Source organism: Nyctibius grandis, chromosome 2, assembly GCF_013368605.1.
Source record: "Nyctibius grandis isolate bNycGra1 chromosome 2, bNycGra1.pri, whole genome shotgun sequence".
In the NCBI taxonomy this organism is placed as follows: domain Eukaryota; kingdom Metazoa; phylum Chordata; class Aves; order Nyctibiiformes; family Nyctibiidae; genus Nyctibius; species Nyctibius grandis.
Window position 1 is genome coordinate 980573 of NC_090659.1, and position 144179 is coordinate 1124751.

The window sequence follows — 144179 nt, forward strand, 5'->3', positions numbered from 1 at the left end:
TTCACAAGAAAGGACCTTGCATTTCTGATACGCTGAATTTTCTGTTTGCTTGTAAAAAGGAAACGGTGACTTAAATTTTAACTGAAATACCCAATGAAGGCATTTTTTTAATAAAGAAAATAATAGAAATTAATTTAAAATTTTTGTAAGCTAACATCACAATGGTGTTTTGCTAACACGTAGCGTTTTTCGTACAAGTAGCTCAAAATTATTCCCAGGAGAAGACAAGCTGCTTTATCCCCAGTTACAGGTGGGAAAATTGCACATCAAAACTAACACCAGATTCTGTATGTCACATAGTAAGCCAGTAGCACTATGCCAGGGATCTCCAGCTGTGGAAGAAGGTATGATACACAGCTACTCCTCAAAAGCTTCGTATATTAAAAAAATATCAAATATTCACTAGCAAAATACTTTACCTGTCAAATGTGCCATGTAGTGAGAGGCAGCAAGTCCTACAGCCACGTTGCACTACTGAACCCAGTCATATGTTGCCTTTCAACAGGGCTTAGTTCAAGCCACTGGAGAAATTAGGAGAGGGCTCATGCCTGGCTGCCCAGATTATGAGCAGAAGAAGGTTGAATCTGCATGCATAGTTCTGTGTGGAAATACTCACAGAGTACTTGCACACGTATTTAGAGATATGTGTATGCATCAAAATCCCCTGGGTTATGTCTGTGGAAAACATTTGACTCCACAGTGAAATTACTCAACACATCTAAAAAGATTTCTTTGCTAAAGCATAAACATTTTTCCTTTACTTTTACACTGTTTTTCACCCACGTGATCCAAAATTACATGTGTTTGTGCAGAGTAATATTCTCTTGGGGGTATGAGGCAGTCCTTGGGAAGGAGAAGCCGCATGGCACCAGGGCAGTGGGCAGAGCAGCAAAGGAGACCTGGGCTTCAGGCTGAGAGGCTGCTCCAGGGGCAGCCACACCACGTGGGGCAAGAGACAATGGAGAGGGAGGCTTTACCTGGGGTGCAGTGCTGCTGTCCTGGAAGGTGCTCAAAGGTAGCCAGATGGAGAACAAGCCTGGGCAGGTGGACCCTCTCCTCAGTAACATGGTGGGTACGCAAAAACTGTCTCTTTCATTTCTTTCCACTTTGGGTTTTCTCTGTTTTTTAAATGAAATCCAGTTTTCTCATTCACACTCTTGTCTGAGTTCACAGGCTGTCCTGGTTCTTCCATGGTGCTAGGAGAAGGATGAGGGTGATCCCCATCAAAGCTTTGGCCAACTTAGTGTCCTGCAGCAGGCTGGAGCAGCAATCGAGGATCACTGGAAATAACATGGCTCACTTTGGCAGTTGTCACTGTCAGTGCTGCTGATCTGCTGGCCCCTGTCACACTAGAGAAATCCACACTCACTTTCTTGTGCTGTTGTCCTGGTTTCATTGGGATTTTGTTTCAGTGTGTGGCCTTTGTGGCCAGCCATGGTGATCAGGGCCATTAGCAGCTAAATGCAGGGCAGCTGACCCAGGCTGGCCCACAGGTGTGTTCTATATCATTGACAATCAAGTTCACTATAAAAGCGAATTTTTTTCTTGTTTATGACAATTCGTATTCCTGGACAACCTGCTGCAACTCTGTAGCTAAGTATGCTTTTGTGTGTTTTGTGTTAGCATTTATATGGGCTTCTTTATTTTATTAAATCTGTTTAATTTTAACCCATGAGTCTCCCTCTTTTTCCCAATTTCCTTCTTTGGTTGAGGAAGGGATGTTGGGTGAGAGAAAAACTGCTATTGTTTAGCCCTGGGTGTGGGCTAAATGAAGACAACTGTGTAGGGGCCAAGTGTGAGCAACGACATCTTACAGCCCTCTCTTTTCAGATTCCTGTTGGAAATAGTCTGAATGAGGAGGAATATTATTCAACTGCACCCTGGACTGGCTGCAAGCTTTCATCTATGCACAAGACAAGATGTTTCTTGTCTGCATCTAGAAATCTCCCAGGTAGATTAACAACCATTTTTTAACATCCTGGATTAACAGTGTGAAAAGCAAACGTTATACAAATATCCTTCCCAATTTAGCAGAGCTCCCTAAACTCACAAGACTTACACACACCAAGTAAGCAACACAAATCAGAAAAAAGTTTTAATGTCATTTATGCTGTCAGCAATGTCCAATTCCATTTTGAAAAGATATTGACATATTAAATGGGTCTGTCAGAATGCATTGACAAGTGAAAATCTCATGTAATTGAATATCTCTGTTTGGACTGGAGCTCTCCTTGCTCTTATCAGGACTGATTTATCAGTTGATATCAGAGAAGTCTCCAGTATTCTTGGAATAACGTGTTGTCTTTTATTATCTGTATGAGCACATACGGTATCTCACAAAACTCAAGAAAAGTATTTTACTACTGTACATCACCAATGATCCATCTGTTTGCAGCAAGACTGTGGCAAAGAGATTACTCAACAAAACTGATTCTTCTAAGTAGACTTTTGAAATTTTGTTTAATGAAAAGCAAAACCAAACAACATCTAGAACAGGAAAATGCCTAACAGTGGTCAGCACCATCTCTTACCACTCAGTGATGAGGTGTATGGTAGAGTATGATACTTTTCTCTAAAGGGGATAAAGATAAGAACTGCTTGTGGGATTACTCACTACCTCTAGGAAGAGGATTTTTTTTCCCCAGGGGAACATGAAAAGAAAATGTCGCTGCTGGCAGAACCTCCATTACTGTTTGCTTTCTTCTTCAGATCTCCTTGAGGTGATCCCCAGAGCCAGTGTGAATCTTCACAGTCTTTTGGACTTTTTCTGTCTTCCCACTTATGAATATTTGGAGCCACTTTATTTACTGATGACTGTGATAAATTTGGAAAGACTAACATCACCGGATTGAGAGCCTTTCAAGTACGCACAGGTTGAAACTTCAAGGAGACCAAAGAACTGCTGAAGGGTGGAAAGAAAATCTTCAAATAATAGAAAGTAAAAATTAAGCTAAAAAACCAGGAGCAACTTCCTGGTCCTTCAGCCAAGTGCAGTTGTGAAATAGGTAGCCAAGGGAAACAACGGAAACTCCATTGACTAGAAAAACCTAGAAACAAACCGAAGAGAACATGAGTGAATTAAATACATTGTATGACTTGGTTCATACCCTACATGCATATCTCCTACAGCATTTTAGGTCAGGCTAGGTCTACATTCAGAAAGTTCTGCCGATACTCTCAAGTCAATGTGGAAACCAGACATCTTCTGGTAGATGTTATGCCAGCAAAACCATTACTGTGGGCAGTTGTTCCAAAAGAAAGGATTTTTACATAATTCAGGGAGTTGCCAGAGAAATTTAGCCAACAGTAAGCAGCTCCTGTCTGCCTGATCTGGGCCTATTTTACACATAACCAATGAAACACTGGTGAGAGCTTATGACCACAGTGATGAATTTATAATCTAAAGCCAAGCTACAGTGTACTAGTGTAACAAGAGTTCATAATTCTCTCTGCAGGCTAAGGGTTGTCAATAGGCTGCTTCATAAAATAATGAATGTTTGTAGTAATAATTTCATGGGTTGACTGCAATTTAATAGCCTTTATTTCCAATATAAGTTCATGAGGGAAATCAGTGTTCTTATGAAATATGTTCTGTCAGAATTGCTATTGAGCTGTTGGTGGTGTGTTTGTTGCAGTTTTTTCACGCTGTCACTGTTTCTGTCATGATCTGGTTTCATATAACTTTATGTGCCAATTAAAAGCTGGACATTTGCAACGGCTTTACTGAATATCCTTATCGATCAGTTAGGAGCTGGCATGACTCTGGGTTGCGTCAGTTTTATGCCTGTCCAACATAAATTACTTCTGAACGGCTTTTGATTTACACAACGCAAATCTATAGACACTTTGCATTCTTTCCCTCCATCTGCCTGTGTGAATTCGTGGTGTCAGAAGGTGTCACATTCACCACAGGACACACCGAATTTGGTGATATATTAATGGATTTTTTTTCAGTAGCAAAACTGGCCAGGGCAGTTCTCATTGCTCATTACCACTCCTTCCATTGTGTACCAACAACTGTTTGTGCAGTGAACCAGACTTAAAAATGGAATGTCATGAAAAAGTTATACAAGACAAAAAAGTGAGAGCTACATAAGGCAGTGCTGATACCAATAGAAAAATAAGTGCTACCATGTTCTTGGTTCATCCTCTACTAGTTCTGATGAAGCTAGTCCTAAGTATTTATAAATTAACTATACTGGATAGTACAAAAATTATTTTTACATTTCAAACTTGCAGGATAATCTATATAATAAAGTTACGAATCATTCTGCAACAGCCATAAACTTATCCTTTGTATGCAAACAACAAAAACCAGACAATAAACTATTAAATTGGCAGCAAGGAGGATGCAGCAATGTGCGACAACGACAGCAGGAGACTGGCCTGAGTTCTGACTCAACTTTGTACAAGTCATTTACAAGAGCTTCAATTTTTCCTTTAAAATGTAAGTAAAGAAAAAAATCACCTTTCACTGTTAAGAAGCTCTGAGCTCTGGAGGAGATGAAAGGAGTTATATAAGTGCAAATTACTGTGCTTACTCATTTGTATTAAGAAAACGTCAGTTTTTCATTAAATGTTTTGCTTTGTTCAGAAGAATGAGATCCATATCTTGATGTAACAAACCTTATTCAGCCCACACAAATGACCAGAATGTGTGATTCATTCGCTGTGTGCGGCAGCACTGAGCTTTGCAGTAGCTTTGTCTGGGCCCCATAGTGAGATGGGCTGTGATCTCAAAGTCTGGCAGCCTGGGGCATGATTTGAGCTTGGATGGGAGATCTTTATGAATGCACGTTATAGATTTTTTTTTTACTTCAGCAGGTGTCACATTTCCCTGAGCCAGTATTGAATTAAGACCTTAACTTGGCATTAGGAAGCAGTGTGCTTTTTGGAGGTGTCCTTTACCCAATGACAAAGCAACACCAGGAACCCAGCCACATGGGTGGACTTCATTTTCTGTGCTGATGTTTTATCAAGGATACATGTAGGGCTCATAACACTTACTAACTGCAAAGCAACATCTATTAGTTGTTTTACTTTAGAGAAACATCAAATATTACAAGGTCTTATCTTAACTACGTTACCTTATCTTAATCCCCTTGGAAAAAATACACAGGGTTTCTACACCTCCTGACTGTAAGACTAACCAGCCTGCTAATTCCTACACAGTGTGCCTGGCCAGCGTGTTGCTCAGTGTTTCAGAGGTTATTGTCCATTCTCTCTTGGTCTGTTCCATTTTTATTGCTGTCTCTCATCTCCATTCCTATCAGCAAACCTTAGATTTGTTCCTCCCTAATCCTCCTTGATGTAACACCATCCACTAACTGACTCACCAGTTAGCAACCCCTGTCAGATAAGGGCCTGTTTTCAGGGCAGCTGTTTCCAGCTGTCTGAAGTAGAATTATCTGTCAGGCGAGTCTAGAAACGTTTATGAATTGTGCATTCCAAGTAGTCGCACATTGCCTACACATATATATATTTTAATTGACTATTCATCATTTTCTAACATGATGAACAGTAATATTGCCAACAGTAAAAATGAGCTGTACTGACTTGAAAGGGGACAAGAGGCTGAAAAATTGAGCAGAGAACTCCATACCAGTTACAAAGTGCTAAAGATGGAACAGCAGGAAGGGGAAAAGAGTCTCAACCTGCTTGAAGTAGGTTTGAACCTACTTTGTGACCTGCCCCATCCAGATGCTGATCTCGGCCCTAGTGCACCAGACCAAGGACTTACCTAGAGAAAGCTTGATTATTGGAGCAGATAACGCTTAGCTGCTTAACACTTGCTGTGCAGGTTGTTGAGCTTGTTAGTTCTTTCATACCAAGCTCAAGAGAGATCTAAAATACAACCCAAAAAGGCCAAACACCTGCAAAATGTTCAGTGTCTGTTAAAACAGTGGTATTGACGTAGCCTCCTTTGGATCCACTGGTGAGGCTTTTGCAAAGACATCACAAAGATGGCACTCCTCACTGTTCTTTACTTAGGCTTGCGAAGTATTTATATGCTTATGGCTGATGGCTTCCTTGAGATGCTTAGATGAATCACAGAATCACAGAATCACAGAATCAACCAGGTTGGAAGAGACCCCTGGGATCATCGAGTCCAACCGTTGCCCTGACACCACCATGTCAACTAGACCAGGGCACTAAGTGCCATGTCCAGTCTTTTCTTAAACACCTCCAGAGATGGTGACTCCACCACCTCCCTGGGCAGCCCCTTCCAATGGCTAATGACCCTTGCTGAAAAGAAATTCTTCCTAATGTCCAACCTGAACCTCCCCTGGCCAAGCTTGAGGCTGTGTCCTCTTGTCCTAGCGCTAGTTGCCCGGGAGAAGAGGCCGACTCCCACTTCACTACAACCTCCCTTCAGGTAGTTGTAGACTGCACTAAGGTCACCTCTGAGCCTCCTCTTCTCCAGGCTAAACAACCCCAGCTCCCTCAGCCGTTCCTCGTAGGTCAGAATTAACAAAACTATCCATAACAGGATTTTCAAAATTTTACGTGACTGTACCTCTCACTTCTGAGATTGGAGGGGGGGGATTTTAACTTGAGCTTTGAACCCAGGTTTGGGAAATTACGTTTGGCTGTGTCAGTGAGGATGTGTATCATCACAAAGGATTTTGAACGTGAATCACATCAGTGGGGAATGAAAACAAATCTTTCAAAAGGACAAATGGAGATAAATATACAAAGGAATATTGCCATGCACCTTAGTTGCATGGAGATCCAAGTCTGGAGCTATAAATGAAGTTCTGCATCAGTTGCCATCTGAAGTGGATTCTGAACTGAATCTAAATCTGAGAGAAGGTTTCATCTTGTCCTCCCCCACGTCTGCTTTCGTGTCTGAAATTTAGTGGAGTCAATAAGCAAGTCTCAGCACCACGGAACCCAAGGCTATGTCCTGAGTAGGCTTCAGACTCGGGCTCCTTACCCTGAAAGAGCAGAGCCTTGAATGCTGACTCCGTGTGCCAAAAACACAGGCAGGGTTGGGAGCAAGGTGGGATTGCTTCTATCATCAGCTGCGGGGCTCATTTGTGGCAGTTTAAAAGATCATGAAATTACAGCATTTTTCAAAATTTAGTCTTCAGTAGCTGTAAAGTGAAATAATTGTATTGCATGAGTCAGGTAAATGGGTTGGTAATGATCTAAATAGCTGAGATTTGGATCAAGACTATAAGTTTTTTTAAGAAATTGAGTTAACAAGTTTCAGTTCTGCAGGGCAAAACAGGTATGAGTGAAAACACCTATGTGAGCCCTCGAAGCAGCTCTGTCCCAAGGCAGGAGCTGTAAGTCTTCACAGGCCAAGCAACCCACCAGGCAAGTAGTCTGAGAGTCTCCTGTCCATGACTGAAATTGCTGAATTCATTGACAGTTGTTAAGCACAGTTGCAAGTTGTGAAGCCATTTAGTTGATCTTTCGGATATATTTTGGGCTAAAAAAATAGTCGTCCTTACAAGAGAAGCCTGAGGCCATCTGATGGGGTTAAAAAATGGTTTGTAAGCACATGCACGTGCCACTTCACGGACTTCTCTCTCATTCTTTCTGCCAGCAGGAACTCACCAAATCAATATGATTCAAACGTATCAGCCCACAGACTTGTGGGGTTTATATTTTTATTAGGAATTCATATGTATGCTCCTTTGTCCTCTCCGTAGCTCATTTTTTTCACGGTAAGAATTCTCACAGCGTATTTGGCGTGGAGGCACATCATCACAGTACCACCTCCAGCGAGTAGCAAGAGACTTTCCAACACGAAGCTGATGAATCCGCAGGACTGGAAAAAACAAACGTGCGAGGAGAAGCGTGGTTCTCTTTCATCGTGCTGCTCGCTTCGGAGATCATTTCCCAGGCAGCTGTTTCCAAGAGGCTGCTTGCCCCATCTCCCTCACTGCTGGAGTGCCTGTGCCAAGCTGGTTCTGCAGCTCCTGCTGGGGCACCACGGTGGGCTGTGACAGTGGGAACAGGGCTAATTACTCATTAGCAGTAAGGGAAATGTCCACCAAGAGACCACTTTGCAGCAATTCTTTGCCTTGGGGACGTCCCGTAGCAGTCGCTGGACTGGAGGCCTAATTTATTGCCACCCTTAGGATAAGTATTTCTGCCATGGGAATGATGCTTGCTCCCTGCAGGTCCCGAGAGAAAATAGAGAAGGGCACCGGCTTCATCTTTAGTCAATTCTTTCACGTGTCAACACACTCAGTGCGTGTTTCTCTGCCAAAACAGTCCTTGGGCACTTCTGAAAATCCCAGTCCGTCACTTCCCCGTGCTTTGCTGGCTCCTTTTGTTTGCAGTCTGGTATTGACACTTCATTCTTTGTATTGTTTCCTGCACCGAGTGGAAAAGGCATGTTACCCTGCAAGCTAAAGGGTAACATAAACCTATATAGATACGTTTTTTACATAAACCTGTACAGATAGAGGTTTTGTTACTCTGTTTTGAGCTGCAGGGAACTTTCCTAGTTTTGCTGCTACAAAGGGTGCAGCTCTCTGAAATGGCTGTCTGCCTGCTAGAAGCTTGCTTTCAGGAGATGGGAACTGGCATTTAACAACCATTCCAGTACAAGACTTTAAAGAAAAAGGTGCTTTTTATCCTCGTTTTCACATACAGCTTTTTGTTTGTCCTCCCAGACTGAAGAAAAGGTTAAAATTAGACAACTGCAAGGCAAACATGCCACTTCACTTGCATGAATGTTGTATTATTATTAAAACAGACATTTTTTTGTTGATCGCCTCATGTGAAAACCTACTGGAAAATGACTGGCTTTTTTGGATTGAAATTGTCATCTTTTTTGTTTTGCTTGTGTTTTCCTCCTAATAGGAAAAGGAGGATAGAAAGAGGGAAATACAAATGAGTCAGAAAATGATGAATGACATCTAAATGAGTTGCATGGGAAAGTTAGAAAGTTCCCAAAATAAGGGCACTGAATTAGGATCACATGTGTTATGAAGAAAGTGTGACACAACTAAAGCAAGATGTAGATTGGAAGTTCACATTTCTGGGTATAACACAAAGGAAATGGTAAGTGAAACAAAGCTTTGAGGAGGCAGTAATGTACATTAAACTTAATATTGCTTGAAGAGAGAGAAAATGAACAGCGAGGCTGAGTTTGTTTGGACTGAGGTAAAGAAAGAAAGAAAGTGGTTTCTGATTGTGGTGTGCCTTCCACAGGAATGCAGACAATTGAGGATCTGAAAAAGCTGCTACGCTGATGACAAGGCAGGAGGATTAAAAAAATTCGCTGTGTTCTACTTGCCTGTCTTTGCCACGGAGTGCATAAGCCCTGGCTGATCCTTTGACGGCACAGCTTCAATGCAGCTCTGAAAGGTGCAGGAGGAAAACAAGCCTGAGCCCCGAAAACACATGAACTGCTCAGAGGACCCATGCAAAACAATGAATCAGAGCTTTTTTAAATGAGAAAAAGCAACATTGGTCAGGGCAGGGAATGACTTCCATGTATTTCATTGCTGGCTGACGGTTCTGTTTAATCTGTGGTTAATGTAAAACCTTTAGACAATATTTTCAATCTCAGGTGCTTAAATGAAGGCTTGTAAGTCCATTTTCAGCACAGAAATGAAGAAGGCCTGGTTTTCAAAGACGATGACTTCCCTGAGGTTTATTGGTACTGTCAGTTCCCAGCTAGCTGCCAAAATATGGATTTAGGAGCCCAGCTGTAGTCAGCCACAAAGCCCAGCCAGAAAAACTCTGGCCACAAAATCTACTGTTGGAGTCTGGGTGGGTGTCTTAAGAGTTTAAAGCAAAGCTTTGGAGAAAACCACGATACAACAGGTTTTTTTTGTTGCTGAACTAGCTGGGCTGATTTAGATGGACATCTTATGTGCATTACACCACTGTGTCAGTATGTGGGTGTGCAGCAAAACTCAGATCGATCGCAGTCCCTCTGAACAGTTGGGTTGTCTCTCACTCCCTGCTAAGTCACCTTAAAACTTTGGCTTGTTAAAAACCTGGGATGCACCTATCTGTGAGAAAAAATAGTCACTACCACGCCACGGTCCAACCTCACCAGCTAGTCTCAGAGCAGCAGGGGCAATGCGGGCCACTGAGCATGCGGGGTGGAGAAGGCAAGCAATGGACCAGTGTTCCCCAGTACAGGGCTCCATCCCCAGCCCAGCCTGCTTCTCACACAGCTCTCATTTCCCTCTCCTCACGTAAAGCTTGTTGAGATGTGTCAGCAGCAGAGAGATAAACTTGCCCATAAAATGCAACGTGCTTTCTCCCCTGAGAGCTGGTCAAAATGACTGACGTATTCACTGCCCTGGCTCTGCGTGGTGTCGAGCATAGGCAGATGTGCTGAGGGGGAGGAGAAGGGAGATGGATGAAGCAAAGGGATCTGTAAAGTTTTCGCCTGTTTGAAGTTTGTGCCCCTGGGAACACAATGCGTGACAAATCATAGGATTGCCTACTTTGCTTCCTTTTGATACCTTCCCTTAAATATTCCTTCGTCTGTCTGTACATAGGTGAGGTACAAACAGCTCAGGGACTAAATTAAACGGTTCTTTTGTTTCCTGAATTTCATTTTATTCGCACTGCTCTCTGGAGAATAAAAGTTCCTGTAGGCTTCCCTTCCAATCAGAAGGCAAAAGTCTTTTACAATATGGAATCCTTGACATATTAAGTGAAAATATAAATACAAAAAATCTGAACAGAATAGAGGAAGTGCCATTTAGTTCTTCCGAAACAACTGCCATTAATTTATTCTACCCTGTTAAACTTTAAAAGGCTTGTTAAAAACCTAGGATGCATCTATTTGTGAGAAAAAATAGATTATCACTCCTTGTTGACTCATGAATTTTTCACGTTATTGGCACAAACCCCCAGTTGAAAAAAAATTTATGAAGCTTTTTATAGAGGTATCACAGAATCACAGAATCACAGAATCAACCAGGTTGGAAGAGACCTCTGGGATCACCGAGTCCAACCGTTGCCCTGACACCACCATGGCAACTAGACCAGGGCACTAAGTGCCATGTCCAGGCTTTTCTTAAACACCTCCAGAGATGGTGACTCCACCACCTCCCTGGGCAGCCCCTTCCAATGGCTAATGACTCTTTCTGAAAAGAAATTCTTCCTAATGTCCAACCTGAACCTCCCCTGGAGAAGCTTGAGGCTGTGTCCTCTTGTCCTATCGCTAGTTGCCCGGGAGAAGAGGCCGACTGAATATCCTTCAGTGTAACTAGCTGCAGGATGAATTTAAGTACCAGCTGAATAGAGGGTTAGCCAGGATGTGATATCCATGTTCGAATCCCTGGATTAGTCCTGCAGCTTGCACAAGGCAATCCCTGAGGTCCACTTTGTAACTGTTTCTCATCATCCAAGGATTTCCTTTGAATTAATTAAAAGGTTAATGTCTGGAAATCCTTTGAATTTCCTTTCAGCAGCATAAGGAAGCAGTGAAGTTATTTGCCCAATTAAACACCTCCATTTGACTTTCCACCCTTCTTTTAAAAGTGGTGATTTGGCAACACAGATAAATGAATTTTAGTGACAGTTCTCCACCCTTCCTTGGCTTATCTGTGCTTCATCCTCAGCTGCTGCTGTTATGATGATTCGGCATTTTATTTGTATTTAAATTTATGTAAAAGGAGGTGCAAATTGGACACGGTGCTGCACTTCCTGACATGTAACCTATAAACCCTTCATTTCAGAGATGCTTCTTGTTAAATGCGCAAAGTGAACAACTTTCTTTTCACAAAGTCCTCCCGAGACAGTGAACTACGGCTCTCCTTCACAAATTTCCACCAGAGGATCTTTCAAACAGCTGACTGCTTTAAAATCCTGCTATTGTCCCTACCTGCCAACTTCGAACCAAAACCAGAGTCTTTTCACTGGATTATGCATTGCAAAAGGCTTTGGATTATTTTGTATGACTGGGTCCCTTATTCATAACAAGAAGATTATGGTATTAAACAATAAAGAATTTTCGGACTCACGAGGGTTCAGATCTTTTAATTAATTTGCTAAAAACTTCAGGATAGAAGGCTCTTGGTAATCTTCTAGTGAAATTGATACCATAGTAATTGGTACATTTCTGTACACTTTAAGAAATACTACACGCAGCCCCTCCGATACTCCAGGTGGCAAAACAAATCCCACTCACCTGTGCTGTGTAGATACTGACTGCAGCACTGAGGCTTGTTAAGTTGGCTACTAGTTTAAAAAAACACTTGAGAAGGGATAAATTTTAGCACTACTTATTATTTTATTGTTACCAGCATTTGCATACGGCTGGCTGTCTCACAATTTATTCATGGTTACTTACCCATGGGATGGGTAAATCAGATGAAATTCACAGTGGTAGGAGAGGGTCCCCAATGAGAAATCCATCACATCATAGGAAGTTCCACAAGCACCAGGTTGATGACGCTTCATTTCTGTGAAGTGTTGTCTCGTGGTTGACTGTCTTTGTTTTTTTCATTCTGAGCTCAAGGTGAAATTTCTGCCATGGAGAGACATTTATCACACCCTCTGATGTGTGCATTATCATGTTCATGATAAGATAGGAACTTTAATGGTAGCATTTACCACTAACAGGCACAAAAAGGGTCTTGTTCAGCTCTGTGACCACTTGTTTTCTTGAAATTTGTAGGAATTTAACTATCTTTTAAACCTGTATCTCTTATTAAAATTGGCCGGCTAGTTCAAATCTACTCAACGAAGAGAAAAATGCAGTGGGATTATATTATCCTGTTTCCATAGGAAACAGAGCTAAAAATTAAGTGGCCTATTTTATACCAGTGGTGCAGATGAAGCATGTTCCAGGACCATGATCCTGACGAGGTGAGGAATAGAAAGTACTGGAGTCAGACCTGGTGTCAATGAGGGGAGAGGAGGAAACCTGCAAGACCTGACAATGGCCCACAGAGCCAGGCTTGTGTCCACCCACGTGGCTAAGGGGATGCGTGCAGGTCTCTGAGGCTCAGGTGACCTTTGAGAGCCGAAGTTTCTCTCTCTCTTTTCCTCAGCACAAACTGTCAGAGGAGATGTTAGCTGAAGAATTAATGGAGATCAAACAGGCAAACGAGGAATTGGTTGGGAGTGAATGTAGTCAAGCACTGCTCATACAAAATGTGATTAAATTGATACCCACAAAGGGATAAGTACGTGAGCAGTGGCAGGAGAGGATTTTTTTCCCCAGGGATGAGACAGAATAAGTGCAGATGCCCTCCAAGAAAGCTGACTACTTTATTTTTGCCACCATTGACGCCGTGCAATCTCTATTGCCTCACAATGTCTTCTCCTACCATAATAGCCAGCGACCTTGGAGTGATTTGAACTGCAAATAACTTCTGGGGCTTATCAGACAAGGAACGGTGTGGAGAATAATAAAACTGTTACTGTACTTGATACTGTGAGAACTCCAGGTTAGCCTAACCTCCAGTGAGGCAACTACCTACCTCCTCATGCAAAACAACAGCAGCTCCCTTCCCTGAGACAAGGATCCATGCTTTGAGAACAGATGGTACCACTTTTTATGCCAAGCATTCTGCACTTCACTGTCTATTAAATTGGCCAGAGAAGACCATAAGACCAGCTCTCAAATAAAACACGTGAGCCATAACGTGTGCACTGTTCACGCTGAACCCCTGTTTACTCTGAGGACCTTTTATGCTGTTAAGGAGTGGACTACGCACCTGACTGGAAATCAGGTGATTTTTCCTCCAGCTCATTTATTTTTAACTCTGTTTCTTGATTCTTTTTTATTTAAATCATTGCTGGAAGATCACAGCAATTGCTTTATTAAGCCTCTAGTACAGATGGTGTTGGTGTCTAAAGCTGGTGGAGGGGAAGCACTACTGCTTTGACTTCTTGTCTTTCTGGCATCCACTTTGAATCCCTCCTGTGACTTAGGTACATGGCTCTTCATGATTGCTCTACTTCCTCTTAAAATAAGTGCCAAAACTACTATATCTTCTACACCAGCATGCCCATAGTTTCCAGCAGAGTAGAAAGTAAACCTTCCAGCTTTCCCTTGACTCATCTCCCCAGTAGTGACCCAATACGCTGGGACACCGCATATGGGTTATAGATATTTGCTGTTCTAGAGGCAGAAATTGAGATATTTAGATGCTCAGTGTTTCTTAGGATTCAGTCTTGTTGCTACCATATTAATCTCCTCAATTTCAGTCACCTTGTCGGACCTGTAATATACCACAGTCTTACGATCCACACAAAAAAAAAAGAGGTCAAACTGAGTTAATCTCTGTGAAGATGCAGTTTCTGGAAAAAAACACAATTCCTGTTTTGATATTTTTGTGTTTTAGAGATTGCTCTGAAAGGAAAGTACAACCCTGAAATAAAATTTTAAAGCACTTCACAATGGCCTCAAGTACTTGACAACCGCAGTTACGCATAACCTGTAATCACCACCTACAGGGGGGCCTACTCTACCCTCAGCTGTGAAAAATCACACCCCACGTTTCTTCACGAATGCCTGTAGTTGCAGTGGCAAGGCTGCTGGGCGAGGCAACACGAACCCCGGGCGCTGGAGCTCCAGCCTGTGTGTGTTGACTGCCAAAAGACGGAATTGTTTAACAGAGCCTATGCCCTCTGACCACTTTTGCATTCCCTGCCTAGGCTTCTCTTCTTTTTCCTTTAAATAAAAAAGAATTGTGCCTTGTGTTTCATTAAATACCATGCTTGTGTTTTCAGTTTGAAGACTGATCTCATTACAAACAGACATACATCTCTGGACAACCTAGCTCCTGAAGTAAAGGGATCCCACGCCTACAAAGTGGCCAAGAAAATGTTAAGTTGGGGAAGCTGTTTAGTGGTCAAAGTGCTAGATTTACAAGCCAGCGGATGCTGCTTAATCAAATCAGGTCTCTTACAGTTGGTTCCAAAGTCACACCGACAGGTGGGTTTGAGGACCTGCAGGACGGGTTTATTGAAACTCCACTGCCTCTGCAAACGGCACGCAGCTCTGGGAGGGCAGGGAGAAGGGAACCAGCCGAGCTAGCAAGGAAACAGTAGAGGAGCTCTGACTTAAGAGCACTTATTTTGCTGTCCATGCAGCTGGAAGCCATGCTTATTTCAGATTCGTTAGTCCTCACTAGCCAGAAGACTTGAGGAAATCAGCTTTTTTCTTCTTTATCCTTGTTAAAAGGATAAAATAGGTACTGGGATCTTGGCATATGTTCGGGCTTGCATGGGGAAGCAAATCCTCCAAACAGGACAATCAGTCACTGCCCAGGGGTGATGAGGGTGTCTCTGGCACGGGTCCTTGCAACAGCATCTTCAGCTGGACCAGGGGAGACCCCTCAACCCACTGTTTTGCTCAGTTCTTTTAGTCCAGCAGGCCACAGTTCTAGCATACCTGTTTCTTCCTCTACTTTGAGAAAAGAAAAAATCAAGAGCATGATCTGGATTTCCATTAGGCTGCTTTAATTAGAAACATATTGAATCTTTCAATTCTCAGCAAGGCTGAAAGAAAACTCAAATTCGGTCTGATTATTTCTCTACTGGAAATACGATTTATTAGGATGAAGTTAGCTTCTTCATATCTGAGAATTACAGCATCCTATAAAGTCTATTACTCTTGATACTCATATTTCATAATGAGCACATTTCTAAAAAGAGCCATCCAGAAAATGGTCTGAAGAGAGGAGAGTGGGAAGGAGAGGGAGAGTGAGAGAGAGAGGGAGAGGGAGAGCAAGGGGAGGGGAGAAGTAGCAGGGGAGGGAGAAGGGAGGGGAGAGGAAGGGAAGGGAGGGCAGAAAGCATTTTTTTATATATTTCAATGTAGTATCACTTATTCCAGCAAAACTACACTGTTTTACACTGAGAATCTAAACTGACATGACTAAACCAGTACCTAAACCCCCAACTCAGTATCTAAAAACCCAAAAGGCAGAGCACCCACTGATCCTGGCCCTTCCTCTTCTTATATGTGTATATGTAAAACAATCTTTAAAGGTTTTTATGGTAGTGCATTTACTTCTTTCTCTTCAAACCATGGTATTTCCATGGTAATCTTTCTTATCTTCAAAGCTTTTATCCTAGCTTTGCAGGATTTCTACTGCACAGCAGCAGTGTTCACTGAAAGCTATCAGCAATGCTATAACTCATCTGTGGATATTTCAGAGAATGTTCTTTGGGACAGCCACCTTCTAACCTGAGAGGTGAGTGGGAAAATAATATGAACCTCTTCCCTTGGATCCGGATTCTACAAACTCTTAAACACCCTCAATATTGACCGACTGACACAGGAACGTACAATACTTGGTGCCCTGGTGGAAACAATCTGCAGCTTACAGAAGCAGATACCTCGTTTTAATATTAAAGTGGCTCACGTAACACACATGTAGCCAAATAAGACTCCCTATTTCCAAATTATATGATTGCTTTTTATCAAAACAACATGAAATGTTTACTTCCAAAGTCTTAACCACAGGTATTCGGACAGCTTTGTCTTTTTATATGTATGTTCATCAGAACATCCAATAGCTTTCCTGGAAGATTAGTGATATTTTACTCTACGGTTAACTAATAAAGTATTAAAAGAAATTGCCGAACTAAAAATAAAAGCAAGAATAATTCTCTAGGGGAACACACTTCAGTGAGAAGCATGTCATTTGACTGGATGAAAAGATTCTCGATACAGTTCTTGGGGAATAACTCCACTTCATTCCTTATTCCTGCAGCCATCACTGCTGTGCAGCACAACAGTCTGTGTACAGTGTTACGTGCGACGTCCCAGATCAGCTTCTTGGTTTTACTTATTGCCAACACCACATGATGGGATCCATGTATTCACTGAAAACACAAACATATTGGAAGTGATTCTTCTCTCACCTTAACCATCAGCAACATTGTCATACAAGAAGAAATAAATTAAAGCTATATACCTCACCTTCTGCAGTTGTCCAGCTATGAATAAATTATATTCAGCGATTTATTAAATCACTTCAGGTAAGAAGATGAAGTTTGCTGGAATGAACAAACATAACATGAGTAAAACACAGCAGACCTTAATGTGTATCTGAAAAGGCACTTTTTATTATTTTAGTGTTTGCACTCTGTGAATAAGATATTTCTTATTATATGGTTCTTATTATATATATAATATTAGATATAAAATAATATATTATATTTATCCTTAAGATCGGTATAAGTGAAAGAGGTCAGTCCTAGCTAGCTAGTTGTCTTAACTAACATTCTTTCACCAAGCTTTTGGTTTCTGCTTTTCTGTCCTTGTTATAACAAACATCTTCACATTTGAAGTAATAAAATGCCACACATTCCCGTGAACAAAACCAGAGCTTAAAAAAAGCTCAGAAAAGATTTTGCACAGTTCACATGTCAGACAAACTTGTGCAGGCTCAAATTGCAACAGAAGACAAAGATCAGAAATTTCTAGACATCTGTACATATGCATTTACTAAAAATGTCTGTACTTCTTGAGTAATGTTGGTACAACGTTCTACAGGCACAGAGGAAACAAGGAGCAGTTTGTAAAAATCTCCTTTACTGGGAGTTGGAGAAGACAAAAGCAAGCAAAGACAATGAGAAGCTTGCGTGCAGATTCCAGTGCTATTTCAGTCACGGGAATGCAAACAGGGGTCAGTTGTTTTTCAGTAAGATGCAATGAAGTGACTCATAATACAGAGACCAAGTACTAATTAGCACAGTATTACAATGACATGGATACTGAAAATGTGAGAATTATATACAAATATTACGAGGTGAAAGAGAAACCTCAAATTACGACACCATTATCTGCATAAATAAATGTGAATATGTGCATCATGCGCAGCCTCCCTCCCCCCAACTTCTAGCACAGAAAAGCTTAAACGTAATTTATTTTTTCTTACACTTTTTTACTTACACTTTTTCTTGTACTGGGTCACTTTGTGCTCCCCCCCCAGATTCCCACTGAAAGGTGGAAAAGGAAGTTTTGTCAAGAAAATCCAGTCACATTAAACTGAGTGGTGAACAGGAGTGATTCTCATCTAGCAAAGAAAAACAAAGTGTTTTTCTACAGAGTGCTTGAGTGTGTGCTTGTATTTCCTACACTTATTCTGAAGTCCTGGGCAGAACTGTGATATAACTGATGGTTATGGCAATGTAAGTTACAGTCTGGATAGAACTTAAAATCTCCAAGATAGATATTTTTTTAATAAATTCATATTATTTAAATAATAATGATTTTAGCTGTCATGCATAAGAAGTAACGACCCAAATTGCAATAACAAAAATAAGCATCTGAGGTGATGCACATAACAGAATTATTCTAATGTTCCTCATCACGGTACTGATTTAGCATGAATTCGGGGGGGAATATGGCATCTGACAAAACATCAGTATTGTCTCTTTTTTTTTTTCTAGGTCTATCTTTTAGGTTCCAGAGTAAGCAGTGATCATAAGTAGTAATGGGATAAAAAATTTTGGAGCATACTTAAGTAGGTACAAGAAATTCAACCAAGATGTCTTTCTGAGCCAATATTTAATTAATTCTTAATCACGGCACAGGACATCTTTTCTACTTAAGTTGCCATGCTCTCCAGACAAACTTGTCCAAAGAACTTAATCTTCTGGTCACCAATGATCATAAAAGTACCTAATAAATTAATTACAAGCATAAATCTCAATAGTCTGGTCAAACACTATGTTAGAAAAGTTTCCATTAAGTCTTCTCAAATTTTCCATTGGGTTTCTCATTTTCACTGCTTCTTTTAAAATGTCTCAACCATGCCACCCTTTTCAACACCATAGTCTTAACTCTGCTAAGTTGATCTCATAACTTTGAAGACGACTGCTGAGGAACTAGACACCATGTTTAATTGTAGTTTGGTAAGTTTTTAAATTATCATTTTGTTTTCTGTTATTTTCTTTGGTAGTTAGTTCTTCTTGAACAGAAAATGGCTGCAGCCTATCAAAATGTCAAAACATAGCATTGTTCATCTCAATATAAATCTTAATTGTTGTAAAACGGGGAAAATGTTGCCTTTCAGCCAATCCAGAAAAGATATTACAACAGGCAATGATGAAGTCAGTTGACACTGAATCACTACTGTTTGATAGGGATACGAAATTTTTGTAATAACCTGACAAGTATTAAATGCCTGAGGTTCAGGACCTACAACTCAGTGTCATGCCAGAAGGTTTCGTGCATGGCACTAAGCTGGAAAAGAAATCAGCAGGTCAATAAAAATTTACTGTGATTGTATGTCAATGTGCATAGGTCTCCAAAACGTTAATCTCTCATGAACTCCATCCTCCAGTGGAACTAAAGGGTTTGTCATGTGGATTAAAACCGTAGGGGTACGTTTTATAAATTACTTCCCTAGTGGGGTGCCAGAAGACAGAGAAAATGCCATCCAGATTTCACATTTGAGATGGATGCCTCTGAAGGGAGAAGTCTTAGAGTGGAAAATGGGTTTGTAGCACCATTTTGATAATTAGTTAAGGGCAAATCTCAGGAAAGAATCATTTTAGACACGAACTCATGCGTGTGTATGCTTATGTCCTCATAAGCTTGTCTCCAGTCACATAAAGTCTGCTCAGATGCATACGTTGCTTGTTAGAAAAAGACGTAAACTTCGTATGTAAATGACTTGCATAAATTATGATGAATCTTAGTCCAAAATATATTCATAAGGACCGGACTTCCCTTTCTCTAATTTAGATGCCTGTAATGCAAATGCCTACACCTGAGCTAGTTAGCTCGGGCTTTCTAATTGTTCCAAGTGAGAAGCAGACACTTTTAAGAGTATGTTCATCTACTCTATTTTAGTTGTCCACTCTCAGATGAGATGGACTGCACCACAGAAATGCCTTTTCCTCTCCGCTGTGTATGAACTGAATCTAGACTGACGATAATAAATTTACTTTTCATCAGATTAATCCCCCTATGCTTTTTAAGTCCAAGAACACCTTGTACAAGACACTTCCTCTAGGAATTAGTCATCCTCACCTAGAGCTGCAAATTCTGTGAATTGTAGTAACCCTACACGGAGATGAACAGTGCAAAAATTATTGTTCTATTTTTTTTTAATTACTTCAGTGAATTTTACTCATATAAAATATCAGAAAGTTACACATTTGCACCTACATGTGTATTTTAATATCATTAATTATCTGCTCTGAATGAACCTGATTAACTACCAGCTGAATTTTATATGGAGAGCAACAAAGCAGCTCTTTTTGCCAGCAGGAGTGCTGTTTTTGAACGTTCATATTCTTGTTTGCAATGATCTATGAGTAGTCTGGAATCCTACAACAGGAAGGATTTTGTAGAAAATAGGTGGTTGTCTGATAGAGTCAAAAAAGTAGCTGCTGTAGCAGTAAATCTCTGCCCTGGTTTTGCATAAAGGCATATCCAAACGGGGAAACTGAGCATTATGTTTTAGAAATACATATGGCAAGTGAGAGTGTCACAAGTGACAAAAAATGGCTCTTTCACCTGGGAAGGAATACATATCAAACCAAAGTGTGCCATGAAATTGGATTCTATGATACATTTCAAAATGGGGAAAAAGCCACCAGACTATTGTTGTTTGTATATATTCAGCAGTCCTGCAGTCACCTTGTACTTGGCATTGGCCATGAAATGATGGCAGAATCAAACTTAGCAAATATTTATTTAGCTCTAAGGTATTAAGACTAAGCCCTTCAGTTTTCCCCTGTTTTCCTTTCACACAAATGTGAAAAAGTTAGCACATGTAAACTTTAATTCACTAGTGATAACCCAAGCAGATATTCATTTCAACTTACAGAGGTGCTTGCATAAGTTGTTAAAAAATAATTATATTTTTACTGTAATATAGAAGAAAAGGTTTAAAATTTGCAGTGTGGTGGCTCTTAACTGACTGGTGGACAAAAGGTCTTCTGTACAAAGGCCTGAACCCCATCATTTCAGGGGGAGAATTTTGTACTGAGGATTTCTGTGCTGCAACCAGGAGCCAACAGATGCTTGGTGGGGTTTCACTGGATCAGTTTTACAACGGTTCAGAAAAAAATAAGTGAAAGAACATGGTCCAACCCCTTTTTTTTTCTTTTGCATCAGCACAGCTTCTTTAATAGTTAACACTTGTACACCCTGGAATCACGCCATGCATCTTCACTCTTCTTTGCCCAATTTATGAGATATGCGTGTTGCACTTCCATGCCAAAGCCCTGAAGTGGGGCTCTGGTGTGTTTCAAACACGTCCTCCAGATATGCCCTTCTGAGTGCAACAAGCTTTCTGCTCCTGTAGCTGTCCCATTCTGCTGCTTCAGCAGATCCCCAAGACTTAAGGAAATAAAGCAAGCCCACGCCTTCCCTTATATCTGTCTATACAGGATGGCCTTAAGCCAGTCTTTCAATTAACTCTGTGGGCTCTTGATGAGGTCCTTACCATGACAGTTCTTTCCTGCAAAGCTTCCTCATCATACCCTCTACATCTTGCAAAGGATGGAGTGAATTAAGCCAGAGCCCTGGCCTCATTTCTTGCTCTGATACTCAGTTCTCAGGACCTAGTTAGGCTAGTCCTGCATTCACACATGGTGTAGCCATCTTTACTTCATTGCGTTACCTGTGAACATTGAAAAACTGTATTAATTGCTTTGTCACACAGTTATGGTTTTTTTCCTTCCAAAAAGTAACTGGATCTAAATTAATAAGCATACACTGAGTTATTGACATCTACAGTCATTAGTAATACAGCAGAGCAAATTATGATTCTTTCTAGTTAAATAATTACAATAAAAAATAAGAGGAAAAAATCTTCTGCTACATTGAAATCAAAATGGACTTTTCATGTGTATTTTTCATTGAAATGCTGCGTTTTGTTCTCAGATTATGTACCTCTAGTTATTTCGTCTTTAAAAAATATAGACCACTCTCCAATGAAAAATCTTGTTTGAAAGGAAAAGCCAAAATGATTCATTAAAAAAATGTCAAAATAAGCAGTTGGTGTTTCTGAAATAAAACATTTCAGGTCTTTTTATACTGCTTCCATATTTTTTCAGTCATAATTACTTGCCAAATTATACTCATTGGTGTGAACAATTTTGGTCACTTTAGAACCGTACTTCCAGCGACTTTTCCAGTAATTGAAAAAAAAATTATCTATCCCTGCTGTTATAAGAATAAAGGATGTAAAAATATTCTCTGTAAAATGAAGCAGGAACAATAGACACAGCCATAACAGCTAAATAAGGAACAGTATTACTCTTTCATCAAAGTAGTCCAGTAGGCATTTTCCAAGCTGTCTACACTCAACAGTCGTGAGTGGTCTATAGCTATATCTAAAAGCAAGCCTTCTAGCACCTCATGTAAGACATTCCTTCATCTCCCAGGCTGAGGTTCCTCTCTTGCCTGAGTTAGATTCTGCATTTGGGTCTCCAACAGCATATCCCTGCATCAGTATTTTGGTGACTTCTTTCTTTATCAGTGCTCACGCCCTCTTCTCTGTCTGCTGGAGATGTCTAACGTAGTAAATGTAATTCAGTAAATAGGGTTTTACATGTTTCAGCTAACTTTTAGTCTTGGAGATTCTCACTCACACCAGAAATGCCAGCCTTTTTTTAAATTTTTTGTGTCCAGTTCTGGGCCCCGCACTTCAAGAAAGATGTTGAGGTGTTGGAGCGAGTGCAGAGCAGGGCGACCAAGCTGGGGAAGGGTCTGGAGGGTCTGACCTACGAGGAACGGCTGAGGGAGATGGGGGTGTTTAGCCTGGAGAAGAGGAGGCTCAGAGGTGACCTTAGTGCAGTCTACAACTACCTGAAGGGAGGTTGGAGTGAAGTGGGAGTCGGCCTCTTCTCCCAGGCAACTAGCGATAGGACAAGAGGACACAGCCTCAAGCTTGGCCAGGGGAGGTTCAGGTTGGACATTAGGAAGCATTTCTTCTCAGCAAGGGTCATTAGCCATTGGAAGGGGCTGCCCAGGGAGGTGGTGGAGTCACCATCTCTGGAGGGGTTTAAGAAAAGACTGGCCATGGCACTTAGTGCCATGGTGTAGTTGATATGGTGGTGTCAGGGCAACGGTTGGACTCGATGACCCCTGAGGGCTCTTCCAACCTGGTTGATTCTGTGATTCTGTGAAATGGTGTATGCTCTCTTGGGGGAAAGTCTGATTTAAATTCACCTCCATTTTTGATTAAAAAAAATAGTTTTGGTGAAATTTCCTAACTCACTGTAATCAAGTCAGATCAGGGCTTCTATATTGCTAAGGTTAACACACAGACTGAACTCTACATGTGTCAGTGACATTGTTTTGGTCACACCAGCCATATAAAATAAAGCATATGTGTAAGTCTTTGCAGGATCAGGTCACTCATAAAACACAGAATCACAGAATCAACCAGGTTGGAAGAGCCCTCTGGGATCATTGAGTCCAACCATTGCCCTGACACCACCCTGTCAACTAGACCATGGCACTAAGTGCCATGTCCAGGCTTTTCTTAAACACATCCAGAGATGCAGAGATTTCTTAAACACATCCACAAGATAAGTTGCATCTAATATACCAATATAGACATATATATCCATACATAGGTAGATAAATGCTACATGTTAGAATGATGAATGGGTTGCAACCATAATTCTATTTTGCTAGAACACGAGAAATGTTCCTCTAGTAACATATAACTAGAGAACCGTAAATTACTGTCTGTCTTCTACCTCTGTGCCCTTAACTCTTAAAAGACATACTTAGATATTACTGGTCAGGGACATGTAAATATTTAATGGCATAAATCTCTACCCGAAAATTAAGGACTATAGCATTTTTAATCCTGGAAAGGAGTTGCACAGTACGTAATTTATACTATTTTCCACACATATGAGAGAGAGCGCAATGCCTTCTGTTTATCAATTGAACAGGCAGCGACAGCACCAAAGCCACCTCTTCTTCTCTTCTTCTCTCAACACCCCAGTTCTTACACAGGGTTCATAACCTTAAACCTGAAATTGTTTATTATTGTCTCATGTAAGGCAGTTTCCTTCCTCATTTCGAAGATTATTAATAAGAATATTATCAATAAGAATACAAGTCATTCTAACTTTGGAGAAGCTTTTTTATTCATCTGTCTTTCCGAGGGCTTATGACCTTGATGAAAGCTTCTCATGGGAAACTGCAATGATAAAACCAACAATCAATGCACCTAAAAACAGCTGTCAGAGTGTGGACTGAGTATTTTAGATCAGTCTCAGCCAAGAATCCATGGAAAATTTGATTACAATTGGTTATATGTTTTGTGATATCAAAGTGTGAATATTTTCTGTCCTGGTGAAAATGTGCTTGCTTTCTCATTGAAATTCTATATGTTTTTGGAGGCTGATGCTTGTGTTGGCATTTATTCTTGAACATCCCCTCTCCTTGATATCAGACGGTTCAGTTCAGCAATGGTTTAGCAAAAGTAGGCCTCAGGTTTAGCAACGGTTTAGCAAGAGTAGGCCTCAGAGTAGGCTCTAAAAGGCCTGCTCTGTGTTACCTTTACACAGAACAAACTTTCCTGTCAATAATTTTCCTTTTAGCTAGAATAATAGAGAATAACAATAGGTTCTGAAGCAAACTACATGTTTTGTAGATAGAGTTTGTTTATGGGATTGATAACAAGGTTCTAGTAGACAATGATGGGACTGTTTACGCTTAGTCCCAGAAAAACAAAGGTCTCTGCTAATTATATAAGGCCAAAAGACAAAACAAAACTGTAAAGAACAACTTTGTGATGTCTAAATTAACTTCATTCATAAACTCTTGTGTCAGAGGAGAGATAAGTCCAAAACGATATCTTCTTCTTGAGAACACACGTACTTGTAAACAAGAAGGCCTCGACCACGCTTGCGCACAAGCACTATTAAAGGGGGATTGCGACCACCAGCGACCCCAGAGACCACCCAAGACCCCTTCCCCAATTTAGTACGCATGCATAGAGACATTATGTAATGCATTACATAACGTATTATGCATAAGTTTTTTTTTGGAATGGGTGGGCTTTTCTTGGAATTATGTATATAAGGAGCAAGCTTTTGTTCTTAGGTGTGCGTGCTAGGAGGAGAGATCCCCCATGCACCCAGCGCTGCAATAAACCAATGTCGGCTTTCTAAACTGTCATTTGGTTTGGAGAGTTTTCTTGGTTACTATTTTCCGGTAACATCCCCAACAAGATCTGTTAGAATCACTATGCTACTCGCATAACTACAACTATTTATGCAGTTTATTTAAACCCCGTGCTGGTAAAACCTTTCTAAAGCATTGCACCATTATTCCGCTCACGGAAAAACATCAGTTTCTGAAATGCTCAAAAGAGTCAGACTTGGGGTGTCAGGGGTTAAGGATGATCGGGACTATCTGTTACTTCTCTGTATTTCCTATTTTATTTATTGTCAGTTTCATTCGATTGATTGCAAGCAGAGGAAGGACACAACTGATAAAATTAAAGAAGCTCTAAAACTAACATAAAATGGCCATTTCAGCTTGAAACAATTAAATATCCAGCCCACTCAAGGCTAATGGCAGAAGTCTACAGTGGGAATGAGGAGTCTTCTTCAAAAATGCAGCTCATGGACTGGATGCTGCCCTTCCTGAACCACGTGAAGTCATTTACACAACCAAATTGTAAATATTAACAAATTTTTTTTGTTCATAGAACTATAAACAGGTAACAAATGAAGAGACTAACAGAAAAATCATGCAGTTCCACAAGCTTGCTTCTAACCCTGCAGAGATAACGGGGCTGATGGCTCTCACTGCCCCAAAAGTGAATACAGCCACTGTCGTGGTGCTTCACGACTGGGTAACTCCGGGAGAAAAAAATCTGAAAAAAAGGATTTGTCAGGTTGGCATCGTTCTTCATGCTCATCAAGTTGTTTAGAGAGCTTAGCTGAAGGGAAAAGTGAAACAGGATAGCAGCTGGTGCAAAAAGATCCTCAAACAACATTTGACAGACAACATACGTGAGAGAAAGCACGGTTCTTTGGCTGAGGGAGGGAGAATTACAATAAAGACCTCAATTTATTTTTGCCATTCTGCCTATTATACCCAGGATTACCTCAGAAAACAAAGAAATCATGGCGTTGTTCCTTTCAAGTGCAAAGCGTGACTGACTGCATCTCATTCTGCTCTATTCCTTCCGCAGATTAAAGCCCAAGAGTTACGACACTGTTTTCACACCAAAATATAGACACATGAATAAATCAGTAAATAAAAATTATCGTCTGCTGCAGGGCAGATGTTAACAAAGCAGTTGTGGTACAGAAGTGAAACTGATATCAAAAACATTTGCAGTCAACGTTAGGATTGGCAGCCATCGAAAGCCAAGAGATTCATATTTAACGCTGGTACTTTTCTCTAATTCAGATCGATTAAAAAAAAGAGACACCATATGCTCAGGGGTGGGATATACCAAAGGAACATTATATCGAAACTGTAATAAAATCACTGTTGAAGAATTGATCCCAGATGACATGCTGTTGAGTGTACTTGGATGTGAATGAGCTGACAAAAAAATAGATAATTAAATATATAATTAGGCGTTGGAACTTGCTGTTGAAGGATAGTATTGAGGATGCAACTAACTTTACGAGGCATTAGCAGTTGTGATTTTATGGGCAGAAGAAATACGTTTCACAGCCGTTGTTTCTCAAGGTATTTACATGTACGTGCAACTTAGAGCAAGTTTTCTTTCTTTTAATTGGGTTCTTCTCATATTTAAAGTCACACGTGTGTGTTTTGCCATTTAAGCCTGTATCCTTCCTTGATTGCGTCTGCTAAAGGATGACGTTAGAGGAACGTCGGGTGTTTCAGTATTTTACACCTCACATAAAATACTCCTTTAAACTGATTTATTTCATGTAAGATGAAAAGAGGACTTTTGTATTTCTGTTGCAGAGCGGCCTGTTTTGCATTACTTAATCCTTTCTGAAGGGACTACTATAAATTAAGGGAAAACATTCTCAGACCTTGTGAACTCTTAAATAAAGTGTAGGTGTACCCTCGCTCCCCCCCCCAAAAAAATATTATTACTCCAAACCTCATTTTTGCAGAATCTGAAAACATTTGTGAATTTGGGACAGTTTCCAGCAAACAGCAGAATGCCTCATTCTGGAGGACTAAAACAATGAAGCAGTAAATATTTCAAAAATGTAACGTTGGTACTTTCACAGTTAAATGATGCTTTTCTCTAGAAACTGACCTAATTCGAAGGGGTCAGAAATGTTTATAAAAGCCAAAAAATTGTGCAATATTTTTTTTGGCACAACTGAAATTACATTTTTCCCATATTTTGGCTGGACAACCAAAGAAAAAAAAATCCATTCTTCATGTGCCCTTAATCTACACAGATTTTTTTTCCTTGTTATATAACAATTTAAACCATGAGATGATTTCTAGGTAAAACAGTTACATAATTGCAATTTCAGTGTAGTTATTATCAATAAAGGCGCTCTTTTTCCTTACAGGAATAAGGGTATACATTTCTTTATAAATGCAGCTTTCTCTTGTATATGGGAATAGCTGAAGTGGTGCAAGATATTTCTGTAGATGAAGATTTCAACCTCAGCAACGCTTTCCATGCGCACCAATGTACTTCTCTTCGTGTAAAGACACATCTTGGGATAGAGCAATGAATGCTTACGTTAAAGCAGAGTTTTAGAGGTTTTCTGTGTGCTTCTAACAGCATCTATTAAAAAGCTGTATAGAAATGAAGCACTGGAGGAACCTTGTTAAACTTTTTAAAGTTTAACAAGGTTCCTCCAGTTTACAATTTTTTTTCCAAAAAGGATCAAAAGCGTGTAGGTGCATTCTGGGCTACTGTTTTCATGCTGAAAGTAGAAGGGCAAATTCTGAATTCAATTATACATGTAAAAGTGTAAAAAGAGCTGTCTAAAATTAATATGTATTCCTCTTTGTCACTCAAAGTTTTAAAACACTTGATCTGCAAGTGACTTCAAATGTGCTCAAAAATCATTCAGAGACTGGAATGTCTGAATTAGTTTCAGGCTGACGCTAATTTTCGTAGATGTTCAAAAATGGCATAATAGAAAATGCAATGTACACAGGCTTCATACAGCAGAAACCTACAGGTATCATAAGGTGACTTTTAATGAAGCATGGCATGTTTCAGTCTTATGCTGGGTTTTTTTGAATTTGCAGAAGTTAATATGGTTTCCAAGTACAAAACATGGATGTAAGCAGCAGGAATACAGCATGTATTCCAGAACTGTGTCCAGTTCTGGGCCCCGCACTTCAAGAAAGATGTTGAGCTGTTGGAGCGAGTCCAGAGGAGGGCGACCAAGCTGGTGAAGGGTCTGGAGGGTCTGACCTCCGAGGAACGGCTGAGGGAGCTGGGGGTGTTTAGCCTGGAGAAGAGGAGGCTCAGAGGTGACCTTAGTGCAGTCTACAACTACCTGAAGGGAGGTTGTAGCGGGGTGGGAGTCAGCCTCTTCTCCCGGGCAACTAGCGATAGGACAAGAGGACACAGCCTCAAGCTTCGCCAGGGGAGGTTCAGGTTGGACATTAGGAAGAATTTCTTCTCAGAAAGGGTCATTAGCCATTGGAAGGGGCTGCCCAGGGAGGTGGTGGGGTCACCATCTCTGGATGTGTTTAAGAAAAGACTGGACATGGCACTTAGTGCCATGATCTAGTTGACAGGGTGGTGTCAGGGCAACGGTTGGACTCGATGATCCCAGAGGGCTCTTCCAACCTGGTTGATTCTGTGATTCTATGTTACTGCAGTTACTTTGTGACTTTACCTTGATGCATCTTTCATATATGACATGTCCAAGCTGTACCCCTAGGACACAGGCAGGCACAACCTTTGAGTCCGTGTACTTCACTCGTCATACTGTGGAAAACCTGCTGCATTTAACAATCAATCCACAAAGGAACAGAGAGTGGAAAAGAAGAGAAGCAAAGTAATAAGATTACACCATTTATAGTAGTTAAAATCTTGCCGAGATGTGCTAATTTCTAAGGATAAGAATAAGCACTCTCACGGAAAATGAAAAGACTAAGGGAGAAGTAGTTGCAAAGATGAAGAGAGTAAGTCTGAGTAGAAAAAACAGCAAGTTCCTCCAGGGAATTCTAAACCTACTTCTTCTCCCATAATTAAGTGAAGCTGGTGTAACAGTGCTGATACTAAAAATGAATAAAGGTTCCCATTAAAATGAATGTTAAAACTCCCTTTTCCTTGAATCAAGAACTAACCTCCTGCTGGGGCTGGGATCATGTCAGTGTATCGGGACAATGAACATTTCATCGTGAAATGTAGGTATGCACCATAAAATTGTGACCTCATTGGGATAGAAATTTTTTTTCTAGAAGTCATCTTTCTTCTTTTTCACCCTGCAGAAAAGCAGATTCATTTTGGTTTTCTTTAGTCATGAGAGAAAGAAACATCTACCGGGACAGCAAGAATCCTCTTACACAGCTGAACCAGGACTGTCACAGAATCACAGAATCAACCAGGTTGGAAGAGACCTCTGGGATCATCGAGTCCAACCGTTGCCCTGACACCACCCTGTCAACTAGACCATGGCACTAAGTGCCATGTCCAGTCTTTTCTTAAACCCCTCCAGAGACGGTGACTCCACCACCTCCCTGGGCAGCCCCTTCCAATGGCTAATGACCCTTGCTGAGAAGAAATTCTTCCTAATGTCCAACCTGACCCTCCCCTGGTGAAGCTTGAGGCTGTGTCCTCTTGTCCTATCGCTAGTTGCCTGGGAGAAGAGGCCACACAACCACCTGTTAGCAAATCGCAGAAACTCTGTGCAATAACAGGCTAAATATCTCATCCAGCTGGAAGCACGTGGAAAAAAAGGCAGGTTTAGTTTGGGGTTGGTTTGGTGTGGGTTTATTTCAAAGGGTCATAACGGGTGGTGGTGCGCAAGCATCGCCGGGGAGGCCCTGTCCCATCCGTTCGGACTGAAGCAAGAGTGTTCAGAAAAGCACATTGTTCTGCTCCAAATCTAGTTGCTGTTTCCCACTGAAGTGAATAGCCCTTCATCCCGGCAGGAATTTGTGCCGTCACTTCAAATGTTATGCATAGAAGTGAATTTCACACTGCTTCAGGACTTTGTTTTCAGATGACCAAAAGGGTTAAGAACGGAGAAGTAAACGCTTGCCAAACACCCCGGTCTAAATGAAGGGTAAGGGCTTTTTTTTTCATGGGGGGGAAGGGCAGGTGGGTGCACAATGGACAGAAAGAGAGGGAAATATGGACTGGAAATAAAGTACAGCCTTTTCTATTTCTACAGCTCAAAGATGCTGCTGCCAACTGTGGAAAACCATCTTTTTTGGAAAAAATATGCCAGTAACAACGGACTTAAAGGACTGAGCCAGTGTGTCCTGTATGGATTTATTCATTATTATGCAAGATTAACTGTTTGGAGCATCCTGCCTTCAGGAGCGTTGTAAGCAGTGGGGAGCCAAATTTAGCCTTGACATCATGAAGTCAAATTTCCTTTTGTATCACGAAGTCCCCAGGATGCCTGATTACAACAGCGCGGAACCTGGCACTGGAAGACGTTACCTACAGACTGGGCACAGTTCTGTTTAAAGATGACAAACTGCATTTGCTTCCTTAGCCTGCATGAATTGGTGTACGTATTTTGGTGCTAGACCTTCAAAATATTTTATTTTAAACAAACTTAATGCCTTTTGTTGTTTTGGAATGAAAGGAAATGAAAATATTGTAGCAGACGACAATTGGATTATAGTTGTCACAAACAGGATTTTAAGGGTTGCACTCTCAATTACGCTACGGCCCCGTTATATTTCCTGCCCATCCTAAGAGTGCCTTAAACTTGGTGTAAATGTAATTACGAGATGTAATTTGCTTCGACTGGTAACTATAAAAGGGGATTTATCTACATAGGACTCATCTATACAGGGAAATGGAAAAATTACACCCTGTTAAAACATCTACCTGGAATGTTACATCAACGAAGCCACAGCAGTATAAATTATTCTGCTACAATTATGCTCATCAATTTTCCCATGTAAAAAGGCTCTTAGCATAAATAAAAATTGGGCTCTAATGATTAATTCAGTAGTATATTTATCCAGGTTTATTGGCGTGGTGCAATATATTGGTTTCCATGGAATCAAAACGGCAGAGTCTAACAAGAGAGTAAAGGATCAGGCTTCAAAAGTATCATCAGCAGAGCAGGAAAACCTCTTTTTTTCCTTTAAACAAACTGTCATACAAATGTGTTTATGCACTTTTGGACAAGATCCTGTGTACCACCTGAGCAACCCCTGAGTCCCAACGCCAGAGCAAATTGGCACGAGAAGAGTTCTGTAGGAGCTGAGGATTAGATTTACGGAATTACATCGGTTTCACAAAACTTTGAGAGTCCTCTCAGTTATGTTGGTTTGTACAGCAAAAGGTTGATGAACGTTGAACGTCCACCACGGCTATCGGTTTGCCTCAGTAACTCTTGGCCTGAATTCTCTTTCGTTTCACAGCTACAAATTAACGAGGCCAGTTAGTTGGCAAACACACAATGTAGCTGCAGACGGGATGAACATACTATTGTGAGCATCTGATCAACGTAGCCATGCGTAGCTCTGAGAGGAACCGCTGTTTGTGCCCACCATTGAGGGAAATCATCAAATACTACACTGCATTGTGGAAAATGTGGGGCGTATTGGAACCTGCTCCCAGGAGACGTGTCAGCAGCAGGAACGGTATATCCAGCTATTCAGTATTTTGCTTGAAGTTTTGCAAAGGATAGTGCAGCTGAAATGAAAAAGCACACCTAGATTGTAAAGGAGCAATACTCTCAACCCAATTCTTTCGAGATTCTGTATTTTGCTATTGAAAATGTGATTTGGGGATACATTCATTGACATTGTGCCCACAACACTGACGTTCAGATCAGCGCTGAGGTGCAGCGAAGAAACTGTATTTCCTCGAAAAGTCACCTTTAATTTGGCGACCTGGTTACAGCCTGCTCTAATTCGGAGGCAGCCCTTAGCTGGACTCCTGGGACCTTGGGCAAAGGCATGAATCCCCTGAGAGCGGCCACCTCGCCCTGCCACCTTACAGCACTGCGACTGGGGCATCACCGCTCCCTCGGGAGCAGCTCTGCCCTCACCGATGCCAGCCTTACCCAGAGCGAAGCGATGTGCTGTGCCACAGCCAAGAATCCCCGCAGACATGAGCGTGACAGAAACCCTCCCTGCTGCCCCCCGGACCCCCGCAGGCCCCTCTGCACAGGGCCATATTTGGTATTCCTCGGTGATCTCTGCGCAGGGCTCGCACGCCTTCCAGATGGTTCCAGACCCCTCGGCTCTGCCCGAGCCTGCCTCCGGGTGCAGCCATCTCCTGCGGGCTCCGGATGGGGTCCGCACCGTTTCGCACCCGTGCGCTCGACGCTCCCCTCACAGGCCACGCCGGGAGGGGCTGTGGGAACGGGTGCCCCTGCCCGGCACCTCGGTGGTGACCGGGTGGCACGTTACACGCCCCTCACGAGGGCTTTGCCAACGGCAGCGAGCGATGAGGGGACACCGGCGGGACAGTTCGCTGCCGGTAAAACCACGGACCCAAGCTGGGCGCCCGCTGCCAGGGGCCCAAGGCCCAGCGCAGGACCCGCTGCCTCCCGCCCCCGCTCCGCGCGGAGGAGGAAACAGCCCGTCCCGGCGACGAGGGAGCCGTGCCGCCGGTCCCCCGGGGAGCCCGGGAGCGACCCTAACCGGCCCCCCCGGCGGCTGGGCGAACGGGAACGCCCGTGACCGCGCCCGGCGGGGGACATGCGCTGCTAGCCGGTCCCCAGGCCGCGGGGCAGCCGCCGCCCGGCCCGGCTGCGCGGGATCCCTCGGCCGCACGGCTCCCCTCTCCCACCGGCTTCCCGCTGCCTCCCTTTCCTTCCGCGCCGGACAGCGGCTGGGAGGACGCGTGGCGGAGCCTCCCTTCCCGGGGAGGCTGCCGGGGGCGGCAGGAGACGCGAGGAGGAGGAGGAGGGCGGGAGCGGGGGGCGGGCGGTGAGTCAGGCCGGGCCGCCGGGGAGCGCGGCGCCCCCGACCACGCTCGGGGCGGGGGCGGGCGGGGCGGGACGTACCAACAGACCCCCGGGGGAGGACACCGTGGCACCCCCCTCCCACCAACTGCCCGCGCCGCTCGCGTGGCTAAAGGGAACCCCCCCCCCGGTGCAAAGGCGCGTTTGCGAGTCCACAGAGCGGGCCAGGAGAGGTGTGGTGGGGGAGGCCGCTTGTCCCGGGGAGGGTGGAAAAGGAGGTGGGAGGGGGTCGAGGTACGGCACACGCCTCCCACTCCCCCCCCCTCTCCCCGCGGCGGGGTGGTGCGGCCCGCTCGGAGGAGGGCGGGGAGCGGCGCGCGGCGCCTCCCCGCTCTGTGACACACGCACCCGGTGCGGGGAGGCGGCGGCTGGTGGCGGAACGGGTGTCGTAACGGCGGCGACTGGGGAGCCGAGCCCGGAGCATGGCAGGGGCCGGAGCCGCTGCGGAGGCTGCCGCTGGTTTCTCCCCTTCGCCGGCTCCTGCCGCCCGCCGGGAACTTTTTGCAGCGGCCGGCGACGATGCTTCCCCCCGGTGGTGGTGGCAGCGGCGGCGGCAGCGGCGGCGGCTCCGCTCGGCGGTGCCTCCCGGGCCGGGGCTGGGGCTGCTGGGGTTGGTTTTCTCTCGCTTCTGCTGCGGTAAGTGAAACTTTTTTCCCGTTGGCGGCCGGGGCAGGGCGAGGGGGACTCGGCCGAGTTGGGGGAAACTTTGTGTGCGCGCACGGCGGGGCGGGGTGGCGGGGCCTGGCCGGCCGCGCCGCGCCCGGGGAGGGCGGTTGGGCAGCGGCCGGGATCGGGGAAGCTGGGGAGGAGCGGGGCGAGGGCGGCTCGGAGCTTGCCCAGCGCCGGGGAGACCCCCGGGCGCTTTCCGCCGCCTTCTCCTCGGGAACCCCCCCCCCGCCGCTGGCGCCGCCGCCGGGACGCGCACACGCCTCTGCAGGCCGCCGCCGGCCGGAGCGGGTACCGGGCGTCACGGCGGAGGCCGCTGTGCCGGCTGCTGGGTTCGCCGGGACGCGCCGGGGCCCGTTACTCGTGTGGGCGCCGCCCCGCCGTGCGCCTCCGCGGAGTTGGTGCGGCCGCGGGGTGGCCGCCGAGGGAAGTTTGTCCGCCGGTGGTGGGGCTGGGGCTTCCCCCGGGGGGGGCGGCAGGTTGCCCGCAGTGGTTCCCGTCCTGAACGGCCGGCGTTCCCTTGGCGGTGGAAATTCACGGCTGCCCCCCCCCCCGCTCTAGGCGGTGGGAAGGACAGAAGGGGGGTCGGCGTGTTCCCCGGGTCTGCTTCGGGGTGGGGAGGAGGAGGACGCTCTGAGCTGCTGGTGCTGTTGGCTCGCATCGCTGTTTCCTCTTAATTAGGGTGAAATCGGGGCTGGTTGCTGTAGTTTAGCTCGTTTTGATGAGTTTAGATCGCTTATCTCCTCGTGTGAGGATGGGTTTGTGTGTCCTGCATCACCCACACGCCGAGCAGCTGCTCCTGGGGGCACTGCGGTGCGGGGGCTTGGGGTGACCACTCCACCACCCTCCCTCCTGTGGGACACAAGCAAGCGATGTAGCAGTTGGGAACTACATCAGAGCAGGAGGGGTTTTTTAACTGCATGGAGTATAGTGTGTGTAGTCTCCTTTTTACAGCAGTGGAAGATGAGGAAAAAAGTCGACTTGGGCAAGAGCACATCGCAAACCATCATCCTGCTGTTGTATTCCCAGCGCAGCGATGAATAGTTGGCAAGGATGTTTTATTCTAGGATACACCGTGTCCTTTCCCTCTTGAAGGAAGGAGGAACAAGTTAGAGGAGGTCGTCTCTGGAGGTTCATGTGATAAAAATACTGAGGAGCTTGCAAGCCGTGCCACCATAAAGCAGTTGTATAGTGTCTGAGAAATGCGTTTTCAGGGAGGGAGTTGAGGCAGTGCTGCTGTAAGATTGTGCTCTTGCATGTAGTAGTCTCCCCCCTCTGGCAATGGTGTAGCTTTCAGGAAAGATAATTATTACTAATTTAAGCTTAAACTCATGCATTCGCTGAAAGAGATCCCTGTTAAATTGTGTATGTTCTGTCTGTTGCTAAGGAAAGGCGACTGTGGGAAGGGCAGAAGGGTGAGTCTTCATGTACGTAAGGTTTATTTCGGAGGAGGAAGAGTAGTTCACCATCATTCCTCGTTCTGTTGGTGAACCTGTTACTGTTTCAATTTACTGAGAGTTAATGTGCTCATATAACTTTTGTGGAGAGGATAGATTTGGTCCTGGTCAAGCTGACATATGCAATAGTTGTTACAGCGCAGGAGTTCTGCAGGACTAGGCGACTGTCTCCTTAGCCAGAGATTACCGGGATGCTGCTTTAGAGAAGATGAGCTGTATGGTAGAGAAGTGATCTAAAAGTTGAATTGCTCATGCAGAAATTCTTCTGTGTGGCATAGGGTATGTCCTGGCTATTGATTACATCTCTAAACTTATGGCTTGCTTATTTTTTTAATAGATCATCAGCTGTTAAACGAAGTTGCTGTTGAAATAACTGAAACGAGATCTATTGCCCTCTTGTATGTTCTCTAGAGCTGCTTGGCTGAATGTTTTAAGTGTAAAAGACCTGCTTTTATTCCTCTTTAAAATATATATCCAACAGTTTAATTTCCTATGTGTAAAACTTTGGAGCTTTTAGTTGATAACAAACATTTACCAGACAGTATTTGGCTTTATTTGTGGTCAATTGACTAATTCAATATTAAGAAGGTGCCACATTTCAAAACCTTACGTTTTCAGAGGGTTGGCAAACTTCTTGCTCTAGCAGTTTTCCCCCTCCCTTTGTTCAGGGTGATTTCTTTTGCCATTAAAAAGGTAAAGTTGCAGACTTGACATAACCTTGCCGAGCTATTTTGACATGTAAATATGAAGATAAAATAGTAACAATGAAGTTAAGAGCATCTATGTGCTGTGTCATGTGGTGGCTCAGTATTTTAGTCTTGAGTGGAATTCAGATGTCAATCTTCCCAGACTCCTTTTGGTGTACATGAACTTGACTGATAACACTTCAGAACATCTGCCAAAAGTGGGAATGTTGTGTTGAAATAATGTTCTTCCAGCGCAAAGTTTTTAAGTGTAATTTATGGATAAAAGGGGAAACTTAAGAAACTACTAGTGACCTCTGGGCTGTGAGAGAAGAAGTGGGGGAAGATGTTTTTTGGTCAATATCTTAATTTTTGGATTACTTTTTTTTTCCCCCTGAAATTTCCCACAGTTGTCTTAATTATCTCTGTCGCAGGTGAGTGTGAAGGAAAAATGATGTAATGATTGTAGCTTTTAAGAGTTGCTCCTAAATACATTTTGAGCATGATTAGATGTTGATGGAGCCTGAAACTGCTGACTGCTTTTGGTCACCATTCTTCCTCCTGGTGATTCTGATAATGCTAACAAAAGGAAGAATTGAAAACAGCACCATAAAAAAAAACCCTGCTAGTAGAAAAACTTCAGTATACAATCAAATCAATTTTTATGCAATAATTTTGATGTGACAGCTAGAAATGATGATTTATTTGATCTATAATTCCTCAGAGAAATATTACCGAAAAAAAAACCCAATACAAAAAAAAGCCAACCTGAAGGGGGAAGGAAGAGGGAAAATGTGTGTGGAATCTGAAATAACAGCAGCTTTGGGATTTTTGAATAAAAATGTACAAGATGCATTTTTCAGGGACTTCATTGAGGAAATAATTTTTTTTTCCTAATTATTGATCATGTTCAGCTTCTCAGTAAGGCTAGAAACAGGAGTGGTTTTAACATATGTTTTTAAATTCCTATTGAATGTTTTTTTCTTAAAGCAGTCTGGAGAACTCCAGACTGTAGTGGAGCTGGAAGGGTTGGATTATAAAGATGTGAATAAATACAAATATAGAGTGTACCATATACAAAAATGGAGTTGCAAATAAAGAAATTACCAAGTAACTGTTGATCAGAACAGTCTATTTGACTAGAAACTGTTTTTTATGATTTTCAGGTGAACTCATGACAAAAATAAGGTCAAGCAAACCAGGGTACTACTTTAGAAATGGGAAGACGTGTGGTAGAGCGTTCAAAAAGACAACATGATGTGTTTTTTCCTCATTGTATGTAAAAGGCAATGATGATAGTTTAGAAATTCATGCCTGAATATGCGTTTATTTTTTGAAAATGGTATTGAGAGAAATGCACTTTTCAAAAGGCATTAGGTGAGCCAATGTGAGAACAGTAAGAGAAGTAGTAGGAGTACTAGAGAAGGTATTTGACAAGTTGGAGAGGGTGAGGTGTTGGTGAACAGGGGTAGTAGGTAGGGCAGCGTCTGGAAATGGTGTGTGAAGAAACGGAGCAACTGCACTGGTAGAAGTAACACAGTAATTTCAAATAGAGGGAGAATTAAACATGGATTGTTTGATAATTAGCAAAAAAATGAAGCCATAAGTTTGCCAAGTTCTGGATAACACAATATAACATGCAGTGTGCTGGTTTGGAACAGTTCTTAGCTCGTTTCGTTGTGGTCAAGATCACTGTTAAACCATGGTGCTCGCGTAAAATAAATACAAAATATAGATGTTAACATTTTAATAAAATATATTGTATAGGCTTATAACTCTTGACTGCTATTGAAATGTTAGACAAGACAGTTTCAATTTATCTGTAGCATTGCAGGGAAATAGTACAAGTTGGAGTTGCTCTGAAAGAAGTGGTTATAAAACTTGCATGGACAGGGTGAAAGCATTTTGGGATGAATGAGAAGTGAGGATGCAACTAATGTTTTGGCTTCTGATGTATAAGAACTCCCATATATATGGAAGTGAAGTGTGATGTTATTTGAGTTGTTAATATCTGAACACTTTGAGTATTATAAAAGAATTGTGATGGTTGTTCAGCCACTTGAGCTACATAAATTGTCTTGATTTAAACAATGTGTTTCTCTCTTGCCTCCTTAAATAACTTAATCTTATGTCATGGAATATGAAGATTGTTTGATATGGAACAAGAGGAAGCTCTAGCAGGATTTATTTCTTGTAAGATTAGAGTCAAGTATCCTGTTTAGAAATATGGTCAAATCTAGGTGGTTCTCTTTCCCACTCCCTTTATGTAGTATTGCTCCTAGGATGATACTGGGTAACAAAGGACTTTTCTGTAGCAGGAGGAAAACGTGTTGCCTCTACAGAGCATTTGTACCAGCTGATTACCCTTCAGGTGCTGGTGGTAGAGCTTTTAAGGTGTGCAACATCACAGCTGTAAATGCATCTTGTGTGAAAAGGAATTGGGGGGGTGTTGCTTCAGTAAGCAGGGTGTGGAGCTGATGAGTAGCATTTGTGGAGCTCAGAGAAAAATGGAGTTGGAAGCTCTAGAATCAAAAGTCTACATCTCAATTTTTAGAAACAAAATCAGTGGTGAATGGAAGTGGGGTAATAGAAATACAAAACCTGGTAAGAGGTAATCTTGTGAAGTCCCAACTACTTGCAGTGCTGTTAGTAAATGTTGTTCTTCTTTAGTCTTGATTCAGTTATGAGTTGGAAGAGCAAGAACCTTGAAGAGCTATTGCTTTCCATCCCGTGTTACGCCAGATAGTGGGAGGTAGCTTGACCTGCTGTCCTGTGGTTGAATGCAGCTTTGTGCAGAGTTCTTGATCAGAACATACGGCTACAGAATGGGTAGATAAGTCTGCAAAGGAGTGAGAGTGCTGAGGTTGCTCGTGTTGCCTGCTTGCTGTAGAGCCCTGGTACGCCACCTCTTAAAGATGAGCTGTGTGATGACAGATTACTTTGCTCTAGCACTCTTTGTGTTTGTGTGTGGACTCCTTGTTTCTGACTCTGAATAAACATGTTGTATTGAATCAGGATTATTTCAACATTTTTTTTTTAGCCTGATGACTGTTAGACTGACTGGTATAGAGATACTAATGCAGAAGCTCCTGTGAGGCCTTTTCTTGGGGACTTGATAATTGGATCCTAACTGAATGGCCAGATCTTTCTTAGTAATGTGAAGAATAGCTGTGGGTACAGTTATTTAATTGCTATTATTTTGTTATGCCATTTGTTGTTAGGTTGTGTTGTTGTTTGAAGAGGAGGAGGTATATATGATCTTTAAATCTAACCCAAACCATTTCTCTAAAGAAAGGAGAGGTGAAAAAGTTGGTAGGTGACATTGTCTTACTCCTCTGGATGTGAAAAGACAGTGAAGGTGTAAAATAGTGGGTTAAAATGAGGTGTAGGTATGTATGAGTAAGACTCTTGAGGGGGCTCATGGCCAATATTGAGCTTGGTTCTGAAAAAGCTAGACCAGTGGTTGCTTACTACACAGCTTAGTACACAGGCTCGTGGTGAAGGACTTCAAGGCATAGCACAATAACTTCTAAGTCATAGTGAAAAAAAAAAAAACAAACCTTTTTTTTTTGTATTATCCAACAGATGAATGCTTCAAGAATTATTTTTCTCCTCATTCTTTTCAGTTAGTTAACTTTTAGACTTGGGACTGTTTCAAATGTGAACTCCAAAATTGGTCTTTCTGTCCGTGAGTTACCAGTAAAATAAAATGAGCAGCAAGAACAAAAACCTTTCAAAGTCTCGAAACTTCAGTCTCTGTCCTCTGTCCTTTTACCTGTGTCTTCCCAAGCGTGGGGAACTGAGCAGGTAAAGTTTAACATCAGCATGTTATCAAGATGTTAAATGATATTTATCAAGGTGTTACCAAGAAGGTCGCTATTAATTCAGGTAGTGAAAAGTAACAAGCTTCCAGACTATCCTCTTTAATCACTACTGCATTCTTCTGTTCAATATTTTTGCTTCTTTGCAGCTGTTTCTTAAGTAGTAAAGAAGTAAGTACAGAAGTAAAAGCAATTTTATAATTTGTAATACTTAAAATAGCATGTTTTCACATTCTTAATTTGAAGGCTCGTCAAGTGTAGCTTGTCTTGAGTTGATGGTGTATTAGGATTACCTGCAGCAGGAGATGGCTCTTGCTGACCCATGCAATACCACCCATGCTGCATATGGTTAAGCTAAAAGTAATTATTGCTGGGAGAAGCACACTTAAGAACAGCCTGTTGGATGAAGAGATGCTGGAGATAGAACGTGAAAAAGTTGAGATTCCATTCAAGTTGGGTAACCAGCTTTATTTAATTTCTTTTCAGTGTATGTAACTTGGTACAACAGTAGTCAGTTTATTCAAGCATAAATTAAATTACATCAAATGCCAGGAACTTCTTCATAACCGAGTAACTGAGGGGGCAAAACTTTTTACTTGTATTAACTTAGGGTAATTTTTTTTTCCCCAAATTCCTTCTTTAATTTTTCCTACATCACCCGTTGGCCCTTGCCACGGTAAAAATATGCTTTGTCAGCTCTGCTAAAGATTATTACTAGAGGTCAGGGAAGCAAGGATCGAGAGCTGTTAAGCTTAGTTCAATTTTTGAACATATTTTTAAAGATTGATACTCTTTGCATTATAAAAACCCACTGCTTGGCCCTTCACCGGTGATGCTACTTCTGTGCTTTAAACACTTTGATGCACTTTTGACTTCAAAAGGTAAACTTGAAACAGGAGTAATGTTGTTATGACTTCATTAAGGTACTCCAGCTTTTAAAGAGGCACTATAGATCTAAAGAAAGCAACCGTGAGAATTTGATGGTTGTGACAATGCCATTAATCACTCCTTGAAAGATTAAGTGCATCCTGTTGAAAGTTTGTGTGGTGTTGGTAGCTGAGGTAGCATAAAATAATCTACTTCCAGTAACTAGCAAGTGCAATATACCCATTTATCCAGGATATCCTGTGTAGGAAGGAGTACGCTAAGTTCTACCTAGCTGTGTTTCAGCAGTTTGTGGTGTCAGAGGTAGTTCAAGCCTCTGCACACAGCTTATATGGCAGGAAGATTGGAACTAGACGATCTTTAAGGTCCCTTCCAATCCAAATCATTGAATCCTGTGTCCAGTTCTGGGCCCCGCACTTCAAGAAAGATGTTGAGGTGTTGGAGCGAGTCCAGAGGAGGGCGACCAAGCTGGTGAAGGGTCTGGAGGGTCTGACCTACGAGGAGCGGCTGAGGGAGCTGGGGGTGTTTAGCCTGGAGAAGAGGAGGCTCCGAGGTGACCTTAGTGCAGTCTACAACTACCTGAAGGGAGGTTGTAGTGAAGTGGGAGTCGGCCTCTTCTCCTGGGCAACTAGCGATAGGACAAGAGGACACAGCCTCAGGCTTCGCCAGGGGAGGTTCAGGTTGGACATTAGGAAGCATTTCTTCTCAGCAAGGGTCATTAGCCATTGGAATGGGCTGCCCAGGGAGGTGGTGGAGTCACCATCTCTGGAGGGGTTTAAGAAAAGACTGGACTTGGCACTTAGTGCCATGGTCTAGTTGACAGGGTGGTGTCAGGGCAACGGTTGGACTTGCTGATCCCAGAGGGCTCTTCCAACCCGGTTGATTCTGTGATTCTGTGTGATTCTATGATTCTGTATGTATAAAACAACTGTTTAGTAAGGCTTTTTGACTACAACCAGATTAATTATCACAGTTGATGTATCAGTGTGTTCACATGAACATTTAATAACTTATGTTCCCTTCTGACAAATGAGAATGTAATCTAGTGTTGAGAAAGTTTTGTGTAAGTTTCATGTAAGATCTTTCAAAGATTCTGCTGAGAGTATTTTGCCTTACAGAAAGAGGTGAGGACTCTGGGACTCTGTGGAACTGTTAGTGAAGGTTCCCTTGGTGGTGTATTTTGAGAGCTGCTCTGCTTCTGTGTTTTCCAAGACTCGAGGCATGGCTTAGGTGTGATAAATTGATGTGGCTGCGAATAAGGTGAAAACTGAAGTAAGTGAAGAAAAGAAGTTGTGGTGTCTCCACAATTTGAGACTGCTCTGAAAAGAGGTCCTGAATTGATTGCTGTAAGTATGTAGGACAAGACTGTGGACAAAGGAAGAAAAGTGAGTGTTATTAACCTTGAGAGGCTTTTAACGAGGTTTCCTAAAATGTCCTTGTAGCCAAATTGGTGAGATGTGGTTTAGGTGAGTGGATTATTAAGTGGGTGAAAAATTGTGTGTCCTGCTGGACTCAGAAGGTTCTGATCAGCTGTACAACATCCACCTGGAGGCTTGTTACTGGCGGCTTGCCTTTAAGGATCAGCGCAGGGGCAGTTTGTCTGCATTTCAGCCCCTCTGGTGGGTCAGTAATGCACTTTCAGCAAGTTTGTGGATGCTACCAGATTGTGAGAGGTGATTGCTACGCTGGAGACTAGGGGTAATTGAGTGGGACATCTGCAGGCTGGAGAAATAGCTGGCAGAAACCTCATGCAATTCACAAATGCCAAGTCTTTCTGGGGCAGAACGACCCCATGCAGCAGCGTAGGTGTGGTGCTAACTGGTGAAAAACAGCTTTACAGGAAGGAACATAGGGGTCCTTGTGGGTCAGTGTGTGCCTTTGTGGTGTGAAGGGTGAGGAGCAGGCTGGGCATGGTCAGCCAGTTGGAGGAAGCGATTATTCTCTGCTCTTTGGAGCTTGTGAGGCTGCATCTGGAGTACTGTGCCCAGTTTTGTGCTCCCAAGTATGAGGCAGATGCTGAGGTGTGTGGAAGGCCACTAAGATAAGGAGTCAGCAGCACATGATGCATGAAGAGGGGCTGAGAAGTGAGTTTGTGCAGCTTTCAGAGAAGAAAAGTCTAAAGCGGGGGATCCTAATTGCTGTCTGTGTCTGTTTAGTAGGAGGCAAGAGAGAAAATGAAGATAGGCTCTGCTAAACATGCACAGGGAAAGGATAAGAGGCAACAGCCACAAGCAACAAGGGAAATCCTGATAATGTGTTAGCAATATGTTTTCCCACGCAGAGAAGGAAGCGCTGAAACAGGCTGTGGAATTTGTCCTTGAAAATACTCAGAACCTGGCTATGGTGTGACCCTGGGCAACCTGATCCGCCTTCAAAGTTGGCCCTGCTTTGAGTTGGGAGTCAGATTGGATAACCTCCAGAAGTCCCTTTCGGTCTGAATGAGCCTCGTTTTGTCTGTGGGTAGGCAGGAGATAGTATGCTCCTAGTAATTCTCGCAGGAAGAAAAGTAGTAGTGGTTGTAAGTCTTTTTCTATTAAGCTTAAAATGCCCAAGTCAAGTCTGTAACAAGATTTTCCTATAAAGGAATTTGACTGCGAAAAGTTTGCTTTAAAATTGGATCCCATTGTTAACTCCTGATGTAAGTAACAGCTTTAGAGAATCTTTTAAAGAAAGGCTTGCCTGCGTGTCTCCTGCGATAAGTAGCCAGTAAAACCAGTCCCTTAGAGCACTGAGCTGAAAGGCAGTGTGACAACTACTGGAAATGTAGCTCGGCAGTAAATACAGCATTAATACAGCATTAATGTGCTTGGCTATGGGTTATCTAGACTTGCTGTTCCTGGACAAAAAGGGTTAACTTGCTGCCATAGCTTGCAGTGGAGGGTGGCCTTAAGAGCTAAAAACAAAAGCCCGCAGTGTCAGCAGTATGGGGGACAGCAGGCATCTGCCTAACTTTGTCATGGAGCTGGGAACTCATCAGATCGTGTCATGGACAGCTGAGATCTACACGTTGTATTTTATGGTTTGCTGCTGCTGAGAGAATATGTTCATTTTGTATTTCATACTGTGGCTGCAGTTGTTAAATATTGGCAGATAATATTCAAACTTGACAAGTGATTGAAAAGGTGAAGTTAATATTTAGCTGTCTACTTTACGTAGTGCAAAGTACAACCTCCCTCCTCCTCCCACAGACCTCAGTTCTTCTTAGAGTAGGTGGGAACACAACATATAACAAGAGGAGGAGTGGCCTGCTTAAGGGAATAGGGGCTTTGCTAGGGGCTGAAGGTCTTGTTCCCTCATCTAGGACATCACGTCAGTGTTCCTGACCAGTTTTTAATGACTTTCTAATGTCGGTGTCGGAGGTACAGTTGTGGGGGCAGGGAATGCTGAATACTTACAACTGGTGCTGTACACTTAGCAGAATTTCAGGTCCTTCCTTAAAATCAGTTTCACAAAAAACAAAACCCAAAACCCAAACCCCCACCAAAATCCTGATACCTGGGTGCTTATTTTAAGAAATTCAGAATTTTTACTTGTACGGAATTTGTTGCTGGCTTATCCTTGAGCTTCCTGTAAGGACTGGACATGGCACTTAGTGCCCTGGTCTAGTTGACAGGGTGGTGTCAGGGCAACGGTTGGACTCGATGATCCCAGAGGGCTCTTCCAACCTCATTGATTCTGTGACTGTGTACACTCACACCACCAAATGCAGCAGGCAGTCTCTCTGAGTGTGCCATGTTCCTTCCTCCATTTAAAGCTGGAGCAATGTCCATTCTTGCTTGACTTACAGTTTTGCTTTAATCTTACTATATAAAAGTAATATATAAAAGTAGTCTACAACTACCTGAAGGGAGGTTGTAGTGAAGTGGGAGTCGGCCTCTTCTCCCGGGCAACTAGCGATAGGACAAGAGGACACAGCCTCAAGCTTCACCAGGGGAGGTTCAGGTTGGACGTTAGGAAGCATTTCTTCTCAGCAAGGGTCATTAGCCATTGGAAGGGGCTGCCCAGGGAGGTGGTGGAGTCACCATCTCTGGAGGGGTTTAAGAAAAGACTGGACATGGCACTTAGTGCCATGGTCTAGTTGACATGGTGGTATCAGGGCAACGGTTGGACTGGATGATCCCAGAGGTCTCTTCCAACCTGGTTGATTCTGTGATATCCTATTAAAGACAATTAAACGTGTTGGTATAACAGGATTTTTCCATTGGTCTTGTTCCCACCAAAATGACTGATGTGCCCTACGTAGGGTTTGTTTTTCAGTTACCCTAAGTCAGGAGATGTTATTCGTGCCTAAAACTTCATTCTTGCTTAAGTTGGATAAGAATTTCCTAGACGCTGCTTTTCAATATGACCCAGCTTTAAATGGCCATCATTGGGGCTTGTCCATAGCAGCCAGCACTTCTGATAGGATCTGTTAAAAGTTGTTTGAGGTTTTTTGTTGGTTTATTAAACTGTCTTGTGGTTATACTGAATGAACTTACTTCCTAAAACAAAGGAGAGCAATCTGTGTGTTCTTCACTGACTTTATTGGCCAATATTGACCGAACAGTTCAGAAATCCTTCTCCCTCCTACCTCTAATTTTGAGTAGGTAAAATATGGCTTAGTTCTAGGAAACTGAACTTGCACATGATCACTTTTTATTAGACCTTCTGTTTGAACATCAGAAAGTTAAACAGGAATTGTGAAATCCAGAAATTGATGGTTAATTGTTTCTTGGAGTCCATAGATGAAGGCAAACTTAAGCTATTGTTAATAATATATGGAGAAGTGGAGTCTGTGCAGTGCAGTGTAGCATGGGAAGAACAGGACGTACATAGGTGTGGAAAATCAAGCTACTGTATAACAAAATCATTGAGTACTGCTGTAGTACTGCACATGCCTATAAATACAGGTAGGGAAATATGCTAATTCTTGATTTAAATTTTGATTGCTTCTCACAGAATCACAGAATCAACCAGGCTGGAAGAGCCCTCTGGGATCATCGAGTCCAACCGTTGCCCTTACACCACCCTGTCCACTAGACCAGGGCACTAAGTGCCATGGCCAGGCTTTTCTTAAACACATTCAGAGATGGTGACTCCACCACCTCCCTGGGCAGCCCCTTCCAATGGCTAATGACCCTTGTTGAGAAGAAATGCTTCCTAATGTCCAACCTGAACCTCCCCTGGCGAAGCTTGAGGCTGTGTCCTCTTGTCCTATCGCTAGTTGCCTGGGAGAAGAGGCCAACTCCCACTTCACTACACCCTCCCTTCAGGTAGTTGTAGACTGCACTAAGGTCACCTCTGAGCCTCCTCTTCATAGCCAGCTGAGTTGATTGTCATTCCAAGAAGTGTGATGTGTAGTCTTAGAGTTAATATGTAGATTCTGGCTGACCACTGCAGCTTGCTTTTGCTGGCTGGTGCAAATACTGGTAAATGCGTGAAGGGTCAGGTATTAATTCACGATCACTAAGTCTTCAGCAGTTCCAGCAGTTACAGCCCAGCCCAGCTACTTTAATAGTGTTATTGGCTTGAAGATATCTATGTAGGATTCCCTTAGTTTCAGTGTAGGTTTATAACTTTGCTGGGCACTGAAATGCTACTTTAAATGAAACTGAGAAATAAAAACAGTTTCTTTTTAATTTGTGGCCCTTTATGTAATATTCTAATTAGACTAATGGCAGAAAGACTTGCTCATGAAGATGCCTCAGTCAGCTATTGCGTTTGGTAACATGCAGGATCAAATTTTGGTTTTCTGATTCCATAGGTCATGTGTTCAGCAGTATCTGCTGGCCTTATCAGCATGGTGGTACCTTGACGGCCTTTCAAAAAGGGGTCAGTTGGGAGATGTGACAGAGCTTTTTTTTCTTCCCTATTTAAAAAGGCTTATTAACTTCTTGGCTACTAACTGGTATTTGTACTGCTGGGGGAGTACCTAAAATTGTAGCCTTAGCACTTCTAATTATCCGATGGTGGACATTAATATTGCTTAGTTGTTTTATCATATGTTTGCACCTAGTTCTCTGCATCTTAATAGTGTCCTGTTGTGTGTGCAGGACCTAGTAGTGTTGGAAAGAAAAGAAGGGTGATAGTTATCAGAGAGAGTTTTCTGTGAGGTTTGGAGGCACCCCATCTGCTGAACTGATTTGGTGTCTTGAGATCTTTCCCCCTTTCAGGGCCGTTGGTCCAGGATGTTATGGAGAGACGAAGTGGTCTTTTGGCTGCTATGTTTTGCGTATATCCGTATGGTCACCACGGATTCTGCCGGGGGTAACCCTGAGTGTTTCTGGGCCCCGCACTTCAAGAGAGATGTTGAGGTGTTGGAGCGAGTCCAGAGGAGGGCGACCAAGCTGGGGAAGGGTCTGGAGGGTCTGACCTACGAGGAACGGCTGAGGGAGCTGGGGGTGTTTAGCCTGGAGAAGAGGAGGCTCAGAGGTGACCTTAGTGCAGTCTACAACTACATGAAGGGAGGTTGTAGCACAGTGGGAGTCGGCCTCTTCTCCCAGGCAACTAGTGATAGGACAAGAGGAGACAGCCTCAAGCTTGGCCAGGGGAGGTTCAGGTTGGACATTAGGAAGAATTTCTTCTCAGAAGGGGTTATTAAACATTGGAAGGGGCTGCCCAGGGAGGTGGTGGAGTCACCATCTCTGGAGGGGTTTAAGAAAAGCCTGGACATGGCACTTAGTGCCCTGGTCTAGTTGCCATGGTGGTGTCAGGGCAACGGTTGGACTCGATGATCCCAGAGGGCTCTTCCAACCTGGCTGATTCTGTGATTCTGTCTGGTTAAACAGAGGTTGGAATGTCCATTGCAGAAGAACTTCCAGCTGCCGCATAGTTTGCCTCATTTCAGCATGTCTTCTAAACATCTGAATGCTTGGTACCAGGATAACCACTAATATCTTAATTTACCATGTGTTAACATACATAGAAGATTATAATGTACGAGCGTGTAAAACAGACACCGATGCTAGTACGGTTCGAGTTGAAATTCCGGATGAAGCTTTAAAGTTCATGGGACTTTGTAAACATTCTTGGTGAGTTGTTACTTTAAAGCTTTAACCTTATAAAATTGCCTTTCTAAGAGTGTCCTTCACAACCCAATTTGAATCATGAGCCTAACCTTTTTTAAACTTTCCTCTAGTGGATTAGATTTTATTTAGTTTCCTGCTGCTTGGTACTGAAGGTGTGTGCGGTATGGTAGGAAGCAGAGTATGCAGGGGCATAGTGTCTCTGCCCTGTGTGGAGACAGTGAAATTAGAATAGAAACACCAGTTAACGTGGAGAAAACGGCACTGTGAAATAAGGATAGTGACTGCCTTCAAGCGCAGAGGCACGGAGCTTTTTTGAAGCTCCAACTCAACTGTAGGAGTTGAGCTCAAGCTATGTTCATGTTAAGCTCTGAGTTTAACTCCTTTTTTTTCTTTGACTTCATGTCGCATTGGAGTAAAATACCTCTTTATAATCTCTTTCCTTTCTTTCTGTGATGAAAACATCAGTCTAGCTGATAATAAGTATTTACTGTGGCCAAGAAGGCCAATGGCATCCTGGGGTGTATTAGAAGGGGTGTGGTTAGCAGGTCAAGAGAGGTTCTCCTCCCCCTCTACTCTGCCCTGGTGAGGCCGCATCTGGAATATTGTGTCCAGTTCTGGGCCCCTCAGTTCAAGAAGGACAGGGAACTGCTAGAGAGAGTCCAGCGCAGAGCCACGAAGATGATTAAGGGAGTGGAACATCTCCCTTCTGAGGAGAGGCTGAGGGAGCTGGGTCTCTTTAGCTTGGAGAAGAGGAGACTGAGGGGTGACCTCATTAATGTTTATAAATATGTAAAGGGCAAGTGTCATGAGGATGGAGCCAGGCTCTTCTCAGTGACATCCCTTGACAGGACAAGGGGCAATGGGTGCAAGCTGGAACACAGGAGGTTCCACATAAATATGAGGTAAAACTTCTTTACAACGAGGGTAACTGAACACTGGCACAGGCTGCCCAGAGAGGTTGTGGAGTCTCCTTCTCTGGAGACATTCAAAACCCACCTGGACGCGTTCCTGTGTGATATGGTCTAGGCAATCCTGCCCCGGCAGGGGGATTGGACTAGATGATCTTTCGAGGTCCCTTCCAATCCCTAACATTCTGTGATTCTGTGAACTTTTGATTGAGACAGTACTGAAATGAAGAGCCTGACCTTCTCATGCATTCTCAAACTCAACCAGTTCTTGTGGCCAGTGTCTTCAAGTTCTGAGTTTTGTGAAAAATTTTACCTTTGTGGAACCTTCTTTTTTTTACAATTTTCAACTAGAAATGATGTTATCCTTTCCTCTAGCCTTTGTAAGCGTGTAGGCTGTAGTCACCTAAAGGAGAGCTGCTTACGTGTTAGATAAAGTTAAGACTGGGAACCTAGTTTTGGTCCATTGGTAGGTATAAAAAGTTCACATTTGGAAGTTAATAAATGCATTTCCAAGTGATGAATGTACTTGAGCCACAGGAGTGATATATCAGGGCAATGGGAGAAATCGAGGAATATGCAATTATTGAAACAATTGTTGTCTTAATGTTCCTAGTTTCCTTTTGGTATCAGATGAAGTTGCCCTCTGGATTCGAAAGATTGAGTCCCTTGAACATTAATAAAATTAAAAAGCAGCCTGAGAAAGCTGGCAATTGCTGAGAGGATTTGACTAGTCTTGGCTTCAGACTATTCAGTTGCTACGCCTCATTTCATCAGAATTTTTTGCCTTCTGGTAGGCTTTTGTGTGCCTCTTATACTGTTGTGATAAACACTGAGCAAAGCTTAAAGAATTGCTCTTCTAAGATAGAAATCATATCCCTCTGGTTTGCTTTTTTTAAAAAAGAGTGCCATACAAAAAGGGAACCCGAGCTGGGTCTAGTGAGTGTAATGCTTATCGAAGCCAACCTCATGCCCTGTTTCTGCTCCCAGCCCACCTCCCTGTGAAAAACTTCACTGACAAACTAGCACTCTGCTTCAGGTGAAGACTGTGATGAAGCAGATCCTTGGGTGAGAACAATACCGGGTTATAATGCTATCTTTGATGGAAGTGCAGGTTTTTTTACTAAGTATTCACTCAACAATTCTGATTGTAAGCTGGCGTTGAAGCATTTTGTACTACTTGATTTGAATCTCTTCCATCCCTTGGTTCTGATCTTTTTTTGACACAGTGATTTGATCGCGCTCTGGGACTCAAAAGACACACACTGACTTCTTCTCAATAATTTAAGCACGTATTTTTATAAAGCCTCAAGTTGAGGTTTCAGGCTTGTTTTCTGCAGTGTCCTTAAGTGATTTGATTCTCTACAACAAATCTTGAAATGCCAGTAGAATGTGTGGCTGTCTTCTTGTTGCCACTTGTGACTGAGCAGGGAATGAGTCAATTGAGGGCTAAATCAGGAAGAAAACACGGGAGTTTTGTAGGGTGGACTCTCAACCACCTGATGGGTGATGAGGCAGGAGAGGGAGGGCTTGAATGAGTCTAAGCTTTCTGATGTCAGCTAAAATTAAACTGACCTGACCATAATGCTTAGTTTGACCTTAAGAGTGTTTCGGGGGAAGTTCTGCTGACGTAGCAACTTGCTGTCACCAAAATGGGGTGGTCTTGTTGGTCTGCTCTGCTCTTGATTGGAATTCATCGTTCCCTGGTTGGCTAAGGCCAGATATACCCATGAGCTGAATAACTTGCTGATATAGGGAAAAACTCCAGGTTTTCTGCTCTTGTGCAGTTTGGCTTTATTGTCTTGTGGACACAGTTGACAAAGTAAGTGGCTAGGAAGTGTCAGTGAGGTCTTTCTGTCTTGCCGGTGCTGTGCTGTTAAGCAGGTCACGGTTCTATAGCAGCTAATAAAATAGATTGCTTTTGTAATTAGACTTGTGCATGGCTGTTCCATATAGAAAAATCTCTAAATCCGTTTATTACAACAAATAACGAGGCTGGAAATGGGCAGTCTACTCTGATTTCATAGCATGAGTACTTTGTTGTATTAAAGAAGGTCATTATTTTCAAGACCCGATGTTTCCTCAGTATCTTTTTCAGTTAATGAGAGAAGTTTTATTAAGAATTACTAGTGAACAGCTTCTGTTACTATGGTCAATATTTGGTAGCTCCTAGTGCTGTGGCTTTTAATGCTAGAAGTGATTTTTAGGTATTTTTTTTGTTTTGTTTACTCTCCAAACTGCTTTTTGCCAAGTTAAGTGAGAACGGTAAGTGCCGTGCTGGTTTGAATAAGATTCTTGCAGCGGTCTGAAAAATATTAGAACAAGAAGCTTATACTTTCCCTCCCTGCACTCTCAAATGAGATAATCCATTGTTCAGCTTTGGAATTATTTTAAGACTTATTTTAATTATTTTAAGGGCAGGCTCATGGTATTAGTAAGTGTGGAGCCATGAACAGTAAATGCTTTTTTTAAAAGTCCTCTCAGTTGTTAAAATCAGATATAGAGAGGAACTGTTGCAGTTGGAGAAGCTGAGATGTGGACTCTCGGGGTCTGCATGCAACTGAGTGTTGCCTGTGAAACAGATTGAGAGTCTTATTAGCATGTTTGCAAATAGATTGGAAAATAGGTATGTCAAGTAGATAACTAGGAGGAGTATCCACCTGCTTAACTTCTGTTAGCTTTAGGCACAAGGTGGTTTTGTGATTAGACTTGGGCGTGAAATATTACCAGCATGGATTGGATCACTATTTTCCACCAGTAAAAGTCATCTGACAGTGTCTTCAATTAAGCAGGTTACGTGAGAACCTAATTCCATGTTTCAAAGATGTGCTGTCAGAGCACAAATGATTGAGGAAATGAGAGGGAAGTCATCAGCTATTTTTTTCTGTCTTCTAAGTGAGCAAAAAGGGAAAAAAGATCCACAAAAATGTTGTCAAACCTGAAGAAAAATGCAAGAAAACTTCATGATGCCGATTTTGCCTTGAGAGGTTACAGAATAAGATCTTGATTAGTAAGTGAATACAAATTGTTTCCTTAAGGGATGTTGAGAATGTTGATAATCAAGGACTTCATTGATAATCAAGGACTTCAATATTGTGACAGTGCAAGCAAAGAAGGTCGGACTTCAGTATGAGATTTCAAGAGGAGAGCTAGGCTTTAGTAAACCAGTAGATGTGTCTTATGCATCTGTACCTTGGATCAGTTAAGGAGATGAATAATGTCTCCTTGAAGCGTCTTGTTCTACAGAATCTTGTGCATTGCAAGCCTCTGAAGCTTTATTTTGGAGTAGACAGGTAGCTGTTACTAGTTATTCAAGTACAATCTTTGAGCAAAATACTGACTCGTGAGTGGAAGTATCTATGTCAAAGGAAATAGCTGTCCTAGAGTCCTGAGTCTTGGAGAGCCCTGCGTTATCAGCGCAGTAATTAACTTGCTAGTTTGAACTGTTGGCTTGATTGCTCAGCAACCAAAAGTAGTTGGTTAAAGAATGATAACTGGCTGAAGAGTAAAACCAGAGATGCTATTGCAAATTGGAGATGTGCTTGTTCTCACTTGGGCTTTAAACTATTTTTAAAACTTTAAACTCTTTGGAGTGTATATACTGTTAGAGAAACTGTGTGTAAGTTAAAGTTCAATGAGTAGCATAGAGGAGTTGATTTCTTGTCTTTGGAGTCTGAACATGGACAAGAAGATGAGATAAACATGTAAAATTTGGTGTTATCATCTGTCGGCTCCACTTTCTTTATTGGAGGAGGTGCATGGATGGTAAGATGTACCTGATGAAAGTTCTAGAGCTGCAAGTGTGTGTATGTATATAAATGTATGAGGCCTGCTTGCTTCAGGCTGTAAATCTTGAAAGGAACAGCAATAAAAAAGTTGACTTCTGAAAATATTAATGTAATTCATGTTCTCATGGCACAAATGAGCTGTTAGAAGTCTTCCTTGGTGGAAAAAGTGTGTTATTTTCACACCTTCAAAAAAACTGATAACTGTTAGTTGAGTATTGACTCTTTTAAATGTACCCTGGTCATCTTTATGTAGCTAAAGCCTCTAATTAGTGGGAGTAGAGTTGTCAAAAAAATTAAAAAATGAAAGGAAACAAACCACTTGTGTGTTCCACTAACTAGGATGACTTTCCAGTTCAGTTTGTTACCCTCCCAGAAGTCCAAGTAGCTTTTGTGTAAGTTTACTTGTAGGGCTTTTCTGTACTACGTTTGTTGGAGCTTTATACAGCTGATCAGTAGTTAAGGTTCAGTACAGGTTAAGATTCAGTAAATTGAAATATTGCCAATTTCTGAACAAAAGTGTGTTTTTCTTTATGCATATTTTGTAATGTCATTTTTCTTTACGTTCTGAAATACATTGCAGAAAGGTAGGAAGCAGTAGTTAAATACTTTTTAAGGAACGCTCCACCTTACGCTTAAATGTAGCAATGGCAAGTGGGGACAAAGTTTGGGCCGAATTCTGCACATTTCAGTGTTCAAATAGTTGCCCTCTTTCCAATGCCTGTCTCAACAGTATGTATTAGTTGGAGGCATGAGAAGGCTAGAGAAAATGTTCTTTCATTACTCATGGATTACTCATGGTAAATATTCTCTATATGAAACTTATTCAGGTTTTTTTTGTGTATTTTTTTTCCCCTCACCAACATCAATCTTGGTATAAAGTCCTGGCTTAGTTCGATTTATTTGTGCAACTTAATAGTTTTATACTGAAGAAATCCATAGCTGAATCTTTAAATCACTCGTTTAGGTGACTTCGTTGACTTAGTTATGGTTTGAACACTGAAAAATTAGTTGCTGGGAAATGGGAAGCTTTCAACAACGGATTCGTACGTAAAGGCGTATAGAGAATTTCTCTTTTGTGGGAACTTGTTGACTAAAAAGGCAGTTAATGTCTCCAGTTGAACGAACTCTTCGTGTTTGTGAAAATGGGGCTACTAACATTTAGACTTGAATCTTGTTCTGGGGGTGAACTTTCTCAGCAACAGCTCGAGTACTGATTTGATAACTGAAAATAAGAGCAGTTGAAAAGGCTCTCTTAAAACTTCAGCACAGTAAAAAGAAGTACGGTGTGGACTAAGACTTTAATTCTTTTTCATCGTGTTCGTTTCCTCCAAGAGAAGGAATGATTGAAGTTGCTGGAGCATCTGTTTGGCAAAAGAAATTGTGAACCTGTGGTTTAATGAACCACTTTGTCCTGGTGGCTTTCCTTTCTTGCAAGCAGGTGGTGTGAAATGCTGAGCTCCGAGTGTCTTTGCTACTGTGGGAAGTATTTTAGGCATTAAAGGGAAATAAATTGAATCTTGAGCAAACACTTGACTGTACTTGACTGCTAAAGTGTCATGTCTGATTGCTGTTTTCTCAGTAAATCTGAATATGTGCAATGCTCGTATCTAGTTAAATTCCAAGAAGATTGATACACTAGTTACACAATTATTAGGTTATTTTTATAGAAGGTTGTGTATTAGTGGTAGTATTTTCTGAAGAATGATTGTTCTACGCCTAGCTTTGCTCTGCTTAAAGCATGCTTTTGTGATGTTTCCCCACTGTGAATCAGCTAGAATATGGCTATTCAGAAGAAAGCAGGAATTCTCTTTTAAAAAGGTAAGGTAATTACTGAAGGCTAATTATTTAGAGGCATAACATTCTTGTGTCCCAGCTAACGATTGCTTTGTTTTTAGGTGCCTTAGCTGGACCAGTTGTTGATCCACATGTGACAGCAGTTTGGGGGAAGAAGGTTGCACTGAAATGCATAATTGATGTAAATGAAACAATAACACAAGTTTCGTGGGAGAAGATCCATGGTAAGAGTTCACAGACTATTGCTGTTCATCATCCTGAATACGGAATATCTGTTCAAGGAGAATACCAAGGAAGAGTGTCATTTAAAAACCACTCACTCACTGATGCAACAATCATCTTAAAAAACGTCAGCTTTTCCGATGCAGGAGAATATATTTGCAAGGCAGTTACATTCCCACTTGGAAATACACAGTCGTCAACAACTGTGACAGTACTAGGTAAGTCAACTCCTTTATGAAAGGAGGTGAAATTCATAGCACAAACTTGGTAGTGAAATTATGTAAACTTATTAATACGTTGTAGCTTTTAACCCAGTGAAAACACAAAAAATGTATTTACCAGTCTTTCATCACAGATTTAGGCATTGTGCTAACCTAAACATTTGGATGGTGCTTTAGAACTTCGACCTGGCAATGCTGATAGTGGGCACCTCTGTGTGTGTATATGCGCTGGGAAGCTGCCAAACACAGTTTTAGCTACCACCTTGCCTAAATTCCCTCATAAATTTGTTGCTAATATGATAAGTTAATGTACTGCTGGGGGTTGGTGATGTAAACTGTTCTTTGCACAGTATAAATGTGAAGCAAAACTGCCTGGACTACTACTGGGAGTTGTGGGAAGAAAGAGGCAATTTAAGGCCTTGACTGGTTGTGGATAGTCACAGAATCACAGAATCAACCAGGTTGGAAGAGCCCTCTGGGATCATCGAGTCCAACCGTTGCCCTGACACCACCCTGTCCACTAGACCAGGGCACTAAGTGCCATGTCCAGGCTTTTCTTAAACCCCTCCAGAGATGGTGACTCCACCACCTCCCTGGGCAGCCCCTTCCAATGGCTAATGACCCTTGCTGAAAAGAAATTCTTCCTAATGTCCAACCTGAACCTCCCCTGGCGAAGCTTGAGGCTGTGTCCTCTTGTCCTAGCGCTAGTTGCCCGGGAGAAGAGGCCGACTCCCACTTCACTCCAACCTCCCTTCAGGTAGTTGTAGACTGCAATCTGTAGTCGTAATGTGAAGCTTATATAAACTCAGTTTTTCACATAAACTAATTTTGTCTGTCATCTTGAAGGTTCAGTATTGCTGTCATAAAGGACGTGAAGCACGGGTAGATTTAGGTGGTAGTGCAGTATGAGGTAAAATTATTATCCTGAAACTTGAAAACCTATTGACTTGCCCTTTTTATTGCAGTATTATACCCTCTTTTCATAGTGGAGGTTACTTCTATATCCACTGCAAGTAGTCAAGTTATTTTTTTCTACATATGAGGTAGTCCTCCATGGCTCTACTTTTGTAATAAATAAAGTAATGTAAATAAATGTGCTTTTTAGGTTGTTCTTGCTCTTTGATCTATGCTTTCCACAGTAGTAGAATTAATCAGGTGGCTGCAGCACCGTACGTAAACTGCTTTTCACCACAAGGTGGGGTAAAATAAATGCATCAAAGTGAGTAGCTTAATCCAATTTGAAACAACTTGACCAAAGAAGTTCGCTGTGGTTATACAAAGCAAATAGCCTATGGCGCTTTTCCACCTGTCTTCTGTCTGTACTACAAGTGGCTACCTCTGTGGCTGTTGTAGTAATCTTTTGACTTGCAGGTTTCAGCTGTGTGTTTTATCAGCATCCAGTGGGAGGTTCTCATTGCTTTCCCTCATCTCTTCTAGTCAGTTCCTATTTCTAAGATACTTTTTCAGATCACAGTAGTAGTTATGTCCATTTTAGGTTTATGGAGAACGTGAGGGACTTGGAAAGCAAATATATGGCCAGTGTATTATTCTTACATTTGAAAATGTAGAAGCACTACAACTTGATATATATTATCAAAAATTGCAGCTGGAATGGGTAAAGAAATAATTGCAAGGCATACAGTGGTCCTGATCATAGGGTTTTTCCATAGTTGGTGATGTAGATGATTGCTGATAGTTTTAAGCCTGTCAGTGACTTGATATCAACCTCGGAATTGCAGAACCCAACTACTACTTGCAAAGATGCCTTTCCAGCCTAGTTAGCAGCTGCTTGACTTGCACATACAGCTGAGTAACCAAGCCTCTGTTGGACTTACCCCATGTTCTGTGGCCTCAGCAGGGTATTTTTCTGTCCTCCTGAAAACTTTTTGCTAAACTGACATCTAAACTTAAACAGTAAAAATACTGGGGAAGTAATTGTTGTTAGAATATGCATGTAGCTGAATCCCTTTGGAGCTTTATTGGCCTGAGCTCAGCAGTCCCAAGCTCAGCAGAGTCTTAAAGGCATGGAGTAGCTCAAATCCAAATTTAAAACCTGATGTAACTTAAAATCAGCTTTATTCTGACTGCCTTCTTCCACTGTTCTAAAAAACTCTCCCTTAAGTGAGAAAAGTTTGTGTCCTAGGGCTGAAACTGTTTCCAGTCCAAGCAGCATTGCCTTTCTTCCTAGTCCCTGTCTATTCCTGTTTAGCAAAGAAGTAGTTTGTGTGTATATCCACTACACTTCCTATGTGTGGTGGATATACTGAACTTAATCATGTAGTAGATGCTTGTACACTGTAAGGCAGAGACACTGAGGACAAATGGAGGAAAAAATAACTAGAGGATAAAATGTCCTGTATTTTGCCACACTCAAGACCATGTGTAGAACCTCTGTGTTGCACTACTTCAGCTTAACAGCTTTACCGTGTTTGGTGCCTTTGCTCACGCCCAGTTTGCTTTGCTTAGTGCTTCATGGTGTATTAAGGAAGTGCACTGTAAAAGAAGAGGTTAAGACAGTGAAAATAGATTTCTCAGCATGGGTATTGATGAAGTAGATCTCGTTCTTCTGCTCTTCCTAATGCTTACAAGTGAAGAATGAGCTGCACAGATGAGAATGTCCAAGGTAAATGTAGGCCTGTCGCCATGAATAGATCCCAGACACACCACTGTAGGACACAGTAAGGAGTTAAAGGAAGATGCATGTCAGACGATATGGAAAATGAATCCTCTCAGACAGTTCTGAATCACAGAATCACAGAATGTCAGGGATTGGAAGGGACCTCGAAAGATCATCTAGTCCAATCTCCCTGCCGGAGCAGGATTGCCTAGACCATATCACACAGGAACGCGTCCAGGCGGGTTTTGAATGTCTCCAGAGAAGGAGACTCCACAACCTCTCTGGGCAGCCTGTTCCAGTGTTCGGTCACCCTCACCGTAAAGAAGTTTTTCCTCATATTTATGTGGAACCTCCTGTGTTCCAGCTTGCACCCGTTGCCCCTTGTCCTGTCAAGGGATGTCACTGAGAAGAGCCTGGCTCCATCCTCATGACACTTGCCCTTTACATATTTATAAACATTAATGAGGTCACCCCTCAGTCTCCTCTTCTCCAAGCTAAAGAGACCCAGCTCCCTCAGCCTCTCCTCATAAGGGAGATGTTCCACTCCCTTAATCATCTTCGTGGCTCTGCGCTGGACTCTCTCTAGCAGTTCCCTGTCCTTCTTGAACTGAGGGGCCCAGAACTGGACACAATACTCCAGATGCGGCCTCACCAGGGTAGAGTAGAGGGGGAGGAGAACCTCTCTTGACCTACTAACCACACCCCTTCTAATACAGCCCAGGATGCCATTGGCCTTCTTGGCCACAAGGGCACACTGCTGGCTCATGGTCATCCTGCTGTCCACTAGGACCCCCAGGTCCCTTTCCCCTACGCTGTTCTCCAACAGGTCTGTCCCCAACTTTTACTGGTACATGGGGTTGTTCTTGCCCAGATGCAGGACTCTACACTTGCCCTTGTTATATTTCATTAAATTTCTCCCCGCCCAACTCTCCAGCCTGTCCAGGTCTCTCTGAATGGCTACGCAGCCTTCTGGTGTGTCAGCCACTCCTCCCAGTTTGCTGTTGTCAGCGAACTTGCTGACAGGGCTCTGATAAAGGAATGGTGTTTGAAAAGTGCTAGTTGATGAGATGTGCACATTCTTCTTAGGTACCATAGAATACTCTGGGCCAAGGAAAAGTATCAAGTAGATAACAAATTAGCGAACTGACTGGTCTTAAAAAAAAAAACAAACCCTCAAAGTCAATAATAAAGAATTAATTAGTGGGCAGGGTAAGTTACACAGGAATATAAGGCTGCTGGTTTTGAGGGGAAAGAAAATAAAAAGAAATACTGTTTTGGAAAAAAGTTATTCCAGTAAATGTCAGTTGTGATGAAGGGGCTGACAATTCCCAGTGTCATGTTGTTGCCAAGGAATTAGTGAGTTTAATTGTAAGTGGAAATAATGCTGTTTGTGTTGTAATCATGCCAGTTTCATCCAGACCTCCTGTGCGCAGTGGCAGAAGAAAATTACTTTTAAAATGAACAGAAGGAGTTGAAAAAGGCTTATGAAGTACTTAAAGAAGAAACTTGGAGGCCTGGAAACTTACGCATTAGGATTTAAGACTCGCTCTTTTCTGGATGCTTTATGATGTTGTTTTTCTGTAAGTAAGTGTAAGGACTTGAGCAAAGAGATCTTTGATTGTCCATGTGAATGTAAGGTGAAGCTAGAGTAAGCAGGGTTAAATTAGATAGTGGTCATGAATCAGTAAAAGGGCTGGCACAGATGAGGAGATTAGTTGAGACTTCCTGAACAGCTGCACATCTGGCTTCCATACTTCAGCCACCATTTCTTATAACGCAAATATAATTCATGTGATGATATTGCTTTGGATTTGTGTGACTATTCTTCTCCAAAGATACACGAATGAGATGATCCCAGAACTTGTGTCCAGTTCTGGGCTCCGCACTTCAAGAAGGATGTTGAGGTGTTGGAGCGAGTCCAGAGGAGGGCGACCAAGCTGGGGAAGGGTCTGGAGGGTCTGAGCTACGAGGAACGGCTGAGGGAGCTGGGGGTGTTTAGCCTGGAGAAGAGGAGGCTCCGAGGTGACCTTGTCGCAGTCTACAACTACCTGAAGGGAGGGTGTAGTGAAGTGGGAGTCGGCCTCTTCTCCCGGGCAACTAGCGATAGGACAAGAGGACACAGCCTCAAGCTTCGCCAGAGGAGGTTCAGGTTGGACATTAGGAAGCATTTCTTCTCAGCAAGGGTCATTAGCCATTGGAAGGGGCTGCCCAGGGAGGTGGTGGAGTCACCATCTCTGGAGGGGTTTAAGAAAAGCCTGGCCATGGCACTTAGTGCCCTGGTCTAGTTGACAGGGTGGTGTCAGGGCAGCGGTTGGACTCGATGATCCCAGAGGGCTCTTCCAACCTGGTTGATTCTGTAATGGCCCCTTGTAATTAGGGATTCAGACACAAGATGAATCTTAATCCATGAGTGAAACAGCTGGAAAGGCTGTGGAATGAGGAGCTGAGTTTCTGCTGGTTTTGCTTCAGTTGCTGGGACAAAGTAATCCCAAGGGACAGACTACAGAAATAAGTATAACAGCGGCTGCTTTCTGCTTTTAGTATGTGGCTATTTGGTTATCTTGTAGTTGGTGTGTGATACAAGACTCATTATTTCTGGGAAGATGGGACAGTAGAAGCCTAAACATTTGTGAACTGTAAAAAAACCTAAAGCACCGTTACGTATTGGACTGATAATTATATTTTATGAAGTTGAGTGGTTTTGAATAGTTCAGCTTTGTGTCGTTCTGATACTGAGTAGTCTGCTTTGGTTCTGGAGAGCTCTTTTACCTTAGTTAAGACTTCTTGTTGACTTATATATCCCTTCACAAAGGGGTAGAGGAAAAATTCTGGGGTTGTGTACTCTTTTTTTTTAAGGAAAATTCAAAGGAACAGAATATATGAAAATTTATTTCCAGCTGAAATGATTTGAGTCTTAGTTCTGGTATGAAAACCTAATGATAGTTGCTAATTTAATTGATTTCACTGGAATGGAGGTTTTGGGGCGGGGTATACAAGAAAAATTAGTATCTTTATGCTTATAAGACACTAAATGTAAATTTGGGTGTTTGCTTCTGCATGAATGCTTCATATGTACATCAGTTCAAATACTCCAGCTTATTGCAGAAAGCTTTAGTGGTTGCTGGTGTTGGAGAGCAGGGAATCAAATTCTGAAAGAAGCTCTATTAGAGATGCCTCCGATCTAAAAGAGGGAGTGTAGGACTTGGTGGAGAAACCCTGCTGTTGGGTTATTGGGAGTAGGGTCACTAACAAAGCACAGAGGCATTCGGAGAAACAAAGTAGAAAATAATCCACTCTGTAACTGCCTGACCAACGTTCAGTTTGGTATGAGGTATATTCTTTAAGCACTTCTAAGCTAGAACAGAAAACACATTTTTATAAGGTTATGCATTTAGTAGTTGCCTTTTTAGTGTAATTGAGGAAATAATAAACCACCTTCTTCAGACATGAGTAGTGTTAGACTGAGCAGAAAGCAATCAAGAAACAATTCTAACACTGAGTTCACTCAAGCTGAAAATATTTGTTACCCAGTTACCTCTTGAAAGTATAGGTAGTTGGAGAAGTATCTTGCCAGGTGTTGTGAACTCTGCTCTAATTAATTTCAAGATAATCAAGTTGATCAGCTTCAACTTCATGGAAAGAAATTCTGTGAACTAAACTTCTTATAGGATACTGAAAGGCACAGAAGTTGTAAGCGTCGTCTCTGCTTTGTGAGTAGTGAGGGCTGATTCACTGAGGTGGGTTCTGAAACATTATGGTGTGTAGTGATGGTTTCACTTTGGAGGACTCAGCCTCATTGGATGAAGAGACAAGAATTACGTGACAGGCTGGTATGCTCCTGGGACATGTGTATCTTCTAGTATTGATGACAGAAATGGGCCATCTTAGAAGGCAAAACCTTGGTTTGTATCTGAAGCATCAGATGGTGTTTCTGACTTAGGCTGCAACTAGTGGATGGCTTGTACAGGGCTGGAACAGATTTCTTAAATAAGAAGGAAGGTTTTTTAAAAGCTTCTCGGTCTATGGCCCTCAACAGTAGGCTTGTACATCAGTTCTGGGCCCCGCACTTCAAGAAAGATGTTGAGGTGTTGGAGCGAGTCCAGAGGAGGGCGACCAAGCTGGGGAAGGGTCTGGAGGGTCTGACCCACAAGGAGCGGCTGAGGGAGCTGGGGGTGTTTAGCCTGGAGAAGAGGAGGCTCAGAGGTGACCTTAGTGCAGTCTACAACTACCTGAAGGGAGGTTGTAGTGAAGTGGGAGTCGGCCTCTTCTCCCGGGCAACTAGCGATAGGACAAGAGGACACAGCCTCAAGCTTTGCCAGGGGAGGGTCAGGTTGGACATTAGGAAGCATTTCTTCTCAGCAAGGGTCATTAGCCATTGGAAGGGGCTGCCCAGGGAGGTGGTGGAGTCACCATCTCTGGAGGTGTTTAAGAAAAGCCTGGACATGGCACTTAGTGCCGTGGTCTAGTTGACAGGGTGGTGTCAGGGCAATGGTTGGACGTGATGATCCCAGAGGGCTCTTCCAACCTGGTTGATTCTGTGATTCTGTAATTTTATTTATATATAGAAACAATTTATTTGTATATGAAAACCATATACAAATTTTATATTAAAATTATGTGTACTATATATATTTGTACATATTAGATGTTATACATAGTGTATGTGTATATGTAATAAAAATCCTTTTTTAGAGGTTAACTGTCCTTTTGAGCATGGAATCAATTTGTATTGTACTGATCAACAGAAGCTTAAACTCTTAATTTTGGGTGTTGAAACTTAATTAAGTAGCTTTGAAATGACACAAACTGACAGTGCAGCAAAGTCCAAGCCTTTTTTAAAAATCCTGGTGTGGTTTCAACCTAATATCTGAAGCTGTCTGTTGTCAGACACTGCCACTGGAGCCCTGTAGCTGGCATTTTGGATAATAATATTTGGATAATAACCACATTGGTGGGTTTTTGCCCACAAGCATGGGCTTTTGCAAATGGATTAGATCTTGTTTAACTCTTACATAGTAACAGTTTCAAAGATGTGGAGTCTTTCTTGTTTAAATCTACTTTTCCTCCCTAGTTGAACCTGTTGTGAGCTTAACGAAAGGACCAAACCCTCTCATAGATGGTGCAAATCAGACAATAGCAGCCACTTGTACAGCAGCCACTGGAAAACCTGCTGCAGAGATTCACTGGGAAGAAGATCTTGGTGAAATAAAATACAACTCTACTTCGTTTCCAAATGAAACCGTGACAGTTGTAAGTCAGTATCTGATTGTCCCTACAAGATTTGCAAGAGGAAGACATCTAACTTGTATTGTGAGGCACCCTGCTTTGGAAAAGGAGATAAGATACCCTCATGTGTTGGACATACAGTGTAAGTATTCTGTAAGGTAATTACTACTTGGTGTACATCTTATAACCACGCTCTTTATCAGTGTGTACCTTCCACAGGAAGGAGATGAGCACTTACTGCTTGAGGGGAAAAAAAGGGAAAAAATTAAATTAAAACTCTCTAGAAAAGCGTGTGATAAGATGTAGTAGGTCAGGGAAGAGTAGAAACCTAAGGTCTCTGTATTAAAAATAAAAAATAAAGTCTAGTCACAAAGCTAGAATATTATGTTTCTAGTGTTTATTTTGGATATTGGCTCGTGGGTAAATGTTATTATTCATGTTTATATTTAACATTGTTATTTTGTCTGTAATCTTTTCAAACTCAGCTGATCTGTAAACTGTTTGTAGTGCCTTACAATTTCAGCAGCGTTAAAGAATTCTAATGAAGGTTCATGTTTGAGATGACACATTGAAAGTAGGTCTTATGGGGGTCAGTGAGTTATTTTCAAATTACTAAGCTTTTTCTACTCTAATTTGCATAAGAAAACAAGGATATAATATAGACATTCCTAACATTTGTTATTCAGCTTCAGGTTGCTCATGTAATTCAAACCTGTACCAGGCTTGTTGAACAAATTTGTGGCTTTAAAACACATGAACACAAAGTGAGCTGGCTTACAATGCTGCTTAGCTAAAACCAGTTCAGGCAAGTAAGCTTTAGGCCAGTGGTGCATTTTTTTGTTATAGTAAGTAATAGTAAGTAATTTTATAGTAAGTAGCACAGGAGCAAGTGAGAAGCAGAGATTTGTATGTCTGTATCCTCTAGTCTTCTTCCTCTAGTCTAGTCTTCTTCCTCTACGCTTAAGCTTTTGCAGCTATTCCATCTCTGCTGTAGGAGCTTGTACCAAATCACACTTGTTCTTCTGTTCTGCAGTTTCTGAATATTTCATCTCGGTCTCTCCAGCTTCTCTGAAGCGGCCTCCTTGCTTTTTAGAGCCATAAGAACATAATTCAACACAAGATGCCAGTGGATAGCTGTTAACCTTTTTAACTGGCATCTGTGTTTTGATGATTTCCTAATTCCCTGGCTTCTCAAAACGCTGTTTCTAATCCTTTGCTGTATCTTGTTAGTGAGAAGTAGTTCTAAATTACCATTCCCCACTTACAATAAACACTGAACTGATTCTTTTCTTCTGAAGTCCTTTTACTTCCCCGAAGTGCCGTATGTTTTCTGGAAACACACTGGGACAGTTGCACTGATTAAAACAATTTGCTGTTGCTGATCTAATCCACTACTGCATATTACGCTGTAGCTTGGAACTTCACTCTGTGTATTTTGGTGGTGGTGGTTTTTTAATTAAAAAGAAAAACAAACACAAAACCCTTCTGCTCCACAGAGCTGAGCATTACACACAGAAAAAATTGTGATTGTTGGTAGATTATATCTTTTTTTTTGTCAGATGCTCCAGAAGTTTCAGTAACTGGCTACGATGGAAACTGGTTCATCGGAAGAGAGAACGTGCAGCTCAGATGTAACGCTGATGCAAATCCACTACCTATGGAATTTACGTGGACCAGGTAAATATTTATAAAAAGGGGCTTGCCACGTGATTTAAAGTGGTGTAATCTCTTAGCTTACAGAAAACACCTGTTTTGAAAACAAGGTTTTATATGACTTGTATTAGGTTGTAATGGTATTTTCCAGCCTTTTAAAAGGAGAATACAAGATGTGCAGATGTATGAGTAGGGGTGAGTGGATATATTGTAAATTTACAAGCCTGAACAGCTTGTCATTACTCTCAGGATAAAATCCTTTGTGGTTACTTAATAAAGTAGCCTACACTGTGTGTGTTGCAGTGTATAGAGCAAAGCCCAATAAATCTAGTAGGGATCCAACTATTATTTCATTAATTCTGTTTTATTGTTACTTAAAGTAGATTGTAAACACTTGGAGCAGACCTTTCAGTGTCTGCATTTTAAAATCTGGAAATTACAGTTGAGAAGGCAAATACTGCTCACTGAATTACAGAATTTGTCATGGTTTTCAAAAGTGCTAAAGCAGTTGCCAAGACAGATGAATGCACTCTTTTGCATAGTGATGGAAACTAGATCTTGAACATATGTCTCTAGTAAAAAAAAACTTACAAAATAGCTGCATTTCATGAATATATGGATTGGCTGGGCACTACTCTGAAATCTACTGCTTTGCTTTTGTGTCCATGGATGTACTTTGGGCAAGAGAGGAAGACAATAAAAGCAAGCATCGATCAGTATCTGTCCTGTGAAGAAAAATAAAAATAAACTCAGCTATTTTAAATTGATTTGTTGTCTGTAGAAACAAATAACTTCCATAAGGACAGTGTAAATTTATGTGTAGCTATGTTTACAGTGCTTCTGTTGGTAAAATCACAGGAATATTTACTGATGTGAAGCTGTAATCCATTCCCCTACCTTCTCAATGGTAGATATAATTTAGTGTATAGGAACAGTAGTCGTTATGTGGTTTGAAAATATTGTGTTGATAAGTTTGGAATTGCTTGATGGCAGTTTCACAGGAAAACAAAACATTACTCTGACTGGATCCTAAAAGCAGCCCTTGAAATCTTCAGTCAGTATTACAGCTAATTTTAATCATAATGGCGTGGCTAAAGTAGGTTTAGTAAAATATGTGCCTTAGTAAAATATATGCTTTACCTACGTCCTAGAGTAGGCTGCCATCCCATGCTTGGCTCAAATTCAGTGTGGTGAGAGATTTCAACACAAAATTTCCTGTGTTTAAAAAAGCATGCGAGGGTCTGCTTGTTTCTTCAGCTGAGCTGGGTTCTCAGTTCTCTGATTTGAATTTGAGGTGTATGTAAGAACTAATCACTACAACCTCTATTTCCAATTCCTTAAGAAATATACACGACACTTAAAAGCACTTCAAGCTTCGGAGGTCACTTTTGGACTTAGGAAGGTTAAAAGTGAACCACCTTTTACAAGAAAAGCTTAATTTTCTGGAATCAAACTAGTGTACCTGTTTGAGCAACAAACCAACCCATCCAAGAAGGTGTAATAGGAGTGAAGGAGGAACTTCAAGGCAAATAAAATTGTATGCAAAAGGAGGATACTTTGAGTGTTTAAGGCAATGGAAACTAGCTGGATTGTATGTACTAGCTGTATTTGCTACCTTACTCGTTCTGAGTTTTAGTAGCTTCTAGAACTAACACACCAAAAAAATCTTTCTGTTGGAAGCAGAAAAGCTCTTTCTGTTGGTGACATTGTGTTTGCTAGGACAGTAATAAAGTAAAGTTTAAAATAATAAACCACAGTTTTTGTGGTCAGTAATATTTTTAAGATGTTGTACATCTGAGAACTTTATTAGAATAGAGCTTTCAAACCAATTGACTATTTTATAATTTTTTTTAAGTAAATACTTCTGGTACTATGAATTATTAATTACATGCTTAATCACTTTTAATCAGCTTTATATGGCTGAAGCAATTCTGGGCAATAATCGTCAGAAAAGCAATGGGAGTGTTGTCTTGAACCCACATTTGTTGGAGGTCATGTTTACTGTTAATGTGTTGTTTTTTTCTGTTTGAGTACCTATTTTAAAGCATCAGGGGTGGCTTTTTTGTTCGATACTACTTAAAAAATCATACTTGCTAAATGCTTCCAAGATACTGATGCTTGGTGATCACATTTAAATATTGACTTAGTCCTGCTTAGCTGTTAATAGATAAAAAAAAGCAAAATTGGATGCAATGGTGTGAAATTACACAGAGTGTTTAATGGGCAGTTGGCAGCTCTCTTAAAACAGTTGCAGTGCCTCTGCCCTTGCCCGTTTCTGTTGTGCTTACACAGTTGTTACTGCAGTCACATGCAGAATGCTACAGGGAAATGATAGATTTGGAAAAGCCAGTTGGTTGGAAACAATTTATTTTTTTTTTTAGCCAGTAGTTTCCCCAAATGTATCACCAAGCACCAAATTCTGTGCTGTAATTTAGATGGAAGAGTGATGGGGGGGTGAGTAAAGACAGGTGAAGAGGGAAGAAACCCCTTGAATTCTTCCTTGCTCAGAAATTCTAGTCAAAATGTCCTGTAAATTAAGCATTTACTGACAGAAACATTTTTTGTGAGAGCTCAACTGGATGCAAAAGAACAGGCAGATAATCCTATGAGGGCATCTTAGTTTGACTGTTAGTTTTTAGAGCTTGAGTTGGATTGTTACTCCAAGTTCTTCTCCAGTCTTTGAGTTGGATTGTTACTTCAAGTCCTTCAAGTGGTCATTTGTAGACAGCTTGCTCGTGCCAGTAGATTTGACATTTAAAGAACTTGGCACAGAAATTTAAATACTAAATGTTCAGGTGGACACTGAGAACATCCCATGAAAGGCCCCTGACAGTGGCAGAGCACAGTGAAAAGTTCGCTCTCTAGACTATTGCAAATATTATTTTAAACTAGTTATATTTCGACTTTAGTTGTAAAGATTCACAGCTGAAATATAACTAACTGGTTTGTTTTAGGTTGGATGGACAATGGCCTGAAGGATTGCTGACTGTCAACAATACTCTGCAGTTCAGCAGCCCGTTGACGTACAACTACACGGGGACTTACATCTGCAAGGTCACTAATTCCCTTGGTCAGAGGAGTGATCAGAAGACTGTCTACATATTAGGTAAGTCTTTCTTCTCAGCAAAGACAGTACGTTAACTTGGAATTTAGTTGATCAATAGTTGAAATAGAAACTGAAGAGCTGACTCTTCAATAACAGCAACATATGATGGAAACTCTTACGGTTGAGGTAGTCTCCGTCGTGCTTCTGAGATTATGACTTTCTCTTGGTAGGTGACCTGTTTTTCCACTGTTAACCTGTGTTTTGGCAAGACGTGCTGACTGCAATAAACAGTACCTTGTCTATAATAAATGGAAAAAACAGATGTTAGGGGGGGAGCAACTATATTTAGAAAAGTCAAAGATGTTCTGCATTAAGGAAGTTAGGGTTATGTTCTGAACAGGTGCGTTGTACTCCAGTTACTTGTTGTCTCAGATATCCAGTAATCATAAAGCATCTCAGCAGAACTCCTGCTGATGTACTTAGTATAATACAGCAAATTTGTGTGTGTGTTTAGCACCACGGCTGTTCAAAACCATCATTGTATCTATTAACACAATGTGATTTGATGTTTTACTAGGACACCTTCTTTGTTGAAAGAAACTTAGGGTATATGTGAATAGTGCTATACAAGTGTGATAAGGCTCTCCAAATTTCCATAATGGATTAGCTAAATTAGCTTGATCAATGCTCATATATTATAATTTTTTAAGGAAAATAGTAAGAGAAACAAAAATTAAAACTTCATTCTGTTGCATGGTATTGCTGCTCTTCAGTAAGTCCTTGACATTCGTTGTTCCACTTGGCCAGTCACAGGTTACGTGGAAAGAAACATAGGTGACTTCTTTATAATAACTTAAAACTAAATATGAACACTTAATGTTGAGATGATAATGAAGACTTAGACTGAAACTGAAGGTACAGGACACTTGAAGCCACATCTATCACAATTAGGGATGGTGTTTCAGTCAGCCTGACGTAACTAATCTGCAGGCCATTGTGGAAAACCAGTAAGTTCTAGTTAACTGACTAGTTAATGAGCTAATTAACTGGAAACCTATAAATACTTTGAGGCAGTGGAATTATTTGTAAACAGAACTTAAGTCTTTTAATAGCTAGGATTTTATATAATTTTCAAGTGCTGTAAATTATTATGAAAGTCACTTCAGTGAGAAGTTACTTTTGGATGCTTGGTTCTAATGCTTCCTTTAGGGAGAATTCATGGCTCTGTAACAGTCACAAAACAGGTACAAAGACTGTCACTAAATAGGATTAAATATTCTGCTGGACTGTAACTTTTAAATATACTTTAACTGTATTGTTGTTTTGAGTGAGGTGATTTTTAGGCAACTTAGAATAAATCTGGTGCCATGTCACTACAACTAACGCTCAGCAAGTCGTACTCATTGGTTTAACATGGAGACAAGTACTCAGCACTCTGCTCTAGATACCTTAGAGAAGATTGTCTCAAACTTGATTAAAATGAGAGGTGAGGCAATCATAAAGTATAGCACCTGTATTGTTTTCAGAAATTAATATTAAGCCCATTTTATTGTAACTGTAAGAACAACTTTTCAGTGTGACTGGATCTTTAAATAACTGAAATGCCCTTAAAATGGTGCAGGATGACTTTGAAATAGCAAAAATGTCCATCTTAAATGATAATCATTCAGGTTACTCTATGGAGGGAACATAGAGACTGATGTCAGGAGTACAGAAAATACGTCTAGAGGAGTAAACTTTAAGTCCAACTGCTTATCACCTTAATGTTTGACTCAACTGAGCAGATACTATCTACTAATGGTGAACGTGGCACTGCTGTACTTCAGTAGAGCAATCATTTAATTAGCTTATTTTTCTATCTTCGCTGTTTTCCACCGTATAAAACTTGGCAAAAATATAGTAACTTTGAAGATAGCAGACAAAGCTGCTATTTTTTTTAAATTTTTCAAACTTTAATTATGAAGCTGTCAAAGAGGATTTATGAAGTTAGTGTTTCTGAGCAGTCATGATGCTGGTAGATGTAAAGTTTTTTTAACTGCTGGAAGAAATAACTATTAAGTTGCAATGTGTTGTAGGATTGGAATGTAAGCTGAGCAGAAAATGCTTTTGGTCCTAATGAGCATTGTTAAAAAATAAAGGTGTATTTTTAAATTTTGAATTCTGTTGCACTCCTAACCTTTCTGCTAATGCCCTTGAAGTGGAATGAGGAAATATAAGAGAAGTAGTTGACAGGGACTAAATAATAGATTCACCAGCTTTTACTTACAGGAAATATGTCCTTATATGGATAGGGAAATACTAAAATATTGTTTGAAGCTGGAGACTTTTTTGATACTGGCTTTGAGGCACAGATATCTTCACTATTTCTTATTGTTTAGTGATGTAAAGTTAAATTTTGTCTAGCTGTCCAGCAAAAGCAAGTCCTGCTTCTCCTGGAGTCCAGAGGTGGTCAAGTGGTGCTGAAGTTCCTTAGTCCTACAGCAACAGGTTCTCCAAGCTGTCAGCTTAATGCGTTCAGCACTTGATATTGTAATAGATTTACTCAGTTTTTTACACAAGGAGTTTTACACAATGGCATCCTGGGGATGTATTAGAAGAGGTGTGGTTAGCAGGTCAAGAGAGGTTCTCCTCCCCCTCTACTCTGCCCTGGTGAGGCCGCATCTGGAATATTGTGTCCAGTTCTGGGCCCCTCAGTTCAAGAAGGACAGGGAACTGCTAGAGAGAGTCCAGCGCAGAGCCACGAAGATGATTAAGGGAGTGGAACATCTCCCTTATGAGGAGAGGCTGAGGGAGCTGGGTCTCTTTAGCTTGGAGAAGAGGAGACTGAGGGGTGACCTCATTCATGTTTATAAATATGTAAAGGGCAAGTGTCATGAGGATGGAGCCAGGCTCTTCTCAGTGACATCCCTTGACAGGACAAGGGGCAATGGGTGCAAGCTGGAACACAGGAGGTTCCACATAAATATGAGGAAAAACTTCTTTACGGTGAGGGTGACTGAACACTGGCACAGGCTGCCCAGAGAGGCTGTGGAGTCTCCTTCTCTGGAGACATTCAAAACCCGCCTGGACACATTCCTGTGTGACATGATCTAGGTAATCCTGCTCCAGCAGGGGGATTGGACTAGATGATCTTTCGAGGTCCCTTCCAATCCCTAACATTCTGTGTCTGTGTCTGAGTTGAACTTTATTTTCTTGGCTCTGTGGCCCCTCACTTTCACACTGTTTGATGAGGCTTCCCCTTTTCCATTTGCAAGAGAGAGAGGTAACCTACAAGACTCACCTTCAGCTAGGAATATACTTGCTTCCTCTGTCATCTTTTAAGATGACTGCCTTTGGAAGAGCCTGCTGTTTGTTAAAGTAAAGCCAGCCTTTGTTAGTCAGCAATCCCAGCTCTAGGAAGATGTGACTTTGTAAGTACACTCACCTTGTAGAGTGGCTATTGTCAGGGTTAACGTACCAGAGACTGACCATCATTTTTGCTTTTATTTCTTCATATATCGACCTCTTTTCTGAGAGAGTGTTGTGGATAACAGAATGTATTGGGTTTGCACGGCAAGGTTTTGGTAGCAGGGGGGTGGCATGGGGGGCTACAGGGGTGACTTCTGTGAGAAGCTGCTAGAAGCCTCCCCCAGTGTCCGATAGAGCCAATGCCAGCTGACTCCAAGAGGGACCTGCTGCTGGCCAAGGCTGAGCCCGTCACCTGCCGTGGTAGCACCTCTGTGATAACAAATTTAAGAAGGGGAAAAAGCTGTTGCACAACAGCAGCCAGGAGAGAGGAGTGAGAGCAACAACTCTGCAGACACCAAGGTCAAGGAAGAAGGACGGGGAGGAGGTGCTCCAGTTGCTGGAGCATAGATTCCCCTGCAGTCTGTGGTGAAGACCACGGTGAGGCAGGCTGACCCCCTGCAGTCCATGGAGGTTAGTGGTGGAGCAGACATCCACCTGCAGCCCATGGAGACCCTGTGCTGAGAAACTGAATGTGGCTGAAGGAGGCTGTAACTCTGTGGGAAGGCTGCACTGGAGCAGGCTCCAGGCAGAACCTGTGACTCCATGGAGAGAGGAGCCCAAGCTGGAGCAGGTTTGCTGGCAGGACCTGTGACCCCATGGGGGACACATGCTGGAGCAGTCCACTACTGAAGGACTGCACCCCATGGAAAGGACACATGCTTGAAGCAGTTCATGAAGAACTGCAGCCTGGGGGAAGGGCTCACAGTGGACAAGTTTGTGGAGAACTGTTTCCCATGGGAGGGACCACACGCTGGAGCTGGGGAGGAACATGAGGACGAAGGAGCAGTAGAGAAAACGTGAACTGACTGCCACCCCCATTCCCCATCCCCCTGCGCCGCTCAGGGAGAAGGAGGTAGAGAAATCACGTGTTAAGTTGAGCCCAGCAAGACAGAAGGAGTTAGGGGGAAGGAAGATTTGGGTTTATTTCTCATTATCCTACTCTGGTAATAAATTAATTTCCCCAAGTTGAGTCTGTTTTTCCCGGTGTTGGTAATTGCTGAGTGGTCTCTCCCTGTCCTTATCTTGACCCATGAACCTTTTGTCCTGTTTTTCTTCCCCTGTCCAGCTGAGGAGGGGGAGTGATAGAACAGCTCGATGGGCACTTGGCATCCAACCAGGGTCAACCCACCACATGGGTGCTTTTGTATTTTCTAAAGTATATATTAGAAAGGATATTGATAAGCTGCTTTTTTCTCCTGTGTAGAAAAAGAAGTCCCAAGATATCCTTCCTGCTGACTTGCAGGCTGCCTAGTCTAGCAGGCTTTGAACTTTCAACGTTGTTTCTAAATGTTCCTTGCAAGCTTGGTTATGTTAATGATAAGAGTTGTTGTTTGGGTCCCAAAGAAATGCCAAAATGTTTTACTCAGTATGTGGAAATCCCAGCTAGAAAGTGCAAAAGCACGCTGAACTTTGAAAATAGGTGATTGACTTTGAGGAAAGAAATCATTGGTTGCTTCAGGCTGATCTAGGAACGGCTGAGGGAGCTGGGGGTGTTTAGCATGGAGAAGAGGAGGCTCAGAGGTGACCTTAGTGCAGTCTACAACTACCTGAAGGGAGGTTGTAGTGAAGTGGGAGTCGGTCTCTTCTCCCGGGCAACTAGTGATAGGACAAGAGGACACAGCCTCAAGCTTCACCAGGGGAGGTTCAGGTTGGACATCAGGAAGAATTTCTTCTCAGCAAGGGTCATTAGCCATTGGAAGTGGCTGCCCAGGGAGGTGGTGGAGTCACCATCTCTGGATGTGTTTAAGAAAAGCCTGGACATGGCCCTTAGTGCCATGGTCTAGTTGACAGGGTGGTGTCAGGGCAACGGTTGGACTCGATGATCCCTGAGGTCTCTTCCAACCTGGTTGATTCTGTGATTCTGATTCTGTGATTCTGTGATCTTAATCTTTGTGTCTCCCATGCTGTCAGAATGGGGAAGGGGGGGGAACAAGCTGAAGATAATCCTAAGGAAAAGGTGTAACTCCAATGTGGAACCTGTTACACAAGACACTTTGTGGGGAGAGGGTTGCACAGTGTCCTTATCCACTACTTGATTTGGTAAAGAAAATGTTAAAGAAAATAATCAGTAAGGAACTGATGCTTTTGAATAAAGTGCCATTTGAAAAAATTAATTTAAAATCAAAATGATGTGCTTAGTGTTTTGTGGAGAGCATTAGGAACTCAAAGAAACGGGTATCAGTGATGACGTGACATGTTATAATTAAGCAGCTTGTGGGTAAGAAAGATTATTCTTTCATACAAATAGATAAGAGTGGCATTTTCTTAATTTGGAGATAGCATTCGAGATGTGATTTGCAAGCAAAATGTTACGGAGTAGAGGTAAGGACCTCTGGCATTCCAGATACTGCTGGTACTGTCTGAAAATAGTATTTTAAGCTAACAAACCTTGTGTCTAAAGCAAATACATTTTCAAGGAAGAGGGTTTTGAGTTTCACTTCTTGACCTATGGATTTGGGGGACATGGGAACCCTGGTAAATTTAGATTCCTTAATCTCTACTTCTGTGTGAAATTATTCAACTCACTTTAAACCAGTTTTTACTAAAATCATAATCTGAATTCCTCTTATTCATTTTGGTAGTGCCTCTTCATTGTTTGGTTTCCTGTCTTCTGTCAAATTAATTTCATTTATGCATAGCTCCCTAACAAATCACCACTTTTACATAGTCAAGTAATATAATTATGTGCTCTGAAAATCTGCATAAAACTTCACTTATTCTGTCGAGCTTAAAATGTTGTGTTTGGAAGTGAGGCGCAGTCTGAAGCGTGATTTGTAGTGATCATGACAAAGGTGGCAATTCTGTCTAGTTACGAGAGAATTGTGTGACCATCTCTGAGCAGTAAGATTAAAAATCATATTTATGAATCTTTAAAGTTATGATTTGTCAATAACTGGAAGCTTAACAAATCTCCAGTTCTATTTGGCTTCTTGTGGTGGTAAATTTAGGGTAATGTGGTGGTAGTAGTTCCCTGAATCTTGCTTATGGGCATTTAACTAAATGACATGACATAACGAGCTACTTGGCTGTCCATGTAATATTCTCTCTAAAAGATTCAAGCTATAATAACGTGTTTAGTGTTTTGTTTGACTGATTTTAAAATTACCTTGCATTGAGCGAGGCCAAAAGCTGGTTTTATTCAGTGCGGCATAGAAATAGAAACTGGAGTTGCACGTAACATTGCGATTGACTGGCATGATCTCAGGAGGCTTTCCCAGTTTCATCAGACCATCGCTTGCAACCTTGGCTTCAGTACAGATGCACACATCTCCAGCAGACCTAAGGAGCAAAGGAAAAAGCTGAATGCTGGAGAAGTTTGGGATCTGGCAATCTCTTGTTTACTTGCATCACCTGACATGAAATCAGTTGAGAATTTATGTTGAGGAATGAATATGGAAATTTCTTTGTGCTTGGGGGATCAAATTGCTTTTAGAGGAATGCATAGACGTAATTTTTACTTCAAATGTTCCTTGTGTTATTTTGAGATTAATACATGCCATTTTTAACTATGCTGCTTTCACTAATCCCAAAGTGAAGCTGAGTAAGTCGTATTAATGCAACAAATGTTTTTGGAGAGAATAGCTTAAAACTCAGTAGTTCATGTGCTGCTGACTGAGCACACAACTCATAGTTTTTCATTCTTATACTCCGTGCCCTGAACCATTTCTGAAGTGGGAATTTAATGTGGAATAATTGACTCTGTGGCGTAATAAATTAATTTGGTCCAGTATTCCTAACGGCTGGCTGGAAAGACAGAGGACTGCTTAGGTTTTTCCTAATAGTCAACATTCTTCCATGGGGGAGGTAAATAATGAACTGTGAACACCTGAGCAGAAAAGCTGCATCTCCTTACTTTGAGAAGGGCAAGGCATCTACTTAAAGATGATTTTTATTTTCTCCCCATGCTTCCTATCCTGCTGCAGCATAGCTCAAAACCACACGTAATGAAGCTAGTTCGAAGCCTGTGGAAAGTGTGAGAATTTTTGTAGTGCCATGAGCTTGAGAATGAAAAACTATTCTTGTAGAACATACCCATCAACTTTGCTTTCTTATAAACCCTTAACTGATTTAGCTTGCATTGACATTCTGTGCCTTTTCTGTGTCTTGTCTACTTCTTTGCTCTTTCCATTAGATCCTCCTACTACTACCACTCGACTGCCCACGGTTCCCTGGCATCCTTCGACTGATGGCATCACAGGTTTAGCAACAGAAAATAGAATAATAGATTTCCCAGCACCAACCTTGCCAGCATTGCAGGAAGACACTTGGGGTACCGTCATCGGTAGCGCGGTGGGTGGGGCTCTCTTCCTCATACTGGTCAGTGTTCTGCTTGGAGTTATCTGCTATAGGAGAAGACGGACGTTCCGTGGTGACTACTTTGCTAAGAACTACATTCCACCATCAGATATGCAAAAAGAGTCTCAAATAGATGTTCTTCAGTCAGATGATGTGGATTCTTACCCTGACAGTATACAAAAAGAACTAAAGCATCCAATGAACAGCTTAATATCTAAAGATTATTTAGAAGACCCTGAAAAACCAGAGTGGAACAATATAGACAATATTAACAGGTACCAGGAACATTATGAAAGACCAATGGATTACTATGAAGGTGAAACATTGGGAATGAACTATGTGATTGGTGAATGTTACGATGACAATGAAGAAGACTTTGTTTCCCACATAGATGGCTCAGTAATATCTCGGAGGGAGTGGTATGTGTAGTAACCACTGAAAACTAAACGTGTACCTACGGTTCATTTCCTTGGCTAATCACTTTCAGATTGTTTATACTTACACCAGAGGAGGAATAAACTTTTTGAAACTGATTTTTCTTTTGAAGGTTTTTCTATTGTGACTTGACAAATAGAAATATTGAATCTGGGGAAAATGTATTTGAGCTGCTTTTTTTTTCCCCCCAATGCTGTACTACTGTTTAAGATTGGAGTTTTAATGCAGAGTGCTTATATTGTTCTATGTCAGAGGTAAAAAAGGCTAAATTAAAGTTGCCGTTCAAAACTGTTGAAGAATAAAAAGTGGCTGTCTTGACTCCCTGATTTAAAAAGTTTACCAAAGGCAATGATCAAATAGAATCTTTTGGGGCATTTACTTTGCAGATTAAGTGAATTACTCTGATCTAGATACCATCCATGGTAAACTTAAGGCTTTATTTTTAGGTTTTTCTGCACAAAATGAATACCTCTTAGCATTTAATGACCCTTCTTGTAACTATGTGCTTAACTTTTAAGTCATTGCACTGAAAGTAATTTATGACAAAGATTTTGAGGAGTTACTGTGTAAACAGGTCAGAGGGTTGGTTTTGAATAAGATGAAAAATTATTTTTTATAGTCATTGATTTCTAAAGCTTATGCTACTGTGTGTATATCTACATACAGTAAGGTATTTTGTTCGGCCTGTAATTGACAGGGTGTCAAAACTCATTAATGAATACAAGGCTCTTTTTGGAAGTACCCAGGGTACGATTTTCGAGACCCACTTCTGAGGCTTGGGAGGCATCTTACCATTGAATTTGGAAGCTGGAGGATTGCACACAACGAGGAAGAAAACTAACAGGTTTCTAAGCTGCAGGCCACTGCAAATTTGCTTATTTTCCCAGGTGCCAACAAACGTTAAACGTGCTAAGAGGTGTCAAAGTATTTGCTAGAATTCTTACGACCAGAAGTTAAAACAGCAGTTCTGTGCTGCTTCTGAATAAGTTACACTGCTTGCTTTGAAGAGGGTAGCTGGAATTTCAGATTATTCGTAGGGAAATGGACACTTGCGTTGCTACTTCATATGATGAAAACACACTCTTCGACGGTGCAACTACAGAATGTGTGAAGCAGGAGTTCAGATAAATTGTGCAGTCTCTGTACCACAGTGGTTTTGTTTTCGCTGCAAATAATCGATGCTGATTTAACAACGTCGTGCTCGTGTTCTTTAAAATGACGTTGCATGTAGGACATCTCGTTGGACATCTAAGTGGTTCTACTTTGTCTTGAGCAGGTTCACCAAACTAATTCTGCTAATGAAATAAATTTAGATGAATAACAGAACAACGATAAATTGGTAATTAGAATAGTAGATCCTCTGAAGTGCCATTTTTAAGTGTTTAGCTCAAGAAAATGAAGCTGATAAAGCTCTTAGTATTTGAAACCTGAAAAGGGAAAAATCTCTGCTACCTTCAAAATGAAATCGGCTGCGTAATTGCAACTGCTTTATGAGCGTTCGTTCTGAAAGTTCTTCTCTATGCTCATGATCTTTGGTAGCTTACTGCATTTAGAGCTTCACAAAAATAGTTGTATTGAGTGTAGTAGACAAGACACTGTGATTGCATATGACTGCATGTCTTTAAAAAAGATTAAGACAACAGCTTTATTTGAAATTCAAATGGACAAGCATCCCTAAACAACTTAAGTTCATGTTTGAGTTAAGGGAGTACTGATACATGATTGACCAAAGTCTCAAGAACAACAGCAAATGATATTGTGTGTCTCTGTAGTTTGAGTGCAAACACAAGGAAAGGAGTTAAATTTCTAGCAGAAGGTTCTGATCCAAATTATTTCTGGAATAAAGAGATCATACCTCTCTTCAAATAACAAAATACTTGATATATCATCTTTACAAGATGGTATTACTTGGAAATAAACATAACCATAAACCTGTTCTCCACATGGGATATCTTGCTTTTGTCTCTGTGGATTTTTTGTTTTGATTTTTTAGAAATATATATATATATATTTAATTCCTGTGAGTTAAGAACTTGAAATGTTTTGAAGTTGGTAATAGGGATAGGGCTGCTGCGTGTTGCAACGTCTTGTACATTATGTCTGCTGTAAAAAGAATTGATTGTAAGTACAAATGGCTGTTGTATGAATAAACTTTTTGTTAACGTTCTGGAACATAGGTAGTGGTCAAAAATGTTTGACAGATACATTCATAAAATTAAAGATGAAAAAGCATAATGAAACCAGAGGCTGGGTAGAAGGAACTGAAGTATTTAAGTTGTTTAGGATGGGCTTTTTAGCATTGCCTTTTGGAGATCCTAAGCTCATAAAACAAGTGTCTTTAGGAGCTACTTTAAAAAGTATGAACCTTGAGAACGATGAATAGGGGTAGTTGCTGTCCAAACAGCTGCACTTTTAAGCACAGCTGATATATTCTCTAGGATTCACATTTAAAAAAATAAATATCTTTCTCATTTTTTTTTTTGTTTTCAGTTTCTGTAGCTCTGCTTTAACCATATTTCTTGGGGTGAATCAATTCCCATCTATTTCTTACTAACTGGTGGTTAAAACGCTGTGTAGGTACCATGCCTCTTGGGTGCTCTCTGGCTTGTTCAGCTTGGCATGGTAGTCTGGAGTTCTCATCATTCCTCTGGTTAGACTGATAAAAAATTTATGCCTACTTTTTTTTTTGCCAAAGCAATCCAAAAAAGCAAATTAAGTGAGCTCTTTGGTAACTGCACTTCAGTTCCTGTCTGTTGCTACAGTTGATGTGGGATATTGCTGGTTTTCCTGGTGTTCAGAGGTAACCGAGTGGCTATTGTCACCTCACTCAAAGTGGGATTCAACGGCTGAACTGTCATTGAAAGTCTGATACTTTGTGTTTCAACATTATAGCACAATTTACCAGAAAAAAAGGCACTGTGAAGTTAGTACAGTATGAAACGATCAAGAAACTCTTCTGGTGATGTTGTAATCACAAGACCAAAGGGTCTTCATGAATTCTGGACCGAACAGTGTATATTAGTGACGTGCAATGTTACACTGGGTGGCCTCTTAGTTAAGTGAGAAATTAAACTTAAGCCAATTAAAATACAGTGGTTAAGTGAACCTTCCACTGATTCATGTGCCTGTTCTTGAGGAGAAAATGGAAATGATGGTTTTTAAGCATATAGACTGGTATCTGATAGACAAATGGAGCTTGTGCCAAGAAAGCCATTTTGTAGAATAGAACAATGATCACTGAAGGTGGGATGCGACGTTGATCTGGAGTGAATTAGCTTCCTGCAAGCTGTTAATCTATGACTTTATCCCTTTAAGAAAGTCACAAAAATGCTTATTTCAGTTTTGTTCAAGCTACTTAATCACACCTGCATGAGGGATCCCAGGGGAGTATTGCTGACAGGTCTTTCATATGCAGTGAGAGGACAGGAATCCCTTTATCAGATTGGAAATGGTTTGTTGTGGTTGGTGGTTTTTTTTATAGGCACGACAGCATTAGAATTATGAGTAACTGATAAAAGATATTGCATGGTTTTGACCTGTAAATGGAATATATAGCTGAAGAGGCTCCTAAAATTTCCTCTGGTAAGAGATTAACTAGAGGGTGGTTGTGTGGTGTTCAGAGAAACACAGCATGTGATTATTTTTGAAGGAAAATAGCTGAAGTAAACTGTATTAGAAAATACAAGTATAGAGCTGTGTTAATTTTAAACTCTGCTGATACCTTTCTGATACAGTAATCAATGTAGATCAGAGCATCATTTCTGCACGCTACCTATATTTTACAGGTGAAAGTTTTAGTGAAGCTAATGTGGATTATTCCCATTGTGCAACTCTTTGATGAGCCTGTTGGTGCAAGATTGGTGATATTGAATTAAAGTATGCTAGCAGGTTCCACAATTTTGAGATTTAAAACTTACTGAATTCCTAGCACAGTGAAATGGGTGATCTCTAAAGACTGAGAAGTGTGTTAATTCAGTATGAGAGTTGTTAAACATTGAATTTGACAATGCTGAGGTCAAAGGAAAAAGCTTTTTTTTAAAAAAAACTTTTTCTCCCCCTTTGTTAAAATTTATTTATAAAAATTACTCATAGCTTGAAGTGTGAAGTCCTAAAGATGACTGATGTTCTTAGGGGTTGCCTTGATAAGTGTAAGCAAGGTATTAGTAAGTTTGTATGTTTGTTGCTCCTAGTAGTGTCTTTTTCCCCCTGATTTTAAGTTTCCCTTTTTGCTTTCTGCAGACTTCAGTGGCTTTAAAGATTGCCAATAAAGCCATAGTTGTTCTAGCTTTTTGAATTAACACCTCGTTTGCTCATGGAAGTGCAAAGCATGTGTTGTGTAACTTCATCTTGCCTTGAAATCGAAAATAAAAGCGTGCCACTAGTATTTATTAAAAGCAGTCAATGAAATTTCCAAAGTGACATTAATGATTCATGAGCACTCTTAATTCAACCAGATTTTTAATTGGGTGGCTGGAGCCAAGGCTGCAGGAGTGCTAGTGCAGGACGTTTCTGTTTGGTCATGGAAGGAGGAAACTTTTCTCAGAGCAACGCTGAAATAGCTTATCTGAGTATTGGAATATATGAAGTTCTGAAGTGTAATCTGTGCTATCACGTTGCAGATGTGCCATTTAAGCAGACATCTTCTGTTGCTGTAGCAGGGGCTGTGATTGGAGCAGTCCTTGCTCTTTTTATCATTACCATCTTTGTGACAGTGCTGCTGACCCCAAGGAAGAAAAGGCCATCCTATCTTGACAAAGTGTGAGTATGTGCTGTGGGCTTTTTGTTTGTTTTCTTTTTTTAGTTGAAAGCAATATACAGAAAGCGTTTGTTCTACACAGGAATTTAAATGTCTGAGTTTCCTTAGCAGCTGTTTAGCTGTGATAATTGAGGGCTGTATTTTTAGGGTCGACAAATGTAAAATCACTTGCGTTTCTGAAAAATGAGGAAGCTAAGAGTGACTTCAGAGGTAATGTGATTTTTTGTCTCTTCAGAAGGTTTTTTTGAAAGAAAATTGCTCATCGATTGAACTGGAGGGAGGGGAGAGTTCCACTTTGATGCCACAGACTGCTAGTTTATCATTGCTGTAGGTGAAAGCAAACTGACCATGCTTTGCAGAAGTGAAGGTCCACTAAGATTTACCCTGATGTGTGTGTAAAATGAAGCAAGCACCCACAGATGTGCGTGTTGAAATGACTGACTTAACGTGCTTTTTGGAATGTTGGTTATTTCTTCAAGTCCCTTAAGGTTTACTTTTTTAAACATCCAATAAGGTCAAGCAAAGTCTGAAAAGATTCTGTCAGTTAAAGTGGGTGATATCTAGACCCAGTTTGGAACATGCATAAAGTGATGATGTCTTTGAATATCTGCAAGTACAAGTCTCTCCCCATATGCTGTATACAGTTAAGACTTCAACTGAATGAGAAATGAAAATGTCTGTCATGTCTGTATATACTTAATGAGTAGATTAAAATAACGTAGCATTTAGCATAAAATAAGTTTCAGCATTTGAATCGCTTGAGCTAACAACTGAGTAATTTTGAACGTGGTTAGAAATATTTTCTTGTTTGTTTCTCTTAAATTCTGTAGCTAGAGCATATTTATATGAATAGTCTTCAACATTTGAATTCTTTTTATAACCATTTATTTTCACTGAGAAAGTTACCATAGAGAAGTCTTGCGTGTAATGATTGATAAATAATTCTCGAAGAAAGACTAATAGTAAATGTTGCTGATCTCATAACCTATAAATGATGATAGATAGCAGTAGTCCCTAATCCTACTTAGTTGGAGTGTGTTGGGGGGAGTTCAGTCTACTGAACATCTTCTAGGATAAATAACAAATTACAGGTGGTGCTTTTCTATAAAAAAAAGTACGTGTAATGTATGTTAACATTTCAATATTCCACACATGGAGCTCTGTTTTTGCTGACTGAAAGGTGTGTCCCTGAATATTGAGTGTTGGATGATTTGGCAGCTCAAATAAATAATATGTAACTGCCCATTCAGTTGGACTTCACAAATACGGCGTGTCATGTTTCATTCTTTCTTCACTACAGGATTGATCTTCCACCCACTCACAAACCACCCTCGTGTGAGGAGAGAGCATTCTCTGTACCGCAGAAAGAAGCTATGCTTCAGGTGAGTCAGGGGTTATGTACCCCTTAAACTGAGGTAGGAAAAGGGTTGAATTTCCTTTATTATGTTAATTGAGTCTGATTTTTGCTTTCCTGGTAGTGTAAATATTGGGATTCGGGCTTTGGCGTGGTTAATTTACCAAAGTTTGGTTTTGATTCCCAGTGAAGATCACTAAATTACTTTTAAATGCTTGCAATTATGTAGCTTCTGATTTTATCTTTTTTTTTCTTGAATTTGTCAGCAACAAAAGACTCTGTACTAATTCTGTGACAAGAACTTGAATTTTTAGTGTGCTTTCAGGGGTTGCTTCATGTGATCTAAAGTTCCTTACCAACCATCTGGGGTTGTTTAGCCTGGAGAAGAGGAGGCTCAGAGGTGACCTTAGTGCAGTCTACAACTACCTGAAGGGAGGTTGTAGTGAAGTGGGAGTCGGCCTCTTCTCCCAGGCAACCAGCGATAGGACAAGAGGACACAGCCTCAAGCTTGGCCAGGGGAGGTTCAGGTTGGACATTAGGAAGCATTTCTTCTCAGAAAGGATCATTAGCCATTGGAAGGGGCTGCCCAGGGAGGTGGTGGAGTCACCATCTCTGGAGGGGTTTAAGACAAGACTGGACATGGCACTTAGTGCCCTGGTCTAGTTGCCATGGTGGTGTCAGGGCAATGGTTGGACTCGATGATCCCAGAGGGCTCTTCCAACCTGGTTGATTCTGTGATTCTGTGATTTAGTGTTTGTATGGGTGTAGCCTGATATAACAGGATCATAGAGGTCATACACTGGAAAGGTAATTCTAGCAAATGAGACATTTGTGGGGAGCAAGGAAGGGCAGGGGAGTGCCCTTCTTAGCTGCCACGTGGCTTTGCACTGGATCATGCTGCTTGTGAAACCCCAGGTGAATTCAGAAGGCAACACAGAAGGAACCTGTTCATGGGAGAAAGCATCAGTTAACAGCACTGAATATTATTCTTCATATAATAAATCATGAAAAACTATAGATCCTGACTGTCCCGTCTGAAGTGTGACACTTTTTTTGTATATATTAAATCAGTCGGTGTGATTTTTAGATTTCTGCTTACATTGAAGAAAACTTTAATCAGTTTTAGTGAGAATTAGATTGTAATTGTTCTTAATGAGATTTTTGTTCCATCATCAGTACTTTGTATAAATAATGGGATTCTAACCACTGATGTGCTGAATTATAAGACAGGTAATCATTTGTTTATAACAAATACTGTTTTTCCAAAACTGTGGTGTACCTTTGCAGCTTTAGGGACCTGTAGGAGCCTTTTTTTCTGAGAGGGGGATGCCCTAGGAAAAAAAATCTTCACCCACTTTAAAGAAGGATTTTGATAGAGTTCTTAGTAATGCTGAAAATATTCTTGTAGATTGTCTTTATGTGATTACTGGTTCTAAAGCTCACCAAATACGAGTTGCTGATAAAAGCTTTCTTCTTTCTCATTAAAGTAATGTATGAAAAGAAGATAGCGTATTACAGATATTACATTGAGTAATACTTGCTAATATTGTTGCTGAATGAAGCAAGAAACTTTTCTGAGATCCATTGCTACTTTTAGTAGCAGCCTGAGGATTGTAACATTATGAAGGTATAAACCAGTTAGTTGGCAAAAAGCGTAATAGGTTTTTGTCTTCTGATCTTGAAGGTGTTATAACACCTAAGATGACACAAAAGAAACAATGCTTTTCTGTGCTCAGATTGGGTATCTTCACAGAATCAACCAGGTTGGAAGAGCCCTCTGGGATCATCGAGTCCAACCGTTGCCCTGACACCGCCCTGACACCACCCTGTCAACTAGACCATGGCACTAAGTGCCATGTCCAGTCTTTTCTTAAACCCCTCCAGAGATGGTGACTCCACCACCTCCCTGGGCAGCCCCTTCCAATGTCTAATGACCCTTTCTGAGAAGAAATTCTTCATAATGTCCAACCTGAACCTCCCCTGGCGAAGCTTGAGGCTGTGTCCTCTTGTCCTATCGCTAGTTGCCCGTGAGAAGAGGCCGACTCCCACTTCACTACAACCTCCCTTCAGGTAGTTGTAGACTGCACTAAGGTCACCTCTGAGCCTCCTCTTCTCCAGGCTAAACACCCCCAGCTCCCTCAGCCGTTCCTCATAGGTCAGACCCTCCAGACCCTTCACCAGCTTGGTCACCCTCCTCTGGACTCGCTCCAACACCTCAACATCTTGCCCTATGTAGTAACTCTGTCACTACAATACTCAACAAATGCAGTATTGATGAATCATGCTGCTGCTAATACATTCCTATGCTTGAAGTATCACGGTGAAAGATTATCTTGCTTACAGAATTAGAAGATAATTGTGTTATTTGTTCATCTGTAATGCTGCTAGATGGCAATGACAACAAAAGGAGATGCAATTATTTATCCTTTATATAAAGTGTGTACCTTATTATTTTCTTCTTCTGAACTTTCTGCTGTCTCTGAATTCTTTCTTGGTTTTGCTTACTGTGGCTTCTGTTAGTGGGTACTTAAGAGCTAAGAAAAGCTAAAGCTGACTGTAGTCTTTGCTGAACATATAATAAAATGTTTTATCTAAGTATATTTTGTAAGTAGAGGAGAGACCCTAAACAGGTTGAATCAAATAATTTCCCTCAAGCTGGATAAATACATTTTTAAGGTTTTCTTTTGGAAAGGGAGGAGACAGAACTAGTTCTTTATCAGGCTAGATGTTAACTAAGGTTTATTTAAAAATAATGAATGTTGGCATTACAAGGTTAGTGCTCACGTTCTTTTTGTCTTCTGTGGAACTCCGAAACTGAAAAGAGCTGGAGCTGGAGGCTGAGTCTTCATACCTATGATCAACCTGTACTCTGTTATGCTTGAGGCAAGAGCTGCTGCTTTATCTAATAGAAATAAGTGTCAAAATTACTAGCTTTAGCCAAGGAGTGTTTGGTTGCATTGTTTTGGTGTAATAAGCCAACACTTGAATAGCTGTAAAGAAGTAAAAGCAGCAACTTAGCAGCCTGTCCCTGTGTCGTCACTTGTTTGACTCAAAGTCTGTACTAGCCACGTAATTTATGTTCCAAATTTTATTGGAACTGCGTTGTCTGGTTATAAATGAGAAGGTTCTGGTGAGGCAGAAGTCCAAAACAGGAATATCCTGTGGAAAAAAAAAGACAAATGACAGCGTAAATAGTTTTATTTACTGTGAAGATTGTAGGTTCATCTTTATAAAACTTTTTTAGCAACAAAGCTATTGCTTTTGTCTGGGTGGTTTTTTAGTAATCATTGTCATGGAAATACTATTCTGTTCTTCAGAACTACTTTTTGCATGTCATGTGAAAGAGCAGTGAGCAGCCTGAAGGTTGTCCTTGGTGAGAGAGGGATTGCTTGGCAGCTGAGTGTTGAGGCGAATCGAGAGGAAGTTGAGCAATGGAAGAATTCCAGTGGCTTAGAGAGGAATTCCTCTGTTGCATAATATTTATAAAAGGAGTGGGAGAGGGGGCACTAATTCAGGCAATCCTTGGAATCATTAGAGTTAGTTTCACTGTATTTCAAAGAATATATTGCCAAGAAGCAAAACTTCTTTACTTGCCTAGAAACATGACTGAGATGAAGAGTCTTGGACGTTGTGAAGGAACCGAAGTTATGTCTAGCTTGACAGGTTCTTCTGAAGGAAAGAGGAAAAAATGTTGTTTTGTATAATGCAGTGCATGAATGTTCAGAGTTCTTGAAATATTCAGAAATTAATAGGGCTTTTTGTAGCAACAGAAATAAAAGTTGAGAAGGGAAATACAGCAGAGTAGGTAATTCTAGCCATGAGAAGACTGACTTGCAACTTGTGCAACTCTTTAATGGTGTTCTTTGTATTCCTATTCAAGACGGGAAAGAGGATGGTGAAATGGTGTTAGCACAGTTAAAAGCATATAACACTGCTTACTGAATGATGATATTTGTGGATCAAATTTGAAAAGATCACCCACAGTACTCTTAAACCTAGCATAATATTGATTTGTTTGTAGATTATGGGTCTCTTGCATCTTCTGGTTCTTTTCCTGATGGTCTTAATACAGGTGGGGACATCTCTTCCTTGATGAAAAAGGAAGCATTGTTATAATTTGCCTTAGACTGAAGAGCACTTTAGGCAAACAAGATTAAATGGAAAGAAGCACAAAATGTGCATAGATAAACTCATCTATATTGATAAAAGACCTTACAATGGAAAAAAAAAAAAAAAACACAAACCATTAACCAGACAGACTAGAATGAAGCACAAGCTTTTTATTAGTGGACGCTTTTGTAATGGGATTTCTAAATTGGAAAGGATGAGAAAATGTAAGATGAAGACGTTGGTGAGGTAATTGGTTTAGGCTTTTAAAGGACTGCTTGAGAAGGAGCATGTTTAGAGTAAAACTTCACAGTTTCTTCACAGAATCAACCAGGTTGGAAGAGCCCTCTGGGATCATCGAGTCCAACCATTGCCCTGACACCACCCTGTCAACTAGACCAGGGCACTAAGTGCCATGTCCAGTCTTTTCTTAAACCCCTCCAGAGATGGTGACTCCACCACCTCCCTGGGCAGCCCATTCCAATGTCTAATAACCCTAAGCTGTTTCACTAGCAAAGTTACTCCATCATAATGGTGACAAAAAAATTTTTGAAAGGGAGGTTGGTTTTGAATCTTCTGTGTTAAGTAACTGACATCATAATGAATATATTTATAGCTCTGTCTAATCCAAAAGTTTGGTGTTACATTAACGTTTTTAAGTAAACTACTGCTCGTGTAGAATTATTGTTGAAAGTTTAACTTTTAGAAACAGAATTATTATCCAAAATTTATGCTGATATGTCTGAAATGGCATATCGAGGTGTCACTGGTATGGTTCTATAGCTCTGAGAGCCACTTGATGTATGAAGGGATAAGTGAGCTGACTGGTGGAACTGGGCAAATGATTGATCTCTTTCCACATACCTGTTGGGTCATTCTGTGGTGCCCCTGTGAGGGTTTGTTTGTGCTCAGTGTGAATAGGATTTGTTACATGGAAAATCCATAGGGATAACACTTATTCATATATAAAATGTCAGCTTTGAAACTGGACAGGATAAGAAACGCTTTATTAAACTCAAAGCAAACAGAAATCAAAGTGTTATTTCTGAAATGATTGTGGATATTGTATTGACTCTTGATAATTCATAAATATATCAAGTCATCTACCACCGTATTGGTTCAATACATGGAGACCACTGTTTACATTGAAGATTTAACCAGTGAGGCTTTTCAGACATTGCATCTAATGTTCAGGAAAATATTTATTTGTTTGTCTTGCATGAGACTTTAAACCATTACTTAAACTTTCTTGCTACTGAAAGGAATGGGAAAAAAAATCCTAGTCTTTAATGTCTCATTGGTTTGAAGCTCTAGAGTGGACACCTGGTTGTAGTTCTTCTTTTTTCTCCCCACAGTGCCATTAGGCATTAGTGGAACTGTAAAAATGCCGAGTTTACGCTCTTTTTAGCGAAGTGTTACTTCCCCAAAAGGTTTAAATAACAAATAAAGTGACTGGGATCAAAACTGGCTCAATTGTAGGAAGGTTTTCTATTCAGGAGCAAGTGGTTTTAGTTGCACTAAATCTTCCCTGGAAAAAATACCTTTATTTGCAGAGATGCAAATGTATAGCTGCAATACAGTTTTTTTTTTTCTTTTCTAAAACTGAGGTTAAAAGGCAAAAAAAGTGCAACGTTTAGATGATCTCCACCACTTCAGATAGTTTAAAACCATAGATGCCTAACAACTGAGTTCATGGGATTTGAAAATATGCATGCAAATGTGTTGTTTAATGTGTGCAGTGTGTTTATTAGATGGAGCCCAGCAAAGGGGCAAGAAAGTATTTCTTCCTGAAAGGGTAGTACTTTGTCTCCCAGATATAATCAACTTAGAGGTAAGTATATAAACACACACAAAGTTACAAGCCGTGTTTAATTAATGGCTTTGTAAATAAGCTAATTGAGTTTTAGTTCAGCTGTTTGGAAGGTTCTTGTCTTGTCTGTCCTCATGAGGATACAGTGCTCTGCTCTTGTGTTGTGCTTTGGTTGGTTGGTTAGAGGGAAATCAGTGAGGCACTTCCAGGTTCTTTTGCTTAGTCCAAGTTCTAACTCATTTTGCATATTGAAGATGGAACATGTCTATAGACACATCCATGTCTATAAGCTGATCAGTGCTGTAACTATTAATTGTTTGGAAATATTCAGCAACTTCATGTATGCAGGCAGGTGTTGAAAATGACCTGTTTGACTTCAGCAAAGAAAGTTCTATCCAACTATTCTTAGTCTGAATAGATTTATTATGAACTGTACACAGCGTAGCCTGATTGTATTTATTCTGATACGAGCCCTGTTACAGAAATGAACTCTTCTTGGTGTGATGGTTCTTTGCTAGCCTTGATCAATGATTTTTCTTCATGTTGTTGCTCTTGATGCCGTGCGATTGCCCTCTCTTTTTGGAGACAATTACATGTTCACCCACTCTGTCTTCCATTTTGTCGTATAATCTTATAATTGGTAAGACTGTTCTGTTTGTAAAGCTTCACCTTTCAAGCCATTGCTCTGATATCTCTTAGACCGGTGACTACGTAACCCCAAGGTACAGGTTGGTTCCCTTCAGCTATACCTGAGCCTGTTGTCTTCAGCTGCTGTAAGGTTAAGCTGTAAAGTGGGAGTCGGCCTCTTCTCCCAGGCAACTAGCGATAGGACAAGAGGACACAGCCTCAAGCTTGGCCAGGGGAGGTTCAGGTTGGACATTAGGAAGCATTTCTTCTCAGCAAGGGTCATTAGCCATTGGAAGGGGCTGCCCAGGGAGGTGGTGGAGTCACCATCTCTGGAGGTGTTTAAGAAAAGCCTGGACATGGCACTTAGTGCCCTGGTCTAGTTGACATGGTGGTGTCAGGGCAACGGTTGGACTCGATGATCCCAGAGGGCTCTTCCAACCTGGTTGATTCTGTGATTCTGTTATTTCAGCTTTTTGCCTAGTTGGTCACCTTGAGGTTGCTGATGGAAAAGCAATGGTAAAGCTGGGAAATTGGCTAGTGACAGACTGGAGCTAAACCAAGCAGTGTTAAGCTTCCGAGCTGTCTGTTTTCAAAATAAATCTGGTACCTAGTCATTGAATGCTCCTTATACTCAACCCGGATATATTTAGTTGTATGTTACTATGAAGAAAACTCCTTTTACTTACCTTATTTACACAACATAAACATTTGTATACTTGAATATGGTTTTGGTTGCCATTAATGGTGTTGGAGCGAGTCCAGAGGAGGGCGACCAAGCTGGTGAAGAGTCTGGAGGGTCTGACCTACGAGGAACGGCTGAGGGAGCTGGGGTTGTTTAGCCTGGAGAAGAGGAGGCTCAGAGGTGACCTTAGTGCAGTCTACAACTACCTGAAGGGAGGTTGTAGTGGAGTGGGAGTCGGCCTCTTCTCCCGGGCAACCAGTGATAGGACAAGAGGACACAGCCTCAAGCTTCGCCAGGGGAGGTTCAGGTTGGACATTAGGAAGAATTTCTTCTCAGAAAGGGTCATTAGGCATTGGAAGGGGCTGCCCAGGGAGGTGGTGGAGTCACCATCTCTGGAGGTGTTTAAGAAAAGACTGGACATGGCACTTAGTGCCCTGGTCTAGTTGACATGGTGGTGTCAGGGCAACGGTTGGACTCGATGATCCCAGAGGGCTCTTCCAACCTGGTTGATTCTGTGATTCTGTAATGTGTATAGCATATACTAAATAAGCCACAACTGTGGCCTCCTTACAATATCAGGAATACTAATATTGACCAGCTGTTTCAGAAGTAGTGTAGTTGACAAGACAGAGAAGCTTTCTAAGATGCTATTTTCTATCTAGAAGTTGTGTCTTCACTCTTTAATCCATATATATTCGATGGACAGGAGTAACATCTGCGTTATGTACATCTCTTACGTACTTGTAATTTTATTTATGTGTGTGTTCTATCAAACTGAGGGCACTTCTGTCAGGCCAAAGCGTAGTCACAGTGTTGGGAATGTTGGTGTTTGCTGTGTGTGCTCAGGCTCAATGCATTCGCTCATAAAGCTGTCAGAGCCCTGGCACATATGGCACCAGTTTTGTTGGGAAATGTAAGAGGTGTGGGTAGGGCCGAGAGCAATGACCATCTGCTACCTGAGAACCTCTGTCTTCATTATGGAGTTTCTAGGAGACCTCACTGAAGAGTTAAGTGATAGAGACACCTCTGCAACGCTTTGATCATGAGATGACTGTCAGCTTTAAGGCTTTTTCTGTTGCTGTAGTAGCTATGTGGTGCTGGTGAGTTCTGAAACCTAGCATTAAGCAGTCTGTAAAACTATCTTGATCTTGGTGGTGGGACTGTTCTTTGGGAACCAACAAAGGGTAAGTATCTGCAGAATACAGTGACTTTCTAAGACTACTTTTCGAAGTAGGAGGGAGAATCGGGTAGCAGGACCCAGCTGGATGGTAAGTTGGGTTTTTTCTCCCTGTTCTAGTGTAGCCAGTCTTCCAAAGGACTAATGGTCTTAATGAATCAAGCAACGGACTCCTGTTTGAGTTGCAGAAGAACTTACTGCTGGATGTGGCTGTGTTTTTATTAGCAAGCCATGCTGGACAGTAGGAGCAGGCCTACAGTTGACGTTGAGATTTTAAGGTGTTCATGCAATACATGGTTGGGGGGATTTTCCTTGCTGTTAGCTCTTGTCCTGTGCTGTAAACACTTCCTAAATTGACTGTGGCATCTTTTTTCCACCAGAGATGAGCTTGCAAGAAGTATTCTAAATGGTAGTCAGATAAGACACTTCACAACATGGCGCGTAGTTTGTGATGATCAGCATTTTTGTATAAATCAAACCCGTTCTGCAGTGTGGAATTTTGACTTGTTTCCACTGTAACTTTTCTTCTTTCAGAAAGAACATTTTGCTTTGCAAAACCAGTACAGAGAGAAAGATGCTGGAAACTTGCAGCACATGGTAAGTAATAAGATGGCCTGAGTTCCTGATTGAAACTTGGATTTTATCTTGTGCCTTAAAATAAGCTTATAAGGATATTTTGCATGAAGAGCAAAGTATTTGTCCATCCTAGTCAATCATTGTTGGATGTGTGGGTTTGCTATGCAGAGGAAAGACAATACAATTTTAATATCCTGTATTTCCTAGGTAGTTTTGCTGACTATGTAAATACATAAACACTAAAGCTTTGAAGTTTTAGTTGAGTAAAATAACAAAGCATGGGAGTCCTGACAGACTTCTTCGTAGTTCGTGTTTTGCTTTTTAGATTTATTCAGCCTGAAAATTTAACTTCCTTTGAAAGAAAAGTTTGAGGTTAACTCTGAGTAGTTACTAACACTTCTGTCACCTGTTAGTGATTAGAGATTTTTAGTTCATTTTTCTTGATTCCTAGGAGTGTTTTGGAGATCCTGCACCTTTTATTTTGCTTAAAATTTTAATAAGAATAGGAATTGCAGGTTCTATACATGACGTATGAAACTGATGATTTCTTGTGTGTGTTTAGAAAGCTGTGAATGGAAGGCAACTTACTTGTGAGGCTGAAGAGCTACAGGAACCAGAAGTTCTTCAGCATATGTATCCTGTTTATCAGCAAACATACTACAAAAATTGGAGCAGCAGATACCCGCAAAACTCAGAACCTGGAAGGATCTACATCAACCCAAGGGAGCATTATGTATGATTCTGTACCTAGATGTCTTAACTTCCGAGATACAAAGGTTTTAATACCTGTTGACTCTGACCCATATGTCTCATTGGCTTTCATCTCTAAAATAATTGTTTTTTTTTCCTGTGGGAAGAAACTGCATGGAGAATTTTATATAGGTAAACCCTATGGAAATTGAGGCTTAACTTGCTTCTAGTCTTTGGTATGTAGTTGTTTTTGTAGTTATATCAGCCTGCCAAAAGAGGAGAGCCATTTAGCTTCATTAACCTTCATAGTTGTAAGATATTTAGATGAGTTGGTTGACACATGCCAAACTGTAGTTAAGCTGTTTCCCTGGTTATTTCTGGGAGCATTCTCTCCTGAATGGATATGTTAAAATAACCTTACCTAGGTAAAAGTGAGTAAGTATGAGCAAGACAACTGAATCCCTGGTGACATAAGCAGTCTCAGGCCGAGAGTTTTTTTGCATCTTAGAAAACTTGGGATAATTATCACTTTGACTGGCCTTAGCTATTGATTTCTCAACTAGCTCTACCTCTCCCAGTCAAATGAGCAACTAGACTACCTCTCAACTACTGACTTGCTGTTTCATTACATTGTGTCTTCCCACCTTGTTAAAAGTGAAGCAATTTCCTTACATCAGAAACTTTTATATTGATCCTGGCTGTCCGTTGATGTACTTGCTGGTTGTAGTTTCACAGTAGGTCTGTATGAAACTTAATTGCAGGAAGTAGATGACCAGACAGTCAAAACTTCCTTAAAGTATCTTATGTGTAGCTGCATCTTACCTACAAATTGCTGTTTAGCCATTTTTCCAGGTATGACTCCCATGTTAAGTGTTGCAGAGTTGGTCTTGCTTGGTAATAAATACATTTAGCATTCTTTGGCTGCTTTCAGTTTGCAATAAAACTGCCTATGGTGTGTTCTTATGTCTTAGCAAGAAAAGGAAAGCTTTGGGAGTCTTCAACTGTCCTTTAATCTTCACCAGTAGCGTGAAGTAACTGGAGAATGTCCTGATGTTACCAGTGCTAATAATATTCCACATGAAATTTTATGAGCGTGGGTAATGGTTGAAAAATGTGCTCAGGATCTCTTTAGAAAAACAAGCTTTCCTTTGGAGTAAAAAATAAATATATAGCAAGTAAAAAAAAGATGTATAAAATGTATTAGTGGTGAAATGAGCTCACAGGACAATCTTAAAGTACTTTAAGACAGCAGGAAATAAGACACTGACTAAAATTCGCCGGAGAAACTTAAACAACTCACATGTATTCTGTACACATAAGTACAGAATAATGACTTTCAGTCGGATGACCTTAAGACAAAATGTTTAGAAGAATGGCTATGTCATACTCAACTAGCTATTGATACAGAATTAATTACTTCTATGATATTAGTGTTTTCTCTGAAGATGATTGGGTTTTTCAGGGGGAAGAGTCATAGTTGTAGAAGCAATAGAATTGAAAACTAGTGTAGTTGAGTGTGCTGCAGGCAGGATGATGTTATAAAACCTCTATCATAGTCAAAGTTAACGAGGTCCCCGTCCATAATAGGGCTAGGTAAATATTTCTGGTTTATTACAGGTAGCAGCTAGAAGATCATGGCTTAGGTGCCCAGTTCTGGACACTGTACAAGTAGACATTAACTGTTCTTTTGCTGAGCAACTTTCTGTTGTATGATGTGGGTGAAGTTGACAGCGGAAGGAAGGGCAAAGGCAAAGGTTGGAGGGAATCTGTTTCTCTGGAGCTTTCTTTGAACCACTGTCAGCTTGCTTTTTTCTTAGCAGCCGAGCACTTTCATGTAAATTGAGCAACTGTTTTCAACTTCAAAGCCTCCTGCTGTGTTTGAGACCTAACGAAGGGCTCGTGTGCCCCAAAAATGTATTTTGCAATGATGTCAGTTGAAGCAGCTACCTCTTTCCACAAGCGTTGCCTCACCTATCCTTATATTACTGCACCTCCAAAAAAAATTACTGCCAGAACATGAAAAGAAGACAGTGTCATGGCCAAGTGTTAAAGCAAATAGAATAACAGAATATTGAGATGAACTATCCTGCTTGAGATTTGACCAATATCACTGAGCAAAGCTTTGTCCAAAAAATATTTGGATATACATTATAGGTGGTTCAAAACAGTGTGATAATGCTGCCACTGCATTCATTAGTGCAATGTGATGTTGAGCAGGTGATCGTTTCAGTTCCTATTATGTTGACAGATGATGTAAAAAAACAAATTATTTTGGGTTCAGACCTCTTCTGCTGCTTTTTATTCTTACTTGCAGATACATTTTTGTGTGAAGAGATGAAACTTTGAGGGAGGGATAGAGGAAGGAAGAATGCTATCAACAAAGCTAGAATTGCTTTTTTGGATTTGTAAAAATAGCTTAAAAAAGAAAAATGTCATCCAGTTATGTATCAACAAACTACAGAAAGCTTGAATTGCAAACTACCCATCAGCACGCACTTTGCCATGAAGTCATTAGGGAAATATATTATCATGAAATGGTTTCTTTGTAAGCTGTTCAGGGACATTTAGTGTGTTAGGTTTTTTGGGATGTTGCTTGTAGTCTTCAGTGTGGCTGGATTTTGGGGGAGGGGGTTTGGCATAGAATGCTCTGGAAAGAACAGAAAAACGTCTGCTGATGAGGATTCCCTGCAGGAAGGATTGAACACAAAGAAGTAAGTTTGATCTGCTTTTTTGAGATGTAGAAAATGTCCTCTTTTATTTTTGTACATTTTCAAATGTTTGTATTTGTATTTTGATTTGAATAAAAACTTTCAAAATAGAACCTGTTCATATGTCGTTGAGATTTAAGATTGCTTAAGGTGTGGAAAATGCATGAACTTTCTTGGTGATGTGTTCCTTCCTCTGTGTTTGCATATGCAGAGCGTGTGGTTTTTTTCCTAACAGTGCCACTTTTGATTGTCTGTGGTGTTGGATGCTGAAATGAGATGTCCTTTCAACATTTGTTTTATTTAACATATAGTACTTTGTGAAAATCCAGCACTTAGGTACACTGAACACCCAAAATCCCTGTTGAGGGAGGTAGGAATGGGGGGGAAGAGTAGCAATTTATGTCTCTAGCTTTGATAAATGTAAATTTAGAATGGGCTGCCCAGGGAGGTGGTGGAGTCACCATCTCTGGAGGGGTTTAAGAAAAGCCTGGACATGGCACTTAGTGCCCTGGTCTAGTTGCCATGGTGGTGTCAGGGCAACGGTTGGACTCGATGATCCCAGAGGGCTCTTCCAACCTGGTTGATTCTGTGATTCTGTAAAATTGTCCTCTGCTCAAGTATCTTTAAATTCTACAAGCTAGTATAATTATAGAAAATTGGCCTTGGTAGTTTTTAACTGCTCAGTTGCCTGGTGAGAGGTGGCCTAGGGTATTTTGTCCACTTGTAGTACATGTCCAGAGTATTGGAAAGACTGGGTTTGGCTTTTGGAAACAGGTTTCTTTCCAATAGCAAAGCTAATGCTTTGTTGCTGCTTACACATAAACCACATCTTACCAGTGTCCTCAAAACATTAGGTTTGAGATTAATCAAGCTAGCCAGCATTTTCAGTGGTGTTTCAAAGCAGTGTTACCTGGTTTTATGCAACTGGTGGTGTAGATCTCTGGAATAGTGGGGAAACTTAGAACCTGCTTGATGCGGAAAGACATAAATAACTTGGCCAGTTGTTGTGAAGGTGGCTAAAGATAGTTGTGTTCTAATGAAGTGCTAAAAAGACATGTAAAAGTTATGGTGAACTGTTAAGGTGGTGACAACAAGTAAAATGCAACAGTTGAAGAGTGGTTGAATCTCAGCAGGATAAATCATAATAAAATTTTTAGGTTATTCCCCTACGGAGATAGATGGCTTAGAAAATTCAGTGGCGTTAAAACCTACCAACCTTGATTCTTTTTTTCTTTTTTGTCTTGCTGTGTAACTGAGATGATCTATTTTGAAAATATTTTTAAGCAGTGAAAGATTGCTAGGCAGGAGTGACTTTGCTAAGAAACCAGTCCATGAGAAGACCTAGTTGTGGAGAGTGCTTTCTGTAAGAACTTTGGCTCTTGAAGTTCACGCAGCTTTTAGGTTATGCTGTTCAGCTCTCTGCGTGTAATATCACCAGCTGCTTTGAAAAGTAGACACCTATGATTTGATCCTTAGCTAAAAACTGAGCTTGTAGAGGAGCCTGCCTGTCAAAGTGCTGGTTCAAAGTTCTAGTAAACCTCAGTTCCTTTCTGAAAGAAAATAAAGTTTTGATGTTTCTGTATTTCATAGAATCACAGAATGGTTTCTGTTGGAAGGGACCTTAAAGATCATCTAGTTCCAACCCCCCTGCCACAGGCAGGGACACCTTCCACCAGACCAGGTTGCTCCAAGCCCCATCCAACCTGGCCTTGAACACTGCCAGGGAGGGGGCAGCCACAGCTGCTCTGGGCAACCTGGGCCAGTGTCTCACCACCCTCACAGTAAAGAATTTCTTCCTAATATCTAATCTAAATCTGCCCTCTTTCAGTTTAAAACCATTCCCCCTCATCCTGTCACTACTTGTCCTTATAAAAAGCCCCTCTCCAGCTTTAGTGTAGCCCCTTCAGGTACTGGAAGGTGCTAGAAGGTCTCCCCGGAGCCTTCTCTTTCCAGGCTGAAGAGCCCCAACTCTCTCAGCCTGTCTTCATAGGAGAGGTGCTATTTATCGAAAAATGTGGCATTGTTCTTGGTAATGAGGTTAATACCTTTAGCTAAATGATACTGAATGAAAATGCACAAAAAATAGGTTGTGATTCTTAGTAATAATTATCCAAATGTGTGTGAAACCCAAGTAGAGATGTGTTAGGTGGTTTAATCTGCACTGAGAACCCATCAGTGCAGCTTTTTGTAGTCTCATTTTGTGATCGATCTTCAGTTGATTTTATGCCCTATCTAAATCTAGACCCTTCAATTGCCAGTAGAAGATAAATTCTGCTTAGGACCCTACAAGTCAAGCTGTGGTTCTTCTGCACTCTGTGTGACTAGTAATCAAGACTGTACAATTGGAATTTAGCTCACTATTTTGAAACCAAGTTGGAGACTAAGTAGCCTCCAGCTTGCTCATCAGCTTACATGAATTTGAATTTACTGTTCAGGGCTACACACAGAATGCAGAGAGTATGCTAAATATGTTAAAAAGTCACTTTAATTTGAGTTTAGCCACAGATTTATTATATTCTAACTTGAAATGTACTCTTCCACAGTATGTCAGGTACTCTTACTGCTCTTATCTAAATTATTAAGTTACGTTGTCTTTGAATCTGCCACTTTTGCCTCTGGTTCCACTCTGGTGCCATGTGCCTTTGGTCTAAATGCTGGAAAGTAACTTCATTTTTGCATCTATATGGAACTATAATCTGGCTGTATCACTTCAGGATTGTAAGCAAAGTGTTGAAGAGATGCTGTAAAGAATTCAGCTGTTTTTTTTCACTTGTCCTTTTCCCAATGTTCAATTTTATTTCTTTATTGCTGTCTTGGATCTCTGAAATCTTGCTCCAGTGGTTTTGCTGCATTAGAGCCTGTCTCTAGGGATGGTGTGCCCGCAGTTTCAATCTTCCTGACACTTCATCTTGCCTGTCCTATTAAGAAGTTTCTGTAGTTCTCTGTATTACTCTGTGCTTGAACAGCTCCTTAGTTGACAGCATTTTGGGCCAGTATTTGTGTGTTCACACCATCCAGCTCATAACAATCTTCAGAAAGGGAAGTTTTTCTTGCTGATTTATGGCTGTATATGCAGCGTTAGGTCATGTGCAACGTGACTGTACCAACAAAAGGTGCCTTAGTCCTGTCGGTTGCCTGCTTGCTGCTCAGGGGAGAGACAAACACCTATTAAAAGGTTAAGGGTGCTCCCTCCTGTCACCATAGTCTATTGTACTCATAAGAAAGAGAGTCCACACATCTACATAACTTTTCTGTACTGTTTTAGTAATTTTGGAATAAATACTTTTAGGTACTGTTTGTGACAAAAGCTGGATTCTTTGTCAAGTATAGTAGATGAAAACAGCAGTTGCATTTCTGTCTTCTCTCTGACTAAATTGGCTCTTTCACCACCAGACTTATGTGGCTGCTTCTCTTAAGCATAAGAACTGAAGCTGCCTGAGTTTAATCCCACAACTAACAAAGTTGTTTCTTTCTTTGGTGTGAATTGAGAGGAAAGAGAAATTGCTATGGGCAAATAAAATGCCTTTGTATTGATCCAGATAGCTTTTAAATCCAGATTGACTGGGTAGCATTTATAGATTGGTTCATCCAGGTAGGACAAAGGGCTTAAAGTTACCCGAAGAAGCCTTGCACTGTGTCTGGGTGCAGTGCTTTGTCACTAATGCTTGTGGCTTGACTTAGCATGTCACTTACTGTCAGCTGGATCCGTTTCCCGTAGCCAGAAATACTGCTAGAAGCCCTGGATTAGTAACAAATAACAAATATTGGGTAAGGCAAAAGTCTCATGTGTTTGGATGTGTTTTGTGTTGGCTCTTCAAGAACTTTTAAAATTGGCTACTAGAAAATTGGCTCCTAAAAGCCCCACTACCTCTAGCTAAATAGTCAAAAGCTTTACGCTTCACCCTGCCCTGGAGACCAGGAGTTCTTCCTGCCTAAACTCAGTGCCTTAAGCCATGTGGTGCAGATGTATCTACACACAACAGAGTTGGGCTGCCTCTAATTTTTGAGAGTTGGTGTGGCCAGCATCAACGGTTCTGTCCCTCTGCAACGGGGATCTGCCTCGTTTCTCTTCTTTAAAAGGGAGCTTCACAGATTCACAGTGTATCATTCAGTTCCATTCAGGATTATTAAAGTAATTCAGATGGAAAAGGTCTCAGACTCCTTAAAAAAACCCTACTTTCTTAATTCTGCAGCTTGTCTGTTTCCTATCCCTTCCCTACACCTTTGCTCCTTCTACTTCTTCAGCGTTCTTTGCCCAGTCATCTCGTACCTCATTTTTTCCAGCAGGGAGAGGCAGCAGTCTGTCCCCTAGGATTTCTTTTCTATTTATATTCTTGGCTGAATATTTCCCACTAATATACCTAGTCTGGGCTTTATTAAGGAGAAAGTATCTAATGCATTTCTAAGATGGAGAATAGGTTCTGTGTTGTACCATATTTGTCTCTTACCCTTCTGCTCTGGCATCTTGGGACAGTTAACTAATTTTCAACTCTAAATGGAAATGGTTGAGATTCAATGGTGCATAATTTTTTTTCTCCTCTTTCATGGTCTATAACAGCATGAGGGATGTGGTGTATATATATGTACGTGTATATATATGACGGACTTTTCAGTTTTCTGAAACCATTTTAAATAAACCAAAGGTGACAATTATCAAGAAAGCTCCCCAGTTTCTGATGTGTCCTAATAACAGGAGGGATCTGGTTAGCTTGGGTGTTGATGCTACTTAGCTGAATGTTGTATGGTGTAGGGTATCCAAAAGCCACAGTTTTGAGAGAAAGTGAGAGATGGAGAATTGTCACTTTCAAATGTGTTACTATGAAATCACATCCAAGTTTCACCATCTGCTTTAAGACTGGATCTGTATACAGATTAAATAGCTGCATAGCTGTCCCCTAGTTCATCCAAAGATTCATCTAGAAAGCCAAAGATAACTGAAGTTTTCGTGTCACTGATCAGGTTTGAGTGCATGATTTACACAGCGAGTGTAATGACCCCATGGATATCTATGTGAAATAAAATGCCTGGTGGATACTTGTATCTAAGAATGTTGATTATACAGTAAGTAGTCAGGTTACTGTATTGGGAAATAACTCAGTAATTTTGAATTAACTAAGAAAATAATTTCTCTTTAAAAAGTCTGAGGGGGGAAGGAAAGAAAATGCTGTCAAGGTCCCAGAACACAAAGTGGCAGCTTAAAGTCAAAAACTTAAACTACAACTGGATAACGATAGCAAGCAGTGACATTGGCTGATCCTGGGATGGAAGCTTCAGGTTTCAGATAAAAGTCTTTCTCTTGGAAGAATATAAATAATCTTGTCTGAAGACAATTCAGAACTTTGCAAGCCTTTGTTTGAAAAAGTCATCGGCCTTTTGTGTCTAGACACAAAGCCATGGGAGTGGAGACACACAGATGGAGATGAATGGATGCTGTAGATGCTCACTGCACCTTTGACTTTCAGCTCTTACTGAACTGTCTGTTCCTGGCACTTAGTGCCATGGTCTAGTTGACAGGGTGGTGTCAGGGCAACGGTTGGACTCGATGATCCCAGAGGGCTCTTCCAACCTGGTTGATTCTGTGATTCTGTGATTCCTCTTCTGCTAGGCTGCCTAGTAACTTCAGCAGAAGGACTTCTGCTGCGCGTCAGGTTCTCTTGACATCAGCAATTGGAGTTGGTACCAAACTTGGTTCTGGACTTCTCTCTGCCTGTCCTCTTAACCCTTTCTGCCTCCCCACCCCCAACGTTTTAGCAGGATTTTGGGGATTACTTTTTAAGTGCTGATGTACTAGAGAGTTAAAGGAGCTGATGGTGCACTTCTGAGACGTTGATTTAAAGACGCTGTGGTAGACCAGTGTCTAATGGATGCCCTGAAGGTGTTTGGAGCTGCTTTGGGCCTACTCCAGCACCGCTAGATAAGTACCATCCACAATAGTGCTGAGGGGACTTGCATTAGAAGGAAGGGCTTTGTTGTGAAACCACAGAGTTATAAAAGTATTAGTGGGGTTTTTTTCTGCTGTTGATGCCTTATTATGGTTAATAGCATAATGTTAATAGTCAGCATCTTAATTTGAATACATCCAATTCATGGGAAGACTTTCAGTAAAGAGGAAAAAAACTATCTAGGTGATATGCAAATAAACCTGATTCTGAAATGAGCACTTTAAGTGCTGTACTTAGTTAATGCAGGTTATATGGGAGCTGACTGTGTTACTCTCTGGATATTTTAGGCAGTAGTCTGGGAAAGTGGGAGGACACTTTTTTTACATTGCATACCTTGAAGTCACTCTAACTCCAGCTGGCCAAGTTGCTGCTAATCTGAATAAAAATATTTCATAGCATCCATTTAACCACACAGTCATAAGTCTTTTTTTTAAAAAAAAGATGAATAAATGAAAGAAAAGTCTTCTAAGGTTCCTACACACAATTTGCATATGATGAGATTCTGTGCCCTGTTGCGTGTGTTGGTTAATGTAGGTCAGGAAACCATCCATTCCCTGTCACAAACTTCATCTTTGCTTTTGTTGCAAGTTTAATTGTATCTATAATAGCACACTCCAACACATAATATTTGCTGGCTTTTATAGCTGGAATTCTGGAATCCTCTAGGAAATGTAAATATTTTAATATTTCCCTGAAGCTTGTTTAGTCCTTCCTTTTACAAAGATAAGCTTGCTGGTCCTGGATTTAACTAAGCATTGTTTTCATTCCTTGGAGATGGAAATTGCATTTTGAAAGAATGGACATTGTTGTCCATGTTTCACGTAATTAACAAGTCTTAAAGAAGAGCCCTCTATTTAGGACTTTTTAGTAGCCCCTCCACTTCCCTTTGGGACTTTGAGTCTGAAGTCTGTGTTTTCTATACACCTGTACATTTAACCAGTGTATTTGTTGTGTACATCTAAGTGGGATAATGTCTGAGTATGCGACTCATTGACTTATTCTTGATTGGATGCGTGGTAACCATTAACTTTGTGATGACAGTTGATTTAGACTTATTGGCATACCCAATATTTTCTGAAGATACTGTAATATTTGATGCAAACTGAAAAGAACAGAACAACAAACCTGACCAAGTTAGAGAGCTGGTATGTGCTCCCACACAAGTGTCAAAAGCCTGTTTTGAAGGCTACGACTGCAGTCCCACTGTGTTACTGGAGTACCCACAAGTGAGACCAAAGAGAATTGTGCTTGTTGAGGACTGCTGTGCATCTGGATGGCACTCAGTCTTACCTCAGGATTGCTTCAGTCCTGTTAAAGAGCTTGTATCTCACCCTAATTGAAATAATTAAAATATAATCTGGCTCTCTTCATTAGAGGTGTTCTTTAATCCTTTGAAAGCTGTTAAATAACTGTCTTCAATACTAACTGTTCCTATAAATAAGGTAACAGAATAATATAGCCTCTTAAATATTTTTTTCATGCATGTTGGACTCTAATGCCAGCACAAGCGCACGCTTGTTTGGTAAATGCAGATGAATGAAAAGCTCTGGGATTTATAGGGACTTGCAGAGCAAGGCCAGCTCTTTTGTAAGGCTGGAGTTCCAGAAAGTCACCATTTGAAGTCAGCTGGTCAAGGGATAAAAGGTGGGATTCAACTTAAGTGTAAAATGTATTTAACGCTGAGTAGTTGATACATTAATAAAGATGAGCTGGTTTTCCTGCTGTTTGGATTTCCCCTACCAATGGCTTTATCCCCTACCTAGTCCCCAAACTTAAGTCTGTTATTTAGATAAAAAGCATCAAAGGTAGCTTTTCACAGAATCACAGAATCAACCAGGTTGGAAGAGGCCTCTGGGATCATTGAGTCGAACCGTTGCCCTGACACCACCCTGGCAACTAGACCATGGCACTAAGTGCCATGTCCAGGCTTTTCTTAAACACCTCCAGAGACAGTGACTCCACCACCTCCCTGGGCAGCCCCTTCCAATGTCTAATGACCCTTTCTGAGAAGAAATTCTTCCTAATGTCCAACCTGAACCTCCCCTGGCCAAGCTTGAGGCTGTGTCCCCTTGTCCTATCGCTAGTTGCCCGGGAGAAGAGGCCGACTCCCACTCCACTACAACCTCCCTTCACGTAGTTGTAGACTTTTGGTGTGTTTCCCTTTGTGGCTTGCTTTGCTGTTATTGAAACACTTTTTTTTTCACAAAATATATTTAAATGTTACATGGGACTTAGTGCTATAACTACCTATAATAAGTTCTATTTATCATCAATTAAAACAATAGATATCATGACAAAACTGTGGTGTTTTTCCAGTAGGACTGTAGAGGTAGGTACAAAAGAAAGCTCGTGGTTATTGCCCAGTATGTGGTCACTGCTGCTGCCCTCGTTAGGTCTGTGATTGTCTGGCGTGATTATTGAGTAGTTTTCAATTTGTGCCATCAGTTTTAAGGTGTAGAGGGATAGAAAATGATATGACCATTGTGATATTCAAGTGATTTTTACCTCTTTCAGCATAGCTTTTCCCTGCTTTTTTCCTCATTAGCTATCTGAGAGGACACTGCACATACTGTGAAGTTGCTTAGACCAAACTGAAACACCCTTTTATTTCCCAGATTGCAAACTTTTGAAAAAAATAAAGATGAAATTCTAATTTGACCTGATGTTAAACTTTTTCCAAAGAACCTAGGCTTCCTTTTAGCCTTTGTGAAATCCGAAGATGCACGGGTTTGTAGTGAAGTGTGGGTCTTGCACAAATTCTGCGTGTCATTACAGGGGAAAAAAATGTTCTGGAAGGGAGATAAGTTTCAGTTTTATTTCTGTACTGCTTCAAGTTTGTGTTCGTTGTCAGTGTCCTTCCTCACTGGTGTTTTTGCCTTTAATAGCTGTGTCTCAGAAATGTATTCAGCTGTGACATTTCCTAATAAGTCAGAATTTTTTCTGAATTTGTAGTTTTTTTGCTGATAAATGAAAGCAGTAGTCTAGCCAGAGAATATATATAACTCTTTAGTTATACATCTGTTGATAATAATAAATACTCCGTTTATTCTTGTGTGAGTGCATCTTCGGATGCAAGGGTGAACTGAGGAAAGAATGAGCCTTTTGCATTAGGATGGGACACCTTCAGCAGCTGAAAAATGGTATTGCAACAGACTCTTTGTGCAATGAAACGTGTTCATCTGTGTGTTGTAGTCTGTCACAGGTATAGTAGGTGTGAGACAGCCCGATCAGTGTCTCTGTACAAAGCTGATAGGATAGGAGGTGGTTTTGGTTAGTTTGTCACCAGTGTGTGCTGTGCTGAATGCATATTGCTCATCCCAAAAGTCCCTGCTAAACACTGAGGTGGACTTTCTGTCAGTCCTGAATCTACTCTAGTGGAAAGAGTACTAGTGGTCTAGCAGAAAGGTGTCCCTGCCCATGAACTAGATGATCTTCAAGGCCCCTTCCAACCCAAACCATTCTATGATCCTACTCATATGCTTTTGAAGCTAACCATGTGGGATGCAAATGTAATTAAAGGACTACTTGCAGTGATTAAAAATGCCCTGAATGCTTAAGGAATTGCTTAAAAAAGCATGAAGATCGTCTTGGTGAATACAGGACAAACTGATAGGATGCTCTTCACAGATAGAATTGCATATGGTGCCAGAATAGCCTCTGGAGACTGAACTGATGGACTGAATTTACAGATGGGGAGGTTTTCTGGAAAAAAAAAAAAAAAGCCCTACTTTAGTTTCAACTAAATGCTTGCTTCGTTTTGGAAGTCTGGATTTTTTCATCACCAGTAGTCACTGCAAGAGACTTGGCAACCACTGTTGTGTACTGGGAGGGCCAAGGCTGGCCAGAGTACTCCACATGGGGCTTCACAAGTACAGAGAGAGGGAAGTAATCATTTCGCTTGACCTGCTGACTACACTCGTACTAATCCAGCCCAGTAGGCAGTTGGCCTCCGTTGCTGCAAGGGTGTGCTGCTGACTCGTGTTCACGTGGTTATTCACCAGAGCCCCCAGATACTTGTCTGCAGAGGCCAACGCTTGCTCTCTGCTTTCTTGGTTCCTGTGTTTAACATATGGATCAAGTGAAGCTTCTGTAACCCAGGGGTTGAATCCTGCTCTATACAATGGGTAGTGGTCACTAACTTTGACCTTGATAAAGACGTTGACTCCCATAAGGTAAAAATGTGCTTTGTGTGTTTGGTCACAGTGTGGGTTTGTGGTTTATTTGTTGTCACACTGCAGAGGCACGGTTCAGTCTCTGCTGCCATGGTAATGAATCAAACCAGACAGCTACAGTAGGTGCAGCTTAAGAGGAGCTCAGTCTCTTAATAGTGCCTTTAATACTAGTTAAGCATCTCCAGAGGCCTGCTCCATCTAAAACACTTTATTAAAAACAAACAAAAAAACCCCCAACTAATTATTTGTGGGTAGAAAAAGGAGCAACGATGCAGTCACACGTCGTTGCTCCAGTTTCTTAATAAATTCTGTTGTAAGGACAGATTCACTTTAGCAAGACATAACTTGTAGTTTCATAACAGGATAGTGTCTGGTAAAGATAATTGATTTACAAAATTAACTGGTCTTTAACTTTTATCACAGGTTTTTATAGGGTAATTAATTTGTAACTAAGACTTTTTATGCAACTTTTTCCAGTTTCCAGGAAGCTGTCCCTAACTTGGTAGACATATAAAACTCCTTGTACAATAAAATGATCTTTCACACTGCTGTATTGGAATCTGCTTGATTATTGTTGTATTCAGATCTGGGAGGGGGAGGTATTTGAAAGGCAAAGCAACCTGACGCACTGAACTCTCTGCTATCCTGCAGGCGTCCTTCCCTGTTGGCAGAACTTGAGTGTTATCTGGTTTAGGTTAAGACACCAGGTGGATTTTGCTCTCAGAGTCACTGGAGCATCCAGATTCAGGGTTTATGGAGAAGAAAGTCATGTTGAGGGTCAAGGATTATGATTGAAAAAGGACATGGCTTGCTATTTGTCAGAATAAAGACTGATGTACCTCCTCATGTGTGCCAAGGCTAGTAAAAAAAAAACAACCACCAAGCAATGTGCTATATGCACACACGTACACATACCCTTCTCCCTAAAAACAATCCCAGAAAGCAGCATGGTGGGGTTGGGAGACGCATGGTCCACTTCAGAACTGTGTAATTTTATACTGTGCTTTTCTTCTTTGCTTAGCTGTTGATCCACTCTGCAGTTTCTGAAAACACAAGATTTGGTCTTCTGCTGTCTTGAAAGGGGGACAAGGATTAGTTTTATATTGCTAGTTAAACATCCTAATGTCTAAGCAGACTTCTGTTGGAAACTCACTTATGTACTATTTATAAACCTGGAGAAAAATGCTGTCTGAATTGACAGCAGCAAATTAAAGCATATCTCTTGAATTACCCAAGCTGTAAATGAAATCAGAGAGAATACAGGCTGCCTCTTGCTGTAGGTTTAACAGATCTTACACTGAGTATCTCTCCACTCTTACAAAGTGCATATTGCAACTTCGAATTTTTTGTGTACTTCTAGATATTGTATCTGTAGGAAACATATGTAATGTGTGGCCACGCTTCTCAGAGAGCTGGAATGCTTTCATCTTCCCATTTTAGACGATGGGTAGATCAAAAGCCTAGAAGGGGACCCATTTCTCTGTTTTAGCCCTTGAGCCCTGAGACATTGGTGACTGGGGGAGGTGGGTGTGTGAAAAATATCCCAGTGAAACCTGCTGGGACATATGGAGCACTTAAAAACTTAAATGTAAGACTAGAAGGATATCCAAGGCTGTGGAAGTAAGCTTCCCTGCTGTCACATCTAGTTGTGCTTATTATTATTATTCATATTATATATGAATTTTTTTCAGTTTGAATTTTTCCTTTCTAGTGTCGTGGTTACTGCTTCTCAGTGCATCTGTACACAGCAGCTGTATTTCTGCCTTGCCCTTCACTGGGCTGGATTAAAAAAGTTGTGAGGTCTTCGTTAGCGATGCCAAACTATTGGATGTAACCACCTAAGAGACAAACAGCTCCTGAGCCTTCTTCTGTCCTGTGTGGTTGTGAACACTTGTTACTTAGGTTTTCAAATCTCATACCAAGCGTCCTATCAAATCCATGTTGTACTTGGTGTTATTTATTAAAGTGTAGGAGAGGGGTTTTTTCCCATCCAGACCCATGGGAAACAGCATGGGGTTCCTTTGCCACATGTGGTGGCATTGTAAGGCTGGCAGAGTAATTACCCTGGCTTTAATTATTTGAAATGGTATTTTTGTAAGAGGAGGATACATAATATGAACATTGAGGCATTAGGGTGAAATTAATTCCATCGGAGTGGCCAGGAAGCCCTGTAGAGCAGACTTCTATTGCACTTGAAATCCTACCAATTAGTACCAATTAGTACATGAACTGTTTGGGCGTTGCTAGTGTCGCTAGATGGTAAACTGCTCATTGAACAGGATACCTTAAGTCAGGCACTGCCTGTTTGCATGTTTGCTTCCACCAGATGTTCTCCTGTGGCCTGCACAAGGGACCTGGGCCTGTGCCTGGGGAGCAGTTAGCCATTTGTGCTGCCTTTAAAGCCTGATGAGTTTTGCATCTGAAATAGATGCTTTGTGTGCTCACCACCACAGGGGTGGGAAGCTGGTAGTTTTAAGAGCAATAGTGTCTTTGGATGAGGTTTTATTTCAACAGCTCGCAGCAGAAACTGAAACCCTATTGTTTTACTGTAACTCATGTAGACAGCTCCACTGTTAGGGGGACCAAATGAGCTTTCCCCTCATCCTCACCAGCATTTTGCACAGTAGAGGGTACGTACAGTGAAGAGCAGGAGCTGCCCAGCACTGCATAGATCTGTAGGGTTCCTGTGGCTCCCCTGACAGGGGCAGGAGAGGAGCCACAAGGCCAAGGACCACTCTGAAATGGGAAGGTTTCTCCTGGTGGAGATGTTTTATACGAATAATGAAGTGTTTGCTAGGCAGGTGAGAGAACCCACCACCCCTGTTAAGCTATCTCTCGTGGAGAAAGCAAGGTTTCTGTCCCAGCTCTGGTTAATTTTTCACAACAGAAAAGCTTCAGTAAGGGGATGTTGAGAGTCAGACTAGAACAGACTGAGCAGCCATTATTAATCCCCATGTTGAAGCACCCTCGTACAACGGAGGCAAAAGTTGCTTGAAGATGAAGATTTAGGGTTGGCTTTTTGACTCCCCGGTAAGTATTCTCATTTTACTTACTAATTCTCCTGAGGTTGTGGAGTCTCCTTCTCTGGAGACATTCAAAACCCGCCTGGACGCGTTCCTGTGTGACATGATCTAGGTAATCCTGCTCCAGCAGGGGGATTGGACTAGATGATCTTTTGAGGTCCCTTCCAATCCCTAACACTCTGTGATTCTTACAAAACAGCAATAGGTCCCTGATTCATTAAAGAATAAGAATATGTGGGCAGCTTACAGCTTTTTCAACATAGATAACTCTTTCTAGCCCTAGTCATGGTGATTCTGTCTGATTTTGCTATGTCAATTTAATGCTTTGTGGTTGCTTTGATGTCTGCTGCTCAGCATGTACATCTCTGCAACTCTGCCCTGTCAGTATTTCACTGCTGGGAAAGTTATTAGATACCTTGAATGTTCTTCACCAAATGTACAGTATGTCTTAAGATCTTCCAACATAGAAAATGGGCTAAAGCTTAGGCACCATTTCTTATTATTAACCACAAAGTAGTAGGTGTCCGAGGCATAATCAAGCCAGGCAATGGGGAAAATGTCAAACAAGTCCTGCTGTAACATGATGAGAAATCATGGCACCTCCCCAGTAGCCCACATCTGCTCAGGTGAGGATGGAACCTGAAAAGTTGTAAAGCCTGTGCCATTACTTTTGGCTGGCTTTCTGGCGTGCCTGAAATAGTGAGTCAACATGTGAATAATCAGCTATGCACTGGGCAATGCTAAACCTGCCAGTTGCTGAAGGACAGGAGAAGTTACACAAACAGATGGTCTCGTAGGATTTGCAGCCTGAGTGCTCTCCCTGCTGGTGCTGCCAGCTATGTTGAAATCTGAGGGCTTGTGGATTTCTTCTCTTTAAGAAACTAAACTCCACAAATCAATGTTGTCATGGAGAAGTGCCATGTAATCATCAAGGGCAGACAATGAACTAATTAATTGTAGAAATCTGACTGCAATAGTGATAATACCCCTGGGATGTAGAGCAGTTACCATTAAATTCAAATAGCCATTTTCATGGAACCAGTGTTTCCTGCAGTATAATATAGTGATCAACTATGGCAAATGGAAGTTTAGGCAGTGATGGATGTGTAACTGAGGATGTGAGTGCTCAGCTAGTTATGAGTGAACAGGCACATCTGATTTCTGCCTCCTTTTGTACAGATGTGGGCATAGGAACGTGGAGTAAAGGTCCTTTTATGCCCAGAAACGTGCACACGCTTGGGTCACAAACTGGTCAATAGCAGATGTGCAAAAACTCTTTTTCCTGTTGTTTGCATTTTATTACTGGTCTAAACATGATGCTCTAATGAAAGGAAGTTGCTGATTGCCATGGAATTTCCATGTTAACTGTACTCCCTCTTTTTTTTTTTTCTTGTTTACCCAGTTCAGTTTTGGCTCGGGAAATGCTTAGTCCTGTCTTCCCGTCCGAAGCTGCTTGCTGAAGAGCATTATTAAGGAGCAGCGTATCAAATGTTTAAATAGAAGTGTTGCTTTACTAGAAGTGCTGGAAGATAGATAGCTCACAAAATGCATAAAGAGGTTAAATTAATTTGGGGAACTGGATATGAAGTGTGAATTATAAGGATTTTAAATCTTGCTAGCATGAAGACACTGACCAGTCTCATATCAAGGGCACAGCAAAAAATCTCAAAAGGCTGGAGAAAGAGGTAAAAGATCAAGTTGCAATTTAAAAAGGGATTTTTAGTGGTCAAAGAAAGCGGTTGAGCATGGGAGGCAGCCTGCCCTGCTCTGCAATGACTGAGGGAAGAGGAAAAGAGGAGATGCCACAGTGTATGACTAGTGTGTCAGGAGGGAGCTGGGATGCCCTTTCAGTGTACTCTGTGCAGCTCAGAACACGTAAGCCCATCACTCAGTGCAGAAAAGGGCAGAGAGAATTTCTTACCTCATGTTCAGAAATGCCTTTGAAGCGAAGACCTGGGCTTTTTTAGAAGGATGCAGGAATGTGTCCTTGCTGGATATAAATCTGCAGGGGCACATGTCGTGCTTGTCTGGGCCTGGTTGTAACCCCTGCATCTCTGTTCTTCCTGACTAACATCTCTAGCAGGTGCCTTGATTCAACTATTGATTTTGGGGAAGTATGTTCAACAGGGAGAGCGAGTCTGCTACGTGTGGACGTTGCTAGGCTGCAGTTGTGAGCCCAGGGTTGAGTGCACACAGACTGACTTCAGCTGGCAAAAGCATTGTGCTTCTGCACGTATCTAGAGTTAGAAGACCTGGCTGGTTTTGCAGTGAAGTTACTGGTCTAGATCAACCAGCAGTTTGAACTGATGAGGGAAATGCTGCTTTGTCAAGCTTGAAAACTAGTGGATTTGTAGTGAAGTAGAGCTAAGGGGGCACGTGAGAGCTGGAATTTACAGAGCAGTAGACCTTCCTATTTGTAGGTCATCTTACTTCTAATAAATTTCTTTGACATTGTAAAAAAGAGCAGCAGATGCCTCTTTCTCATAGTTGTCTGGGGTTTTTTTTGCCCAGTTGTTGCAGCAATGCTGAAGGGAGTTCATTTACACAGCACTCCTGGTCCTTATCTTCTATAGCAATGAGCTCTGATATTAGAGTATTCATTCCTGGTACAACACTGAGAAGGAAGATGCTTGGGAATGAGTGAAAAACTAGTGGAGTCATTGAAATGCTTTGGGGGTGTTTTGGTCACACTTGAATGCAGATGAGTAAATAACAACACTTGAATGCAGATGAGTAAATAACAGCACAAGAAATCTGCAAGAGGATGCTGCTTGTGGTTAAAGAACAGTGAAAAGTCAAATTAGCATAGAAATTAAAATGAATAGATACAAGGAAATGAGGAAACTAAAGCTGCACCAGTGCTAAACTGAATTGGTAGTGTTGAGTGTTTCTGTTGGCCGTGAAATAAGTCAGAGTTCCAGCTAAAGTGGTGTTGGAAAACATGTACCTAGAGGCTAATATAGCCTTTGTGCTGCCAGAATAGATGTATTGGATTCAAAGCTAGGAATTAGCTGCCCTAGGTTGGCTCCTTACAGAGAACAGCAATAGAAATGCTGAACACCACCTCACCCCCCAAAAAAATCATGCATGGGCACATGATAATACAGTAACAAAGGGAGGTTGCAGTCCCTGCTGTTGTCTTGCCCAACAAGACTGAGAGGTTTGTACTACTGTGACTTCCTGAGGTTAAAACAAGTTCATCACCATCTCGTTGCACACCAGAGAGATCTCCTGGAGACCTTCCCTCTCGTATCCTGTGTCACACCATGTCTCAGAGCAGTCCAGGCAGCTGGCAGGCTCACAAAAAACTTCGACAGGAACTAGAAGTTTTCTGGTACGCTTTAGATCTGGCCTTGCATCATATATGCTTTTCAAAGATTGTTCTCTGCACAGAGTAGATTTGTACCAGCAGGCAGGAAAACCTGAAGAGGGTTCTGGGCTAGTTTGTGTTAGCAGAAAGAAATTCTTCACAGGAACAAGTGGAGTCAGAAAGATGTTAAGGTAAAGATGTTTTTTTTTTTCCTGTTACAAGATTATTTATTTTGGTTCTTGGCATAATGTTCATAGTCAACTAACATCTTTAGTTCAAGTATAATTGACTTTTTCTCACCCCTTTTCATGAAAAGCAAAAAAGCTCCTTCAGTAGTGAGGAGAAAGATGCTCAGGTGGTGTGTGAATAAATTTGAATCTGAAGCACTGAGGTCTTTGTGATGAAGTGAGGGTTTCTGAGTTCTGATGCTCACCCATTAATACATCTATCCTGTTTCCAAATTCTGCATATTGATGACAAGATACCCTCATCTCATTTGACCGTGGGATACAGAAGTTGCTATTTTTTCATTTTAAAAAATGCTGGTTTTTCTAATATAGAATTTCTCATATGTCAAGTGCAATTGTGATCAACTCCATGGGAATACTCAGGGCTTGGGTGTATTCTCTGGTGTTTTTACTTCCCATAAATGTCTTAGAACAAAATTAAAGCTAACAGGTTCATCTCTCCCTGTAGCTAACCAGCTCGTTATAGATTCTTTGATCTCCTGCTCTATCTTGTCCCTACTGCTCTCCCTGTCCCAGCAAAAAAAAAATAAGCAAACTTCTTCATCAGGTTATGGTTTTACTAATCCTACTGCCAGACCTCAACCCCTTGCCACAACAAGCTGTCAACCTCTTCCCCTTCCTCTCCATTTGGTGACTTAGCACAATATGAAAACATAGTTTTAACTCAACTGTATTGTGGCTGCTTCTTGACAAAGACCAGACACAAATTAATTACCCCTCATTGGAATGACTGGCCCTCAAAATCTTTGTTCTAGGGAGACCAGCAAGTACTGAAAGAAAGAGGTGGAGTATGGGCTTGAGCAATAAATGTCTACAGAGTTCATCTAGTTAAGCTTTCAGGAATTAATCTCTATCTCTGGCAGAATTTGAAAATACTCTATACTTTGGCAATTCTTTAGGGGGCTAAAAGTGGATCCACTTCTCAAAGAGAACAAACTTCATTGATACAATAGTTTGTTTGGATTTGTGTCGCTGTACCCAAGAGGAGAATCTGGCCAGGAAACGCAAGACCTTGTACTAAGTGCCATCAGAAGAGACTGCACAACACACAGACAGGTGGAAAGAAGGCGATGAAATAGGGAGAAAAGGGAAGTTTCTATGGGCAGTTCTGAACCCTTTCAGAAGTTCTGATCCATTTCCTCACAGGGAGTCAGTGGCAGAAAAACTAAGCACGTGTCGGTGGCTGAGATTTATTCCCCAAGAATAAGCTGTTAAAAGCTCACTGGAAATTACAGAAAAGCTCTTTAGAGGACAACAGTGTCACCAGATGATGTATTCTGCTGCATAGATGTTGGGTTTGAACATAAGCCTGCTACCTGTATGAGTTTGATTTAAAATCTCCTTCTCTACCAAGGAAACAAATCTATTAACTTGATTTGTTTAGGCTTAAATCTGTAACAGTTATCTCTCCCAAAGCTTGGCAGAATGATCACCTCTGAACTCAAGGGAAATCAGTGTGTGATTGCTGTTGTACAGGTCACGCTGGACCCCATGGGTGGTGCTCATGGCAGCAGTGCAACATTTTAGACCATGCAGCTGTGCATGTAAACAGCTGCTTTTTGTCAACAGCGCTGACATACAAGTTAACCAATGCAGTCCTTGCACAAATCATTGGCTCCTAGCATAGCTGTCCTCCAAAAAGTTTTCCCATAATCTCCAGTGAGCCTTTTTCTTTCATAATAAAATAAATCTTAGCTGAATGGCACGCTTGCTATCTCTTCTATTGAATTATTTATTCACTTCCAGCACTTACTTGCTCATTTGAAATCCTGTGCTGTCATGTATTCATCAAGGAAGCTGTGTTGAGTCTGAGCAACTGCTCGGACTGTCCATATCCAAGCAGCTCGCTCTTCCTTGGAGAGGGGATATTTTGGAATAGAGATGGTCTTCCTCCCTCCCACCCCTGTTGGCCTCTTGGATTTGAAACCAATAAGTAAAGCAAGTGGAAAATATGGTGCAGAAGAGCTATAGGCTTGGGCTCAGAATGGAAATAGCAATTTTACAAGAGTTGGATCCTGCAAAAGACTGAGGCACTGCTAAATTCATGTGTATTCTCGTAAAGTGATTACAAAGGTTACACGGAAATGCCAGGATCCTTTCGTGACATTTCTATCTTTCATAGATATTCCTTGTATCTATGAAAGATCAAGCCTGACACATGAAAACTCACCCCGATGTCATACTTGCAATCATGTCTTAGGGTTTGGCTGGTACTGGTAGTACCTGAGGGACAGGAAAGCTTTTCAGGATAAAATTGATGCTGCTGTTGTGAATCCTGCTGTCCGGTGCTTTATTACTGTGAGGTTGTTACATTGATTTTTGGTCTGAAGTCTGAACCTGCTTTCTAGTTTTCTGCTTGTTTATGACCTGATATAGCTCCACTTACCGCCCTTCTGGCCTTATTTTTCTTTCTTCGTGTAAACACTATCTTAACAGCCCAAGTGCCCGTTCCAGAATCTGCCATTTGCTAAGATAATGTGACCTTTTTTACCTGCACATCAACCGTGTCCACTCTGTTTCCTTTTCCTAAGTCAGCATGTGGGAAAGTGGGATAAATTTTCCATAATGTACAGGTAAGTCCCTGAGGACAGTGACTCTCCCAAAACAGGAACATGCTCAGCCTCTCACAGCAGTGGCATTGCAGTGTGAAACCCCCAGGAAGATGTCCTGATGATCTAATGAGTAGCGTGGCATAGTCCTTACTCCTGTGTTTGGCAACAAGGTAGGTCCAGGATTGGGCTGTACCTTTTTTCATCACCATGCTGCTGAATTCTGTAGTACCATCAAAGACTAGAGTGAAATAAGAGCTTAAATGACAGAGTTTGAAGGAGGCAGGAAAAAAAAAAAGAAAAAAAACCAACAGGCTTCATGTTCTTGTTGCTTCTGTGCTGTCATTTGAGTGTGACTGATCATTGCAGGCATTTAAAGCTCATGTGGTCTCAGGACACTGGTCTGAGGAGGCTGATCTGCAGACTGACAACCCATGTTGGTGTGGAGACTGTAGACAGCCCTGGGTTGTCGCGGTATCAGAGAGTGCCAGGAACGCTGGTAGATGAAGTTAATACCATGTAAGCTGGCTAACAGCAAATTCTGCTGCATGAGTAGGAGTTAAAAGGAATCACACAGAATCACAGAATCAACCAGGTTGGAAGAGACCTCTGGGATCATCGAGTCCAACCGTTGCCCTGACACCACCATGTCAACTAGACCAGGGCACTAAGTGCCATGTCCAGTCTTTATTAATAAATAAAGGAGGGCATTAATAAACGCTGTTGAATGCGAGCTGTTGAAGGATGAGATGTTTCAGACTTCCTATGGTTTTCTTGAAGGTTTCCTGCCTTGTTGGGAAAGGTGATGCCATCAGTTAAACTTCACTGGCACTCTGAAGGTACTGTTTGGTATGCTGGGCTTGCAAACAAAGGTTTCTTTATAGAGATACTGGTTTAATTCCCCAATTCAATAATCTTATTCTGGAAAGATAACAGGATGATATGTTTTGTTGAATCCTGTGTCCAGTTCTGGGCCCCGCACTTCAAGAAAGATGTTGAGGTGTTGGAGCGAGTCCAAAGAAGGGCGACCAAGCTGGTGAAGGGTCTGAAGGGTCTGACCTATGAGGAGAGGCTGAGGGAGCTGGGGGTGTTCAGCCTGGAGAAGAGGAGGCTCAGAGGTGACCTTAGTGCAGTCTGCAACTACCTGAAGGGAGGTTGTAGCACAGTGGGAGTCGGCCTCTTCTCCCAGGCAACTAGCGATAGGACAAGAGGACACAGCCTCAAGCTTGGCCAGGGGAGGGTCAGGTTGGACATTAGGAAGAATTTCTTTTCAGCAAGGGTCATTAGCCATTGGAAGGGGCTGCCCAGGGAGGTGGTGGAGTCACCATCTCTGGATGTGTTTAAGAAAAGCCTGGACGTGGCACTTAGTGCCCTGGTCTAGTTGACAGGGTGGTGTCAGGGCAACGGTTGGACTCGATGATCCCAGAGGGCTCTTCCAACCTGGTTGATTCTGTGATTCTGTTTTTCTTTTCATTGAGCTAAAAATTATTCCCTGGTAGAAACAGAAATGAGGAAAAATTATACTGGCATAAAAAGCATCTTAAAATAGCTTCTACCTGGAGTTAGCAACCTTTTTGGTGTGCCAGATAATATTTTGTTTGCCAAATTATAGGGGAAACATGCCTGTAAACAATGCTGGAAGCTGAAAGATTGCCTCTCAGAGGCAAAATGCCACTCAGCAGCTGACGAACAGTGCGTTACCTCTAAATGAAAGCAGGACGCCCAGCTAAGCTGAGTTCATAGTGTACCCAAAGCTGGAGGCTGCTGCCTTTCCCTAAATGCCACCGCTTACGCTGGTGTAGTGTGTCACTCCTATCCCCTCACAGGCTATGGTGGGCACAGGCACCCAAGGCTGATCTCTGTTGTGAAGCTGTATCAAGAACAAATTGCAGCGTAGGGGAACTTGCCAAAAATGCAGATCTCAGAGTTCATACGTGTAGTTGCCTGTGTGGTTGCAAAGTCAAATAGATCCGGACACTTAAAGAAACTACTCAGAGAACTGTTGCTCAGGCCAGGATGAATTTTCCTGTTAAACCTTAGAATTAATTTTTTGGGGAGAAAAGTAACCTTTTCCGTTAGTGTAAATAATGATACAGAAATGAAATCTATGACCTACGAGGAACGGCTGAGGGAGCTGGGGTTGTTTAGCCTGGAGAAGAGGCGGCTCAGAGGTGACCTTAGTGCAGTCTACAACTAGCTGAAGGGAGGTTGTAGTGAAGTGGGAGTCGGCCTCTTCTCCTGGGCAACTAGCAATAGGACAAGAGGACACAGCCTCAAGCTTCGCCAGGGGAGGTTCAGGTTGGACATCAGGAAGCATTTCTTCTCAGGAAGGGTCATTAGCCATTGGAAGGGGCTGCCCAGGGAGGTGGTGGAGTCACCATCTCTGGAGGTGTTTAAGAAAAGCCTGGACATGGCACTTAGTGCCCTGGTCTAGTTGACATGGTGGTGTCAGGGCAACGGTTGGACTTGATGATCCCAGAGGTCTTCTCTTCCAACCTGTTTGATTCTGTGATTCTGTGAAACCATAACGGGTAATTCCAAAGTCCAGGCACATGTTAAAAGGTATGAATCATTGTGTCTGGCTTCATAAAAATGTTTATATTAATGCTTAATGTGTATTGACATAGTCTCCAGGAAGCTTTCCAGCAGTGTTTTTGGATCAATAACACAAAATTAGAAACGTTAAAGCTTTTTTTTTTAATGGTTACTGCTGACTGGCTCAAAAAGGATTCCAGTCAACTAATTTTATTCAGAAGCCGTTGTCTCTAATTGTAAGATGCTGATTAGTTATAATAATATGCTGCCGACAATTGATGAGTCATGCCAATAGCCAGATTAAGAGGTTGAAACAAAAAATCTAAATATAACAGATGATGCAAAGAAATAGGAGAATTTGAAGTCTATTACCAAGGACTCTGCTAGCACAGCTGTTGGAATACGTGAGGGAATGTAATAAAAATTGTTTGCAATATGAAAATATCAGTAAAACCTTATTGTTGCCCCTTGCAGTGATTGATTTGACAAATAACTTGGAAACTTCTTATTCGAGGATGCTTTTACCTGTGCAGTGCACACTAGTGCCAGGACACTTATTGCTGCGGAAGGTCAGATTGGATTCTTAAAAATCAGTCGTCTTCCTCCCCTTTTCTATTTCATTTTTTCCCATTACTAGAAGGAGGCATGAAGGCTCCTTCCTGAGACTTTTCAACCTCAGAGCATGTATCACGGTGTCTGGTGTAGAGCCATGAGCGGTTTGTAGGAGGGCTTGTTGGCTTTGGCTTGGTTTAGGTGTCTAAAAGGGGTCTGCATCTGAACAGCAGCTCTCTAGAGGGGCAGAGGGACAAGGCCCAGGTGTACAGATATCTTGGTCAGCTGTTGTAGGTCACAGATGATGGAGGCTGCTGATGGATCTGTCGCATACCACCTGATAACCTCCTGCTAAAGAGGAAGAAAGAAGTGCCAGCTGCAGAAATTCAAGGGAGAAGCCTGAAAGAAACAAAATCCAAATGTTAAATTGATTAAGAGAGAAGGAGCAGCTGAACTGCTGGGCCAGCCGGTAAACACGGGGGGCAGGAGGGGGATGTCTGGAAGGACCATAACTGGTGTTAATAGCATACTTGTGGGTGCAAGAGGCCAGAATATGGACATGCACAGTTTCCTCTAACAAAACCACTAATTGCCAACCTGCAAACACTTGGAGAATCAATATAACTGAAAGTGCTCTATCTATTCACTTTGCTTTATCTACTGATATTTTAAGTGAGGAGGTTGTGTGGGTCCACATGATGCCTTTGGTGCCAGTTCACAGAATCACAGAATCAACCAGGTTGGAAGAGACCTCTGGGATCATTGAGTCCAACCGTTGGCCTAACACCACCATGTCAACTAGATCATGGCACTAAGTGCCATGTCCAGTCTTTTCTTAAACACATCCAGAGATGGTGACTCCACCACCTCCCTGGGCAGCCCATTCCAATGTCTAATAACCCTTTCTGAAAAGAAATGCTTCCTAATGTCCAACCTGAACCTCCCCTGGCGAAGCTTGAGGCTGAGTCCTCTTGTCCTATCGCTAGTTGCCCGGGAGTAGAAGTTCTTTTGTATGTTTTACAGAAAAGCTAAGGACTTCGTATGGAAACCTTTTTCTTGAAACTCAGAGTGAATAAATGGCCCTTAAAGTTAATTGCAGAGTTCCTTTGGATGCTCTTACTGTCTGTCAACCCTCAGCATCATTGCTATAGAGACAACATTCTAGGTGCCATATGAATAGTGAAAAGAAACCTCATTTTCAGGAATTTTTTCTTTTCAAGTCATGATCTGCTTCTGATTTATTTGGTGATTTACCAACCCTCAATGTGTGAGTGTGGTGTTTTTCCTGGGCTTTTTATACCCTGCTTTTTAAAATAATAATTTAAAAAATCTCAACTGCTCAAATCATAAGGTATTCTTTATTGGATTCCCCTGAGTTTGCACCTTCTACAAGTTATTGCATCTTGTTGATTTGATTCATTAGGAGTGCCCTTTTATATCCTTATCTACAAAAGATGTCAGATGGTTTACAGCTCTGTTCTGGAGTCATGCCTTTAGCTCCCAAGTTCCCTCCTTTGGTCTTGGTGCAAGGTACTCTGCTGATAGTTGTGTAAATGTTAGAATGGAGGGAAAGAAGAATCGGGTAGCGATAGGACAAGAGGACACAGCCTCAAGCTTCGCCAGGGGAGGGTCAGGTTGGACATTAGGAAGAATTTCTTCTCAGCAAGGGTCATTAGCCATTGGAAGGGGCTGCCCAGGGAGGTGGTGGAGTCACCATCTCTGGAGGGTTTAAGAAAAGACTGGACATGGCACTTAGTGCCCTGGTCTAGTTGCCATGGTGGTGTCAGGGCAATGGTTGGACTCGATGATCCCAGAGGGCTCTGCCAACCTGGTTGATTCTGGGTATACCCTGAGTACCCTGCAGCTCTAGTGAATTTCACAAGGTGCACAGCATGTAAATACTTCCATTTCAAGTTCTTGAAGGCGGTGCCTACATCCAACAGCTTTGTAAAGGACAATATAGTAATGCAGAAGGTTAGTTTCCACATAAATTTAGGGCCTTAAAAGGTATGTCAGAAGTGCAGGAGAGAAAATATTCAAATCTTTGCAAAATTTGATAATGCTCCTTTTAAGTGTCTATGTCTGAAATTCTCTTGGCAAGTAAAAAAAGTTGCCAAACAGTATCTTCACACTTTTGCTTATGTGACTTCAAGAGAAATACGTGGCTGTGGAAAAACTTTGCTGTGAACATGTGTTAGCTCAGGTTATCTAGCATGGGCCCAGGATTTATGCAGCCTGTCTCAGAGAGGGCTCAGAGCAGCCCCTCTGCTTGTTTGACAGACCAATTATTCTTTTAGCTCTAGAAGAAAGAGTTTCATCCCTCTAAGCTTCGTTTAGAGAATGGGAATTGCCTGAATTTGTGCCTCCATTTCTACTGCTGAAGAATGGTATTTCCAAGCCCTTTTTTCCCTCAGCAGCAGCTGAAGAATTTGGGCAGGATCCAGGATGAATCAGAAGTCTGAAGTGAGCCTGTCTCTGGAAAGAGTGTGTCTGTGCACTGACTGCTGCACAGGAGAGTGACTCAGTTACGTGGGTGTGGGTGCTCTGGAGGATGTCATGGAGTACAGTTAGCTGGCTGGTGCTCGGAGGGTGCCACTCCTGAAAGGCAGAGCAGATTCTCTGAAGAACTCATAGCCACAGTATAGATGATGGCTGATGTATTGAAAAAAATACTATGTGCAGATGAAGCAGGACCCTGGGCAGTAATGCAATGGGAGATTTCCTTGCTCAGCCCACTGGTTATATGCCAAGTGGGTCAATGGTTTATTGTAGCTATTTCATAGGATGTTTTAGCCTGGAGAAGAGGAGGCTCAGAGGTGACCTTAGTGCAGTCTACAACTACCCGAAGGGAGGTTGTAGCAGAGTGGGAGTTGGCCTCTTCTCCCAGGCAACTAGTGATAGGACAAGAGGACACAGCCTCAAGCTTCACCAGGGGAGGTTCAGGTTGGACATTAGGAAGCATTTCTTCTCAGCAAGGGCCATTAGACATTGGAAGGGGCTGCCCAGGGAGGTGGTGGAGTCACCATCTCTGGATGTGTTTAAAAAAAGCCTGGACATGGCACTTAGTGCCCTGGTCTAGTTGACAGGGTGGTGTCAGGGCAACGGTTGGACTCAATGATCCCAGAGGGCTCTTCCAACCTGATTGATTCTGTGATTCTGTGATTCTGTTCAAGCCATTGGGTTATATGAGGGAGATGAGAAATGATGACAGTTCTTACCAAATCGTTTTAGACCATGGAGGAACTACTTTGGATGTCGTGTGAAGTTAAAGGTTTAAAGGACTTGTGGGTGGAGGAAAAATGTGGTAATTTTGACACCAGAGCTCCACTGAAGGGAGAGAAAACATGCTCATTAGATAGCCATATGCTTCAGTAGGTCAGAAACGTATTTGTTTGATGTCAATGATGTTTAGCTTTGTAGATAGAAAGAAGAAAAATTAGTACTAGAACATGTTCAGCACACATTGCCTTGTGGAAAGAAAAAAAGGAAGATGTTAAGGCAATAAGACAACTGTTAATCACCATTTTCTTTCTTGGATCACTGTTAAGCAGCTGTCTTATTCATTGCTTCATTCCCACTAGGGGCCAATGAATTGGAATTACAGTACTTTTATAGCTGCATCTGCCTGAGCCCGCTTTGGAAATGTTAGCTCATTAGCAGGAAGCCACTCTAAACTGCTCCACCTTGCTTGTCTCTGGCTCAGCACAACCAGTGTGCAGAGAAACCACAGATTTTTCTCTCAAATAAACTGGAAAAAGTAAGGACTGCTGTTAAGTTTCATGCACGTGGGTCATGCAGCATGGACTCAGGACTTCATGGCCTGTGGTGGATTGCAGCTTGGTTGCAAGCCATCCTGGAGGGTGAGTATTGTCTGCGTGTGGAAGGGTCCACACAGCTCAACAGGAAACTTAAGATCAAACTGTCTCCTAAGGTTTCTGTTATTTGCTTTTTCCAGCTGGGCTGTTAGTGCACTGAGATCTCTTCTTTAGTATCGCAACGTGTGTGGTTTTCCCTTATCACTTTCCTCCTCCACCTCTATGAATCAGCAAAGACTCGGATAAAAACGAAAAGAGAATTAACTTGGCAAGTACTCAAAGGCTCTTATGGTTGAAGAAAGGATGGAAGTGCATGTCCAAATGTGAGTAATCCTGCGTGTTGTCCTTTGTCAGCGATGGATGTTGTCAGCCTGTTGGTGCATCTGAGCCTGAAGCACGGGAAATAAGCATAGGGTAGGCATGAGGCCATACCAGCCAGGGAAGTTAATGTCCTGGTGGACAGCAAGGTGACCATGAGCCACCAATGCACCCTCAGCAGCCAACGGCATCCTGGGCTGCATTAGGAGGAGTTTTGCCAGCAGGCTGAGAGAGGTGATCCTTCCCCTCTACTCAGCACTGGCAAGGCTGCAACTGGAGTGATGTGTCCAGTGCTGGGATTCCCAGAAGAGAGACATGGATGTACTGGTGAGAGCCCAGAAAAGAGCCACAGGGATGACTAAGAGACCAAAGCGTTTTTCATACAAGGAAAGGCTGAGAGAGCTTTTCCTTTGCGCCAGGAAAAGAGAAAGCGTGTATAAATATCTGATGGGAGGAGCAAAGAAGACAGAGCCAAACTCTTCTCAGTGGTGCCTAGTGGCAGTACAAGAGGCAGTGGGCATAAACTAAAACACAGAAAATTCCATCCAGTTCCATAAGAAAACACTTCTTCACTGTGTGAGTGTCTGAGCACTGGCACAGGCAGCCCAGAGAGGTTGTGGAGTCATTCTTGGAGATATTCAAAGCCTGACTGGTCACAGTCCTTTGCAACCTGCTCCAGCTGACCCTGCTTGAGCAGTGGTTGGACTAGATGATCTCTAGAGTCTCCTTCCCACCTCAGCAATTCTGTGAAAACAAAGTTGGGTTGTGTCTGACATGGAAGCTTCAATGAGGACAACTTCATTCAAGTAGAATTTGGATTAAGGTGAATAGGTTTAGCCCAAAACAGAGCAACTGTTCTGGTTTTGTGAATGTATGTAACAGTAGACGATCTCCTTACAATCTTCAGTCTTCTACAAACTGCACTCTGTGTGGCGCTTGGCATAATGAGACTGCTGGGGATGGAAGGGTATGTTCTTCAATGGCTTTCTTCTTTCCTTGGAGGTCTCAAAAGATAGCTGTAGGCAATTACTTGCTTTCACAAATTGGACTTTTCTGGATTGCACCAAATATTCCACTGTGCAGGCTCTTCAATATGTATTAAGGGGCTGTTTTGCCAGAAAATGTGGGGTTTTTTCTCTGCCAGAAGGTGGTAACATCTGCTTCTCTAAACTACATTATACGTGAAAAAAAAGCCTATTTCATTGGGTTTATGCCGTCAGGACTTGACTGACTTTTTCACAGCCTAGTAGATTAAGTTCCACTATATTTAGCCTCTGTGAAAGCCAGTTAGTCCAGGCAAAAGAGAGAAAAATCTGCAAGTACTTTCCAGACTTCAGATATTGTCCATGAAGCATTGTATTCAGGACAGGAAAGTGGACTGGCAGCTTCTCCTCCCACTCATACTTGGAGATGGACATTGAGGGGATGCTTGAAAAGAGGATAGGCTTGTTTTGTGCTCTGCTAAAGCTGCAGTTCAGTTTTTCGTGGTGTATTTCAGCAGAACTGATGACAATTTCCACCGAAATTTGGCTGCAAACTTGTGTGAAGTGAGGCTGCAACAAGGTGATAAAACTTATGTAGATGAAACCTTGTCGTAACGAGCACAAATTATAAATGCATTGATAAACTTTCAAGATCTTGAATCCAGCTATCAGCAGGAAAAAAAATGCATAATTGGCTACGTAACAAGTGTAATGAGTGCGCAGCCAGGAATGGCATACAACTGACTTGGTGTTTCTAGGACACCTGCTTTTGAGGAGTTGCACAATTTCCCCATTTTCAGCTGCTGAACTCACAGTCTCAATCACTTTCAACGTGGAGGCTATTGCCTGATTTCTTTTGCTCTTGCTTCATTTTGTATAAACATGTGGAATTACCATAATTTTATATAGGCAAATGTAAAAAAGCAGTTATCAGGATGAAATGTTTATGGCCATAGCGTAATGTAACATGGGGTAATGTGGGTGTGGTATGACAGTAGAGGCCACCAAAGAAGGCACAGGGTGTGGTGTAGAGGAGGAAAGGCACGAGGTGATCATGGAAGGGGCAAAGGATAACACTGGAGGTCTTAAGGCTGTCGATTACTCAACCATGCTCAGTTAAAGACCTGCCGAGCTGAACAAAACCAGTTTTAGTGGTAACAAAGAGAAAAGGAACAGGTGTCTGACTTACGGAGGGAGAGAGTTTCTTACCTATAGCAAATCTAGATGTAATATCAAGTTGCACACCAGTGAAGAAGGATTTAAGTGTAAAATCGTGCTAGAAAAATGTATAAAAATACTCAAGTGCGAGCCCTGGAGTATTTTTGGGCATACTGGTATTTTGAAACCATTGACAGCCTTCTCCTCAGCAAAGGAGAGGAAGAAACCCCATCATGAACATGATGCTCCTTCTAGCAAAGGACTGGGGATGCTAACGATGTGTTGCTGCCCCAGTCCCCCATCCTTGTCGCCTCCCCTCTCCTCCACTGATTCTTGAGGCTGACTTACTGTCACACTTGAGAGTCACAGGGGCAGGGTAAGGGAGAGCATAACTCCAGAGAATGCTTTTATAGAGCAATCTTGGACTATGAGCTACGATGAGCTGTGCATTGTATTGTTTAGATAATTTGGACTCCAAAGGTTAGTATCATCGTAACTGCGCTGTAATAACAGTTTATTGTATTTTAGTGAGGCTGTTAAGATTTTAATTAGTCTAACAATAAATTCTCGGCTTCCCAAATGAAGCATTTCCCCTCTTGCCCATAATAAGGCTTTGAGTGTAATAACTTGTCACACAGGTACTACAAGGATTGAAGAATGACAAGTGTGTTCGCAGAGAGCAAAGGACTGTGCCGATGCACTGAAAGAAATCACAGAGAGAAGCAGACAATGCCAGAATGATCTTCAGCCCGATGACTAATGATAGAATGCTTGCACTGTATTACTTATGTTATTTTAGCAATCTCCTGAGAAACCCAGTGGGAGGTGTTCCTAGGGATGTATGAAAGCAGCCAAAAAAAATAACAGCTGTCTGAAAGAATTTTCCTGCGTTAGGTAAAGCAGGGATGTGATGAGGGGAAAAAAATGTTCAGTTGAGATAGCTTGCATAAGTCATGCCAATTTCTGCTCTTAGTTTAGTTCACAGTTGATTTCCTTCATACCATTTGCAGGGAGGGGAAGCACTAAAGGTCTGATTCTCTAATGTTCCCAGTATATTCTTGGTAAGTTTTTTTTTCCAGCTGGGTAATTTCAGCAATGTGATGGAATTGGGAAATTGCCATGAAGCTGGCATCAACTAGAGCCAGCTACAAAATTAATCAAAGCCAACTGACAGCTTAGGTACAACACTGTAATAAGACAGTCAGGAGATGTGAAGGAATCACAGAATCACAGAATCAACCAGGTTGGAAGAGCCCTCTGGGATCATCGAGTCCAACCGTTGCCCTGACACCACCCTGTCAACTAGACCAGGGCACTAAGTGCCATGTCCAGGCTTTTCTTAAACACTTCCAGAGATGGTGACTCCACCACTTCCCTGGGCAGCCCCTTCCAATGGCTAATGACCCTTGCTGAGAAGAAATGCTTCCTAATGTCCAACCTGAACCTCCCCTGGCGAAGCTTGAGGCTGTGTCCTCTTGTCCTATCGCTAGTTGCCTGGGAGAAGAGACTGACTCCCACTTCACTACAACCTCCCTTCAGGGTAGGAACCTGGGTTTATACCCAATATCCATTGGATATAAACTTAAAAAAACAAACAAACAAAAAAAACCCAAACAGGGCAAAAGTAAACAACTGAAGACTAACAAGAATATATTTGCTGGTAAGTGAAAAAGGTAAATTTGGGACTGTAACTTGCATAAATGCTTGGATGCTTTCTTGCTGCTTGTGATTAAATGAAATATATTTCATATTATCTCTCTAAAAAATCTTAGAATTTTTAAAATGTTAAGCTAAAATTAATTTTTTTTTTCTTCTTCATGGTAACATGGAGGAAGAAAACTCTTTTGCGTGTGTGGTAACTTCAGTTTCTTTTGAAACAAATTTTAGGGGGAAAAAAATTGTTAAATGATTTAATTTGCTCAGTGGCAGCCCCTGAGCTTGGGGCAGGGCGCAGGGACACCAGGAGTGTCGCTGCCCCAGGATGGAGGATGCCAGTGACCCCCAAGAGGGGTGGAGGCATCCCGGTCTGCTTCTGAATGCTGAGCCTGAAGAAGAGAGCAACTCTGGGACAAATACCACATTTGCATTACTGGGTCATACAGGAATAAAAGCGATTATAACAAAAACTTGGCGAAGACCCTGATGCTGTGACAGAGCTCTGCATCATACAGCATCCAGTACCCTGCATGCTGGAGTGACCTGAGCTGTACGGAGACACCACTTCAGGCCCTGTTCTTGGAGCCGGAGGGCTGCTACAATATAAAATTTTCCTATTTGCCTACAAAGCAGGCATTTACCTGAGGCACAAAGGAACTGATCTGATCTAGCAGCAGGAGCTGGTACTTTCTTGTGCTGCACACCAAAAACCTTTGTTCAGTGTGTGTGGAACAGGGTCAGACAGACCTGCTTCACCAACTGGTAACAACACAGGAATACTGAATTTCTTTTACCTTATACCAAGCTTCACAACATGGGGGGGTTGTATTTTTTATTTGTTTGCTTGTTTTTTTCCCATAATGCAGAGATGGACTCTCAGGTTGAAGCTGTGAGGTAATTGCATGCTGCTCTTTTATGAAATGAGGTGCTGACCTCAAAGTCTGGGGTGAGGTGATCTGCAGAGTGGCCTCCTCATGGATTTTCTTTAATCTAGAAAAGAACTTTTGCCTTCCAGTGATGCATCTGTTTCGCTTCCCAAAGTTGACAGCCATGCTGATTGAGTGCGCTGTTTGGTGCTACAGGAAGGCACTTTAAGAGAAAAAGGGAGCTTATAAATGATTATTAATCCCTCGGCATCCACAGGTGCAGGTAGGTGGTGATTTTGTCTCCTCCACTGCATGAATTATTCACAGATTTGTTAGAATGTAGAGGGTAGACATTGAAAGATTCTTCTGTACCCAGATGAGATGAATGATTGAAATAAACATAAAAACCAAGAAACAAAAAAACATGCCTCTGCTCCAAAGTGAAAAGTCAGTAAGTATTCTTGTAATGATTTGGGGGTTTATATTTGAAGCTTTGGGTCGTGATAATCAGTCTAGTGAATTTTAACCAGTGGAAGGGGTTTAACGCGATGGAGAAACACTTATGAAAAATATAAAGGAAATTTAACAGGAATAAATGAACTCAGTACTGCTTGGAGGCTGGTCTGACGTACGTATATATTCCTCCTGCAGACAGTTTTTTGGAGAGAGTCTATTTTAGAGGGAGACGTTAGGCATAAAGTTATAGCATTAAGTCTTCAGCCTTGGAAGTATCATTGATTTATTTGGAAATGATGACAGATTATGTTCTAATGATGTTTCAGGAGACATGAAATGAAGTGCATTCCGCTGTGGGGATGACCCTTGGCTTTAAATTCCAGCAGAAGACAGTTACTGGGCACATCGGTGAGGGGACAGAGGAAAACTGACACACTGTGCCAGTTTAATCAAGGTGAAGCTGCATCATCTGAGTTCAGCAGCAGATCCTGCAAGAAGCCAGAGGAAGATGTAACCAAGGGGTGGGTGGGAATAGATCAACAGAAGTTCCTTCACTGTTCTTTATAGAAGTAGCTTTGATATTTTTAAACCTCCTGGTCTTTTGTTTGATATTTTTAAACCTCCTGGTCTTTTGCTGAGAATTTGGATCTTGTGAGGTATGATACCTGATGTATCTGTTCTGCTCTTTGTCCACTTTGTGTGATTCATTCCTTCTGGTCTGTGATACATGGGTAGTTTGGTTATCTGCAGTTCCATTGCTGCATCTCCTGCTAATACTTTTGTGTTGTAAGCGAATCCACTTTGCTTAGCAGCTCTGTGGCTGCTTCTCTTCTCCCAGGCAACTAGCGATAGGACAAGAGGACACAGCCTCAAGCTTCGCCAGGGGAGGTCCAGGTTGGACATTAGGAAGAATTTCTTTTCAGAAAAGGTTATTAGACATTGGAAGGGGCTACTCAGGGAGGTGGTGGAGTCACCATCTCTGGATGTGTTTAAGAAAAGCCTGGACATGGCACTTAGTGCCCTGGTCTAGTTGACAGGGTGGTGTCAGGGCAATGGTTGGACTCAATGATCCCAGAGGGCTCTTCCAGCCTGGTTGATTCTGTGTGATTCTTTCCCACCTCATTTTCTGAAGATAAAGATGCCAAATAAGCAATAGTCATGATTTTTGAAGGCCTCTGGGGATGTGTTAAATCAGAGGTATTCTTGAAGACACGGATTTCCTGTCAAAATAGTTCCTGAATGCAGTATTATAAAATCAGATGTACATCTTATAACTCCATCCCAATAGTGTGACAACCAGTGGGAACAACATTTAGGAAGTCTTCACTGTTGGAAGTCATCTCCCTCCAGCATAAAGAAATATCATTAATGAATCAGCTTGTTGAAATACTGAGAGTCCTTTTAAAGTGTGAGGCTAAGAGCTTTTTAATCTACCTCTATAGTGTGAGATCTGATTTCAGGTTATGCAGCTCTGTTGTGTCTTCACTCGCACTAATTGCAACAAAGGTGCAATACTCAATAGTGTAACCAGAGGTACTGTCTATAAAGATGTTTGACGTTAGCTCATCCCTCCACTCACTCTGCAACAAGACTACTATATTCAGATTTGAACATCACGCTTTCAGAAAGAGAAGGATCAATCGGAGGGAGCCTTGAGGAGGAAAATGAGAGGACAAGGTCCGGAAAAGTTGTGGTCACCCACAAAAGCACCTCGATGAATAGACTGACAGGGACTGTAATAATAGTCTTCAAATACATAAAAGGATATTGTCATATAAAGGAATACATATTCTTTTTCTTCATGTCCTTGGTAGATAAGTGGGAGCATATACTGCAACACAGGAGGTTCAGGATGGACTTGAGTAAAACTTGCTAATGATAAAGGCAGCAAAGCCTCAGCGAAAGTGGCATGCAGCAGCCCAGCTGTGGGGTCTACGTTAATGAAATTTAAAAAACAAGCCAGGAACGAGTCTATCTGGAATAGCTATAATTAATACATGCTATTACCTCTGCCTTGCTGCATTCAGTCCCTTCTTTAAAATTTGATATGATATTTCTGTGTTATGTATAATGTATTTTTCTGTGAGAACGTTGTTAGATTGTGTGTGTTCAATTACAGTCATCTGTCAGTAAATTACCCTTCCGTGTCCTGTTACTAATAATATTATGCAGCTCTAATGTGTGAATGCCATAATATGTACTGGGAGGTTTAGCAGGCTATAAAAGCCTGTAGGAAGTCCTCATGCTAACAAGCCTACAGCCGGAATAATAACCAGGTGAAAAGCATGAGATGGAGTATAATAATTTTTGCAGAAGGCCATATTTTCCTTAAGAAGATGTGACCTGAACGATGTCTTTTGAGTCCAAGTATCAATTTACTGTTTATGAGTGGAAGGAACTTCTAGTAAGGGCGGAGATGGCAGGTTTCACAAGGTTTCTTTCTGTTTAGTGATGGATTGTATCTTAAATATCTTAAGAAATTCGAGCTCAGAAATTATCTATTGAGAAAGATGAGAGAAAGGAGGTTTTGCTTGTAGCATGTGAGAAAGAGAACAATGCAACTCAGCCATATGGGCTGTGTGCTTACACGTGGTTTGGCTCTGTGGGGGACATCATTCTCCAACCTGTCCAAGCTCACCATACAGCAAAAGTTCTGATGTAACTGATATTCTTTTTATAAGCAATCAACTTGTCTGGAGCCCGAGCCTTTAAACCTGGCTGACAGGAAAATTCTCTATTGAGAGTTGACTAGCAGACAAAGAGCACTGGAGTTTTAAGTGTTTCTGATATCTCTGAATGATTGGATTTCCTTTGTAGTACCTTAATTATAACAGCTATGCTTTTAAGATTGCTCTTTAAATACATTTGTTTAGTTTCTTCCTGGCGTGTGGATTTCCCAACTCCAGCCAACACTGGCTAGCCAGAGGAGTTCCCTGCAGACTGAAAATCATTTAGATGATAGTTTATTTTACTAATGCTTAACTCTTTGCATACCAATGCATGTATCAGCTGATAGATTTGAATCTATCAAATGGAGATATCAAATGTAGTTGGATTTGATGATCCTTATGGGTCCCTTCCAACTCAAGATATTCTATGGTTCTATCTTCTATATAGCAAAGTGAATAACAAGGATGACACTAAAAGGCTGGGATCCCAGCTTCTTCTCTTAAATGCTCTTTCACTGCTTGAGATTCCAGCTTAGAAAGATGGGGGTGAAAATGAAGACAACCTTTAACAGGAAGTATTTGCCTGATTTGCAAACCCTTGCAGTGCTGCTGAAACAGCACTTACAGGGGGGGTAAAGAAATGCAACCTGTGCTTGAGATGAACACTACAGCTAGAATCAAATGCTCGTGGTGTCTTCCCTTGGCACAGCTTCCTCTGTGCTGGCACAAACATGTGATGAACAAATGTCTTTGATCCCAGGGGGGAAATTTCCATCCCATCTGGTGCAGCTCCACAGCCTTAACTGTGAAACAGGAGAGTAAAGACTGCCAAGTAGGGATGACCTTGCCCATGGAGCTTTCTCGTTAACTCAGTTTACTTGTCTTGATGCACCTTCAGCAAAGACTAACCTCTGAAACATGTTTTTATGAAGTCCTCTATGGAGGAATAAAAAATGTGGTTTTGAACAAATGTCTTATCATTGGGGATTAGCTATTTGTCGTAAGATGGAGAGTCCTGTCTGCTGCTTCTTTTGATCCCACTTGGGTTTAGAGGTTGTATGCAGTTGTGATGAAAATACTGCTTTAAGTCCATCTTAGCAGGAGAAATAAAATAATAGTTTTGTATTCTCATCAATACATTGCTGATGAAAGAAGTATTTGTCTTTCATGCTTGGGCATGCATGCTCAATCCTTGGCTGAAAGCCTTTTGTTCTTGCTGCAAACATGGCGAAGGGAACAGAAGATGGGAAAAATAAATTAGATTTGATTTCAGCAGAGTTATGTGTTTTTATTGCTTTGATTTCTCCCACAAATTGACCAGAATGGAAATGAAAACTGACTGTTGTTTTCTAATGTGGTCGGTAAAACTGCAAGAAGTTTTTTTAAGTTTCAGGTTTTGGGTAATGAATGTGCACAGAAGCCTTGGAGTCAGTCATCCTTGTGTGATATTTCCTCTCTCCAATTCTGCAATGAAAAATAAGAATTAAAAAAAAATATCTAGAATTCGGTGCTGATTCAGAGGCTTTTCCTTTAGCTCTGAAGAGGAAATTGCAGGGATTTGACAGCTCTTAAGTATTCATCACTTGTACTTGCTCTTACTTTAGATGTTTAATTTAGTTACAAAACAATTCTGCTTGAATTTGTTATTGTAATAATTGCCATTACTAACCTGGCAAGGTAGATATCCTTTGGCATTACATCAGGGCAAAAATGATAGTAAGGTAGCTCTTGTCTGAACACTTAGAACTCTAGAGAACATCAGGGGGTGGGGGGGTGGGGGGTGAGGAAGAGGAAAACCAGAACCAAGACATCATGAGAGGCATCTTGGGATGTTAGCAGTTGGGATTTATGCCATAGGCTTATGCAATTTGGCTGTACTTCATAGAGGAAGAAGACAAGGTGTCAGATGCAAAAGAAATAATAGAGAGGATGAGGAAGATGAAAGCAGGAGAGTGTGAAATGACAGGTGGTTGGGAATATTTTGGGAGCAGAACAAAGCCATGCACTGAGAGTGATATCAGTTGTGGCTGATATGACCAGCAGAGCAAAAAGTATTTTTCCATAGGTAGGTTGCCCATTTCAGCTAAATGAATGTTATCTCCATTGAGGTGTGATGCTCCAGACAGTGAAATGGGCTTCCTGAAGCAGTAAGTCTAAGAATAGCTGTCTCCCTCTCCACTGACGGTCTGCTCCTGATGCAGTGACCTGGTGGAAGGCACAGAGAACACCAGTGACCTTACTCTGAGAGTGCAACAGGAGCAGGGCTGCCCCAATGTGGGGGGGGGCTGAGCTGGGGGCAGTCGTGGGGTCCTTCAATGGCCCCAAGGGGATGCCCAGGGAGCCTGGTCAGGGCAGCAGGGCCCAGGCACTGGCATCCACATGGCACTGTTTGGGGCAGGCCTGGGGTCTTTGGCCCAGCCAAAATTGTGTCCCTGGACCTGAGAAGAGCAAGGGGCTGAGGGGAGGAGGTGGACCGGGCTAGGGAGCAAAGGCAGGTCACAGAAATTAATGCTTATCAGTGCTCCTGGGGCTGTACAGGATTGACCCTATCTTATGATAGGAAGAGTTAAAAAGCAGTGAGACTTTTAGCAGTAAATGTGACCCACAGCTACCTCGTATGTTGTCTTCCTTTTTTTCTGAGGCTAGCTCTTCCTCTGCTTTTCCCCTGATGCTGCCTAAATTGCAAATGATTTTGAGAAGCTAACTCCAGGACGTGGTTATGAATAACAAACTACAGGGAGAGCGGGTGTGCCAAAACCAGGCGCTGCTGTGCCAGACCACTGCTGCTGCAGCACGGCTGCCTGCGCTGCAGCTGGATGTGGACGTAACTGAGCAATGGAGGCTGGAGCTGTAGGTCAGCGAGTCACTGGGCCATCGAGCTCTCAGGAGTTCCTTACTCATACTTGTGTCTCTGCCAATCTTCAGCCTTCTTGGGTATGGATTGTGTCATGGCCTTTGAGTCAGCAGATGCTGTTGCTAGCTTGGGACACTTGTGTTTTTGTTTTAAACAAGGATGAAGGTTCTTTTCCCTCCTGCCCTTCTTGCTTATTGCGTGCCGGCTAACAAAGCAGACCGAATACAGAGCGGAGGGGCATAAGCATCCATTACATAGATTTATTTCGCTGGTTCTTACAACAAAATTAGTGTGTTTGTTGTGTGTGAGGTGAACAGAAGACAGTCTCGGTAGGCTGGAGCTGCAAGTCAAGCCTTAATCTAGAGCTGAGCCTCTCCCCGCCGGCGCCGCGCAGCACCTCGGACAGCGCCCGTGGCGTTACCTGTCCCTGGTGCTGCCGTTGTTTCATTTGTTGATAAGAAAATCAGCCTTTGGCACTCATTTTGGCTGTCAAGGAGTAGGATTGATTAATAAATGTGTGTTTCTTTTAGTTGCATAATATTGGAGTATTTTTGCACCAAATTCTTATTGGAGAATCTCAGAAACAGTTTTTTTCTTACTGTATGAGTGGAATAAAGATATATTTCTACACTTCTTCTCAATACCTGGGCTGCTGAAGCCTCTGTATATCTTTTTTCACTTGCAGCACAGTCATTTGAATATGTGACCTCCCAGACATATACTATAGCCTGGAAAAGAGGAGGCTCAGAGGTGACCTTAGTGCAGTCTACAAATACCTGAAGGGAGGTTGTAGTGAAGAGGGAGTCGGCCTCTTCTCCCAGGCAACTAGTGATAGGACAAGAGGACACAGCCTCAAGCTTGGCCAGGGGAGGTTCAGGTTGGACATTAGGAAGAATTTCTTTTCAGCAAGGGTCATTAGACATTGGAAGGGGCTGCCCAGGGAGGTGGTGGGGTCACCATCTCTGGAGGTGTTTAAGAAAAGCCTGGACATGGCACTTAGTGCCATGGTCTAGTTGACAGGGTGGTGTCAGGGCAACGGTTGGACTCGATGATCCCAGAGGGCTCTTCCAACCTGGCTGATTCTGTGATTCTGTGATACTATACAGAAGTTGTAGCTTAAAAGGAGCTATAGTGATCCAAGGGAATGGCAAGACTGGGCTATGTACAGAGGAAGTTAGCAGAAATGAGTCACTGGTTTTTCAATCCAAACTGGCTACTAATGCCTTCATTTGGCTGTTGAGTGTGTGAAATAAAGGGAAAATCAATGGTTTTGATTCAAAAAGAATGCAATACCTTGATAAAACATGGTAATGCATCACTCCTTGATGTTCTGGAACCCAGTAAGTGTTTAGTATGATTTTCTTCCACTTGAACAAATACTGCCAACTTGCTGTTGAACATGTGCAATTTACTTCTATGTAATTTCTCTTTCGTTGTTTCTACCTCACTCTACTACTTGTCAAGCATCTCTTGATGCAAAGGGGTACTTATTAAAACAAAAATCTGATCAGGAACTTAACTCCTTAAAGAATAGGACTTTATGCTGTGGGAGAAAGTTTGCAGCAGATCAAAGCCATGGCCTGTGTAATTGCCAAGTCAATCAAGCCACAAAACAGAAAGCAAAAGGCTTTCATTTCTGCTGCTCCCATTCACAATATGGGCTGTCATTGCCTCAGCTACTTCAGCTCCTCTCCTTAAAACCTCTTGGGCTGCCTTTCTGCTGGTGATTCGTACGTTTAGAAATAAGCTTGCAATAAGAGCATTAATATATATTTTGAAATCACGCTTATCAAACCATTATTCAGATAAAGAAGCAAGGTTTCAAAGGAACAAATTTTTCTCTCCTGGACATCTGGCAAGAGACATCTTGTGTGTATTTGTAGGCTTTGATATTTAATCATTAGAAGAGGTACATTTTGTTTTCTTTTCATTACTTTTTCCCTGCTGAGACAGTCAATCTTATCAGTTGATTTCTCTAGGTTATCGGGGACAAGTTTAGATAGAGGGCAGTTTTTGAAGGAAATTTAGATATAAAATGTGCTGCTAGTGGCTGATATTTGACATTCAGATAAACACGGTTTACAGGATCTGTCTTCACCTCTAGGATGATTCCTTTCACTCCATCATTTTGGTTTTTTTTAGTTCTTGTGAAAGGAAAACATGACAAGTTGGTCAGTTATCCAAAACTAGCTCAAGTCAGCCGAAAGACAGTAATTACTTCTTGGCTACTGTGATCTGTTTTATCCCCAGCTAAGTTTTTAAGGAGTGATGTGAAGTCTTTAACATTGTCATGTTTGGTGGTAGTAAATCTGCTCCTCAGCAATTGCACAGAGTAGACAAAGACTTTTTAGTGACTGGTGAAGTAAACCATTACATTGACTTGACAGCTGCTTGCCCCAGACTCGGGAAGGGATAGCGTTACAAATCTGTTTAATTCACTCTCTGAGAAGGAATTGAAGTTTTCGACTGTCTGTCTAGGACCTTACTAAACGATATGAGAGAAAAAGGTTACTTTCTTTTGCTGCTTTTTCAAGGGAAGTGGAGCGAGTCGCTGCAGTTCAAACAAGCTTTGGAAGTGGTAGAGATGTCCATTGTTCAGACCAGAGTCACTGGACTAAGGCAGGCAGCCTGCAACAGTGCTGCCATGTGGTTATGGTTTTTGCCCATTGCACAAAATCATACGGAGAAAGATTGAGGTTGGAAGGGACTTCTGGACACCATTTAGTCCACTCCCCTGCTCAAGCAGGGTCAGCTAGAGCAGATTGGCCAGGACTATGACTCCAAGGATGGAGACTCCACAGCTTCTCCAGGCAACATGCTCCAGTGTTTGACCACCACAGAATCACAGAATCAACCAGGTTGGAAGAGCCCTCTGGGATCATCGAGTCCAACCATTGCCCTGACACCACCCTGTCAACTAGACCATGGCACTAAGTGCCATGTCCAGTCTTTTCTTAAACACATCTGGAGATGGTGACTCCACCACCTCCCTGGGCAGCCCCTTCCAATGTCTAATGACCCTTTCTGTCTAATAACCACCCTCACAGTAAAGCCATTTTATTTTCTCTGTTCAACTGTAATCGCCTATGTTTTGGTTTGCACTCATTGTCTCTTGGTGACAAACCTTGACAAACTTCTTAAATGTTCTGATACATCTCCTGAAGTGTTTTGGGTTTTTTTGTTTTTTTTATGTCCTAATTTTTTAAAAAAAGTTTTTTTTTTCTTTGCTACTTGCACTCCTAACCTTTTATTTGGTTGCTGTGCTTGCTGATTCCACTTGTTCTTTGAGGCTGCAATCTTGCAGCTATAAATTTCCTTTGTTTTGCTGGGAATTTCTTGCCCTGCGAGGTAAAGGCCATAGGGTAACAGAAAATGTAAAACATATTTTTTCTGCATACGAGCAGCAGAACTTGAAGGCCTGGGGGCTGCAAATGAGTTGGTAGCCTGTAGAAAATAGCTGTCTTGATAAAAAATCATTAAAGCTGCTGCTTTACCAGTGTGTTGTGGCTTGCCCCATACTTTGAGAGGACTTCTAACAGTGTGTAGATCACCTTGAAGACTGAACATTCCAGGGAACTCACTCTTATGTTAAAAAAAAAAAAATCAGTTTAAAAAGTACGTGGAAAAATCCTACTTTTGCTCTTGAGAGCTTTTGGAAGATAGTTGTCCTGTCGTGGAATGGAGTAAAAAAAATAATTCTTATTTAGATTTTTAGATTTCATCTAAGTGATTCTGCAATGTACTAAATAAGTCTAGAAAAGCAGGAACAGGTTCAGCCCTTATTCTAGGAATTACCTCATATTTAATGAATGTAAAAGTATATATTGATTTAAAAAAAAAAAATTATCCTTTTAGATGCCAGAAGGATTGCTGCCTTGACTACGCATCCTTTAAAATCCTAATTACAAATTTGATCTGCCACTCCATTTGAATTAAAAAAAAATACTAACCAGTTAGCTTGGAACTACATTTGTGTTTTCTAGCAATGCTGTTTCTTTTTGCAGAAAAAAAAAGCAATAATTTTTTGGTGGTTTAACTGATATTTCTCCATCTGTGCTTTGCTCACGCTCTCCCTTTGTGGGAAAACTGAAGTCACAATCTGAACGCCTGGCAACAGAAGCAATGGGCTTGATATTTATATTAGAACTGTAACACATGGACGTCTGTTCTCACCACCTTTTAAAAGATATTGCTTCCAAAGACTAATATTTGGCTTTTTCAGCTGTGGGCTGTTGCTGTTAGATGAGGCTGGGGGGAGCCTGGGAAAGGACCCCACTGTTGCCCATGGGGTGGCCCCTGCGTGCCGGGATGCCCCAGGGTGGATGAGCAGGCAGAAGTGTCTCCATCCACCCCCAGGGCTGAGGCAGCACTGGGTTGGCCTCCTGGTTAGTGCTGGGGTAGAGCTGAGTGACCCAGAGCCCTCTTCCAAGTTTGCTGCTGGTTTGCTGAGATATCTCAAGGTAATCCCTTCCTTCTGCCCCTGTTTCCTCCCATATAAAATGAGAATATTGAAACCAATCTAATTTAATTGAATATTTTGAGCTCTACTGAAGGAAATGTGCTGATGGCAGAGCTATTCATTGGTAATACATGCACATATAAAAGACAGAGGACCAAAGTAATTTCAGTAGTAATGACAGGGAGGATGCATTAAACCAAAGACTAGTATTCACCCTTAATGTGTGTGTCTAATCAAGATAATTATTTTCCTCCTGATTTAGGGTGAGATTTTTTGTTGCAGTCAGTCTTCTGTTCAAAACCAGTTTTGAATGAACAGGGGGGGTTGGCATGGCTGCACTTTGCCTTTTCCTTTGGGAGCTTAGTGTCTGTTATCACAAAACGTCAGTACCTTGTGTCAAAGGTCCTCGGAGGAGTTAAGTCTCCCTGATGCTGGGTTCAACTCCTAAACACATATATTCATATAGCAGTTGAATTACAGAGTTGCAGATGTGGATGTTGCACTTTTTTTTTATCTTCCTTCTTAGACATACTTTAAAGTTAAACTGTGGTGATGAAAATGCCTCACAGTGCACGACAGGTTGAGATGGAAATGTCGTGTGGCTACCACTGAAACTCTGTTGCCTTCCCTTAGAGCAACTACAGCAGAGGTAAGCCTGTTCTCTTGCTGAAGAGCACTTGGATAGTTTACGTATCTACTCCTGCATCGTTAGCAGGGGTAACAGGCTTAATTACCCAGATGCAAAACAAAGGCGGTGAGAGGACCCTGTGTGTGGACCGTTTGATAAGGCACGAAAGCCAGGCTGCACCCCGACAGGGCACTCCGTTTCTGCTCTGCCACAAGACTGCACATTGATTTTGGCTTCTGGAAGTTTCTTTGCAGCATTTCTGCTTAGGTAAGGGCATTTTTCAAGGGGTAGGTTGAGGGGTAAGAGCACAGGGAAGATGGGAAGAACATTTCACCCTGTTTTCTTCCCACAATTATTTTCTTTTGTTTTCAAATGCCTTCTAAGACAACACCAAGGATTGTGTCGCCAGAATATTTGTCTAGCAGGGGTTAGCTTGTGCTGCCTGTGTTCCTTCCCTCCTCACTACAGCACTGTGCATTTCCACCACCTCTGCAGTACTCCCTGCCTAAAAATGGGAAGCTGTCAGTCTTGCATGGGCTGTATGTTAATGCACTAAGCATGGGGATGAGGGGAGGCAAGAATTATTTCTATGCACTGAGAGGTGGAAAAGTTACTGTTCCTGTATTGTAAGGCTTGCTTGAAATGCTCAGGCAACAATACAAACAACGGTGGGAAAGAAAAATGCTGCGTGAAAAGTGAGAGAGGCATTTCACAACAGCCTCAGCCTGGAATGTTTGGGAACTGATTCACAGATCCATGAGACTTAAATCACTGGGCAAACAAACATTAAAAAAAAAAAGAGCTAAGAGATCCAGGCTGTTCTGTGAGAAGTTGTTGGGAGCCTTGGTGTGCTGCTTTTCACCTTGGAGAAGCTTCCTCTCCTCCCCCGTACACACCTATGCCAGCTGGTAATAGTTGCCTGAGCTGGAGATGTGCCATAGCCCATCACCTCTCAGTCCTTCACCCAGTTCAGGGGTTATTGATCCCCAGCTCAGTGTCCTAGAAATTAGAGCAGACAATGCAATGAACCACTGGGGTAGCAAAATTGTCCCTTCCCAGCTCCGAGCCTTGGGGGAGGAGGAGGCAGTGCCAATGAATCAGAGTACTGTGATCATCTGCGGGGATGAGTGACAGCTCTAGCTCAGCTCCTTTGTCAAGGGGAGACCTCAATTCATATCCTCTTCAGTGTGCAGCAAAAGGGCTCCCAGGTTTCCCAGTGAGTCCTTTAAAACCTGAAGAGAGAGGGGAGAAAGGGCATCAGGCATCAATCTCTTCCCTTTCCTTTCTTTGGTGAATAACACTCATGGCATTTTAATTGCATTGTATGGGTTAAAACCATCAACATGGAAACAGATCAGTTTATTTCAGTGCAAACAAAACTAACTAGTTTGTCTACATTTTTTTTAAAGATAAAGCAATAATCACTCTAATTAGGCAAAAAATTCTTTTTTCTTAAGTTAGCAACCAAGTTGAGAAATCAATTATTTGTGTAGCCCTATTTCATATAATTGTTACATTTGGTGCCAAGCTGTTTTAGTTCAATTTCATTAGCACGGAGTGTAATCTTAGCCATGTTAGTCTGGAGTTTGATTGCTGAATTTTAAGCCTCTCTTGTAACTGGCAAAAGTCTGAGGAAAAAGCCTAGGACAGAAGCTTGCAATAAATTTAATTGGTTCCAGGCAGCTAAACAAGTCTCTGCCTGTAACAGGTAAAGCTTGTGATAGCAAATGAATTTAAAATGGTGAGTGGGGACTGTAGATTGGCTAGTTCGACAGCTGAACAATGTAATGAAGCAATTAATTGTGAACTCTGTCTACAAAGGCTTGGACAAAAACTATCGTAGCAAATCTGCGTGCGTTGATGGCCTTGGTGAAATTAATTTTGTTGCTTTGTAGGATTGCATATCTGATGAACAACAGAAATTGAACTGATACAGTTCGCTTGGGTTTCTCTGAGGCATTTGTCCATAAATGCCATATAACATCTGATTTTTGTCTTCAAAAACTCCAAAACAAAAATAACCTACTTAGAGCATTTTGCCAATGATTTGAAATCTGAGGCAATATATAACTTGCAAATGACAGACTGAGTAGCAAACTCATTAAAAATGAGATTACTGAGGCATTAATCAAGATGATTGTCTACTTGTATGTCTGTGCTCTGGTGATGTGCCTCTTGATTTAGCCAAAAGCAAGGTGTTATGTACATGTGGGAGCTAAGAGAAAGGGTTTGCTTTACAGCTTAACTGCCTTGGAAAGCAGTAGGCTACAAGACAGAGGGAGCTTGGAGAGTACTGTCCTAGCTGAAGCTCTTGAGGAGCATCTGTGGCAACTAGAGGCCAGCAGGATTTATAGAAAGAAAGAGAAACACCAAGGAAGATGGTTCTGCCTTCTAAAAAAAAAAAAAAATGAAAACTTTTTGCCCAGCTACCCAGCCTGTGGTTCAGTGTTTTGGTTGTACTGAACAGCCCAAGATAATTTAGGGTGGCATGACAAGCTTCCCAATGAGACTTGACGAGTCATTCCATGCCATCATTGGAAGAAGGTGAGAGGTCTCATGTCAGAGTGCAACAAAATCCAGTGGCTGAAGGCACTTCTAGGCAACCTTTTGGAATATTTTGGCATTGCTCTTCCAGCACTTGCTTGGTTTACAAATAATGTGTCTGCTTTGTGGGAAGAATTCCTTACATATTTTTCTTGTAACGTCCGAGATCAGAACTCTGCTCTCTTCAACTCCAAAGCCCCTGCAAATGCCTAAGCTGAAGGAAAATTCTTGCATTTTCTGCAAGTAGGAGACTTTGTAGGCAGACAAGAGAGAGAGGAAAAGATGATGCAGCTTTGTTTAAAAAGGTGGGATAAGTTTGGAGATTTTTTTTCATCGCTCTTTTGTCTCCTTCCCTTCCAGTGATCAGAAACAAATGTTTCATGAAATAGGCTGATGACAAGTGGCTGAAAGAAGGTCAGGCAAACCTCAGACTGTTTCTTTCGAGAAGCAGACTTCTAACCACTAGGACACTTATTTTAAGTTGCAACTGCACACCTTTCTACCTCTTTCTTTCAGCAGCTGGTGTAGTTATGTTATTTTAGTGAATCACTTGCTAATTTTCTACAGTACAATTGTGACTTGCTTGATGGAAAATATTGTTTAGAGGGATATGACCTCTCTGAAGTTGGTGACTGCATCTTAGGACCAGTCTGTTGCTGTGACGTGAAATACATCCTAGTCCATTAAGATCAAACGAATTGGGCACTTGCTCATGGGGGCACTGCAGCCAAAAGTATTTACACTGATTAACTGCTTTTTTAAAATCTTCTGCTTGAATTGCTGGCCTTCAAATAAGGTACCCCTTGGGAGATCATTGATGACACAGCCACTTGTCTCAAAATTCAGCTGCTTGATCTTTATTGAACTTGATGAGCAAACATTTAAATGATAATTGAGATACTAATTAAATGCTGTGCTTGGACTCCTGGTTCAGGATTGAAAGGAAAGACTAAATTATTTAACGGCAATTTGGGGAATTACAGGTTCAGATCTTCAGCAGACATGTGAGAAAGAGGAGTTTGTTCAGATGTTTCAACTCTGCTGCTGCTGCATTCTCCTCTGAATATCTCAGTTGCTCGCTTGGCTTTACAAGCACATCACTAGGATCACGCTCGCCAGAGTTTCCTAGTGAGTGTTGGGACATTATATTTACTCTGGTGAGCAAAATGGAAGTGTGAGACTTTGGTTTTGTTCCGCACTTTCTTGTCATTCTCATCGTGCAATCTGACACTATTAATCCATGTCTACATTTGTAACGTCACCTACCTTTGAAAAAACATGATCTGGCTCCTGACTACAATTGAGTTGTTTAATTTTATGTTTCAAATTCTTCCCTATTTCCTTCCCTAATAAATTAGTTGCCTCTTCCTACACTTCCCACCCTCTCCTTTATCACTGTTCATGTACATCCCTACATTTCTGTTCTTTTTCCCTACAGACACACTTACAGCATCTGTTAAGGCAGTTAGGGTATTAGACCTTATCAAAATGTCTCAAGCTCTTTGGTGTAAGTCACATATAACTCTATTCTCAAATGACAGTAGGTGACTATTCCTCCCAATTTAGTCACGTACAATTGCTACCCTGTCTAGGAACCGGAGAAGTGAGAATCATGCTTGGCACTTCCACAGGGATCTCAGAGGCAGGCAAAGTGATTGTGTGCCCTGTGCAGAACAGATTTGTTCAACACAAGGCTTACAAGCTTGGTGCAGCGCCAATTTTGCTTCCTCCTCTCCTACCCTTTCAGCACCGATGGCGTGCAGCAGATCAATTTCCTTCACTGGGGGGAGCCAGGAACTGCTACGGGAGCAGATGCTAGGGAAGCAGATGGGGCAAGGGTTGATTTGGAGCAATGACAACTCCGTAACCTTTCAGCACGAGCCTGAGATTGCAGCTTTTCCCCGCGTTCCCTAGCAGAAGGCAAGTCCAGGCGCAGGCAGAAGTACAGGCTTAGCAGTGGTAAGTGGCAGCTGGTCTTCTCGAGCGCGGCGTGTTGGCCCTGGAAAGGCAGTTCATGATGGAGCGGGGCTTTTTCTGTCTTATGTTATGTAGCAGCCCTTATTTTGGTGAGTACCTCAGGAGTTTAGCCAGCAGGGCTTATCAGCCAGGCAGTTGAGAGGCGTGGGACAAAACTGGGCTCTCCTTCCTTTCCAAAGGGGCAAAAGCAGTCAGGGTTTTTGTTCCTGTTTCTGTTTTGTTTGGGGGCAGAGAGATGTTTGTGTTTGAACATTTTGGAGAAAAATATAAAAGCTTAAAGAAACCCACAAACCAATGCCCACCCCCCAAAAAAAATTATCTGGTTCTTCACAGGGGTGTGTATCTGGATGGTTCATGGTATAGTGGAGAACTTCTAAAGTCTAACCTGCCTGACGAAATATTCTGATGGAGTATTTTAGATGTGTTTTTGAAACCTCCCTTGCCACAACTCACAAATGTATGCTGTACACGGTAAAGAGGAGTCATGAAACCAGTATAAAGAAGTAAGTCTTCAGCAGACAATTTAAATTTACTCTCTCAACTGAGTAAAATCCCATTTAAATGTACTCAGTTGAAAACAGGGGTTTAAAACATATAATAAGGCTACAGGGAGTTTCTTCTTTCAAAGTATGTATCCCAGATTCCCTGGGTGGTTTCTGCAGTATGCTTTGCAAAAGGTTAATTGTGGCAAACGACAGGGTTAAGGCTGAATAAGTGCTTTTTGGATCACTTATTTATTCTTTCTGATGATTGATAAACAACTAGCTTGTGAAAATTGAGAGGTTCCCTGCCTTTTATTTAAAAATGTACTGCAGACCTGGCCAAGTGATCATCAAAATAATTTATATTTTTTCAACCTGAGGTTTACCTTGAAATATGTTTTACGTAATGGAGTTTCCTCTTCTGAAGTTCAGTGACGTTAACAGAGAATATGACTCAAAAACTGCCTTCCTATGCATTATTTATTTAGCAGGGAAGCAATGATAACATATTAGCAAATGCCTGAAGGATGCTTGGTCCCATTGTGATAAGAAGCCTTGAGAACAATGGCACGGATGTGATGGGACTGGAAATAAAATGAAACGTAATTTTATGTTTAGTGCACTTGTTCACAGAGCTCCCAGAGATTTTCTTTGTTAAGTGACTGCCACTTGAGAAGCAGCAGAAGAGTAAAAATAGATGAGTGTGTACAGCAGAACTTGGTTTGCTGTATTGCTCTTCAGCATAAGTTTTTACCTCCACGTGAATGGGAGTGAAGGGAAGCTGACAGCTATTTCTCTGGGGTTAGTGGTTTCCTAATGTTCTTTTTATATGTGCCTCTCTGTTCCCTCTTCCCTCCATTCATCCAAAAAACCAAAGCTAAATGAAAACCCAATCAGGTACTTGGCTGAAATGCTTTTCTGTGTAAGTATTTAGACCTAAACCAGAGACTTTTCATAGGGTTTCATAGGACTTTTCATGTCCATCTGATGGCTTCTGCTGGTGGTACCTGTAGTCTGTCTCAAAATTCAGGTTTGTCATGGTGCTAAGTGGAAGGTGAATGCAAAATGTGCCTGCTAAACTTGAGAAGCATGATTGAGGTAGCTCACCACAGGAAGCTGTCCTGTCAGCTGGGTCACAGGGGGAGGATGCTGCATTTTTCTGTGGTGGTGGGCAGAGGCCAGGCTCCTCTGCAGAGACGTGGCCAGAGCAGAGGTTTGCAGCCCACTGTAGTGCTCGAGCTCCCTAATGTGACGCTTGTCACCAGCCAACTCAGAAACAGCCTCCAAGATGGGAGAGCAGCTTGGAGAATTATTGCAGTATTATTACAATATCACTGTTGATTTACAGCTTAAAAAAAAAATCTTAATCTATTGCTTGAGAGAAGGCTGCTATCAGCTTATAGAGCTGATCTGTGTCATTCTGAGAAGCCCAGCCTCATCCAAAAAAATTGTGGAGGAGCAGAGGTGGGTCAGCACTTGACTGTTTGGAGAAGAAATGTCACAACCTGAGAATATGTTTTCTTACATCATGAGTGCTAGGAGATAAAGATGAAAAACAGCAGATAGGTTAGAGGCAACCTTTACAGAGGAAATGCTGGTTGTCAGGGGAGGGCAGGGAAGCAACGCCAAGGTCCAGAACGCCTTTGAGTACTGCAACTACCTGAAACCTCCTGAAACTAATCAGCCCTGCTCAAGCTGCTTTTAATAAGCAGGTAACTAAAATTCAAGCACTTGATAAAGCATTTTGATTTCAGAAAAGTGAATCACTGTCTGAAAGTTTGCTGAGAGTGTGTTATTCTTCCAGGCTCGCTTCACTCCTTTGCGAAGATGCTTGGTGGGCAGCTCAACGTGCTGGCAGGCTGTATCAGCCAGGCGCTTACTCCTACCAGTGCCACCTGCTCTGTTCCAATCCTTGCCTCGCTGAAGCCACCAGCATCTCGCAGCTTGATCTGCAGGATGGCTCCCTCGCGTTGAACCTGGCTGCTCTCTTACAGGGGTATCAGTTTGCTGAGTCCTTGGGCTAAGTAGCCCTTGGCAACCTCAGGGAAGCGGATGCATTCAGCTGGGCAGTGGGCACAGGTAGGTCCAAGGGGCGCCCTGTCGTGTGGCATCATTTCACACCGTGCGTGTGCCTCAGGGGCCCTCGCTGTGCAGCTGACACAGCCCTTGGGCATCCGGCAGCTGGAGCAATTGCTGCAGAAGGTTTATAATAGCTGAAGTCTCAGGCTGAATTGAGATATCACGGGGGAGGCAGCTATTACATTCCAGCTCTTTTTAAAAACCGTGCTGAGACTTGTAAGGTGTTGTGTTTGTTGCTGGGTTTAATACCGCTGGCTGCCAGGCGGTGAAGGTCACTTTGTGCCTTCCTCTTCAAGGCGAGCTGCTGCTGTTTATATTAACAAGGGAGCAGCAGTGCCGGCGAACTCCTTGCACGATAACCCGCGTCTCTCCTGGGGAACTGGTCTCCGATGGCCTCCCCTTGGACCTATCTGCAAGTTGAAGAGTGGTGGATCATGTAGATGTCAAGCCCAATCAGAGCTTCCTTGTCAGAGTGTGTTAGGGCAGCTGTCTGCAGTTTGTGTGACAGTGTGCATCTCTGCCAAGAAACTACTTTTGCTCTCTCTGTTCTGCTGTGTTTGCCTCTGCAGTGCTCTGGGAAAGCTTCCAGTGAGGGAGAATGAGCCCAACAACATGCACAAAGGTGGCTGGGTGGCACCTCTTGTAATCTGTGTTCTGCACGGTGTATTGATTGGCTTTGTGGATGGAGCCCAGGGGGTGAACACAAACATCACGTACCAGAGCGTAACACTTTAATCAGAGACAGGTTTAACTATTGGGAGCAGCTGGGGTAATGTCTACTTAAAAAAAAAGAATATTGCGCCTAAAAAAACCCCATATGCTGGTTATGTAGTTAAATATAGGACACAAATCACAGAATCAACCAGGTTGGAAGAGCCCTCTGGGATCATCGAGTCCAACCGTTGCCCTGACACCACCATGGCAACTAGACCAGGGCACTAAGTGCCATGTCCAGTTTTTTCTTAAACACCTCTAGAGATGGTGACTCCTCCACCTCCCTGGGCAGCCCCTTCCAATGGCTAATGACCCTTTCTGAGAAGAAATTCTTCCTGATGTCCAACCTGACCCTCCCCTGGTGAAGCTAGAAATGCAAAACCTGAGAGAGGACTGACAGCACTTTGAAGTAAAGCAAGTGCAAAGTAATGCCACAAGTTAGACACTAAAGTAAGCTTTTTGCAAACACATGTGCACACACCATGGCCAAGCAGTGCGGCCTGCTCA

The 144179-nt window shown here is 41.9% G+C and overlaps 1 protein-coding gene across 2 annotated transcripts; it reads left to right on the top strand.

Annotated features, from left to right (window-relative positions):
- The first annotated feature begins 33328 nt into the window (after positions 1 to 33328).
- On the top strand, positions 33329 to 93666 carry NECTIN3 (nectin cell adhesion molecule 3). 2 transcript variants are annotated; one of them, XM_068424135.1, is made up of 9 exons: positions 33329 to 33603; positions 54075 to 54413; positions 62105 to 62401; positions 63819 to 63936; positions 66867 to 67018; positions 79816 to 79954; positions 81253 to 81334; positions 90244 to 90306; positions 90848 to 93666. In XM_068424135.1, the coding sequence occupies exons 1-9, from the start codon at positions 33390 to 33392 to the stop codon at positions 91022 to 91024; spliced, it is 1581 nt and encodes a 526-aa protein (XP_068280236.1). In that variant the 5' UTR covers positions 33329 to 33389; the 3' UTR covers positions 91025 to 93666. The 2 variants fall into 2 exon arrangements, with proteins under 2 accessions (XP_068280236.1, XP_068280226.1); XM_068424125.1 differs by lacking the exons at positions 79816 to 79954; positions 81253 to 81334; positions 90244 to 90306; positions 90848 to 93666 and adding an exon at positions 74598 to 75501.
- The last annotated feature ends 50513 nt before the right edge of the window (positions 93667 to 144179 follow it).

What these genes read in the sequence shown, in the direction of transcription:
- NECTIN3 (XM_068424125.1), top strand. Translation starts at nt 33,390, where the DNA reads ATGGCAGGGGCCGGAGCCGCTGCGGAGGCTGCCGCTGGTTTCTCCCCT. An exon ending in TCATGTGTTGGACATACAGT is followed by an intron (nt 62,402 to 63,818) that starts GTAAGTATTCTG and finishes TTTTTTTGTCAG; the next exon opens with ATGCTCCAGAAGTTTCAGTA. An exon ending in ATGGAATTTACGTGGACCAG is followed by an intron (nt 63,937 to 66,866) that starts GTAAATATTTAT and finishes GGTTTGTTTTAG; the next exon opens with GTTGGATGGACAATGGCCTG.